The 144,179-nt window shown below is 43.5% G+C and overlaps 2 protein-coding genes across 2 annotated transcripts; one reads left to right on the top strand and one right to left on the bottom strand.

The window, feature by feature from the left end:
- The first annotated feature begins 43,874 nt into the window (after positions 1-43,874).
- Positions 43,875-47,635, top strand: LOC309567759 (uncharacterized protein). The gene is made up of 3 exons (XM_082273205.1): positions 43,875-43,984; positions 45,293-45,446; positions 46,779-47,635. Exons 1-3 carry the CDS (start codon positions 43,942-43,944, stop codon positions 47,365-47,367), a joined length of 786 nt encoding a protein of 261 aa, XP_082129331.1. The 5' UTR covers positions 43,875-43,941; the 3' UTR covers positions 47,368-47,635.
- Positions 47,636-66,624: 18,989 nt separating this feature from the next.
- On the bottom strand, positions 66,625-136,691 carry LOC309568529 (uncharacterized protein). The gene is made up of 3 exons (XM_082274217.1): positions 136,574-136,691; positions 81,572-81,710; positions 66,625-67,059 (listed from the first exon to the last, which is right to left on the bottom strand). Exons 1-3 carry the CDS (start codon positions 136,614-136,616, stop codon positions 66,666-66,668), a joined length of 576 nt encoding a protein of 191 aa, XP_082130343.1. The 5' UTR covers positions 136,617-136,691; the 3' UTR covers positions 66,625-66,665.
- Positions 136,692-144,179: the final 7,488 nt, after the last annotated feature.

The following is a 144,179-nucleotide window of genomic DNA, read 5'->3' as shown; positions in this document are numbered from 1 at the left end:
GAGAGGGGAAACCCCCCAGAATTTTCATATGAACGATATCAAAACAGTCTTTCTTAAAAATACTATCATCATTTGGAGTGTATAACTTAAGAGCTAATGTGACTGTGATGGAAAAGTGGTGTGGGACCTTGCTTGCTTGAGTGCGAGGGAAACCCCCAGAGAGGTTGTACGTTTATTTCTCAACATCAGATCTTCTTGAAAAGCACTGTCTTATTATCATCTATAAGTATGCAGCTCAATAGAACAGAGGGACTAATCTGAAAAAAGTGCGAGACTATGCTTACTTAAGCGAGAGGGGAAATCCCCTAGAACCCTCCCGCGTTGGATCATAAAATCAGCCTTCCTTGAAGCACTGTTAAATTATCACCCAGGAGTATATGGCTTAAGAGTCAATGAGACTGTTGAGAAAAAATGTGCGGGACTCTGTTTACCAAAGTATGAGGGGAATCCCCTATAGAATTGCACTACATTTGATTTCATTCCTAGCCCTTCGTGAAAGTATCAGCATATTTTCATCTATGAGTTTATAGTTTGATGAGTCAGAGGGATGGTTCTGAAAATTGTGCGGGACGCTGCTTACTTATGGTAGAGGGGAAACCCCCCAGGATTTTATTTCACATGATCTCAATATCAGCCCTCCTTGAAAGTACTGCTGAATTATCTTTCATGAGTGTATAGCTTAAGAATTGTCGGGACTGTTTGGAAAAAATGTGTGGGACTCTGCTTACTTAGGGAGGGGGGAAACCCCCCAGAATCCTCCTTTATTGGATATAATATACTGGCCCTCTCTGAAAGCAAAGACATATTGTCATCTATGAGTATAAGGTCTAAGAGAAGGCGGGTTTGTGTTGAAAAGATTCGGGACTCTGCCTGTTTGAATGAGAGGGGAAACCCCCCAGAATCCTTATATGACCAATCTCAAATATCAGCTTTCTTAGAAAGCACTGCTACAGTATTTATTTACAAGTGTATGCTTAAGAGCTAGTTGAACGGTTCTGGAAAAAGTGTGGGACTCTACTCACTTGGGTGAGGGTGGAAACCCCCCAGATCTTACTTACGCGCATTGAGAAATGTGCGGGAATCTGAGTACTTAAGTGAGAGGGGAAACCACCAAAATTTTCATATGTTTGACTTCGACAACAGCTTCCCCTGGTAGCACAGCTATATTATCATGCGTGAGTGTATAGCTTAAGAACTAGTGAGACTGTCGTGCAAAAAGTGTGGGACCTCTCTTACTTGAACCACTGAATAAATGTATATGATATTTAGTTCATACTGAAAATAGAGACATAAGAGGAAGCTATACTGAGGGCTTATTCCCCAGAGCCGAATCCACAATGAGAGGTAAACCGGCAAAGGAAGTGGCAGGGAAGCCTCCAAAAACCACAGCAAGCCCAGGAACAATTAAAAAATATATGACACCTGAGGGAAAAGGTCAAAACACACAGCCAGAGGATCAACCGGTTGTTAGACCCAAACAAAATACAGAGGGAACCAAGAAAACTAAGAATCAAAAGCATATAGGAGTAAGTGGAGAAGAAAGCTTACAAGTGTCAAGAGAAAGCAGTATAACAATAGAGGATGGAGACATGAATAGAGAAGATGAAGTCAATGAAAAAGATTATCCACCATCAAAATCAGAAATGCGGGAAATGTTTGCCAGCCTTGAAAGATCCATCAAAGCCGAGATGGCCACATTACATGTCGACTTTGGGCATATTCTGGGCAGAGTAGAAGAAACAGAAGAAAAGGTGGAGTCCCAAGGAAAAGAACTAAAAATCTAAAAGAACAAATGAGAAAAATGAAAATGGAGCAGAGAAATATGTTATACAAAATCGAAGACCAGGAGAATAGAAATCGAAGAAAAAATCTGAGAATAAGAGGATTACCAGACAAAGGGCCAACAGAAAATTTAGAAGAAACCCTGGAGAAGTTATTTAACCCTCTGCTGGGAAAGGCGACCAAAGATAAAATTGAGTTTGAGAGAATTCATAGGTTGCGTAAACCAACCAACCTACCAAAAGAGAAAACAAGAGATGTGATTGTAAGATTCCATAAATATGAGACAAGGGCCCAGATCTGGGGGAAATGAGAAGTAGACCGGAATTAAAATATGACGGGGAGGACATTCAGATTTTCCCAGACCTGGCAAAAGAGACAATTAATAGAAAACGCATTCTTAGACCAATGGTAGAAATATTAAAGAAAAAAGATATACAATACTTTTGGAACTTCCCAGCAGGCCTAGGAGTGAGAAGAGATGGGAGGACAGTACTCCTTAGATACCCAGAGGAAACCAAAGACTTTTGTGAAGCAGTAAAAATCCCACTTATGGATATTCCAGGCTGGACCGACCAGGAGTGCCCAGAGGAAGAAGTTGATGAAGGAGAATTGAATCAGTGGAAACAGAAGAAAAAGATGAAAACAAAAGGATGAAAAAGGACTGGGGGGACCGGGGGGATTGGGGGAGGGGGGGAGGGCTGGCGGGAGAAGGGGAGGAGGGGAGGAGGAGCAAGTAAGAATAAAAAACGGGTGGCCCTATGGAGATCAGCGGGCCGTCACCATTAGACCCTATGGTAGGGAAGATGGGAGGGAACGGTGACCACTAGCAGAGCTCGACCTCGGCCACAAGTCGATTGGAAAGGGAGGAAGGAGAATCGACAACCCTGATGGAGGGACCGGGAATAGTTGGGGGAGGGGAGGGTAGGGGTGGGAAGAGGAAAGGGGAAGAAAGAGGGAAAAAGAAGTTAATAGATCAAAACGTCTCCTATAAGAAAATACAAGAATTAAGAGAACCCACAAGACAAGAAAAATCAGAGGGATTAATGTCATCTCTTAGGGATCCCTGGTGTTGGTTGAACAGTTTTTATGGCCACTTTAGAGTTGAAGAGATGATAGAGAAAGACAGTAATGAAGATTAAGAAACAATGGTTATAGTTAACATATTATCTTACAATGTCCGAGGTTTAAACTCTCCAGAAAAAAGGAAAAAATTTTTAAAAGAAATTAGTTATTTGAAAGCAGATTTGACATTCTTACAGGAGACTCATTTATCTCATGCATCTAATATCAGATTGTATTCTAAGAGCCATCCTACCTGGTATTACGCGGACTCACCCGGGAGGAAGTCCAAGGGAGTAGCCATTGGCATTTCTAGGGGCCTTGGATTTGTTCTAGAGTCGAGAAAGGTAGACCCAGAGGGAAGATACCTCTTTTTAAGAGAAAAAAAAGGAGATGAAGATTTGACCCTAGTAAATATATATAGCCCTAATGAGAGACAAGTAGACTTCCTAGGTAAAGTACTGGGAAAATTAATGGAGTTTAAAAAAGGAGGAGTCATACTGGCAGGGGACCTCAATCTCTGCCTTGACCCTAAAGTAGATACCACATCAAAAACCCTACGGATAAATAAAGTACAGGCAAAGAAAATAAAGGAAAAATTATTTACAAATCAACTGGCAGATATTTGGAGAATTCTCCATCCGAAAGATAGAGATTATACATGTTACTCAAGTGTACATGGAACATACTCAAGATTGGATTATATACTAATCGAACATAGGTGGATCGAAAGGGTAAGCGAGGCAGAGATTGGGGTCAAGACTTGGTCGGACCATACCCCCATTATGGTAAAAATAAAAATGGCGAAAGAGCGACCTAGGATGGATGCTTGGAAAATAAATGAGGAGATTTTTGGAGATAAAAAGTGGGAAAAAGAAATAGTGAAAGAGTTGGAATTCTATTTTCAAATAAACGATACAAAAGATGCACCAAAAGACATAGTATGGGAAGCTCATAAGGCTTATATGAGGGGCATATTTATCTCAAAGGGGACCCAAAGGAAAAAAGAAAGAATAAAAGATAAGATTAGGCTAATGACAGAAGTACATCAATTAGAGCAAAAACATAAAAATACACAAGATATATTAATAAATAATTTACTTGAGGTGAAGAGAGAAGAATTGAAAGATCTGCTAGAACAGGAAATAAAGCAGGAAATGAAAAGATGTATAAAAGAAAAATACATTGAAAGTAATAAGGTTGGGAAAAACCTAGCAAAAATCCTGAAAAAGAAGAAAGGAAAAAATTTTGTAGATAAAATTAAAAATAAAAATGGGGAAATAATTCAAACAACGACAGGAATAGCCAAAGAATTCCAAAACTACTATGCTAATCTTTATGCAGTAAAGAAAGGTGAGATACAGGGGAATGAAACAGAAAGGAGGGAGAAAATCAAAAAATACCTTGTAGATGCAGGACTGACAAAGATAGATGAGGAAAAGTTAACATTTTTAGAAAGACCAATCTCAGAACAAGAAATAGAGAGAGCCATTAAAGAAACGAGCCTAGGTAAAAGCCCAGGACCGGATGGGTTTACCATAGGTTATTATAAAAAATTTAAGGACATTTTAATCCCAAGATTTAAAGAATATATAAACGGAATAGGGACTCAGTACGAGATGAGTAGAGAGGCCCTGTCAGCATCAATCACAGTTATACGGAAAGAGGGAAAAGACCCGTTACTATGTTCTAGTTTTAGACCCATCTCCCTACTTAATGTTGATACTAAATTATTCACAAAAATTTTGGCCACTAGAATGAAGAACTTAATGGGGGAGTGGATACACAATGATCAAGTAGGATTCATCCCGGGGAGACAGGGACGGGACAATGGGATAAAAACTATACTGTTGATAGACCATATGGTAAAAAGCAGACCTCCCAGTCTACTCCTGTCAATAGATGCGGAAAAAGCATTTGACAGGGTAGACTGGGAGTTCATGATAAACACCCTAGTGGAGTTGGGAATGAAACCTAGAATGTTGGCCTGGATCAAAACTTTGTATAATCAACCAACTGCAAAGGTAAAGGTCAATGGAACTTTGTCAGACTCGTTTAAAATGCTCAATGGAACAAGACAAGGATGTCCCTTGTCTCCGATGTTATTTGTCTTATCTTTGGAATCACTACTGGCAACTATTAGAAATAGTGTGGACATCGGGGGCATAAAGGTGGGACAAGTGGAGCATAAGGTATCTGCCTTTGCAGATGATATCCTGCTTTACATAAGTAATCCGAGGATCACTTTGCCCAACATAATTAAAATAATGAAACAATATGGAGAACTATCCAATTTAAAAATTAATCAAAAAAAATCAGAAATATTAAATATTAATATCCCTAAACAAGAAGAGGAGATGTTAAAAAAAGAATTTCAGTTCAACTGGAGAAAAGATGAGATTAAATATTTAGGGATAAAATTAACCCCAACTCCAGAAAAACTTTACAAAACAAATTTTCTAGAACTTCTGAATGAAGTAAGATCAGAATTAAATAGATTATCCCCGAGAATCTTTTCCTGGATAGGGAGAATAAATACGATAAAAATGATAATCCTGCCCAAAATTATATATAAATTCCAGATGATTCCGATTTCATTACCTCAAGTATTTTTTAAAACACTTAAAAGATTAATATCCCGCTTTATTTGGAAATACAAAAAGCCAAGGGTAAAGTACACTACACTATGTAAAGGTAAGGGACAAGGGGGATTAGCCCTACCCGACTTTAAAAATTATTATTTTGCAGCAATACTCACAAGGGTGATAGAATGGACAAAAAAAAAATAATGATAGAAATTGGGTGGTAATAGAAAGCACGATGAGTGGTACACACCTAGCAAAAGTTATATGGATACCTGAGAGATTCAGAAATCTGGACACTAACACGCATATAATCACAAGACATGCTATTAAGGTTTGGGATAATATACATAAAAAAGAAAATTGGAAACACAATTCACCACTGATCCCGTTACAGGGCACAAAATTTTTTGCACCAGGGGAAGAGAAGGAATTAGGTAAATGGATAGAAGAAGGAGAAGCACAATTAGGGGATATAGTAGAGAAGGGGAAAATTATAAACTTGGCGGAGCTGAAACAAAGGAAAGAAAACTTGAAGATAAATGAGTGGAGGTACATCCAACTAAAGCACTTCACATTGTCACTACCGCAGCCATTGAGAGATATAAACGACCTCCGCCCTTTTGAGCAATTATGTCTTAAGGATAAGATAATAAATAATATTTCGAATGTGTATAAAATACTGTTAACAATAAAAAAAGAGAGAGGAATATCATTAAAAGAAAAATGGGAAAGAGACCTCGGCCCGTGTAGTAACAACAAACAGTGGGATAAGAGCCTTCAATTAGTACATAAATCCGCGATAGACACCAACACGGAGGAGATGAACTATAAACTGATTACAAGGTGGTACAACACTCCTGATAAGATGGGAAGAATTCAGGTGGAGAGTTCAAGACTTTGCTGGAGGGGATGTCAGATGGTAGGGACTATAGCCCATATATGGTGGGAGTGCCCAAAAATTAAAGTATTCTGGAGTGAAGTTATAGAATTAATAAGTAAAATTACTAAAATAGATATTCCCTTGGATCCTTGGAAATGCATGTTTCATGGAACCCATATGTCAGTGAAGCAATATAAAAAAACATTACTCCCCCACTTATTAAACTCAGCTAAGAGCTTGATTCCCTTTAATTGGCAAAAAGAAGAGGCCCCCTCCAGGAAAGATTGGCTGTTAAAAGTAGAGAAAATAAGAAAGTTGGAGCAGCTGAGGACCTGGGAGGAGGAGGAACAGGGGAATGAAGAGGAGATTTGGGATGAGTGGCAAGAGTTTAAGGACACAAGGGAATACAGAGAAATAATAGGAGTCGAATGATAAGAAGAGACGGGGGGGGGGGGGGGATAAGGAAGGGAGAGGGGAAAAAAAAAAAAAAAGGGAAAAAAGGTAATATGTGTAAAATGTATATGAAAAAATTCTCCAGCGATTGGAGTGTTGTAAATAATTGTTTACCTGGAAAATTTAATAAAGAAATATAAAAAAAAAAAAAGGACGATAGTTTCAAAAAATCTCAGTACTTTAAGGTTAGACTATCTCTCAAGAGTATAGTGTTGTAACTTTCCAGAGTTGGCAGATACTTATTTCTACATAAATATTTATCCCTGGGAGTAATTTATATAGTGGGAGTTTTAGAGAAGTGGGTTGGATGTGGCCTGGGCATCTAGGCATTAATAACCCCCAGTCAAACTATGAGAACTATAAAGATTGCCCTTGTAAGCACCCCCCAGCAGCATTAAAATGTATAATTTTGATAGGAAGTTTGAACTGCATGTAATTGCTGAAAATATTTTAAATAATAGCTATCATCGCATAATATTTGCCACAATAGTGGTCTTTTTAATAAATGGGTGGAAAATTAAGGGAAAACAATAAATATATAAACAAAATATCAACATTTATTAGGTAAAAAGTTGTAAAAAAATATATTCAATTAAATGTGTCAGCCATCATTAGATAATATTTTTGAAAATCATGGATTATGGATAGGGCCAATCAAAACAGCACTACGGCACTGACATAAATCAGTCACATTGAAAGAACAGAAAAGGATAGTATGACTGCTGTAACAAGTCTGTGCAACAAACACAGTTTTGCTATTAGTAACTAATCCTGCTGCCAGGACAGAGAATAAATATTTTATTGCTAATGGATATGTAATGAAAACAGTAGATATTCACTTTACATGAAACTTGTGAAAATGCTGCCATTAGTGCAAATAGAGCAACAGACAGTATTAAAAACAAGCTTTATAGTTGGTGATATATTACTAGATAGTGTGTAAACACAGTCAATACAACAATGTCTGATAGGAATCTGGTAGACCCTACAGAGACAGTAAAAAACAAGTATCCTTAACTGATACTTGGGAGTTAAAAGGACTGTTATTTTGTTCCCAGATACATTTGATCCATAAAAGCTGGCGCCATTGGAGATTTTTAGCATTTTCATTGTGTTACCATAAAAGCCATCCATTTGCCAAGTACAAAGCTCCATCCTAGTCGCTTAATCTGGTGTTCTCCCTTGTGTATTTAAATAATTTATAAGCTTATGCATTATACACTAATCTAAATGCATTAACAAGTACTTAATTGGGTCCCACTTGATCCTAGTACCCTGCTATATATTGTATTACTTGTAAATCAATTCAACATCTTTTGTGACTCCTCCGGACCATCTTTCTAAACATTCTGTATGTAAAAACAGAGGCCTTGCCTCTTGATCTGCTCATGTTCATCTATGGTATTGCCTGTTGTCTTTTATACATCATACATAGTGTTCAAAATCTAAATGTTGCTGTCTACAGTATATTGCTGGACTGATATTATATAAGGAAGATGTATGTAAAATATTTGTGTTTTTCTGTTTTTAGTGTAAAACTGAACTCCTTGTCTTCTTCAACTTTTTAAACATATTTTTTGAAAGCCATGTTTATTAGATTTTGCACAAAAAGTAACAGCAGCAATAAATAATCTTCTTATGTTAAAAAAAAAAAAAAAAAAAAAAAAAAAAAAAAGAAATGAGGGACGCATCAGGATAGGGAGCGCGGGGTAATACACACCTGTTTTAGTGACATGAGTAGGCTAGTTATGGAACACAGCCTCTGACTTTCAAATTTATGAGAGTGGGGTCCTATGGGTGGGAGGGAGGGGCTACCCAAATGTATGCTGCCATGAAGTCCATCAGGAAAGGAAGATTATGGTAAGTTTTTGGTAGGAACTTTATATATTTATATAGATATACGTATACAGTATCTCACATCTTTGTTAATATTTTATTATATCTTTTCATGTGACAACACTGAAGAAATTACACTTTGCTACAATGTAACGTAGTGAGTGTACAGCTTGTATATCAGTGTAAATTTGCTGTCCCCTCAAAATATCTCAACACACAGCCATTAATGTCTAAACCGCAGGCAACAAAAGTGAGTACACCCCTAAGTGACCAATGTCCAAATTGGGCCCAAAGTGTCAATATTTTTTGTGGGCACCATTATTTTCCAGCACTGCCTTAACCCTCTTGGGCATAGAGTTGACCAGGGCTTCACACACACATATATATATATATAGAGAGAGAGAAGTAATAAAATTCCCCAATATGGATTATAATATATGAATAATTACCTTTTATTTTTAACAAGTAATCGGTTTGTTCCTTAAATTAAATGTTATATGATAAAGTTTTAAAAGGTAATAATCACTAGAGACAATATGATTATTTTTAATATACTGATGCGAGAAAAAAAGAATAAAAGAAAGGGCTGGTAACAATAGGATTAAGCACAGCTGATTTATAGGACCAGAGTATCACAGCACATTGAATTCCTGAAGAAGGGGATGTTCTATCCCTGAAATGCGTAGAAGTGACTCCCTTTAAAGCAATAAATCAATCACTGCACATGTAGACACAACTTATACTTCTGAGGCATCATTGCTGTTCCAGAGTGGGAGTGTGTCTAAATCACAAAGCATCATCATCCATTATTCTGCGGCTAGATTTTTTTTATCTACTATTCCTGAGAGAACAGTGTATTCATTGATGGGACTCATGGCAACACAGGACACCGGCAGCAAATATTTTGGAGGTAAATACTATTGTGGATCATACAGTGACTTGAAAAAGTATTCATACCCTTAACATTTTTCACATGTTGTCATGTTACAACCAAAAATGTAAATGTAATTTATTGGGATTGTATGTGCTACCAACACAAAGTGGTGCATAATTGTGAGGTGGAAGGAAAATGATAAATGGTTTTCAAAATATTTTACAAAAAAATATGTGAAAAGTGTGGTATGCATTTGTAGTCAATAGTCACTTGCAGCTGCAAGTCTTTTTGGGTATGTCTCTACCAGCTTTGCACATCTAGAAAGTGAAATTGTTGCCCATTGGTAGTTTTAACATCAATCACGATGGTCGGCCCGATGAAGACTCGTGCTGTTCTGTTAGCTCTGGTGTCTGACAGTTTTTATATAAGGATGGGGCATGGCTGTGCGCTGATGTCATCTGGAGTCCCTGCCCCCTTGTGACATCACAGACCCATCATGTCCGGGCCAATACCATCACAAGGGGCACCAGAGCTGACAGAACGTGGGGAGTCTTTGTTGGTGCCAGAGCATTGATTTTTTTATGGGGGCAATGGCCACCGTGATTGATGTTGGAACTACCATGGGGGGGACAAAAAGGGGGCTTAAAGGAGGCTTCCAGATTCAGACAAGCCCCCTGCCTGCAGACCCCCACAACCACAGCCCAGGGTTGTGGATAAGAGACCCTTGTCCCCATCAACATGGGGACATTGTGCTTTAGGGTGGGGAGGGCAGAGCCCCCCCACCCCAAAGCGCCCCCCCACCCCAAAGCGCCCCCCATGTTGAGGGCTCCAGTATGGTTCAGGAGGGGGGGCACTCAGTTGTCTCCCTCTTTTTCTGACCTGCCAGGCTGCATGTTTGGATAAGGGTCTGGTATGGATTTTGGGGGGGACCCTACGATGTTTTTTTTTTTTTTTTTTTCAATAAATTTTGCATTGCTAACATTGCCTCTGAGCACATATTACAAGTCAGATCAGTTAAGATGCTGATCCAACCTGAAGGCGACTTCCATTTATTCAAAGGGCTGGAATCAGACCCAAGTTGGACTAAAGTAGTGCAGGAACCTTTTTAAAAGTTGGACTGACACAAGTCATACCAGTTAAGACAGCTCTCATGGGGAAACATTGATTTTTACACGTAATGCGACTTGTGCTCTCAAAGTCAGAGCAATTGTCGTATTAGTGTGAACCGGGCCTTAGCGATGAGCCCTGGGTCCAGTTTGAGCAGGGTTCAGTGAACATTAAAAAAGTTCAGATACTGAACCAGAACCTAACTGAAATAAATAGGAGCCAAATCTATAAAATTAAATGCCAGAAGAACCAAGAAAAGCTAATTACAAATTTAATCAAAATGTTAGGTCTCCTATACAGCATAGTCTGGCATTTTATAGAATATATATATATATATATATATATATATATATATATATATATATATATATATATTTTTTTTTTTTTTTTTTTTTTGCAGAGTAGGAAATGGTTAGGACCCCTGTCAGTTTTATTTGTTCTAGCTATGTTCTGTCAGATGGATTTCCCTTCACTTTCTTTTCTAGACTCATGGCAGAAAGTAAGAAAAGATCTCTCCAAAGCAAGTTTTTGTTCTTGAATTCATGTATCCTTTATTAGTACTATTCAATACTTTAAAATAAAAGTTTATTGTACTTTTGGTGTTGCTGTTTAAAGCAATTCAAGCCATAATACTCTGTACCCAAATTTTCACTGAATTTAAGCTAAACCCCTACCGTCTATGGATGATGATATGATATCTGATGATTACTTTCTTTTGGTTATGGATGTAAAATGGTAATATATTGGCAGATACCCTGCCTTTTTCCACTAAGACCCACTTATAGTTTAGGAACAGACTTCCTCAAGAAATGATTTTGGCCAGCTCAGTAGATTTTTCTAAAAAGGGCCTGAATGCATTCCTAAATGCAAAAAAATATAACTGGATATTAATATTTAGAGGTAATAATAAGAGGGGTAGTTGATCCAGGAAATAACTTTTTTTTTTTTTTTTCCAACCTGACTAATTATGTTACTTTGAATTCTGCCTATTATTTTTGGCAAGTTTTGCCCCATCTGAGGACTGTAAAAAAGGACAGTTCGGCATAATATTAGTAAAATCAATTTTAGAATACCCAAATTATTCACTAAGAACAGCTTACCAAAGGTTGGAGTTGAGGCTTTATGGCCATTTCAATATGTTTTCAAAAAACACAATCTATTACAGTATCTCAAAAAAATGAGTACACCCCTTACATTTTTGTAAATATTTTATTATATCTTTTCATGTGACAACACTGAAGAAATTACACTTTGATACAATGTAAAGTAGTGAGTGTACAGCTTGTATAACAGTGTAAATTTGCTGTCCCCTCAAAATAACTCAACACACAGCCATTAATGTCTTAACCACTGGCAACAAAAGTGAGTACACCCCTAATTTAAAATGTCCAAATTGGGCCCAATTTGCCATTTTCCCTCCCCGATGTCAGGTGACTCGTTAGTGTTGCAAGGTCTCCGGTGTTAATGGGGAGCAGGTGTGTTAAATTTGGTGTTATCGCTCTCACTCTCTCATACTGGTCACTGGAAGTTCAACATGGCACCTAATGGCAAAGAACTCTCTGAGGATCTGAATAAAACAATTGTTGCTCTACGGAAAGATGGCCTAGGCTATAGGAAGATTGCCAAGACCCTGAAACTGAGCTGCAGCATGATGGCCAAAGCCATTCAGTGGTTTAACAGGACAGGTTTCACTCAGAGCAGGCCTCGCCATGATCGACCAAAGAAGTTTAGTGTACGTGCTCAGCGTCATATCCACAGGATGTCTGTGGGAAATTGACGTATGAGTGCTGCCAGCATTGCTGCAGAGGTTGAAGGGGTGGGGTTAGCCCATCAGGTGCTCAGACCATACGCTGCACACTGCATCAAATTGGTCTGCATGGCTGTCGTCCCAGAAGGAAGCCTCCTCTAAAGATGATGCACAAGAAAGCCCAAAAACTGTTTGCTGCAGACAAGCAGACTAAGGACATGAATTACTGAAATCATGTCCTGTGGTCTAAAGAGACCAAAATAAACATATTTGGTTCAGATGGTGTGAAGTGTGTGTGGCGGCAACCAGGTGAAGAGCACAAAGACAAGTGTGTCTTGCTTACAGTCAAGCATAGTGGTGGGAGTGTCATGGTCTGGGGCTGCATGAGTGCTGCTGACACTGGAGAGGACTGGACCGCAGGGCTGTATTCCAACATGATAACGACCCCAAACACACCTCCAAGATGACCACTGCCTTGCTAAAGAAACTGAGGGTAAAGGTGATGGACTGGCCAAGCATGTCTCCAGACCTAAACCCTATTGAGCATCTGTGGGGCATCCTCAAACGGAAGTTGGAGGAGTGCAAGGTCTCTAACATCCACCAGCCCTGTGATGTCATCATGGAGGAGTGGAAAAGGACTCTAGTGGCAACCTGTGAATCTCTGGTGAACTTCATTCCCAAGAGGGTTAAGACAGTGCTGGGAAACAATGGTGGCCACACAAAACATTGACACTTTGAGCTCAATTTGGACATTTCCACCTAGGGATGTACTCACTTTTGTTGCCAGCGATTTAGACATTAATGGTTGTGTTGAGTTATTTTGAGAGAACAGCAAATTTACAGTGTTATACAAGCTGTACACTCACTACTTTACATTGTGGAAAAGTGTAATTTCTTCAGTGTTGTCACATGATAGATAAGATATAATAATTTATTTACAAAAATGTGGGGGTGTACTCACTTTTGTGAGATACTTTATATAAAATATATGAGTTTCACTATTTGGATTGAACTACTGAAATTACCTTTTGGATGATATTCACCTTTATCTTATTGATTTAGCAGGAATGCCAAACTGCTGACTCATAATTGCCTTACAGGGCTTACATAGATAGTAACTGAAGAGATAATGTGCCACATCACATCAAGCTGTACACTCACTACTTCACATTGTAGCAAAGTGTCATTTCTTCAGTACTGTCACATGATAAGATATAATAAAATATTTACAAAAATGTGAGGGGTGTACTCACTTTTGTGAGATACTGTATGTCAGCAGAGGCTTCTCAAAGAATGTGCTGTGTTGACTTTTACCCAAGCCAAATAAAGTTTACTTCCTACTTCAAACACCGTAATCAGCACAGTATAAGCAGGGTCAACAAAACAGCGTTCTTTCCAGCTTTAATTTTCCTAAATTGGATAATTCCCATCTAATGTGTCCATTTGGACACACGGAAAACCATAATGAAATTTCATAATTTGGCAGAACAGCCAATATTTGAATGTAAGAGAAATTCAAATATATTTTTCCAAATTACATATTAATAGGCACAGTCCCTGGTCGGAATTTGTTACACATGCCTAAAGGCCCGTACACGCGAAAATAGTAAAATTCCAGTCCGACGAACGATCTGACGATTTTCTGGTTGTTAGTACAGTGTTTTCGACAGCCGATTACGAATTTACAGACGACAAAAACTGGATGTGCAGGCTATAAAATTTTTATCGTAGGTGATCATTAAGAGCAAGACTAGGCATGCTCAGGAACGAAAGAACACATCCAAAACAATTCAACACATGACATCACTTCCGGAGTCGAATTCTGTCGTTCGAGAATTTTTGTATGAAAGTAACCTCTTCACTTTTCATATGAGACTAGCATGTAACAAAAATCGGACGAAAAATCGTCTGATAATCTGATGGTGTGTACGAGGTTTAAGAGTAGAAGACGTACGTACAAAACCGGTACAGCGTGTCGCATCACTTCCGGTATCGAGAAGGAGGCTTGGACCACTCTGCGCTCCACATATTGATCTATGAGCATTTCCTTCCTCTAGCTAATGTGAGTACCTCTCCTATTTTATGCTAATAAAACCCTATTTAAACGATATCACACTATGTGCCTTCTATTTACTTTAATACCCTGGTCCCATTAATACGAGCAACCCCCTGGTGGAATCTGGTGTACCCACGGTCTACGTTGGAGTTCTCCATACAGACCCCAGGTGCCCCCTACATAGGAATCCTCCTCTGCAGACGCCCAATTCGAGGACCAACGGAGGACATGAGGAGTCATACAGTGGATTCCCATTCATACCCGCTCTATACCCCTGTGTGGGGTGGGTATTTCTGGTGAGTGCATTAATAACTAGAGGGGTCACCTAGTATCTCACCGCCCACCACGGGGTCACCCATTGCACGTTCAAATTTGGATATTGTCACCTGCTGCTAACAACAAACTTTTTTATAGATCTCATATCTTACTGTGTTATATACCCACATGAGCACTGGTCTCACCCTGGACTTTTTTTCACTATTTAAATAATCAATATTTTCACCATATTTTATCTAATTCCTTTGTCACAATATTTGGATATAATTCACTAATAATGTACCACCAATATATTTTGATATAGACTAATTCTTTATATCAGCATTTTACAATAAGGTATACTTCACCCATTTATTATTCATTTAAGTTTTGTATAGTCACATTTGTGTTGGACAGCTACAGAAGTTCATCTAGTATTCCGTATATTTATTATTTTTCTTTTTTCACTATATTTTATATTGGTTTAGAGTACCACTTTATACCATTTCATCCACGCATACCTTATTTCGGGCATACCACAGGCCACACTGTATTTTGTTACACTACACTCACATCTGTGGTTCCTTTCACTGTACCTTAGTGTACTATATTTATTCTGCACTTTACACTTTATACGGCTTGTTTACCATTTGGGAGATATACCTCCTTTTTCCTTTTACAGTGCATTACATTTCATTCAGTGTATCATCTGGTCCTCAGCACATCTGTACCTTACTAACCTCCCAATGTATCTTTCCAACTAGGCAGCACCATTTCCCTACTTTTCTCCCATTTAAGAGTAGACAGCATTGAACCATATCTGAGAATGCTACATTTAAATTAAGAGAACATCCATGTTCTCAGATATCTGCCAATAATCTTTCGGCCAAAACCATTATATATTTATAATTGCAAATTTTGTAAAAAAGAAAAGAATTTACAAGTTAGAATACTGTAAATTTATATAAGGATACCAGCTCAGAAAAAATACAGTTTTCTCCTTAACCACTTGCCGTCGGCTTACTGTATATTTACATCGGCAGAGTGGCTTTCCCAGGCAAAATCACGTTAATAAACGTCATCTGCCTAGGAGGAGCTAGGGGGCGAGCGCACGCCACCGGCTGCGCACTCCCGCCCCCGATCGTCAGCGGGGAAGCTGCCGCGTGTCAGGCTGCTCCAATTGCGGCCTGACACCCTCAATCTCTCCCCGCTGAGAGAGAGAAGGACGGTCGGCTGATGTAAACAGCCGTCCGTCCTGCCTGCAATGATCACAGAGCCCATGTGATCCCCTGCTATATAGGATCACAGGTCTCTGTGATTATTTCAAAGGCCCAACCCCCCCCCCCCCACAGTTAGAATCACTCCCCTAGGCTTACATTTATCCTCTTGATCACCAACAGTATTAACCCCTTCCCTGTCAGTGTCATTATTACAGTAACAGTGCATATTTTTAGCACTGATTACTGTAGTAATGTCACTGGTACTCCCAAAAGTGTCAAAAATGTCAGTCAGGGGTCCAATCTGTCCGCTGGAATGTCACAGTCCCGCAAAAAATCGCAGATCGCCGCCATTACTAGTAAAAAAAACAATAAAAATGACATAAATCTTTCCCGTAGTTAGTATACACAATAAATTTTGCACAAACCAATCAAAATTAGCTTATTGCAATTTTGTTTTACCAAAAATATGTAGCAGAAAACAAATTGGAAAATCATTTTTTTTTGGGGGAATGTCAAATAAAAGAATGTGAAAGATATTGTTATTTTTTCAAAATTGACGCTCTTTTTTTGTTTATAACGCAAAAAATAAAAATCGCACAGGTAATCAAATACCACCAAAAGAAAGCTCTACTTGTGGGGAAAAAAAGGACATCAATTTGGTTTTGGCACAGCATTGCATCACCGTGCTATTGTCCGTTAAAATAATGCAGTGCCAAATTGCAAAAAAGTAAAGTGCTGATGCACCCTGGTCCATATCTCTTTCTCCGTTAAAAAGGTATTAAACCCAAAAGCAAACATTTATTATTTTGCAGCTCACCAAATCCCAGATGTGTTTTTTTAAGCCTCTCCCACCCTTATTTTCACCTGGTGATCTGGTCAGTAAGTCTGTTGTTTTCTCAAAAGACTCTTGCAGATGAAGCAGTTAGAGGGATGAGACAAAACATTTAACACTGACAGCTTTTATTTATGTAAAACCTTTTCTCCAAAAGAAAATAAAAATTACTGAAACTGCTTACAAAATGTGAGCTGGAGTTGGGCTTTAATTTGTTAGTGTATTTAAATCTACTAGCACATCTAACACTTCTCCCCCCCCCCCCCCCCAGAATAACAATTCTGCTGTCCCAAGTTGTCCCTGTTCTCCTTCATTCAGAACATAGGCACTTTAATATAGGACATGTGTTACTGGCTAGATCACTAGGTGAAAAGAGCCTAAAATAAGAAAACGAATGCAGCCACCACACTGAATGATTGGTAAGCTGCAATATATTATATTTTTGGCTTGGGATTTAACCACTTGCCGACTGCCTAACGCCGATCTACGTCGGCAGTCAGCCCCTCACAGGCAAAGTGACGTAGGGCTACGTCACTAGCTTGTGAGGGTCTAGGGAGCGAGCGCTCGCCCCGGGAGGCGCGCTCCCGCGTGGTCACGGACCCCCCCGCGCGTGTGACCAGCGGACCCGATGTCCGCCGGTCACTCGGCGATCGGCGGGGGAGAGGGAGAATGTCAGGCAGCTTGTGTAAACAAGCTGCCTGTCATTCTCCTCGCTGTAAAGACACTGATCAAACGGATCTAGTATGTAGATCCGTTGATCAGTGTCCTTACAGCTCAAGCCACAGCCAATCACAGTAGAAAGCACGCCCCTAGGGATACACACAGCCCCTCCCTCCCAAATAAAGTTAACCCCTTCACAACCAGTGTATTTTTACAGTAACAGTGCATATGTATAGCACTGATTACTGTAGAAATGTCACTGGTAACCCCAAAAGTGTCACAAATGTCAGTCAAGGGTCCGATCTGTCCGCCCCAATGTCGCAGTACCGCAAAAAAATCGCAGATCGCCGCCATTACGCGTTAAAAAAAAAACAACAAAAATGACAAAAATCTTTCCCTTTATTAGTAAACGCGATAACTTTTGCGCAAACCAATCAAAATACGCTTTTTGCGATTTTTTTTACCAAACATATTTAGCATAAAACAAATTGGCCGAAAATTTTAAAAAATTTTAATTTTTACTTTTTTTTGGGGGGGAATTTCATATAAAAAAATGTGAAAAATATTGTTATTTTTGCAAAATTGACGCTCTATTTTTGTTTATAGCGCGTGATCAAAAAATCGCACAGGTGATCAAATACCACCAAAAGAAAGCTCTGTTTGTGGGAAAAAAAGGACGTCAAATTAGTTTAGGTACAGCGTCGCACGACCGCGCAATTGTCCGTTAAAGTCACGCAGTGCCGAATCGCAAAATACCCCCTGGTCAGGAAGGGGGTAAAATCTTCCGGGGCTTAAGTGGTTAATACCGCTTTAAGGATTTAGGTACACCTGGGTGGTCAAACGAAGTTGTACCTTAAATATTAATGTGGTAGGATTTTACTGTGTAATTTGAGCATGAGGGCAAGTTTACCCAATAACCCATGTACCCCAAACCATCCAAACATTCCCAACTCTTCCTTCATCATTGGTGCCCTGGACATGAACATACCACAGTCATACCAAGGCCATCATCAAATTTTAATAAATACCAGTATTGAGCCTTCACTGTCTGGTGGTTGCTACATTTTACTACAGCAGACACCTGAACCTCATTAGCTACCTATATTGACAGCTCGCTGACCCAGTGCCTAATCAACCCTTGGGCAATATTTCTTTTTAGCCATCAGATGGTGCAGGCACATGCCTAGAGTGGATGCATCAGGAGAGGTAAAGAATGCATTGACAAAAAGATGTTTCAGGTTTTGGGAATGTTTGAGAAAAGTTGTGAACTGCCATCATGGCATTTATTATGTGTAAGAACCCTCTGTAATCATCCTAATAAATCACAGTGGTATCCACATATAATGCACTCTATGTTGTATTACAACTTTTTATTTTGTTGATGTTTGACTCCCTTTTCTGAGTCTCCGTCATGAATTCTTTTTTTTTTTTTGAAGTGTGCATGTATCCTCTAAGACACCCAACATCTATTCAGGGCTACGGGGCCCCGTACAGCCTATGTGGTAGCCCCCCCCCCCCTGAATTCATCAAGACGATATTTTCACCAAAAATACACTAAAATCATTATTAGCAGACACAACATAACAGGGAATTTAAAGCAGAAAAAAATGAACAATTTTAAATTTTTTTTTATTTTACATTTCTTTTTAAATTATTTATTCTAATGTTTAATGTTTATTTTTTTTACAATTATTATTATTTTTTCTACAGGACAGGGAAGCCTGCAGTGCTGGGGGGGGGGGGGGTGTTGTCACAGGGAAAAGGGAGGGGGGATCAGAAGCAGTTAAAACAGGGTGGGGGTTCGGTGTCGGAGAAGCAATTACAGGAATGATGCCCTGTGTCTGTGTCTCTCCCTGCAGCAGCTGAAAGCTGTCAAGAGGGGGATAAACTGAGAGCTGCACATGGGTTTCCTTCTGTAATTACCCCTCCGCCTGACCGCACAGATTCCCAGTGCTATTGGGGCCTCCCTGTGTGCCCAGGTCCCCTACAGAAGGACTGGTGGTCCCCCCCTATCAGCGGCCCTGCATCTAATAAAGACACAATTCTCCCAACTAGAGTTGGCAACACATTATACAATTTTCTTGTTCAATTTCCTTTAGATTTACCTTCGGCTACTGTTTGTAGTGCAAGGGCTTGTCTGATTGCATACAATTTGAAAGTGTTTAGATTTACCAAAACCATATATTATGAGGTCAAACCTAAAGGGAAATTGTACAAGACCATTGTATAATGTGTAGCCAGCTTAATGGTATTGTAAGCTATTGCAGAATAAATTAAATTTCCTGATTTAGTGATTTATGTCAAGGACAGCAATTATCTCATTTTTTTTAGGCTCCCATCAAGTATTCCCTAAAATCCAAAAATCCACTGTGTACCATCTATGGAAAGAGCTTGTACTACAAATTTTATGTCTCCCTGAAAAAAATTGGCTGCTAGGTCGTGTACATACATCTGGCCTCCTTTTTTTATTTAAAGGAGTTGTAAAGTCATAAGGTTTTTAACTTAATGCATTCTCACTGAACATATCTCAGGCCTTGTAGAAAATATGTTAAAACCATTAGTCATGAATACTGCGAGTTTCCTTCAAGACACAACAAACGGATGAAAAATGGATGAAAAACTGATGAATACTTCATCCATTTTGACGTGACTGAACTGATGAAATGAATGGTCCGTATTTGTGAAAGGGGTCTTAAGCCCCGTACACACGCACAGATTGTTGGCCGTAAATTGTCGGCCAACACCCGATTGGCCGATTTTCGGCTTGTTAGTATGATGCTTCCGACAACCAACTGCGACTTTTCGGCCGAAAAAAATCTGCTGTGCAGACTATAAAATTTTTGTTGGCCAACAAAGAACGGCCGATTGTTCCTCAGTCAGTACAGATTTCGGCAGACAAAAATCAGATGGGCAAGACTGGGCATGCTCAGAGAAGAAAAAACACAGGGAAAGTTAACCAGAACATGACATCACTTCTGAAGTTGGTTTTTGTTGGCCAACAAAAGTCCAGTGCAAGTCTAGAGCACATTTCAACAACAAACAACACTGGACAAAAGTTGGCTGATCAGTTGGCCAACAATCTATGCGTGTGTACGGGGCTTTAGTTTTACTTTGTCAATTAGTGGCCCTCCCAGATGGTGTCTCTTAGCGTCAGATTCCTTGCCACCCTATCACAGTCACAGTCGCTGATAATCACCACCATTACCATTATAGCATCATAGCTGCGCCAATTTCAGTATATATACCATCGTTTGTATAACTTTCATACAAACCAATTCATTTACACTTATTGGGATTTTGTTTTGTTTATCAAAGACATGTCGCAGATTATATTTTGGCCTAAATTTATGAAGAAATTTGATTTTTTTACTTTTTGATTTTTTTTTTTTTTGGATATGTTTTATAAAAGAAAGTAAAACCTGTTTTTTTTTTTTTTTTTTCACAAATGTTGTTTGTTTTTTGTTTATATAATAAAAGATGAAAAACCCAGTGGTAATGAAGTGCCACCAAAAGAAAGCTTTTTTTGTGTGAAAAAAATGATAAACTTTTTGTTTGTGTACAGTGCTGCATGACTGTGCAATTATCAGTTAAATTAGCGTAGTGATGAATAGAAGAAAATGTCCTAGTCATAAAGGAGTAAAACCTTCAAGTTAAGTGGTTAATTTGAAAATCATTGCTCGCAGGCAGGTACATTTTTTTTTTTGCAGAAGAGACATTACAGAAAAACAACATGGCTGCCATCAATATTTTTTTTTTAATTACACTTGAATGCAATGCACACTAATGCTTTGCAATTCTGGTGGAACAGCCTCCTGTTTCTGATGTCTAGATCAGCAGGTATAGCTTAACCACTTGCCGACTGCCCACCGGCGGCAGGCTGGCTTGGCTTGGCTGCGCGAACCGCCGTACCTGTAAGGTGGTTTGCAGGAGCCCTTCTGGGGGTGTGCGCCTGCCCCCATTAGGAAGTGGGGAAGCTGATCCACAGGGCCGGCAGCCATGATTGCCGCTGGGCACCCACGATCGCTCCCAGTGGAGAGAGAACGAAGGTCTGCACAGCGGAAACACAGCAGACCGTTGTTCTCTCTGGAATGAACACAGAGAGCCTGTGATCCTCCTATATAAGATCACAGGTCTCTCTGTTGATTCCACAAGTCCCTCCCCCATACAGTTAGGAAACACTCCCCTAGGCTCATATTTAATCCTTTGATCATCCCTGGGTTACCCCTTCCCTGCCAGTGTCATTATTATAGTAACAGTGCATATTTTTAGCACTGATTACTGTAGTAATGTCACTGGTCCCCCAGAGTCATAAATGTTAGTTCGGGGTCCGATCTGTCCTCCGCAGTCCCGCTAAAAATCACAGATCGCCACCATTACTAGTAAAAAAAATTAAAAAAATAAAAACACTATAGCCCTCTCCCCTAGTTTGTAAACAGGATAACTTTTGCGCAAACCAATCAAAATATGCTTATTGGGACTCTTTTTTTACCAAAAATATGTAGCAGAATACAAATTGGCCTAAAAGGATGAAAAAATTTGATTTTTAGATTTTTTTTTTTGGGGGGGGGGGGGGGGGATGTTATATAGCAGAAAGTGAAAAATATTGTTTTTTTTTTTTTTTTTCAGAATTGTCGCTGTTTTTTTGTTTATAGCGCAATAAATAAAAATCGCACAGGTGATGAAATACCACCAAAATAAAGCTCTATTTGTGGGAAAAAAGGACATCAATTGTATTTAGGTACAGCGTCGCATGTCCGTGCAATTGTCCGTTAAAGTAACGCAGTGCCGAATCGCAAAAAAATGGCCTGGTCATTAAGGGGGCAAAACCTTCCAGTCCGAAACTGGTTAAGTTATCCTGGGGTATATGCTCTAACTACACTGCTCAAAAAAAATGAAAGGAACACTTTGAAAACACATCAGATCTCAATGAGGAAAAATTTCATGCTGGGTATCTATACTGATATGGACTGGGTAATGTGTTTGAAGTTAAAGGATGCCACATCGTTTGATGGAAATAAAAATGATCACCCTAAAGAGGGCTAAACTCAAAGACACCCCGAAAATCAAAGTGAAAAAATGATGTAGCTAGTTCATTTTGCTAAAATTTCATTGCAGCATCTCAAAATGGTACTCAGTAGCTTGTATGGCCCCCACCTGCTTGTATGCATGCCTGACAATGTCGGGGCATACTCCTAATGAGATGATGGATGGTGTCCTGGGTGTTTTCCTCCCAGACCTGGACCCAGGCATCACTGAGCTCCTATACAGACTGAGCTGCAACATGGCGGCGTTGGATGGACCAAAACATATTGTCCCAGAGGTGTTCTATTAAATTTAGGTCAGGCGAGCGTGGGGGCCATTCAGTGGTATCAGTTCCTTCATTCTCCAGGAACTGGCTGCATAGTTTTGCCACATAAGGTTACATAGTTACATAGTTAGTGAGGTTGAAAAAAGACATCAGTCCATCCAGTTCAACCTATGATGTGTGTGTGTGTTTGCTGTTAACCGTACATTGTATACCCCTGTATGTTGTGGTCTCTAAGGTGCCCATCTGATAGTTTTTTGAAACTATCAATGCTCCCTGCTGATATGACTGCTTGTGGCATTTTCGTCCGCCAGGAGGAACCCAGGACCCACTGCACCAGCGTAGGGTTTGAAACTGGGTCCAAGGATTTCATCCCGATTCCTAATGGCAGTCAGGATAATGACTATCTAGCCTGTAGAGGTCTGTGCATCCCTCCATAGATATGGCTCCCCGGACCATCACTGACCCACCACCAAACCGGTTATGCTGAACAATGTCACAGGCAGCATAACATTCCCCACGGCTTCTCCAGACCCTTTCACGTCTGTCACACGTGCTTAGGGTGAACCTGCTCTCATCTGTGAAAAGCACAGGGCACCAGTGGCGGACCTGCCAATTCTGGTGTTCAATGGAAAATGCCAATCAAGCTCCACGGTGCCAGGCAGTGAGCACAGGGCCCACAAGAGGATGTCAGGCCCTCAGGCCACCCTCCTGAAGTCTGTTTCTGATTGTCTGGTCAGAGACATTCACACCAGTGGCCTGCTTGAGGTCATTTTGTAGGACTCTGGCAGTGCTCATGCTGTTCCTCCATGCACAAAGGAGCAGATACTGGTCCTGCTGATGGTTTAAGGACCTACTACGGCCCCGTCCAGATCTACTAGAGTCGCTGCCTGTCTCCTGGAATCTTCTCCATGCTCTTGAGACTGTGCTGGGAGACACAGCAAACCTTCTGGCAATGGCACAAATTGATGTGTCATCCGGGAGGAGTTGGACTGCCTGTGCAACTTCTTTAGGATCAAGGTATCACCTTATGCTTCCAGTAGTGACACTGACGCTAGCCAAATGCAAAACAAATGAAAAACAGTGAGAAAAATCTCAGTGGCCTCCACCTGTAAAACCATTCCTGTTTTTGGGGTTGTCTCATTGTTGCCCATGTAGTTCACCTGGTGTTAAATTCATTAACACCAGAGCAGCTAAAACTGATTAACAACCTGCTCCACTACTTAACTGACCAGATCAATATCCCAGGAGTTTAATTGACTTGATGCTGTACTCTGATTGAAAAGGGTTCCTTTTTTTCTTTTTTTTTTTGAGCAGTGTGTTTTTTTTCCCATTCTAAGGGCCATAGAGGACATCCTTTTTGATCTCTGAAGGAAACCTTTAGGCTGCCAATTCCACCTGTTTACTAATTGGTCCAGTACAAAATTTCAATTTTTGTTGCTCAGCTGTGAAAGCTGACAGAGTTGCTAATGCTTCAAACACAAAAAAGTTTGGGCTTGTTTACACTTGCTTCAAAACATGGCTTTGGACACATTTTTTAAAAGCTCTCTGAACGCCAGTCAAAGCTCCGTTCACTAAACAAAACGGTTAGCTTGCAGTCCTGTTTAAACCTTGTATTTGCTTTGCTTCAAAAATCATACCCCATGTAACTTTAGTGCTGCTTCAAAGTAGGGCAAGGCCGATTTATCGGTGGCCAATATGCACTTTCCCCGATATATATCGGTATCGGCCCCGGAACTGGCCGATATTTTTGTGTCGTCATTCTGCCTTTTTAGGCCAACTCCCTCGCCTTGGACAGCCTCATCTGGAGTCGGGACTAGTCTCATGGTAGTTTATCATAGCCATATACCCACCCACAGCAGCCCGGTGCCAGCCAGCCACCCACATCCACAGGCCCTATACCAGCCAGCCACAGGCACTGTACCAGCCAGCCACAGGCACTGTACCAGCGAGCCAACCTGCCTCCCACAGGCCCTGTACCAGCCAGCCACCACAGCCCCTGTGCCAGCCACCCACCCACCACAGCCTGCCAGCCAGCCACCAACCACAAGGTGCCAGACAGCCAGCCACCCACAGACAGGGTGCCAGACAGCCAGCCACCCACAGGCCCTGTACCAGCCACCCACAGGCCCTATACCAGCCAGCCACATGCAATGTACCAGCCAGCCTCCCACAGACCCTGTACCAGCCAGCCACCCACAGCCCCAGTGCCAGCCACCCACCTACCACAGGGTGCCAGCCAGCCACCCACCCACCCACCACAGGGTGCCAGCCACCAACCCACCACAATGTGCCAGATAGCCAGCCACCCACCACAATGTGCCAGCCACCGCCCACCCACCCACCCACCACAGGTTGCCAGCCAGCCACCCACAAAACAGTATCTTTAGGCCACCTAGATCATTTACCTTTGCCACCGGCAACTTTGGCTCTGAGGAAGAGGGTCCTCCCTCGAAAAGCGTAAGCCATAAGAGGTTGTGAGGTCACCATCACGCTATCCAGCAGTAGAGAAGTGTCCTGGAAGCGAGCAGTGCCTATTTCCTACATGCTTGTACATATCCTATGTTTGTGAGTATATTGTATGCTACCTTCTTTGATTTTATTAAACTTTTTTAGTGGTAATGCACAAGGTCGGTGCGCCCTTCTCTTGTCATTTTCTTGTAGACAGCCACCCACCACAGGGTGCCAGCCAGCCATCCACCACAGGGTGCTAGCCAGCCAGCCACCCACCACAGGGTGCCAGCAAGCCAGCCATTAAGCATTAAACAAAAATGAACATGTTCAGTACCAGATTTGTGTTAAAAATTGTCTTTATTTTTCAAGACTTTAAATGTACAAAATATCAGCCCATATCGGCCGATACCGATACGTTGTAACCAAAATATTGGTATCGGCCCTGAAAAACCCTATCGGTCTATCCCTACTTCAAAGCGTCTTCAAAGCCTCCATTGAAGTATATAACAAAGCTCGCTTGAAGCATCTGGAACTTTTGAGAGGCTTTTATTCTGCTTTACCTTCCCTTTGTTCTGGAGATATTGCAGGTATGAGATATTACCACACACAAAGGGCATTTACCAAGCATCGATAAAGCTTCATAAAAGCACCACGAAAGCATCATGGAAGCACTGCAGAAGCATCAAAAACACAAAAAAAAGCATGTTGAAGCGGTAGGCGCTTTAATGTGTGTTGAAGATGAAGCAAGTGTAAATGACCCCATAAAGTTTACACATCAAGTTTTTATTTAATTATCAGAAGCAGATCTTTAAATGCAAAACTAAGAATCCCTTTTGTGTACCTTCAGTAATTGAATACTTTGAATCAATACTGTAACATACATTTTACATCCGTGATGTGGCACATTATTTGTGTAGTTACTATCTGTGTGAGCCTTTGTAAGGCAATTATGAGTCAGCAGTTTGACATTCCTGCTAAATCAATAAGATAAAGGTAAAATCTCAGTCACATAGAGAGCACAAGTTAATTTCAGTAGTTCAATTCAAAAAGTGAAACTCATATATTTTATATACTGTAGATGCGTTTCACACAAAGTGATATATTTCAAGTATTTCTTTCTTTTAATTTTGATGATTATGGCTTACAGCTAGTGAAAACCCAAAATGCAGTATCTCAGAAAATTAGAATATTACATAAGACCAATAAAAAATAGATTTATTTTTTAATACAGAAATGTTGGCTTACCTAAAAGTATGTCCATGTACAGTAAATTTTGCACTCAATTCTTGGCCGGAGAATTGCAATTTTGCATGAATTACTGCATCAATCAGGTGTAGCATGGAGGAGATCAGCCTGTGGCACTACTGAGGTGTTATGGAAGCCCAGGTTGCTTTGATAGCGGTCTTCAGTTTGTCTGCATTGTTGGGTCTGGTGTCTCTCATCTTCCTCTTGACAATACTCCACAGATTCTCTATGGTGTTTAGGACAGATGAGTTTGGTGGCCAATTGAGCACAGTGATAACAAGATCATTAACCACTTCAATACAGGGCACTTTCACCCCCTTCCTGCCCAGGCCAATTTTCCCCTTTTAGCGCTGTTGCATTTTGAATGACAATTGCACGGTCATGCAACACTGTACCTACACCAAATTTATGTAATTTTCCCCCCACAAATAGAGCTTTCTTTTGGTGGTATTTGATCATCTCTGGGTTTTTTCATTGTTGCTAAACAAATAAAAAAAGACCGAAAAGTTTGAAAAAAAAAAGTTTTTTTGTTTATGTTATACAATTTTGTAAATAAATATGTTTTTTCCTGCACTGATGAGCACTGATGAGACTGCACTGACAGGCACTGATGAGGAGGCACTGATGGGGTGGCACTGATAGGTGGCACTGATAGGCGGCACTGATAGGCACTGATATGTGGCACTGATAGGTAGCACTAATATGCAGCATTGGTGGGCACTGATAGGCGGCACTGCTGGGCACTGATAGGTGGCACTGCTGGGCACTGATAGGTGGCATTGATGGGCACTGATAGGTGGCACTGATAGATGGCACTGATGGGCACTAATGGGCACTGATAGGCAGCACTGGTGGGCACTGATGGGCACTGATAGGCGGCACTGGTGGGCAATAATGGGCACTGGTGGGCGACACTGATGGATGGCAATGATGGGCACTGGTGGGCAGCACTGATAGGGAGGGCACTGGCGGGCATCCCTGAGCCCTGATTGCCATCCCTGGTGGCCATAGTGGGCATCGCTGGGGTCATGGGTGGGCATCCCTGGTGGTTCTAGTGGCACCCCCCCGAGGGTCTGCACTGGTAATTAATGATCTGATTACCAGTGCCGACCCCCCCTGTCAGGGGAGCCGCCAAACGGCCCCTGTCAGGCACGTACTGAGGAAAGCCGATCAACGGCTCTTCCTGTTTACTATGTGACCAGCCGTGAATGGACACGGCTGGTCACATGATAAAGAGCCTACGTCAGTAGGCTCTTTACCGAGATCGGAGATGCAGGGAGTCAGACTGACACCTGGCATCACCGATCGCCGCTCTGTGCGCCCCCAGGGGGCGCGCAGAGCGTATTATCCTGCCGCCGTCATATGACGTCCGGTCAGGATAATACAACCACAATCCTGCCGTCAAACGCCTTTAGGGCGGGCGGGCGGGATGTGGTTAAACCAGATATTGGTACTTTTGGCAGTGTGGGCAGGTTGCAGGTCCTGCTGGAAAATGAAATCAGCATCTCCATAAAGCTGGTCAGCAGAGGTAAACGTGAAGTGCTCTAGAATTTCCTGGTAGAGGGTTGAGCTGACTTTGGACAGTGAACGGTGTACCGACACCAGCAGATGACATGGCTCCCTAAATCATTACTGACTGTGGAAACTTTACACTGGATCTGATGCAATTCGGATTCTGTGCCTCTTCACACTTCCTCCAGACTCTGGGACCTTGATTTCCAAATGAAATGCACATTTTTCCACAGTCCGTGATGAAGCTATCAATGTTCTAAAATTTGAAGAATTGACAACCTAGGAGAGTTCCAGGTGCTGGTTGCACCCATTTGTCTCTGAATATATTTCACAATGATCTATAGATCACCGCTCCAGGTGAAAATGCCTTCAAAAATCCTCACAGTAACAGCACAGGTGCAGGGTCAATGTGAAAGCCATATAGAATAAAAAAGTATGTCTGGACAGCCTCACTGCAATGCAAATATTTATTGAAAAGAGAGTTAAAAAAAACGCAGCATACAGAGGTACGGTTTAACCACTTTAGCCCCAGCCCTATTTCGGACACTTTTTGTTCACAAGTTAAAACCAGTATTTTTTCCTAGAAAACTACTTAGAACCCCCAAACATTATATATATTTTTTTAGCAAAGACTCTGGAGAATAAAATGTCGGTCATTGCAAAATTTTTTGTCACGCGGTATTTGCGCAGCGGTCTTTAAAACGCAATTTTTTTGGAAAAAATTTGAAAAATCACATTTCACTGCATTTAAAAAATACTAAACAGTAAAGTTAGCCCATTTTTTTTGTATATTGTGAAAGATGATGTCACGCCGAGTAAATAGATACCAAACATGTTACGGTTTAAAATTGCGCCCCCCCGTGGGATGGCGACAAACTACGGTCAATAGAGATCTCAATCTGCGACGCTTTAAATTTATTTAACGGTTACCAGTTTAGAGTTAGTGTGTAGCTCTTTTTTTTTAATTATTGCCCACGCTCTGGCGATCGCGGCGATACCTCACATGTGTGGTTTGAACAGCGATTTCATTTGCGGCTCGACTTGCGTATACGTTTTTTTTGTGCGCGAGCTAACGGTGACGGGGACGGCTAAATTTTTTTTTTTTTTTTTCCTATTTATTTTTTCTTTTTTTTTAAACTTTATTACAGGTTTTTAAAAAAAAAAAAAATCTGATCACTTTTATTGCTGTCACAAGCAATGTAAACATCCCTGGTGACAGCAATATGTCGTGACAGGTACACTTTATGGAGGGATCGAGGGTCTAAAAGACCCTAGACCCCTCCACTACACTTCCCTGTATGCAAAACGCCGAAAACGGCATTTTTGCATACAGCCGTTTTTCAAATCTGCCGCCTTTTGCAGCACAGTAACCCGGAAGTGACGTCATGGACGCCGCCTCCGGGTTACGTCATCGGAGACCCGATCGATGCCGTTTCCGGCATTCATCGGGACTCCATCCAGCCGGCGGACGTGCCGGCTGGGTGCTCGGGGCTCCCGGTGGGACGGTAGCCCCGAGCAAAGCCGCGGAAGGCGGCGGGAGGGGACGTCCCGAGCCGCATCGATCGTTACCGACGGAAAGCCGACCGTCGGCTTCAAACAACGGTACCGGGATGATGCCTCTAGCTAGAGGCATCATCCCGGTATAACCACTCAAAGTCAGCCGACGTAGAGGTTACGTGACTGGTAGTAAAGTGGTTAAAGACAGCTGACGCGTTTCACACTACTAACAGTGCTTAATCATAGCTATAGTGTGCATGACTAAAACAAGTTATATATAGATAACAGAAAGCTCCATAATATACATTATTATCTTAAACTATTTTGTAAATCCAATGCACCTAATTGAACAAAAGACCACCCCCATAGGCTGCTCAAGCAATCAATGACCAAACAATTTAACCCCTGACGGCGTCGTCATTAGGTCACATATCACTTTGCTTATCCGCAAACCCGGGATTGTATAAAAACAAAAACAAAAAATGTATTTGTGTGTAAAAACATGAAAATAATGAAAACATTTAAACATACATACATAGAGATATATAATAATCAATATCAGAAAACACTGTATATATGATCATATTGCAACAAAGTATCTTCTATGAACAATATCCTCAAGTAAGACACACATATATTAGTTTAAAATGCTTTATATTCAAAAATAAACCAAATCCCTCAGAGTGTGTGCGACTCCTCAAATTGACTAAATATACAGCATAGCTCCATCAAATTGGAATAAACCTTGCAATAATAATGCTACTTTTACACCATGCACACACAAGAGGGAGGGTGAGATAAAGAAAAGAAGGAACCAAACCCACCAAAAAAAAAAAAAAAGGAAAAAAAGAAGAAAAACTGAAAAACAAAAAAAAGGGGGGAAAGGACAGAACAAATCAAAGGAGCATACACGAACAGACCACACAACAGATCGAATCGGCAAATCGAGAGATATCATTTGAAAAGAAGTAATAGCGTCAGTCCAGCAGGGGGAGAGAACCACATGCAGTAACATAGAGTGTCTTATATCCTGAAATTAAATAGACAAGGAACTGAAGTCGTCATTAAAATAAAAATACATGTAAATATAAATACAGATACACCCATGAATATATTCATGGACCAACCTGCATGCAGAAGGGAGAAAAAAGTGCATATATGAAAAAATTATATATATGGAAAAAAAAAAACCCAAGAGCACAACTAATCATAGTAGTGGGACACATCCTTTTCAACATTTAAGCCAAGGAGCTTTCTGGTATTCAAACTAAATATCCAAAAAACCTCCCTCCTGCAAAATATCCTAAATTTGTCACCACCTCTGATAGATGTTTGAATTTTCTCAATACCCTGAATGACTAGACTAGACATGTCCTTATTGTGCTTCTCCCCCCAATGTCTGGCTACATTAGCGTTATGGTTCTTTTCTATGTCATATAAATGATCATGTAACCTATCTCTCAATCTTCATGTAGTCCTACCTACAGTACATATTGAATCTGACATGATTCACGTGTAATGACATAGATCAAGAAGTGAGTGTTACAATTAATGAATGAAGGGATCTTAAATTCATTACCAGTAGTCACTGACCGAACAATGTTCACTCTTTTTATATGTGTACAATATGAACAGCCCCTTAGACCACATATAAAAGTACCATTAAATTGCATCCAATGATCCACGGTTTGGCACCATGAAATACAAAACAAATTCCAAAAAAAGTTGGGACACTGTACAAATTGTGAGTAAAAAAGGAATGGACTCATTTACAAATCTCATAAACTTACATTTTATTTACAATATAATATAGATAACATATCAAATGTTGAAAGTGAGACATTTTGAAATGTCATGCCAAATATTGGCTCATTTTGGATTTCATGAGAGCTACACATTCCAAAAAAGTTGGGACAGGTAGCAATAAGAGGCCGGAAAAGTTAAATGTACATATAAGGAACAGCTGGAGGACCAATTTGCTACTTATTAGGTCAATTGGCAACATGATTGGGTATAAAAAGAGCCTCTCAGAGTGGCAGTGTCTCTCAGAAGTCAAGAGGGGCAGAGGATCACCAATTCCCCCAGTGCTGCGGCAAAAAATAGTGGAGCAATATCAGAAAGGAGTTTCTCAGAGAAAATTTTTAAAGAGTTTGATGTTATCATCATCTACAGTGCATAATATCATCCAAAAATTCAGAGAATCTGGAACAATCTCTGTGCGTAAGGGTCAAGGCCGGTAAACCATACTGGATACCCATGATCTTCGGGCCCTTAGACGGCACTGCATCACATACAGGAATGCTACTGTAATGGAAATCAAAACATGGGCTCAGGAATATTTCCAGAAAACATTGTCGGTGAACACAATCCATCGTACCATTCGCCCTTGCCGGCTAAAACTCTATAGGCCAAAAAAGAAGCCATATCTAAACATGATCCAGAAGCGCAGGCTTTTTCTCATTTAAAATGGACTGTGGCAAAGTGGAAAACTGTTCTATGGTCAGACGAATCAAAATTTTAAGTTCTTTTTGGAAAACTGGGACGCCATGTCATCCAGACTAAAGAGGACAAGGACAACCCAAGTTGTTATCAGCGCTCAGTTCAGAAGCCTGCATCTCTGATGGTATGGGGTTGCATGAGTGCATGTGGCATGGGCAGCTTACACATCTGGAAAGGCACCATCAATGCTGAAAGGTATATCCAAGTTCTAGAACAACATATGCTCCCATCCAGACGTCGTCTCTTTCAGGGAAGACCTTGCATTTTCCAACATGACAATGCCAGGCCACATACTGCATCAATCACAACATCATGGCTGTTTAGAAGAAGAATCCGGGTACTGAAATGGCCAGCCTGCAGTCCAGATCTTTCATCCATAGAAAAATTTTGGCGCATCATAAAGAGGAAGATGCGACAAAGAAGACCAAAGACAGTTGAGCAACTAGAAGCCTGTATTAGGCAAGAATGGGACAACATTCCTAAACTTGAGCAACTTGTCTCCTCATTCCCCAGACATTTGCAGACTGTTATAAAAAGAAGAGGGGATGCCACACATTGGTTAACATGGCCTTGTCCAAACTTTTTTGAGATGTGTTGATGCCATGACATTTAAAATCAACTTATTTTCCCTTAAAATGATACATTTTCTCAGATTAAACATTTGATATGTCATCTATGTTATATTCTGAATAAAATATTGAAATTTGAAACTTCCACATCATTGCATTCTGTTTTTATTCACAATGTGTACAGTGTCCCAACTTTTTTCGTTTGTAGACTGGGGGAAAAAACTCCACCAAGGGTAGGAGCTCTGCGGCACACTGTCTTAATTCCTCCTTGCTTCTAAAGTTTCTGTTATAACCAATTCTCCTGGTCTTATCCTTTAATAAATTCACCCGGGGAGTATCCATAGATATTTTATTAGCCCTATTAAGAGTAGAATCCTTGCTACAAATACGTCTGAGTCTTAAAAATTGGCCAACAGGTATGCCTCGTATAGTATGGCTAGAATGACTAGAGTCAGCTCTCAAAAGGGTGTTCCCTGCACAAAGTTTTCTGAACAAACTAGAAGTCACTCGACTACCCTCACCTGTCAAAATCACATCCTAAAAATCAATCAATGTGCAATCCGAGTACCCTGTAAACCGTAAATTGAGATTATTGTCATTTAGGTAAGAAACCCATTGTTCCAGATGAAACGATCGCCCAGAGACCACAGACAATAGGTCATCTATGTATCGACAGTAAAACAAAGTACCGTATCTGCTCGGCGGGGACTGTCCAAACCAAAAATGCAGAACCTCTCCCACCAACCCATATAGAGATTGATAAATGAGGGTGAAAATAGCCCATAGAGGTCCCACACTTCTGGAGATAACAGTCCCCGTTGAACATGAAATAATTGTGTGTCAACAAAAATTCCAGACCAAGCAGTATGAGCTCCTGTAAAACTAAGGAATAATCCCCTGATCGTTTGAGGAAGTATGCCACAGCTTGTAGTCCTAACTCATGAGGAATAAATGAGTAAAGACTCGCCACATCACAAGTGACCCACCTGTGCTAAGGAGTAATAAGTAAGTAATAAATAATAAGTAAGTAAATAAGTAGTAAGTAAGTAATAAGGATTACATTCAAAATATCTCAACTTAACTGGAAGTTGTTTGGTGTCCCTCAAGAAGCCGGGAAGGCTAACTTCCAGTGGTTGCAGTTGATGATCAATCCATTCACCAAACCGATCATTTAGAGACCCTATCCCAGCAACTTTAGGTCCACCCACAAGGGGATTAGTACCCTTATGGACCTTAGGGAGATGGTGAAAAACTGGCATGATAGGGGCATCGGGGACAAACATGTCCCTTTCTTTTTGTGTGAAAATGCCTATTGAAAAAGCTCTATCTAATAAAGTTGTCAGTACTTTATTAAAAGCTGGCGTAGGGTTGTTCTGTCCACCGGACTTCTATTCTGATTACTTGTGTTTATGTTGCTTAAAATAACATGTTGGGTTTCTTGATTCACACAAGTTAGTTATATGCAGAGTGCAGGCACCATCTACTGTTCCTTTCTGCTAGCTTCAGCTGTTCTGCATAATTGTAAACTCAGAATGTGTTTAATAAAGTTGTTAGGAATCAGGGAATTCTGAGTAGGATTTCTTTGGGAAAAGGACCTTTACAAACATCAGTGGAGACAAGTACAAACCCTTGCCAATACCTTCTGGAGTCTGTGGAGAAAACAATATATCTCTACTGTACAACCAAGGAGAAAGTGGCACTTTGAAAACCTAATCTTAAACCTGGTGATGTTGTGCTTATGAGAGATTGCCAGACACAAAGGAATGAGAGGCCTTTAGGTCTGGTCACCAGAGTACCGCCAAGCGAGGAAAAGCGTGTCCGTAAAGTTGAAGTCAAGATTTTCCAGCAGAATGAGGCCAAAGTATTTTTAAAACCAGTGGCCGAACTTGTTCTGTTACTTTCTGCAGAAGACTGTTAGTGATGTCACATGACGTCAGGCCGAGAGTGTTCTGCCCACCAGACTTCTATTCTGATTACTTGTGTTTATGTTGCTTAAAACAACATGTTGGGTTTCTTGATTCACACAAGTTAGTTATCTGCAGAGCGCAGGTGCCATCTATTGTTCCTTTCTGGTAGGTTCAGCTGTTCTGCATAATTGTAAACTCAGAATGTGTTTAATAAAGTTATTAGGATCCAGGGGTATGCTCGGTAGGATTTCTACAAGAAGTGAATCAGCCACCATTTTGAGAAGATACAGCAGGGCAGCAAGGCATGTTTCTTCAATCTCTCGTCGTCACCCCTGAGAGAGCTTAAAAAGTGAGTTCTTGGGGCGAATGCGCGGCATGGACCGGAGCGGCCGCTTCCTCTGAGAGCTCCGTCTCTTCAGGGAATATAGCTGTTTCCACAGGGCTAATGAATAGCGATTCAGGCACAAAAAGTTACCCCCTTGCTACCAAGAGCCGTGCATGCCTACAACAAAGAAGAGGAGCCGTGGAGGAGCTCAGAAATCGCTAACACACTACTTGCTGAGATCCAGGGAAAGATTCAGCATGGCAGGAAATGGCGCCGGGTCCCTGCCTGCCTCTTATGCAGCTTCTCTTATCACTCCTCTGAATACAGCTGAGCAATGGCGGCCCGTCCATTAGGGGCGCAGGGGTGCCGCCCCCCCATCCATGCATCCGGCCCCTAATCTACATGCAGGCCGCCGGATGCATGGATTACATTGGGGGATTTTTTGTTTTTATGAAGCATGTGATTAGAGCCAGAGGCTCTATTAGGCTTCAAAAAAAGGTGGGCTCAGGGCGCAGAGCACTCCGCCCTGAGCCCACCCAGTTGTGTGACAATAGCGAATGAATATTCGCTATTGTCACATGGATTTTCCTCCTGGCCATTCAGGAAGTGGGTCCTGTGACCCGTTTCCTGATTGGCCGAAAGAAGCCATCCTATTGGCGAAGGAGGAGGAGAGTCTGCCGCCCCCCCCTGACCCATGGAGCACCAGCCGCCACTGCAGCAGAGCCTCCACAACCACCTACTGAGACAGCACAAAATTGTGAGTATTCTCCACTGACAAAACTTGATCTGGAAAATAGCCTTGACTCACTATGCTCTAAACTAATGAATACATTTCAATTTGAAATTCAAAAAGCAAATATAACTCTATCACAAGAAATTGTGGCCTTAGGCTCCCGCACAGTCTTGCATGAGAATAAACACGACGAGCTAGCCATTGCATATAATGACCTCTCAAGGGAACATGAAGCTTTATCCTCAGCGTTTTCCCAGCTACAATCACACGTGGAAGACCAGAGATGTCCCTGAATCCATTACAGATTTTTCAGCTATTTCACTTAAACTTTTTCGAAGTCTACTCCCTGATCAAGAAGCACATGTATTTAAATGTGACAGGATCCATAGAGCCTTAAGAGCTAAACCCCCCCCCCCCCCCCCCGACAAACCACCAAGGGACATTGTATTATGCATGAAGGATTTTCTCATTAAAGAAGATATTTTAAGAGCTACAAGAAACACAAGGAACCTAAAGCTGGATGGAGTTCCCATCCAAATATATCCAGATGTCTCTCAAGCCACACTTGATAGAAGAAGAAAGATTAAAGAAATCACCTCAGCCCTTTCTACAGCCAGGATCCGATATAGATGGGGTTTTCCCTTTAAATTAATTGTACCCCACAACGGGTCCACATATATTGCATCCTCTATCCCTGAAGGTCAAGACATCCTGATCAAATTAGGTCTCCTGGACCCAGGATCTATTCCACGTACCCCCTCAACACCTCGCCCTGTCCCTATCTGGAATGCACCCACCCCTTGCAGAGATAGACGAAGATTCCACAACGTAACAGGTCCTCATTATCCTGGCTAAACCCTTCATATTCCTGAAGTTCATCTTTGGCCCACTTTGAAGAAGAGAGGAAGAAAAGAAAAAAAAAGAAAAAACTCCTTTTTCACTCACTTTCCTTATTTTCCATATATACACTTATACACTAGACTCACAATTTCTTTTCAGTATCTATGCATATTGTACTGTTATATAAACCTTGTTCTCCATTTTATTTCATCAGTGCACACAAGGTGTATGTGGGAGGAGTAATTTCTACCACGGATGATGTTATATGTTGTTCATGTAGAACCTGTTTGGGCTCAGATCTTTATGCCCACAGCTGTCAGCGAACACATGAACAGGCACGCGGACAAGGAGTCAGGTTTGAGTGTAGCCCTTATAAATGTTTTGTGCCACTTTTTTAATTTTATCTGTTTAGACGGTAGCTATATCCTGACTCTCCCCTAGAATGTTTGATAACTTCAAACTTATTTTCCATTGCTAAAATAAGAATGAGGGTCACACGTAGTCCCTCATTTTAAAATACTTGTAGTTAATGGTTATTGGATTTAATCACTGCTGGTTATTGTACTATAAACTAGATATCCACGGTAATTTTTCATATCAACACACGGCTGTCAGTTCCTCAGTCGTCATGATTGTTCCCCACTCAACCTTTGTCATCCTACGGGCTTTGGAGAGCGGTAAGGTGACAGATTTTTCTTCACCTCCAGTTTTTGAGGCCATGGTTCTCTTTTTTTCTTGGCTCCCTTCCTTCGCCCCTGGGATGGCAGAGGGGGGATTGAGACAGTATAGTCTCGTGCAGTTTTTAGTTTGTACTCAATGAATCCCTTTTAACGGACCCTACACAGCAACAAGAAATAGCGTCAACCATAGAAGAATATTTTAATCTTAATGACAGGCCAGATACGTCAATATCTTCATTATGGTTAGCAGCAATCAAATTAGCAATCAAATTAGCAGCTTCACATTACAAACAAAAATGGAATAAAATACTATCCTTTACAAAAAAACTACAAAATATATATAAAACTCATGGTAACAGGCATGACCCTAGTATTGCAGAAATTATCGAAAACAAATAATTAGAGTTAAGCCCCGTACACACGAGTAGAAATTCGGCCGGGAAATTTAGTCCGACGACCGATCTGCCGATTTTCGGCTTGTTAGTATGGTGCTTCCGACAACCGACTCCGACTTTTCGGCCGAAAAAATCCTGGCGTGCAGGCTATATAATTTTTGTCGGCCGTGAAAACACGTCCAATTTTTGTCTCATTAGTACAGATTTCGATGGGGAAAAATCTTATGAGCAAGACTAGGTATGCTCAGAGATGAAAGAACACAAAAAATGCAATCCAACACATGACATCACTTCTGAAGTAGAATTCTGTCGTGCGCGAAAATTTGTGTGCAGTCTAGAGCACATTCCAACCAACAGACACCACTCTGGACAAAAGACGGACGACCAGTCGACGGAAATTCGTTGCGTGTGTACGAGGCTTTAGACTCCCTCCTTTCATACAAGGCAGAAAAAGATCTTAGATGGTCCAAAGCAAAATTCTTTCTTTCTGGCAACTCATACTCTACAATGTTTGCTAGAAAACTGAATCAATTAATTAAGCCCCCACACATCTACAAACTTAGAAATGGCACAGATCAGATTACATCTAACCCCAAAGATGTAATTTCCATTTTTCAGAAGTTCTATTCAGACTCCTTGCAAAAACCCCCTCTAATAGATCTCCCAATGAACACTCATGGTTAGAAAAAATCAATTTCCCCACATTAACATCTGCCCAATTAGAAAAATGAAATGCCCCATGCACATCAGAAGAGATTACACAAAACATTAAATCTTTTAAAAGAGGCTCCGCACCCAGCCCAGATGGCTTCACATCATTCTACTATAAACAAATTGGAGCTCTTCTATCTCTAAAACGTACTGAATTATATAACAATATCCTCAAAGGAGGTTAATTTCCAGATAAAGTGCTTCTAGTAAATATGACCCTTATCCCTAAACTTAAAAAAAGACCATACCCTACCACAAAACCACAGACCAATTTTGATAATTATTATAGCGGAGTTCCGGCCACAAAAACCTTTTTTACATAAAAATACCCCCTAATCCTAAGCTATAGCCAATTACACTACAGTACAGTAATTGAATAAAGATAAATTCTTACCCTTAAAATTGATTGCAGAGCGCGGCCATCTCCGATGTGGGCATCTGAAGGCACTGTGTCCCCCGCTGTGTCCCTCTTCCTGGTTCCTGGCTACCCAGAATGCCGATCGCAATCTTGCGCATGAGCTGTAGATTGCGATCGGCAATCAGAGTAGCAGCCGGCCATTTGCATTGCATCCTGGGATTGATGTCGCTCATCTCCCAGGACGCAATGCAAAGGAGGAAGTGACGTCGGGGGCTGCGGCTGCATAAGGAGGAAGAGGAAGAAAGGTAAGTTAATTTTCATTAAAAACAAGGTAAGTGAAACAAAAAAAAATATTAATTATCCAATTCTTTTTAAGGATTTTTTACTGTAACTGATGATGTAAAGTTCATTTTTAGGGTGGAACTCTAATGACCTTAAAACTTTTAATGACCTTAAATTTTTAGCAGATTAATAGCAAATAGGCTGTCATTCGTATATTGTGGTGCCTTAAAAATCAGTAGCACCTTCTTTTTATTCTACTGGCCGTGTTTCAGAAAATATATGGTTTGGGGGGTCTTTTATAAACTCTAAAAAAGTAAAAAAGGAAAACCTCCAGATTTCTAGAGAAATTTTTGCGTACGTCCGATTTTCACTATTTCTCAAAAAGGCGCAATTTAAAATGTACAAATATTTGTTATTTATTAACTCAATACTGGTTTAGCTTTTATGTTTAGAAGGAACTTAGCAGGGATTATGTAAAACGTGCTGTGTTTGTATCTGCTAATAATGATTTTAGTGCATTTTTAGCAAAAATATTGTTTTGGCAAACATTTGCGCAAATATCGTGGGGCCTTAAAAATCAGTAGCACATTCCATTTATTCTACTGGCCCTTTGCTTTCAGAAAATTTATAGTTTGGGGGGATCTTTAAAAACTCTGAAAGCTGAAAGAAATTTGGTTATTTACAGTTTATACCATTTTGCAAAAAGGTGCAATTAAAAATGTACAAATATTTGTGAAAAAAATGCAAAAATGGCCTGGCCAGCTAAGTTTAAAAGTGGAGAACAGGGGCCTGGCAGCGAAAGGGTTAATACAGGAATGTCAAACTTGCATAAAACAGTGCACCAAAATCAGTGCAATTCATTTTTATAGGGCCACATTATGTCTACTGAGGGTCCCACTTACATAAAGTGACCCAGTCAGTACAAAAATATATCGTAAATGGTCTGCCGGTAAAACAAGAAAGAGTGAATACTTTCCCTTCCAGCTGCCTGCAATGCTGCATGCTACACTGTGCAAAAGAAATCCCCAGCTAAAGACTTCTGAGAATTCAACACTTCCAGGATTGGCAATCTCCCTGGTTCCCTGCAGTGCTCAGTAATTCCTCTTGCTGACCTTCACACCACTACTGAGTTCTATAGTTTAGCCTCTACTTTAACAGAGTGACCCTCTGGGGCATATTTGATTTTGTAAAACTGTTATTGCAGCTCTTTATTACTTACCATTATATTAATGACTGCAATTTACAACATTTTATCATAGAAAAGGGGTCCTTAAATATTTTTTGACATATTTAGATGTCAATTTATGTAAAGAAGTGTATCTTGTATCAATTGGGGACAGCTGGGGCCGCATTCAATTTAACCACTTTAAGACCAGAAGGATTTTCCCCCTTCCTGACCAAGCCCTATTTTGGGATTCGGCACTGCATTATTTTAAGGGACAACTGCGCGGTCGTGCGATGCTGTACCCAAAGAAAATTGATGTCCTTTTTTTTCCATAAATAGAGCTTTCTTTTGGTGGTATTTGATCATCTGTGCGATTTTTATTTTTTGCGCTATAAACAAAAAAAAGCGACAATTTTGAAAAAAAAAAATACATATTTTTCACATTCTGCTATATGACATTCTCAAAAAAAAAAAAATTTAAAATCTAAATTTTTTAACATTTCAGGGCAATTTGTTTAATGCTACATATTTTTTGTTAAAAAAAATCGCAATAAGTGTATTTTGATTAGTTTGCGCAAAAGTTATCGCGTCTACTAACTACAGGAAAGATTTATGTCATTTTTATTGTTTTTTTTTTTTACTAGTAACGGTCGCAATCTGGGATTTTTTGCGGGACTGCGACATTGCAGCGGACAGATTGCACCCCTAACTGACATTTTTGACACTTTTGGGGGTACCAGTGACATTACTACAGTAATCAGTGCTAAAAATATGCACTGTTACTGTAATAATGCCATTGGCAGGGAAGGGGTTAACCCTGTGGGTGATCAAGGGGTTAAATGTGAGCCTAGATGAGTGATTCAAACTGTGGGTGGGCATGGCTTCTGAAATGACCATAGAGACATGTGATCCTATATAGAAGGATCACATGAGCTCTGTGATCATTTCAGGGAGAAGAACGGTCAGCTGTGTTTACAACAGCTGCCCGTCCTTCTCTCTCAGCAGGGAACGATCGCGGGTGCAATAGGAGCCACCTGTCCCGTGTATCGGCTTCCCCACTGCCGAGTGGGGGCGGGAGCGAACCGACGGCGGTGCGCGCTCGCCCCTTAGCTTCCTGCGCACGACCGACATAGGTCTACGTCGGTTTGCGCAGGAGAGCCACCCTGCCCAGTAAAAAGGCAGCGGGTGGTCGGGAAGTGGTTAAAGTGTTTTTACTGTATAGTTTGAAACTTTATTTCTATTTTGGATAGAGTAGAAAAGGGGTATATCTCCTGCCAGTCTAATGTTGGCTGCTTTGTACCATTTGGGAAATATCACTTACTAGAGGAAATCTCCCCAAGTGAAGGCAATTCTCTACTTAGTTGTCCCTGAAACAGGTGTCTGCATTACAATATTTCCCCTTACCTTTTCAGAGGGCAACATTTTGGAAGTCCCCTTATGGTCTGTCTCAGTGACAGTAGTCATCAATTAAACAATAAGCCAATCTCCCCAATGAGGACGCATCATTAAAAACTTGACAGGGGGGCTAATTCCTGTCCACACATTTCAAAACAAGACAAAAAAATGTACTTTAAGTTTAAATTGGATGAGGGGCTGCTTACACACAACACTAATTTCACATCCCTGCTCTAATATGTTTTGTGCATCAGAATCATGGAATCCCCTAGCATATAACCATAACAAAAAAGAACCAAAAAATATAATGCATGTAATAAAAGTTGTAAATAGTTTTGTATCTTTTCTGTTTACCAGAAGGATTGACAGGTAAATCTATATTGTTCTCTGCCTACCAGAGAGCAGGATCTGCTAGTGAGGTCTGCTCATTGTGCTCAGGTGCAGCTCAGTTTGTCTGAAGTGTTTCACACTGGTCCAATAGGGAGGCATATTGGACAGTGGGAAGAAAACTGACAAATGCATTTAGTACAGCCCTGGTGGTTGGCAGAAGAAAGTACCTCGGTGCATACTGGGATACTGTATAAATGCCAAGAGCATATGTGCTCAGGGTCTTTTGAGTGGAGAGCGGAGTCCTGGAAGAGCAGGGCGGCTGCCTCGTCCTCTGTAGAGGTTGCCATGCTTCCTTGGGTTGTTGACCTGAGGGCCAGAAGAGTAGAGAGGAACTGAACCCAGAAGTCCTGCAGAGCTCACTGGAAGGGAGACACTGGAAAGGATATAATTCTGCATACAGTGAGTACAGATCTGTGTCAAGGGGCCTGTCCTGAGTGGGGCCATCCCTTCAGCTAGAAGAGTCAGTGAATGAGTGTCAGTAAAGGGGATGCTAGAGAGTTTCCTGAAGATGATGTATTTCATCAAGTCTGTTGCTGGAGAGAGAGCAAGGAGACTTAACCCTTTCCATACAGCAAGGTTAAAGTAGTGTGACTGCTCCCACAAATATCCTGGTGAGGCCAAGTTAGAGTTGTCCTTATCAACTGTAAATAGTTCAAGTTGGAATATCCCACTATTCCCTTCTCCCATCCAAGTTCCACAATAAACACAAAAATCCAAAATACCTGGACTGTTTATTGAGTAACGAGCCATTGGGAGTAAGGATGAATGTGTGAATTGTCCCTAAGTGACTGTCTGCAGGTAATCAGAGGAGGCCCAAGAAGTCAACACATAGCAAGCTTTATGAGGACAGTGCTACAAAGATATCAAGTAAATCTTGTATAATAATGATAATAATATGCCTCGTTTCCACTGAGCGGATCGGTTCAGGTCGGTTCGGTTCGGTACGCTATTTTGAGTGTTTCCATTATGAAAGTGGCCCATACAACTGAACCAAACCGCACCATTCCTGGTCCTCCTTCAGATGTAGGGCCATAGTAAATGGTACGGTACGGTTAGGGTGGAGCTACTAGCGTCACACGATACATTCCACTGATTGGTGGGCAGGAAAACTTCAATGCTCACGTCAAACGAAAGCACAAAACAAACACCACGTTTGGTGTAAATCCCACATGGCTCCTGGCGGTCTGACTTGCAGTGGAAACGCTCACCTGAATAGGCCGGACCATTCTAACCCTTCCAAACTGTACTGACCCGAACTGTTCCATGAGGCAATAGTAATCCCTTGAAAGGGATTCTGCAAACAGTTAATGGATTTCTTAATTTCAAGAATTTTCCGACAACCTGGAGATAGAAAAACCCTGGCGCAGGTGGTCAGCATAAAAAATATGATGTTGGCAGAATGTACTTTTTTTTCTCAAATAATAATGATAACAATACTGACTGCCTAAGCACTTATTTGGTATAAAGGCTATATTCAGAATTAGAATAAGACATCTGTACCTAGCCAGTTATTATATACATGACATATATAAGTCCAGAGTGGGGAATGAGACAGCATATCTTTAAATTTTCCTAGCTCATCATCTTGAACTTTGCTCCCCAGGTTCCACATGTTAAACTGCAGACCCAGCGTATCTTAGCTGATAAAGCAGTGTATGCAGGGCTATAAAATTCACACTCTGCTTCATACTGATTCCATTAGCAGCTAACCAACAAAGGAAAGCAGGTAAGAACCATTATGCTCTAATATGGATATGATAGGCGATAGAAAGAGGGCTTCTGTAAGTGTTTGGTTTTCTGTAGTAAATAGGAGAAAATAGTGTCCAGCACTCTGGTATTTGTTGGAGTATGTTCATAATTAAATTATTAATGAATTTACCTTTCATGAAGTATACAGGTTGTTTTAGCGTGTTTGTACAATTTTGGGTTTGTAAACTTTTCTGCAGTTGTGTTTTGGCACAAAATTAAGGAATGAATTGTGACACCATCCTTTTGTATTCTCCTGAATATCTGCATGTCTCCTGATAATAATGCTGTTTAGGAATTCTGGCAGGCATTCCTCAAAATTGATATGACTGTTCAAATCTGTGTGTATATATTAGGGGTTTAAAATGGTTTTCAAGGTAATTTGCACACCCCAACTGGTATCTAGCATATCTTGTGTGATATAAATAGACCCTATTGAGCATTTTTTTTTTTTTTTTTTTATATACCAATTAACTAGAGGCAAATTTGCAGCCATTGAGGCACAGAGCTACACAACAAACTTTACCCAAGATGGTTATGTAGTTCTCAATATTTCTTTTTATTACAGGTTGAGGTAAACTGCAAATATGAAAAGTTTGGTCCTAACCATCGCTCTAGTGTTCCTTGCAGGTGGGTAGATCTGCATAAAGTGTGGCACTGTCATTTTTATTATATATAGAATGTTTTTCTGTCCATCCTTCCTAACTGTTCTATATTGAGTGTTGTATTTAATAGACAGGTATGCATAATGTATCTTAATATGTATGTAAACTCTAAGGCTATACATTATACAATTTTCCCTTAGATTTACCAAAACCATATAATATGAGGTCAAACCTTGCACTTCATAGGTCAAGGTAAATCTAAAAGAAATTGAATATGAAAATGGTATAATGTATGGCCAGCTTAACAGTAAATGTATCCTTTTTGCCCCCTTTATTCTGTTAAATATATGATTAAAAGCTTTTGTTATACAGTATCTGTTTGACATGTGAAAAATAATTAGCTGTTCATTTAGCCATACATTTTATGAGCTGATGACTTGATGTGTTCTCTGCCTCTATCCTGTTTTCAGTTAGCATTTTTCTCTGCTACCTTTTAGGACTACAAAACATCATACCCATGTTTTAGAGAAGAGAGGGAAGTGTTATGTAGTCCTAAGACACTTCCTTTCCTAGGGTGACAACATTGCTCAGTTTGGCTGTCATCTTAGGAGGTGAAGTGTGTTAACAGCAAGTTTACTAGGTAAATAAAACTAAATAAAATGTGATAAAGAAAGTCACCACAACTAAGGACCAGTAATCTGCAATAATATCATACAGGCAGTACACTCACTTTACGTACACTCGCGAGTACGGACACAGCCTGGTCAGCTTGGCACGGCACTACTCCCGGTTTTTAACATTGGCGTCTATAGGAAATCTTGGTCAGCTTGACATGGCACTGCTCCCAAACCGTAAGTGACAGGGATACTAAACTTAGGGAGCACCGAGAGGGGACCCAGGACTACAACATATCCTATTTGTGGCCAGCCAGCTTGCCTAGGTAATCTACCATGTCATAGTCCTGGATCCCCTTAACATGTTCCCCAAGCTTGGTGTCCTTGTCACTTATGGTTTGGGAGCAATGCCATGTCAAGCTGACCAAGATTTCCCATAGAGTTAGTGTATTTACATGCATTGAGAAGTGGAAAAAGGATATTGCTTCACTTAAAGTACATTTTCGTTTTACATACATGCTCTGGTCCCATGGTGTACTTAAAAGTGGGGTATGCCTGTATTTTGTTAATTAAACTTTTGGATTCTTTACACACGATACTGCGAAAAACGGTGCATATGCAAGCACTAACAAATCATAAAGAACTTTGTTCTCTGCAGTATAGATGTCTATTCTCTTTGTAGACACTTTGGTTGAAACCATGTCTTTTTTTATCCTTAGGAACCCAAGCTAGCTTCCCTTGGCAGCATGAGGAACCCCAGACACCCGTCCAGCAAGTCCGGGAGGTGATTGAGGGCTACCTACACAAGATACGGGACATTGGCAGGGAGGCTGTGGCACAGGCAGAATCTTATGAAATTTCAAAACAGCTTGAGTAAGTGGTTTACTAATAACTATAAATTGCCAAATGTCATCACCAGAAAGGCTTCTGTACAGCAAGCTATGAAAATTGTAAAATAGACTTCCACAAGAGTTAGTTTTAGCTAGCTCAGTAGGTTTCTTTATAAATAAAAAAGCTGAATTATTTCTAAATGCACAAACTATAACTGGCTGTAAATATTTGCACAAAAAACATGGTATAAGCAAATTGGATCATGCTATTTAGGGTGAATTCACACATATTGCAGTGACAGATGTGTTACTGCATGGTAAAATGTCTGTCACCAAAAGGACACACAACTGTGTCCCATTCACACTGCAAGTCAGCTATGCTGCATTCTATCACAGCACACCGTGCCGAATCTCATGGCAATGTATGGCAGCGCAGCGGTCCATTACTATGAATGAAGTGTACGTTTTGTACACTTCAAATGAATTCTGTACAAAGCAAAAGAAAAAAGGGAGCCATGTGATGCACTCAATAGTGCACCACACTGCATGTGCATTTACAGTTTTGAGGATGTAGGTTTTTCATTTTTTCATTTTTGTCTTTTTTTTTTTTAAGTAGATAAACACAAGTCTTTTTTCAACCTTACTATGTAACTGCTATACAACTACACAACAGAATAAGGCTAACTGAACACAGATTTTTAGTAACAAGAAGAAAAACGTATGCATTTGTCTCAATGACCGTCGCTGTGAAATGGCAAATATCAAGAACAGGATCACAAAGATTTAATAGCATTCAATAAACCATTTTGCAGCCAGTCTTTGATTTTTCCTTTAGCTAAGCTTAATGGAAATAATTCTTTACATTGGCATGTGCCAAACTTATTATTGAAACAAGCTAGCGGCAGTGCTGTTACACAGAGTACTGATGCAAAATGGCCCTTTTGCAAGAAGGCACATCTCCTACTCATCTGCAAGATGGTCTACGACCAGCTTCTGCTTTAAGGTGTATGTAAAGCAAAAACCTTTCTACGTTTTGGATAGTAGAAGTATAGTATTAGTTTTAGTAGTTTAGAGGTATGAAAGAGTTTTAGATGACCCAAAAGCTAGTATTTTATTATTGTACTTTTGTATCGTACTTTCACATATGGTTCCTTTTTAAACATTAAAGATTATGCTTTTGGAAGACAATGATCTAAGGTCCCCTGTACTGTTCTGTGCTATTACAAATGAAGTGAACCAATGAAAACTAATATCAAGGTTATCTAATATTCTGAGATTTTTTTTTTTTGATACATGTATTATATTAGAGATCAGAAGTCTGAGGTACGCATCTGTGTTTTTACATTTTTAACTGTAAATATTTTCTTCCATTTAGTTTGAAAATCACTGAGAAGTTTGATGCCTTCAGTGCTAATGCACTGGCTTTGAGGAAACAGCTTCACCCCTATGTGGATAAAGTAAAGGAAGATGTGTCTGCAGAGCTGGAAAAGGATATCCCCCTCCTCAGAGAAAAGATCCGTCCCTATGTTGAAACCTTTCAGAAAAACTGGGCTGCTGAAGTAAAGTCATTCAGGGAGAATGTTGCACCAGTGGTGGATGAGCTGAAGAAGCAGACCAAGGAGAATCTAGAGGGATTTTACAAAAAAGCCCAACCCCAGCTTGAGGGGCTCCGCGAAAAGCTTCGTTCTGAGGTTGATACCTTGAGATCCAACATTGCTCCATACAAGGATGAAATCAGGCAAAAGTTGATTGAGAAGTTCGAAGAGGTGAAAGCCAACGCTGGTCCTAAAGCAGAAGAATACAAAGCCCAGTTAGCCCAACATGCTGAAAACCTAAAACAGAGGCTTGGACCTGTGATTGCGAACCTTAAAGAGCAGCTTGGGCCCAAAGTAGAGGAAGCCAAAGTAAAGCTGGGCCAGCTGTGGCAAGTTGTGCAAGCCAAGATCGCTGAACGCTACTCCTAAACATAATTGTTTATTCCAGTGACTGTATGAAGACATGGTACTAGAGACTTCAATTTCCATCATCCTGCATTCCTGCGCTTCCACCATAATTATGCTGTTTACCAAAGAGGAACAAATACCCATGTTGCTACTCCAAGCCCAATGGCAAAATGTCTATGTGGTCTGATGTAATGCTATGTTTACCTACATTACTGTAATTATCTATGTCCTGAGACCATGTTCCTCTATTCTTTCATATCAGTCTGTGAATAAAATGCATTGGTTAAATTATTTGTTTAATTTCTTATTGTCTATTACCCATAGTACAACAAATGTATATACAAGTATATGTTAAACTCCACCAGCAGGGAATAAGACTAAAAATGAAGTGCACTTTGTGCTTGACCTCTACTACTGCCAACTGCATGCACTCCTCTAAATGTCAAGATATAAGAGAAGCTAGCTAATTCCCATGTGTCAATGCATCACAAAATTATATAAAACAAAAATAGTAGAATGTTTAAAAGAGAAGTATAGGAATGAAAAAAACAAACATCTATGCTCATCTCTATTTCTCTCTCTCTCTCTATCTCTTTCTCTTGGTCTCTTGGTCTGATGCTTCAGTTGTCCCCCACTGTCTCTAAGCCCAAAAATTGAACAATCACATAACTGCTGATCGCTCAGTTCTCAGTCTTCCCGGAGCAGAGAGCGGTGACTGACAGTCATTGCTCTCTGCTCTTCCCCTTCAGCACAGGGCTGGAGAGGGGGCAGGAACAGCTGGCTCAGGCTCTCAGTGGTATGCTGAGAAGCTAAGCCAGCTGCTGGTCAGGCATCTGGGTGGATCCCAACATTATTATCAGGATCCTTCCAGGGCCTGGAGAAGCTCTGGGACATCAGCTGACAGTGAGCTTTAGCCCACTGTTAGCTAATTTTGGGTCACAGGAGAGTACAAGTAAGTGCACTCCTGTGACCCACAAGGGAAGAATGGGCAAAAACGTTTTGGCCATGCTTCCCTTTTAATTCAGAAAAAATCTCATTCATATATACTTTTCAATAGCCACATAGCATATAAATATACTAAATGTCTTGAACATCCAGATATTACCTTGTGCCTACCTTGTGTGGTGACATCATTACTGGGGTGCATATAGCTTGTACAGGGTGCAGAGCTGTGGAAGGGTCCTAGTAGCTCCTTCCACTACAGGCTTACTGCAGAAAATGAAAAGGTAAAGATATAAAACCAGTCACCCTGCATACAAAGAGACACAACAGTGACTGGTCTTTATTACTAGAAGTTTCTTCACAGAGCCAAAGTGTAAGGGTTGTTTTATGCTGTATTGCTGCACAGATCTGTAAGAAATACCCAGAGGACACCAATATTCAAGTAAGAATACAAACTGCTGCGATCCTATATTTGGTATGCTCATCCTAGTGGGCATGTTAGGGGCAACTAACTTACTCTGTTTCTGGGGGATTCCAAGTCATTCTTACATTTTTGTTATCAGATAGCTGTAGGGTATACTGGGGGTTTAGGTGTGAGGAAGGCAGGCGGATTTATAGAAAGAGCTAGTCTCTGTCCAGGGGTAATGTACCCTGCATTTTGGTCTTGATGCTTCCCCTCCAGGGGGCAGCCTGGTGGTTGTTCCCTTCCTGGGGGGGATTATGAAATATGGCATACCCCTTGCTATTCCAGTAAAGTCCTGTTACAAATCTATCTCTCCTTTCAGCCAAATGTCCCTCTCACTGAAATTATCCTTTTGCAACTGTTCAAGAACTCTGCCAACATTTGTAGGGATGACTGTATGTAGATGCTGAAGTTTACTTTATAAATAGTTCTCTATGCAACCTTAACTGTACCTTTCAAGCCAGTGCTGCCATACAGCCAGATGACTTTGTATACGGTCTATAAAGATATACCTAATTTGGTAAATTTTTAAATTCAGCAAGCACTGAGGGCTGGATGTTTCCTTATTTTCCGTCACCATTGGGAATGTCCCCTGAAATTACAGTACGTGTGCCCTCAGGGATTATAGCAGGGCCTGTTGTCAGAGGGTCTGGTTGGTGTTAAGCAATAGAAGACCAGAATGAGTTAGGCCCAGCCAGGTATCTTCACAGGGTGTGGTTGAAGGGATGAAGTAACAGAGTGCTACTAGGGAGCCCCCTGACAGAAATGCATGAATGCTAAGAAAAGGCCTGTGACCTGCTTCTTCACTCAAACAACAATTGGTAAAGTGTTTTATTACATTGGTGGTCAGTGCAAAATTGCTCCATACTTTTGTGTCAAGTAGTAGAAGAACCTCATGACACTGGTGATCAGTGGGAGAAGGCCCCCATACATTGGTGGTCAGTGGAATATACCCCCACCCACCTTACACTAACGATCAGTGAGTGTATTGTCCCATTATTCCAAGGGGATGGGGGGGGGAGAAATACCGGACCTTAGAAAGCCCACTCAACCCACAATGGGGTATGGGGGTGTTATGTATGTATATAAAATATATTACCTCAAACCCAACGGCATATAGCCTGTGTGCCAAGCAACTAAAAATTTATGAGACAAAAAAGGGGTAAAGAAAAGCAGTTGCAAAGTATGGCTACAACGAAGGTGAGGTAAATTAAATCACATAAAGCTTTATTGAATGAAAAAATATATGGAATAAAAATGTAAACAACAGCATCAACATTGCACAGAATGTTATAATAAAATTACCCATCAGCATAAAGATGAAACACTGCAAAAGGTCCTGTCTAGTGAAAAATGGCCCCACTACGCTACAGACTCCACCCACCACCCCAATTGCACATTGAAAAATCCAGCGATCACTTGAAAATTCAAAAAATATTCAAAAAATGTTCATGACAAAAATGAAATTAATTGTAGCGCTCTGGAGTGTGAACATAACATATATGGAGAGAGCCACCCCCAGTAGAAACATCCAGTTGGGGATATCCGTAAAAATCTTGATATAAGAGTTTTAGTTGGTGGTTATCAAAGGTCTCCGTATATGACCGTTCGGTGCAGGATCCTCACACCCACATGGTATGCAAGGGTAATTTATGGCTCTACCACACCCCCCTCTGGCAAATGGACATGTATTGAATGGCTGCACTTTCCAGATGAGTCTTTAAACACATTACACAGCAGTAGACACCATATGAAGCGGCACGGACATATGACTTAAACGGACAGATTGGCAAGCGAAGCAGGCAGACAACCATATGACTTTAAACATTGATTTGCATACCCGGTCTAATATTCAACCAGTGTATGTGTCTGAGCAGTCAGAGCGCTCTGTAGCTGAATGTCCTCTGGTCTGTGGATATTGCAGTCCGGTGTATAGGGTTATGCTTGCTGATAGACACACTTAGTATGTCTCCGACCGTTCAGTCAGCCTTCCATCTCTATAGATATCAACAAGACAGGCATGTAAGCAAATATGTAGTCACAGGAACAGAGCCGTTTACTGACCGTGTGGATGGTCTGAGTCCGTGTGATGTCCGCTTAGTGCTGTCCGTCAGAAATCAGTCCGATTGTATGTCCGGCCATGGTGAGTCCGTTGGGGGGGGGCAAGCCTTAGTGTCCGCCAGAGAGCGTGGGAGCTTATCCGTCTACCAATCAGGGCTGGGCATCGAGCATCGAGTATTCGGGCTGTGTACACGGTCAAAGTTTTCGATAGGGTGGAGGGTGGAGTCCGCAGGCGTAGTGGTGTATGACGTCGACGCGTTTCGCGTGACGCAGCACGCTTCTTCAGGACGTAATTAGCGTCCATTACGTCAGTCTTTAAATACTAGGAGCTCAGCGATCATTGGTTAAAGGCAGTCAGGCTCCCTGCTGACGTATTATCACCTAAATAGTGACCCCTAGTGGACTCGGGAGAGATCAACGCTAAAGAGAAGCACATTGATTGTTACAAGCAGAATATATAACAACGAAATCAATACTATCATATGTGATTGTAAATAAGCAACATTCAAGGTGATTAGGGATTAATCTGTGGATGGAGAGAGCAGAGGAATCCAGTTATCATTTTTACAAATAGATAAAGAGGAGCATTTAAGAAATCAGGGATTCAAATATGATCTAGGGAGGCATTTCTTATCACTTTTATTGCCTAAACAAAAATCAAGGGATATTTACAAAGCCCTGATACTCTTATACCATATCCAAACCACCATACATGGAGTATATATAGTGTGGACACATATACAACCCATATAGTATATAGCAATATATGTTATATTGGTGATCTATTAAATAAAAGAACATAACAGGGTTGGTACATATGTCCAAGTATAACCACTCCAAAATTGTTGTTACTGATTCAGAAATATTTTCAGACTACACTCGGTGTTAAGGCCTCTAGGTACAAGAGTACCGAGACGAAAAATCCAGGCTTTCTCCCTTTGAAGGAGAATCCTGTCATAGTCACCTCGTCTGGGTGAAAGATCAAGAGAGAAAAAACCTTTTACTTTTAGGCCTTTAGGGTCACTATTGTGTAGTTCTTTAAAATGAATGGCAAGGGGGGTGTCTTCATTGAGTCTAATGCTTTTGATGTGTTCGTTGATTCTTATGCGGAGCTGACGCTTTGTTTTCCCCACATAGAATTTATTGCATGGGCATTGAATAGAGTAGAGGACCTTGGACCTTGCTAGTTCCACAATTGATGAACCGCTGGATGAGGTAGGTTCTGGTACCTTCTGAGTTTGTGAAGACATTAGTTTTCTCCACAAACCTACAAATGCCGCAATGGCCACAGGGAAACATTCCCTTAAGAGGAGGAAGATCTGTAAGCCAAGAATGTTTAGTGTTTTTTTGGAATTCTGAGTGAACCAAATGGTCGCCTAGATTATTTGCTCGTTTTGCCACCAACAAGGGCCTGGGTCCTACTATCTCTCCTATTTTCCCCGCTCTTCTAAGGATGTGCCAATGATTTTCAAGAATGGTTTTTACTTCATTCCATTGCCCACCAAATTTGGTGATCAATCTAGGGCAATTATCCTGTTTTGGTTTTTGTTTCTTAATGGGGTTAAGGATTTCTTGTCGTGAACGTTTACCTGCCAGTTTTTTCGCACGTCTAAGGGTTCTGTGAGAGTATCCTCTCTCACGGAACCTGGAGTAGAGCTTTGCTGCTTCCCGGTGGTATTCAGCAGGGTCAGAGCAAATCCGTTTGACCCTGATGAATTGTCCTACCGGAATTCCGCGAATAAGGGATCCAGGATGGTAGCTGTCTGCACGTAATAACGTGTTTGCAGCAGTTTCCTTTCGAAATGTGGAAGTAGAGAGACAACCTTGGTTTATCTTGATTTTGAGATCAAGGAAGGAAATTTCAAGGGGATCTGCTATATATGTAAGTTTTATATTCCTAGGGTTAGAGTTGAGCTCAATCATGAACTCATCCAATTCACCCCTAGAGCCAGTCCATAAAACCAATACATCATCAATGTACCTCAGCCATGTTTTTACATGGCTGAGGTACATCAAGGAAGTGTATATGGCTTCCTCCTCCCATAGGCCTAGGTGGAGGCATGCGTATGATGGGGCCCACGGGGCTCCCATCGCAGTCCCTTGTATTTGCTGGAAATTACTTCCGAGAAATTGAAAAAAGTTGTTAGTTAAAGCAAAGTCTAAGATTTCAATCAGGAATTCATTTTGGGCCCCAAATTTATAATATTTTTGTTCAAGGAAGTGATAAACGGCTAATATTCCCCATTCATTGGGAATAGATGTATATAATGATTCAACATCTATTCCCACCAGTAGAGCTCCATTTGGGACCTCAATATCACTGATTTTCTGTAGGACATCACCTGTGTCCCTGACGTATGAGGGCAGATCCATCACCAAGTCTTTAATGAATGAATCAAGATATCTACCGAGTTTTTCAAGGGGTCCCCCGATTGCCGAAACAATAGGGCGGCCCGGGGGATTCAAGAGATTTTTATGAAGTTTCGGAAGAATATAAAAAGTCGGTATATTGTAATTGGGAATTTCGAGATATTCCTTCTCGGACTTGGTGATTAGGTTGGCCTCATACGCCAGGGACAATTTGATGTGGATTTCAGCCGCCAATTGTGGGAAGGGGTTGAAAGTCAACTTCCTATAGGTACCGCTGTCCGAGAGCAGCCTGGAGACCTCGGCCTCATAGCTGGTCTCAGACATCAGCACCACATTGCCTCCTTTGTCACTCCTTTTTATGACAATGCCCTCTGCTTTCTTCAGCTCTTCAAGAGCTTGTCTCTCATCAGCAGTGAGATTGTCAGAAACTGGGAGACTCCAATCGATCTTGGTTAAATCCTCTTCCACAAGCATAAGAAAGGTGTTAAGCCATTTGTTGGTAGTGAATTTAGGCATAATAGTAGACCTGATTAGGAGCTTACATTTCCTCCGATATGCACCAGAAATCAATTCCTCATCCAGCGGTTCATCAATATTCTCATCAAGCAGGGACTCAAGAATCTCCAATGCTTCTTTGTCACTGGGATCACTCGACTCCTGGGCATCAGCCACTGTGTCTTTATCTTGGGAAAATAATGAGGAAAGATAGACTTTTCTTAAGAATAGACATATATCTTTATATACATCAAAATGGTCCATTTTTGCAGTTGGTGAAAACGATAAACCTTTCTGTAGGAGCAGGATGTGTGATTTATTTAGCGGAAAATTAGATAGATTAACCACTTTACAATCATCATGGGTGGGAACTTCTATTTCTAGGGGCTGAACAGACACATGATTATTTACCTCTAGTTTCTTTTGGTCCGTGCCCTGGTTTCCCGTTGTGATCCTGCTTCTACATTTCCTCCTCCTTTTACGCCTTTTTTTGGGGGGGGGAGGGTTGTTTGTTTTCAATATCCCTCTTGATGGAGGGGGTGATTCGTCTTCTTCCAGGGTTCCCTGTCCTAAAAAACGGACCGATCTATCTTCCTCATCATCACTTCCCAGGGCTCCTGATCTATTATTGGACCTACTTCTATTGGTATTCCTTCTACGTCTTGAGCGACTTCTCCTGTTGTGTCCACTTAGGTCAAAAATTTCCCCCTTTGCCCAGTCTGATAAATCTCTTTGGAATTTGGACTGCTTTGTACTTTTAAGATTTTTTTGGGATTTTTCGATCTCTTTTTTAAGTTGGTCATTGAACTTATCAAACTCATCTAGGGATTTAAGGTGTTCCAGTTTTTCTTTTGTTTCACTAATTTCCTCCTCCAGGTTTTTAAGTTGGAGTTTTTCCTCTTCTACGATGAGTTTCATAACTTCAATGCCGTGTGAGATACATTGGGTTTTCCACTTCTCTAAGAATCTATCGGTGTGTAGATGTATAGCAGGGATAACTCTCTCCCTAAGACCTCGTGGGATGATTCCCTGACTGATATAAGATTCCAGGGATAATATATCCCACTTTCTGTTTAGTGAGCGTAAGATAAGTTTTTTATGTTCCCTAAATAGGGATTTTAATGTATCATCTGAACTTGCCTCTATGCTAGTATCTTTATTAAATACTGCCCTGATCTCCTCATCCAGAGAATCTCCTAATATAAATGCCATGATTAAGATCAAGTCTTAAAATCTGTAATCACCCAGGATGTTTTAAGAACGTTGCCCAGAGAGGCAAAATAATCAAACATATAAGTATATCCCGATATACCACTTACAGATAAATCATCTCCATATCGGTGGGAAGCCACATATAATGGCAATTTTCTGTGCATCTATACATAAATATTTATGTATACATGTATAATTATATTTTTAGAAATGAAGATGCTGTTGTTTGTGAAGTCAAATATAGTTTCAATAAAGCTATATTACTCTATGGTCCAGTAAAGAAATGATTCCTATATGAATCAGTTATATATAACATGTATTCCAAGGGGATGGGGGGGGGAGAAATACCGGACCTTAGAAAGCCCACTCAACCCACAATGGGGTATGGGGGTGTTATGTATGTATATAAAATATATTACCTCAAACCCAACGGCATATAGCCTGTGTGCCAAGCAACTAAAAATTTATGAGACCCATTACACTGGTGGTCAGTGGGAAAAGGACCCCTTAACACTTGAGATTAGTTGGAGAAGGCCATCTTACAGGTAGTTAGAAAAGATCATTGGTGTCAGTGGGTAAATCCCTGAAGGGCTTAGTCAGGAGGATAGCTGGGTCACCCACAGAAGAGCAGAAATTCAGGTTTTCCTGGGGTCATTTTCCCATTCAAGTAACCTCTGTCCCTCTGATGTGTTTGCTTTATGTTTTTATTACACATTGATGCATACCTCCCAACTTTTAGATGGGAACGAGGGACACCTATAGTACCACCTAAAGTAGTTAGGCATCGGACATACTCCCTGTCACGTCCCTTAACCACTTCCATACAGAGCAGTTTGACACCCTTCCTGCCCAGACCAATTTTCAGCTTTCAGCACTCTCACACTTTGAATGACAATTGCTCAGTCATGCTACACTGTAACCAAACAAAATTTTTATCATTTTTTTCACACAAATAGAGCTTTCTTTTGGTGGTATTTGATCACAACTGGGGTTTTTTTTTTTTCGTGATATATGCAAAAAAAGAGCAAAAATTTTGAAAAAAAAACACTTTTTTTTAGTTTCAATTATGAAATTTTGCAAAAAATAAATTTTTCTTCATACATTTGGGCCAAAATGTATACTGCTACATGTCTCTGGTAAAATTAACCCAAATTAGTGTATATTATTTAGTCTGTGTGAAAGTTATTGAGTCTAGAAGCTATGGTACCAATTACTGAAAATTGATCACACCAGATGTACTGACGGCCTATCTCCATTCTTGAGGCCCTGAAATGTCAGGACAGTACAAATACCGACCAAATGACCCCTTTTTGTAAAGTAGACAGTCCAAGGTATTTAGTAAGAGGCATGGTGAGTTTTTTGAAGTTGTAATTTTTTTCCACAATTCTTGGGAAAATGAAGAAAAAATTTTTTTTTTCTTTTTTTTCCCACAAAGTTGTCAATTTATAAGCTATTTCTAACACATAGCATGTACACAGCAAAAATTACACCCAAAAATACATTCTGCTACTCCTTCCGAGTATGGCGATACCACATGTGTGAGACTTTTACACAGCCTGGCCACAAAAAGAGACTCCACGTTCAAGAAGCACATTCAGGCGTTCTAGGAGCATAAATACACATAAAACTTTCTTACTACCTATCACACTTTTCAAGGCCCTAGAGCACCAATACAATGGAAAAGTCCACAAAATGACCCCATTTTGGAAAGCAAACACTCCAACGTATATTCTATGAGGCATTATGGGTCGTTTGAACATATCATTTTTTTCCACAGGTTTTTGGAAAATGTGGGAAAAAAATGAAAACTTTTTTTTTTTACACAAAGTTGTCAATTTATAGGATATTCCTAACACATAGCATGTACACAGCAAAAATGACACCCCAAAATACATTCTGCCACTCCTCCTGAGTATGGCAATACCACATGTGTGAGACTTTTTCACAGCCTAGCCATATAGAGGGGCCTAACATCCAAGGAGCATCATCATGCATCCTAGCCACTTGCCTAGGCCTATTTTTGACATTTGGTGTTTACAAGCTAAAATCAGTTGTTTTGCTAGAAAACTGCTTAGAACCCCCAAACATTATATATTTTTTTTAGCAGAGACCCTAGAGAATAAAATGGAGATTATTGCAATATTTTTTATCACACCGTATTTGCGTAGCGGTCTTCCAAACGCAATTTTTTTGGAAAAAATTCACTTTTTTTAATTAAAAAATAAGAAACCAGTAAAGTTAGCCCAATTTTTTTCCATAATGTGAAAGATAATGTTACGCCGAGTAAATAGATACCCAACATGTCATGTTTCAAAATTGCGCACGCTCACGGAATGGTGACACACTTTGGTACTTAAAAATCCCCATAGGTGACAATTTAAAAATTTCTACAGGTTGCCATCTTTGAGTTACAGAGGAGGTCTAGGGCTCAAATTATTTCCCTTGCTCTAACGATCACGGCGATACCTCACATGTGTGGTTTGAACACCGTTTACATATGTGGGCGGGGTTTCTGTATGCATTCGCTTCTGCGCGCGAGCTAACGGGGACAGGGCGCTTTAATTTTTTTTTTTTTTTTTTTTTTACTATTTATTTTATTTATTATTTTTTATTTTTACACCGTTTAAAAAAAAAAAATTGATCATTTTTATTTCTATTAAAAGAAATGTAAATATTGTTCGTAATAGAAATAGGCACGACAGGACCTCTTTTTTGTGAGATCTGGGGTCAAAAAGTCCTCAGATCTCACAAGTACACTAAAAGATAGAAAAAAAAATAAAATAATTATAATATAAAATGAAAAAAAAAAAAAAAAGGACCTTTAAACCGGTTGCTAGGCAAAACATTTTCCGTAGCTCCGGTCCTCCAAGACCATAGAGTCAAGTGAGGGCAAGCTTGCCCTCACTCGACATCCTGTCTGTGAGGATTCGGGACCGGATCGTTTTCCCCGCTGCCGGCGGGTCCGGTAAGCGGGGAAAAGGACCGGAACGCGTCGGGAGGGGGGGGGCGCCTCTTCCGCCATCCCGGAAGGGTGATCCCACGGCAAATCCGCCGCTGGGACCACCCTTATCGGAAAGCCAACCGTCCACCGTTTAAAAAAATACCAGGGTTATGGCAGCTATCTGCTGCCATAACACCGGTATTTAGGTTTAAACGGAGGACGTATATAAACCTTTTTGGACTTGGACATGGTGGCTGTATGAAGGGTGGCAGGTACTCGGGTACTTTGTTGGGCAGGTGACAGGTACTCTGGTACTGATGAGCAGGTGGCAGGTACTCGGGTACTCCGATAGGCAGGTGACAGGTACTCGGGTACTCTGATGGGCAGGTGACAGGCAGGTGATAGGTACTGATGAGTAGTACTCACTGACTGATAGGTGATAGGCGATACTGTACTGATGGGTACTGATGATCAGTACTGATACGTGATAGGTACTGATGAGTACTGATGAGTAGTGATGGGTACTGATGAGCAGGCGGCAAGTACTTGGGTACTTCAGGCGTCAGGTACTCTGATGAGCAGGTGGAAGGTACTCGGGTACTCTGATGGGTAGGTGACAGGTACTCAGGTACTCTGATGACGGGTACTCCGTTGACAGGTACTCAAAGTACCCGAGTACCTGTCATCAGAGTACCCGAGTACCTGTCATCAGAGTACCCGAGTACCCGTCATCAGAGTACCCGAGTACCTGTCATCAGAGTACCCGAGTACCCGTCATCAGAGTACCCGAGTACCTGTCATCAGAGTACCCGAGTACCTGTCAGAGTACCCGAGTACCCGTCATCAGAGTACCCGAGTACCCGTCATCAGAGTACTCGAGTACCTGTCATCAGAGTACCCGAGTACCCGTCATCAGAGTACTCGAGTACCTGTCATCAGAGTACCCGAGTACCTGTCATCAGAGTACCCGAGTACCCGTCATCAGAGTACCCGAGTACCCGTCATCAGAGTACCCGAGTACCTGTCATCAGAGTACCCGAGTACCTGTCAGAGTACCCGAGTACCCGTCATCAGAGTACCCGAGTACCCGTCATCAGAGTACTCGAGTACCGGTCATCAGAGTACCCGAGTACCCGTCATCAGAGTACCTGAGTACCCGTCATCAGAGTACCCGAGTACCTGTCATCAGAGTACCCGAGTACCTGTCATCAGAGTACCCGAGTACCCGTCATCAGAGTACCCGAGTACCTGTCATCAGAGTACCCGTCAGAGTACCCGAGTACCTGTCATCAGAGTACCTGAGTACCTGTCATCAGAGTACCCGAATACCTGTCACCAGCCCATCAGAGTACCCAAGTACCTGTCATCTGAGTACCTGATGGGCTGGTGACAGGTACTCGGGTACTTTGATGGGCTAGTGACAGGTGCTCTTTATTGGGGGGGGGGGCAATCAGTGTGTTTAGCGTGCACTGTAATCGGTAACTAGCTGTTACCACAATCTCCTCCTCACACAGGATCAGTGTATGAGGAGGAGAACACGGTGACAGCTAGTTACCGTGTTCTCTGTTGACATTTGTGACCGGCTGTGATTGGACACAGCCGGTCACGTGGTAAAGAGCCAATTTCATTGGCTCTTTACCTAGATCGGGGATCGACTCTGTCCGAGGGACGAGCCTCGTCCCCGATCGCTGCTCTGCGCGCCCCCGGGGGCGTGCATTGCAGAGAGAACGAGCGGCTCGTGCTGGAGCCGCTCATGTGATCGGCTGTGATTGACACAGCCGATCACGTGGTAAACAGCCAATTTCTATTGGCTGTTTACCTTGATCAGGGATGGGCTATGTCCGAGGGACGAGCCTCATCCCTGATCGCGCCGCTGCGCGCCGCCGGGGGCGCGCAGTAGCAGCTAGAACGGGCCGACGTCATATGACGGCGGCCCGGATCTAGACAACCACTTTGCCGACGTCATTTTACATGACTCGGTATGGAAGTGGTTAAAGGAGAATTATACAAAAAATGATTGGGTAAACCCACAAGTACTTTTTTTTTTACCATTACTATTCCTTTATACTGGCTTTTTAAATTTACAAATTCAGAGATTTAGAAATATTGGATGAAAGGCTTAACAGTGGGAAACACTTTTTGAAAAATAAAAAGTGCATTTTATATACAACTATATAGATCAGACCAAAATGAGGGACAAATGAGGAGGAAAGAGGGACTTTGTTCCAAATCAGGGACAGTCCCTCAAAATCAGCTATGTTGATATGTAGGTAGCTTTAGCCATGACTTCAGAATGAGAACAAGGAGCAGATAAACAGCAATACTTTATGTAACTTTATGTGCTGCCACAATACTAAAAAAATATGTTATATCAAAAGTAATGTATGTTCTTGTGTGTGTTCATTCACCAATTACCATAACAATATAAAACATGATGTGCTGTGCTGCTGAAAAAATATATATACACTGCTTAAAAAAAAAAGTTTAAAGGAACACTTTGAAAAACACATCAGATCTCAATGGAGAAATATATCATGCTAGATATCTATACTGATATGGACTGTATAATGTGTTAGGAACTAATGGATGCCACAATGTTTAATGGAAATTAAAATGATCAATCTACAGGGGGCTAAATTCAAAGACACCCTAAAAATCAAAGTGAAAAAAGGATGCAGCAGGCTAGTTCATTTTGCTGAAACTTAATTGCAGCAACCCAAAATGGTACTCAGTAGTATGTATGGCCCCCTCATGCTTGTATGCATGATGTCTGACAAATTCGGGACATGCCCCTAATGAGACGACAGATAGTGTCCTGGGGTATTTCCTCTCATATCTGGACCAGGGCAACACTGAGCTCCTAAACAGACTGAGGTGCAACCTGGCAGCATCGGATGGACCGAAACATATTGTTCCAGAGGTGTTCTATTGGATTTAGGTCAGGCGAGCGTGGGGGGGGGGGGTCATTCAATTATATCAATTCCTTCATCCTTCAGGAACTGGCTGCATACTCTCAACACATAAGGCCGAGCATTGTAGTGCATCAGGAGGAATCCAGGACCCACTGCATCAGTGTAGGGACTGACAATGGGTCCAAGGATTTCATCCCGATACCTAATGGCAGTCAGGGTGCCATTGTCTAGCCTGTAGAGGTCTGTGCATCCATTCATGGGTATGCCTCCCCAGACCATCACTGACCCACCAACAAACCGATTATGCTAAACGATGTTACAAGCACCATAACGTTCTCCAGGGCTTCTCCAGAACCTTTCATGTCTGTCACATGTGCTCAGGGTGAACCTGCTCTCATCTGTGAAAAGCACAGGGTGTCAGTGGCGGACCTGCCAATTCTGATGTTTAATGGCAAATGCCAATCGAGCTCCCCAGTGCCGGGAAAGGAGCATAGGGTCCACTAGAGGACTTCGGGCCTCAGGCCACCCACATGAAGTCTGTTTCGTCAGTGATATTAACACCAGTGGCCTACTGGAGGTCATTTTGTGGCGCTCTGGCAGTGCTCATCCTGTTCCTCCTTGCACAAAGGAGCAGATACCAGTCCTGCTAATGGGTTAAGGACCTTCTACGATCCTGTCCAGCTCTCCTAGAGTAACTGCAGGTCTTTTGGAACCTTGCCCATGCTCTTGAGACTGTGCTGAGAGACACACAGAGCTGACCCTACCATGGGTCCCACTGGGTCCATTGGACCCAGGCAGAACTTTGAGAGGGGCAGCAAACTGATGGTCAAGATTTTTTTTCCAGCAGTTATGTGTGTGACAACTGTGTGACAACTGCCCTGTAAAAAGGCCGCAGGCCACACACAGAGCAAAGATCCCTTTCCCACCGGCTCTACCAGCAGCCGATGTTCGGGCGCAGCTTGCATTTCTATTGGGTGGAACTGGAGGAGTAGATGCAGCTGGCCTTGTGCCCGGCCCGCCTTCTTCTGCTCTTTTGCTCACGCCCTTTGATAAGCATGATTTTTTTTTGGGAGGGGGGGGGGGAATTTTTATCTTTGACTCAGTCAGCACGATGTCTCGGGCCAGCCCTGGAGACACAGCATACCTTCTGGCAATGGAACGTACTAATGTGCCATCCTGGAGGAGATGGACTGCCTGTTCACCCTCTATAGGGTCCAGGTATCAGGTATCGCATCATGCTACCACTAGTGACACTAACCCTAGCCAAATGCAAAACTAGTGAAAAACAGTCAGAAAAAATGAGTAGGGAAAAAAATGTCCGTGGCCTCTACCTATAAAACCATTCCTGTTTTGGAGGTCATCTCATTGCTGTCCATCTAGTGTGCCTGTTAGCTTCGTTAACATCAAAGCAGCTGAAACTGATTAACTACCCCCTCTGCTACTTAACTGACCAGATCAATATCCCAGGAGTTTACCGTATATACTTGAGTATAAGCCAAGTTTTTCAGCATGTTTTTTCATGCTGAAAATGCCCCCCTCGGCTTATACTCGAGTCACTGGCTTCACTGTGTTTTTAAAAATGGGGCCGCTCGGCGCCGACGTGTCACTGCGCATGTGCGGCATGCCCGGGAATAGCCAAACGTGTTCGGGCTTTACCGAGCATCGGCGGCGCATTTGCGGTGACGTAGTATTGGCGCCGGGCAGCGTGATTTTTAAATCGAAAGCAGCTCACCGATAGGTAAGTGAGAGTCCTCCGCAGCCCCTGCATTTCCTCATGCAGTGATGCGGGCATGGTACACTGCATCTCCTGTGCCATGCCTGTACTTACTGTGCCATGCCTATACCTACTGTGCCATGCCTATAACTACTGTGCCATGCCTGTACATACTGTGCCATGCCTGTACTTACTGTGCCATGCCTATACCATCACCTGTGCTATGCCTATACCATGACCTGTGCCATGCCTATACCATCTACTGTACCATGACCTGTGCCATGCCTGTACCATGACCTGTGCCATGCCTGTACCATCACCTGTGCCCTGACCTGTGCCATGCCCTTACCATGACCTGTGCAATGCCTATACTATGACCTGCGCCATCTCCTGTACCATGCCGGCAGCTCCTCTTTTGTGTCTTGTAGTGGTCCAGTTGGGTCCAGTAGCTGCTGCATTTCCCACCCTAGGCTTAAACTCGAGTCAATACGTTTTCCCACTTTTTTGTGGTAAAATTAGGGGTCTCGGCTTATATTCGGGTCGCCTTATACTCGAGTATATAATGTAATTGACTTAATGCAGTACCCTGATTAAAAAGTGTTCTGTTACCTTTTTTGAGCAGTGTATAATAAAGATAGTTTTGCTAAACCTTGTGCCCTGTGTCCATAAACATCGATATGTCACTTATACTGTATTAAAACCAGCTTCTAACTTCAGCTTGTTCAATCAGGCTTTGCCAAATAAAAAAAAAAAAAAAACTGGAAGCAGATTGGTTGCACCAGATTTTGCATTCTCTAGTTTTAGTAAATCAACCCTATATTGCTTTAGAACTTCAGAATATTTCACACTGCTAAGAGGAGGAGGCGGCATCTTTGTATGGCACAAGAACAAAAACATATAGTCCATAATTCTGTTGCGGATACTTTCCCATTCATTATCAGTCGCCCAGTGCTTGAGTGGATATGCAATAACAGTCTAATTTACTGTATATCATGAAAAGTCTTTCCTTTCTCTAGTCCAAGGGATACTGCAAAGTGAGAGTTTTACTAGAAATTAGGCCAGTTTAAGCATTATTACAGATTATTGGTAGTACAGAGATTAAACAAATGTGTTTTAATAAGTGCTTTCACGTGTGATAAACACCTGATTTTATTAAAAGAGCACAAGCTATTTACGCTTCATTTTTGGTTCTTTAGGACAGATTTGCCTGGGGATGTTGGGCAATTCTTTTGCATCCCAGGGGTAAATCAAAGACCAAATACTTTTCAGACAACACAACCAAAACAACAGAAATAATTATTCTTAGAAACTTAATATTTATTTTAAAAAAGCAAATCTTTGGGATACTAAAGACTATATGATATTATATGGTATATTATATAAAATGAAAAAAGGAAAAAATAATCGCGCTAAGGTAAATAATAGTGATGAAGCAGCAACTTCAAGTGTGACAACACCCTCAAAAAACTAAGTAAAAATAAGTCGCGCTTAGTGATTGGTGAACAAATAAATGCCCAAAAATAAAAATCAGTTAATCAAGTCCTGATAATAATGTGAATTAGTGAAGTGTTCAAAGGTCTCTTTAAAAGATCCAATGGAATGTGAAATTATTCTGATCAACACAGTGAGGAATCTAGGCTCCCCTATGCAATGTATATATATATATATATATATATATATAAATCGCGTTCAGTGAGGAACAAATACAATTATAAAAGTTGAAGATATCAGATTCACAAGTCCTGATACTAAAGTATAAGTGATGTGATGAAATAGTCTTAAATAGATCAAAATTATGTACATAATAGGTCAGCACAATGAGGAATCCAGACTTCCCTTAAGAAATGCGCTTACCAAATAAATGGTTAATAAATGCAGGGTATTGGATCCAAAAAAGTTGATTGAAGATAGCCCAGAATATAACTCACGGGATTGGATGGCGTGAAGTCATGGAAAAAAGAATGGACGCCATAGCATAATACCCTCACAACACCTTTGAAAACGTCTTCTAGGACGAAACGTCGTTAGGTCACGGTGTGCTGACGTCATCTCCTGAAGCGTTCCAATCGAGCCAATGTGCCTAGCCATCCAGCCGGCAGCTCTTACATGCGATTTTTACTCCTAAGAAATGTGAGTGTCTTTCTTTTAATATAATAAATAGTTGTATGGTTTTACACTATTGGAGCCTTCCTCTTTTTTATATCTGTGATTGGTCCATGCTGTCCATCTGGTGGGTTTGCTATCTGGCCTGACTTCTGGTATACTGAGGATGACCCGACATCACACCTGTTTTTTCCATGACTTCACGCCATCCAATCCCGTGAGTTATATTCTGGGCTATCTTCAATCAAATGTTTTGGATCCAATACCCTGCATTTATTAACCATTTATTTGGTAAGCGCATTTCCTAAGGGAAGTCTGGATTCCTCATTGTGCTGACCTATTATGTACATAATTTTGATCTATTTAAGACTATTTCATCACATCACTTATACTTTAGTATCAGGACTTGTGAATCTGATATCTTCAACTTTTATGATTTTATTTGTTCCTCACTGAACGCAATTTATATATATATACATTGCATAGGGGAGCCTAGATTTCTCACTGTGTTGATCAGAATAATTTCACATTCCATTGGATCTTTTAAAGAGACCTTTGAACACTTCACTAATTCACATTATTATTATCAGGACTTGATTAACTGATTTTTATTTTTGGGCATTTATTTGTTCACCAATCACTAAGCGCGACTTATTTTTTACTTACTTACTTATATTATATAAAATGTAATAAACAAATGGTAAGCACTAGAGTGTATAGAGTCATTTCATTCATGGATGATTGGGCTGGGAGCATTTGTTCCCCCGGCCAGTACTTTTTGGATATGTCAGACTGGTAGCCTTGAGTGGAGATACTTCGCCATTCAAAAATAATCAGAACAGGAAGTGCAATTAGTAACAGCTGCTTTGCATACATAACTAACTGCTCCCAATTCAGACCTGCAATTAAGGCATCTGGTAAAGGAAAGTCTTTAATTACCAATTCTCTTTGCATCTCTCTAAATGTTATGTATGTAGCAACCTTGTCCTAAACAGAGTTGCTAATAAATTTAGCTGTGCTAGGTGGTAGCTAGCCTGGCTAATTTGTCGTCTTTGTGATCATGGATTTCTTCCTAAGCCTGGTTTACCTGTAGTTTCTCCCTTTATTTCAATAGGTGGCACTGTTACCTTTGGTATTAGTGTGATGAATTACAGTAAGTATAGGTTATGAATATGTATACTTCTCCCAGAAAATCATATTGGTTGCTGAGCATGCTGGGAGGAGGTATTTATTTGAAGGAAGTCAGGGGCCTACCCATGTGCTCAGGACTCTGTATAGGAGAGCCTGCTCACTACCTGGAAGCATGAAGGAAAGGATGGAGACCTGAGATGAAGTACCAGAGGTTACTCTGCCATGAACTGGGAAACCATGGAGAGCCTGGGAAAGCATCAAGAGAGTTCCTGCACCTTCCGTGAGTTGAATACTGTTGCTATAGGAGACAGCTTATGCTACAAAGTAACCTGCACCCTGAGGAGGAATGTTGGCCCTCCCTGTCTCTAGGGGTCACTACCAGGCCTTTGGAGGTTGGGGGGGGGCACTACATGTGATGTAATTCAGAGAGCTGCAATGCAACTATTGCTGGAAGAAGTGAAAATCTGTGCAAAAATTTCTTTAGCCTACAGAAATATACTATGACAGGGCTTGTTGGTTGCATTTAACTCCAAAGGTTCTCAGCCCACCCTTGATAACATTTTGGTGTAATCACAACAGGTAGATTATTTCATTGCAAGAGTCCAAACTACCTGGAATTCCTCTTTAAAAAAACTCAGTTTCGACTTGATATGCTGATAAGTAGCTCATTTAGGGAATGCCCTTGACTTTTCTACCTAATCTTTATCTACTAAGATTATGTTAGATTGGGGTGGAAATTCCCATTACACAATAACTGCATTAATAGGAATCATATTGATTTGTTCATATGCAAATATAATCAAATCTAAAATTGGATTGTCCTGTCCTGAATAGGATTGGAAGGTCTGATCTTAGTTTATGGCTGCAGAAGATTTGTTATACTTTCTAATTAGGTGTGAACAGTCACCTGCTTTACTTTATTTACATTTTTTAGTTTTTTTTTTCTTTATCCCAAATGCCTTTTTATTTTTGTCATTACATGCTCTTCAGGTATCTATTGTACTCTGCTCTTACATCATCCATATAAGGCTGAACATTGCCTTTCATCTCAGCTATTTTGGATTGCAGCTCATCTCGGTTCTCTCTTGCTATAGTTTCCACTTTTTTCAAGAATACTGAAAGATGGTTTTTCATTCCAAAAAAACTTGCAGTTGCAGTGCTCAATATGTCTTTTGCATTCTCATGTGTTTTCTCTTCTATATTATTTGCAAAGTCTTCCAAAATAGGGACGACCTTCTCTGTGAAAATCGGGAAATTTTGACCAAAATTTTCAATTTTCTTCCAGACTTCGTCAAAGTGGTCTTCGATCTCGCTCTCTAATTCCTGAGCATTCGCCACCGCAGCCTGCAACTTCTCTTTAATTTTATACCTAGAGTAAAAAATATTTGTTTCAGTGGATTTATTTTCTAATTAAAATCAGACTACCACAAAAAAGTGATCCATATTCTGCTGGTTCATTTTCTAAAACACGTGACAGTGTTTAAATCCTCATTCACTTGTAAATAATTTTTTTATGCTGAAAGTCATCATGCTGCTTTCACAAAGAGAAAATATGTTTCAAAAAAGATTAAGAGCCCATTCAGACAAGCGCGACACGACTTTGGGGGGCGACCTGTGAAGTCGCGTGCACCGCGACTTGCAGAGACTTCACATAATGGAAGTCTATACAAGTCGCTCCGAGGTCGCCCCAAAGTAGTACAGGACCCTTTTTCTAAGTCGGAGCGACTTGTGTCGCTCCTATTAGAAGGGGTCCTGTGCTAATTAATGGACCGCGACCGAGCGCGACTTGTCAGGCTGACAAGTCGCCTGACAATTCGCGCTAATGTGAATGGGCTCTAAAGGTAACCTGTTTAAAGGCTGTGGATAATTAAGTAATTTGTTTTTAACCCTACAGCTTTATTTACCTAACTTGTAATGAAGTATGTCTGACATTTTGCAGGGAACTGGTTTCTGTAGAAATCTTCACTGCAGGGATGCCTGGCCCTCTTCCTAAGCTTCCAGCTTGCAGGAGGTTAATAGATTTGGGTTTCCTGGGCTGAATTCAATAAAAAAGTTCCCAATGGGCTCACTAGCCAGATTATATAAAGTTCCAATACTCAACCAACACAGGGTCCAACCGTCAACAAGAATAACACGACCACAAAGCACAACAGCGAGGACAAACCTATACCCGAACCACCCCTCCTTACCCATAGATTTAAAAACATTATTAGAGCCATCCTAAAACCCTAAAGAATCCTGCTTAATATCATAGGCTTCACCAGCAGTGAGTAAAATAGCACTCACGTATTGGGTTCCCACAAACCTGACAGAGAGGGCCTGCGGGCGATGGGCAGGGGCCAGTAATCGGGTCTGGGACGTTCTTCCGGACAGACACAGTTTGGCCCCAGAAGGGGTGTCATCTGGAAGCTATGTACTCAGGCACAAGAGCCCCTTACTACCACACTATCAAATGATGATCACTTTAGCCCCCAAGCCCGTGGCCCCGGGTGCTCTCCGCCAGGATTGACAAGATGTTACACCAAATTCTGCTGAGAAAGGGTGTTGACCCCAAAGATGCTGACCGACTACGCATGGATCAGGTATTACAGGGCGCTCGGCCCAATCATCCCATTGTATTAAAGCTATTACTTAGAGCGGTTAAGGATACTCCCACTTATTCAGAGCTTATGCGGGAAGTTCGGGAGGAAGAGGCCTTGCTTGAGGAGAAGAATTACAGTGGGAAAGACCCGGTAAATAATGAACCCAAAAAGGAGAGAGTCTCAGCCCGGTTACTACATGTGGAGAACAACCTCTCTGATGATGAGAGTGAAGCCGAGGTAGAGTCTAACCATCCTGAGGAAGTCCTGGACAGGAAGAAGGTTGCGGAGAGTTTATCGTCAACCGACTTAATGCTGCAAGTAGCTCAGGCTCAAACCCAAATGTGCCAGACTTTGATGCATGTCATGGAAGCACAAGGAAAAGTTCCTGAGGCGCGGAAGACGTATAAAGGATACAATCTTTTTTCCCCTTGGGATAGAGGGTGTTTTGCCTGTGGAGAAAAAGGGCATTTCAGGGCTCAATGCCCGAAGTGAGGATTTAGCCCTGAGGCCATGGAGGATTTGTTGAAGGCTATACAAATGTTTTTCCTTAATAAGAAGGCGGAAAACTTCAGGGGACCTCAGTTAAAGAGCCATCTGAGAGTCCCGCTAAAAGTCTGAGCTCCAGCAGTTATCAGGGTAGATACGGTCACAGTGAGATGGGATATGCCCCCCCATCTACCCCCGATACCTCTATGTTTTTAAGGGGAACCCAAGAGTCTGGTAGAGAGACACAGGGAGTTGGTACCTCCACTCCTCTTCCGCAAAAGGATCCTGGACCCCCAATATGAAGTCGGTGAAGGTACAAACTTCCTGGAAGAACCAAGTCTCAGAAGGAGGAAGGTCCTAGTAATAAGGCCCACCGAAGGTTGCTCCAGTCCCCTAGAGAGGTGGTACCCAGGAATTCAGTGGGGCCATCCTCAGTGGTGCCCCTGCAAATAGAAGGCATTTATACTAAAGCCCTATTGGACACCGGCGCCCAAGTGACCTTGTTGTTCAATGACTTTTACAGGAAGCACCTGAAGCACATCTTGCACCTCTATGCAAGGTAGAAGAATTGCAGATCTGGGGTTTGGGGACTCAAAAGTTCCCCTAGGACGGGTATATTCCCGTGAAGATATCATTCCAGCCACGGAAAGGGACAAAGATGGAAGTGATTGATACTTTGGCTGTAGTGTGCCCTCGGCCCCCCAGTGCTAAACAAAACTCTTTGATAAATGGCACCAACACGGACTTGGTTCGACGGATGCTCATCCCCTTAGCGGTGCAAGGGTCTACAGAGGAAGAGGTACACCCTAAGCTACGGGCAGCTTTCCAACAAGTCCTGCAGGAGCAGCAGACCCCAATTGATGAAGTGGCGAAACTCTGGAGGTTGGACACCAAAGAGCGGGTTTTACAACCGGGAGAAAGGACCTGCATCAAGGCAGTGGGGAAGTTGTCGTGAGATCAGCCGGGGCCTTTTGTGATAGTGGAGGGAGACCTGTTGGCTGAAGATAAAGGAATTGAACTGCTGCCAGAGGTGATCCCGACTAAAGTCTCGCAGAAAAATGGGGGGAAGATCCCTGTCAGCGTTCGGAACGTCATCACTCAGCCAGTACGTCTGAAGCCCAGGATGGTGTTAGGACGTGTAAGTGCTGCTTCTCCACTCACCCCTTCTGAGTTAAAGGACGAGAAGGATAGAGAGGAATGATTATGATGTGGACTGTGCTAAGAGTGCCCAACATCAGGTCCGCCTCAGTGAGGATAAGCCCTTTAGGGAGAGAGCGCGAAGAATACCTCTGAGTGACCTAGAAGATCTCCGGGAGCAGCTGGCAGAACTAAAGAGGTTGGGTGTCATACGGGAGTCCTGTAGCCCCTATGCCTCCCCCATTGTAGTGGTCCGCAAAAAGAATGGGGCTATTCCAATGTGTATCGACTACCATACCCTGAATCGTCGAACCATTCCAGATCAGTACACCACCCTTCGGACAGAAGATGCTCTGCAGTGCCTGTCAGGAGCTAAATGGTTTAGCGTTTTGGATCTGAAGAGTGGGTATTATCAAATACCCATGCATCCTGATGACAGGGAAAAGACTGCATTCATTAGCCCCTTAGGTTTTTTTTAATTCAACTGCATGCGCCAAGGATTGCCGGGAGCCCCGGCAACCTTGCAGAGGCTCATGGAAAATACTGTGGGAGACATGCACCTAATTTAAGTTTTAGTCTGCCTTGATGACATCATTGTCTTTGGGAAGACCTTGGAGGAGCATGAAGCTCGTTTAGAGAAGGTATTCCAGAGACTCTATGCAGAGGGGTTGAAATTGTCCCTAGAGAAGTGCTAATTTTATCAAACCTCTGTGACCTATCTAGGACATATGGTGTTGGCAGCTGGGGTGTCTACGGATCCAAAAAAGTTGGAGGCTGTTACTACCTGGCCTAGGCCTACTAATGTAACAGAATTGCGGTCTTTCTTGGGATTCTGTTCTTACTACTGGAGGTTTGTGAAGAACTTTTCTCAGATAGCTGGTCCTTTAAATGAGTTGTTGAAGAAGGAAGCTGAAGAGGAAGGATCGACTTCACGGAAGACAGAGACACTCAAGAAAGGGCCTAGAGGATCTAGAGAGTCCATCCAGGCCCAGTGGGATGTCAGGTGTGAACAAGCTTTCTGGAAGTTAAAGGAGAGCCTCACTAAGGCTCCAGTCCTGGCCCATGCAGACCCTACCAAGCCGTATGAGTTGCACGTGAACACCAGCAGAGAGGGCCTAGGCCTGTATCAGGAAGCTGAAGGAAGACTATGGCCCATTGCGTATATATATATCAGTCGTAGTTTATCACCCTCCGAGAAGAACTACCCTGTCCATAAGTTGGAGTTCCTGGCTCTTAAGTGGGCTGTAGTGGACAAATTGAGGTATTACCTCTATGGGGCCTACTTTGTGGTCAAGACCGATAATAATCCTCCGACGTATCTTTTGACAACTGCCAAATTGGATGCCACTGGTCACAGATGGCTAGCTGCTCTTTCTGAGTTCCAGTTCAGCTTGAAATATCAGCCTGGAAAGGGGAACCTAGATACCGATGCTTTGTCCAGAAGACCCCATCCTGTTGAAGGTAAGGAGACAGACTGGGTGCATCTCACTTCTGAGGGAGTACAGGCTGCATGTCAAGGAGTCGAGTACCGCCTAAAGGGAGCCATGGGAGCTGAAATAGCTAGGATTTCCCCCGCTGGGGTGCCTAAGTGCTATTGTGACTTAACGCAAGTGAGGAACTTCCTCAGTTATCTAAAGAGGATATGAGGAAGGCACAAAGAGAAGATCCTATGGGAGCTGTAAAACAGAGAGCTCTGAAGGCCAGTGACCCTAAAGTGCTAGCAGAGAGTCCGGTGGTGGGAGCCAAGGTAATCCATCGAGATTGGGATCGGATGAAATTGAGGGATGGAGTGGTTTACCAGGTAAATGCAGTGAAAGAACCTGATGGATTATGTCAGCTATTCTTGCCAGAAAAGTATAGGTTGACTGTTCTTGCAGCTTTACATGATTCTCATGGGCACCTGCGGCCAGACAGAACCTTTCAGAGGCAGATTCTATTGGCCCTTTATGAGGAAGGAAGTGGAAGCCTATTGCCATTCGTGCATATGCTGCATCCAGAGGAAGACCTTACCACATCGAGCTGCTGCCATGGGGCATCTACGGAGTCATGGTCCCATGGAATTGATGTGTATCGACTTCCTGTGTCTCAAACCTGATCTGGGTGTGCATGGAAACATTTTAGTAGTGACCGATCATTTCACCCGATACGCTCAGGCTTTTCCGACTCCTGATCAGAAGGCCAGTACAGTGGCCAAGATATTGGTCGAGAAGTTCTTTGTCCACTACGGATTGCCACAGAGAATACATTTGGATCAAGGTAGAGACTTTGAGAGCAAGTTGATAAAAAAACTGCGTGGACGCTTGAATATACAGAAATCCAGAATGACTCCCTATAACCCCTAGGGGGATCCTCAGCCGGACAGATTTAATAGGACTTTGTTGAATATGTTGGGGACGCTGCCCCTTGAAAAGAAGCAGAAATAGAGTGAATATGTCCCAGTGCTAATTCACGCCTACAATAGTACTGTCAACGACTCTACCGGGTTCTCCCCGTATTTCCTCATGTTTGGGAGGGAAGCTCGATTGCCTGTCGATTTAGCTTTTGGTACTTCAGTAGATCATACCTCACAGGCCTCCTACAAGAGTTATGTTGACAGACTCCGAAGAAATTTGAAATGGGCTCATGAAAGGGCGATGGAAGCTTCTGCAGGTAGAGAACAACGGAAAAAGAAGAACCTTGACCTAAAAGTAAGGGTGCAAGATCTTCAGCCTGGTGATAAGGTGCTTCTGAGGAATTTGGGGGTTCCGGGGAAGCATAGGTTGGCTGATTTTTGGCGTTCTCAGCCTTTTGTCATTCACAAGAAGCTTCCTGGATTACCCGTCTATCAAATTCACCCGGAGGGCAAGGCAGGACCCCTTAGAACTTGGCATAGGAACCACCTATTGCCCATTTCTGAAGCAGTTAGAAAGTCGTCTGAAAGGGATGAAGATGAGAATACCCCGAGGACCCCTAGGCCACGACTTTGGCCTTCTAGAGTTTCCAGCTCAGAATCTACAGAACTAATAACTGAAGATAGCGATGATGAAAGTGTAATTTTTGATTGGTGGTGGCTATCCTGTGAAGGATTTTCGCCCAACTCCTCTTCATCCACTGCAGAGTGGACCCCTGCCCCTCTCTTAAAAAGAGAGTTTAGTCAGGGGCGTGGTTCCCCCATAAGAAGGGTGGAACCAAGTCGGATGGAAGAGGAACCTGTATTGGCCCCCGAGGCCTTATCACATACTGACAATGCTTTTGTGGATTCTCCTGTATTTTGATCCGATGAGTCTGTTATTGAACTTTCAAGCTCCCCTCCTTTGGAGGCATTAGAAGATCTTTATGGAAGTCTAGACCCCCAAAATAATTTTATCCTCTGAGGAAGTGGACTCTTTTGAGAATAGGCCAGAAGTGTCAGTGGATCCTGAGTCGTCAGCAGAGGAAGGTGTTGTTGGGAATGATGAGTGGATATCCGCTAGACTCAGGAGAGAAATTCATCCTCCTAATAGACTGACTTATAGTACCTTGGGGGAAAGTTCTGAAGAACAAATCTCTATGGCTCATTGACTGCCCTCTCTATGGATGACTCTCAAGGAGAAAGTTCAGTTCCACCCACTGACACTATTAAGTGTGCTGCTGATTTTTTTGCTAGCCTTTTGTGAGAGTGACCCAGATTCATTTGATGATGTGTATCAGTGTTTCTCAACCTTTTTCCAGTCGGGGCGCCCTTGCAAAGTATTTTCAGTCCTCAGGCACCCCTGTCCAAGGCTCAGTTCTCGTTCCTGTATGTTGGGGAATGCGCGCAAAATCGCGCTCATTTCTGACACACACAAAAATGCTCTGATCTTTAGGGGTGCCAATAATTCCTGATAGTACCCCACACATTAACAAACATGGGGTGCTTTTGGTGCGGCGTAATTTGAAAAAAAAAAAAGGTCAGGGACTTCTTTCTCTGCATTTCTGCAGGTAGGGAAGCCCATTGAAATGAATTGGCTGCCTTACACGCAGCACACATCCATGCAGATGTGAACCAAGGGCTTGTTCACATGTCAGGTTGGAGGGGTGGTAAAACCACATAGTTGAGCTGTTTTTACCACCCCCAACTTCTCCCCCTTAAGCTGCAGAGGCAGCAGCTGGGGGTTTACACATGCTGTGGCTGCAGCTGGAGGTATTACCCAGGGTGAATGGGGCTGCATTGCAACTACCCTGCAACTGTATGCAGTGTACGGTTGCGTGTAGTGATGCTGCATTTACAGGCTTAAAACAGGTGGTGAGGAGGCAACATAACGCCTCTTTACCGCCTGTCAAATGCCTCAGAAAAGCGACCTGAGCATGGATTGCTTTTCAGAGGGTCAGCAGTCCTTGCTGCTATCACAAACAAGCCCTAAAAAAGCATTTCTGATGGTACAGGAATCCCTAAAAATGCTTTTCTGATGGTACAGGAATAAGGAGGGGGGGGGGGGGGTTCAGGATTAAAAGTAACATACATACACCACACACACACACATACAGACATGTATATATGCACACAGACAAATCTGCAGCAGACATGCAAGTAGAATACATTTAAAAAAAAAAATCTGTAAGCAGAATACAATATAAAAAAAAAAGAAAGTACTGTTATCATGATCAGTATTATACAGTATAGTGTTACAGTAGTTAAAACAAACATATTTATCCTTTTTTTTATATACCCACATATATTTAAATGACATATATATTACATTTACAAAGTAATCATCAAGGTGATCCTGTGTGCTAATAAAAGGAGAAGGAAAACAGCTGAGAGGAACACTGTTCAAGGGTAGGTCAAAAATCCCAAGCATTACATTTATTAAGTAGGTAAAATATTAAAAACAGTTATGCCACATAAACCTGTGTACCTCACAGAGCTGACATGCAGGCACAGAAGATCCTCCTTCCTGGTTTCTCTCTCCCGCCAGCTAGCGTCTCCCGGCTCGAACGTCCAGCAAGCCCTTGCTTGTGTGCCCGCCCCTCCCATAGCAACCGGTGACGTCATCGGTTGGCAGGATGCGTGTTGGGGGGCTCACACAGCTTCCCGAGTGCCTGTGGCAGCGGGAAGCGAGTATTAGACAGTGGACCCGCACCACTGTATCAACTGACCAGCCAGCAATCAATAAAGAGCAGATAAGTTAATGCATAGGTTGGGGGTCATTTTGCCGTGGCACACTTGGGAACCCTTCACGGCACACCAGTGTGCCGCTGCACACTGGTTGAGAAACCCTGGTGTGTATAGTAAGTTATTAGATAGAGATTGTATTAGTCAGTTTCAGTTACAATGAATGCTGTTTCAGATGTTGACTAAGACTTTGTTACAGGTCAACATTTACCTTTTTGGGAGGAGAACCTCCTTATCTTTGGAGGACCAAAGATGTTCAAGTGGCAGGAGGATGTAGCCGAGTCACATGGCTGGTATTGTTCACGTTGTTATTATTATTAAAGCTCTGCAAGACAGTGACTTCAGCATTATGGGAGATGTAGTCCGGGGGGAGCCAGGATCATAGACTGCTGAGACAGAAGGACCTTTCTCCCAGGGAGCATCAGGATGCGCGGAGCCTGCTGGGGGTGGTTATATAAAGGGAGGCGGGACTTTTCTTCGCTCTCTTGCCTCGAAGGAGAGCGTACTGTCTGAATTTCCACTGAATGAGGGACACACTAAGCTCCTCCAGAAGGGACTTTCCTTTTCACCCTCGGAGAGAATGGATCATTTTGAGGTCTACAAAGACCTGTATTTATACCTCAGAAAGGTGTATTACCGACTCCTTTACTCCGGGGACGAAGAGGGAAAGGTAGAACATCAGGTAACTAAGCCAGAGGACTTGGAAGCCTTAGATATCTTGAATTCTCTCCTAGAGGAGGGGGGGGGGGCCCTTGTTCGAGGATGAAGAGCAAACTACTAATACCGGCCTTACTAGGAAATCCCAGATTGTCATTCAGTCTACGGCCATGCCGAAATTCCGTGACAATAAATGGCTAAATACTTTCTTGACCTTGGTTAAGGAGGACCTCAAAAAAGTAAAGTGGAGCTCTCTAACTTCGGACAATCTCTCCCCTGACGAAAGGAGGGCACTTCAAGAGCTGAAACAAGCCAATGAAGTGGTAATCAAGAAAAGTGATAAAGGTGGGAACGTTGTACTCATGTCAGAAATAGGATATGAAAAGGAGGCAATTAGACTATTGTCAGATGCCCAAACCTATCAAAAACTCCCAGATAATCCATTCCCCAATCTGGTACTCAGGGTAAATGAGAAGCTAGCCTTTGCACATGAGGCAGCTTTGATTACCGGGAAGGAGGAAAGATTTCTGAGGGTAAAGGAGTACAACATTCCCACCTTTTATATAATACCCAAAATTCACAAAGACCAAAAAAATTCCCCGGGGAGGCCTATAGTCTCAGCGGTTGGGGGGCCCCTTGTAAAATTAGATCAATATCTTGACTTATTCATAAAATAATTAGTGGTGTCCCTGCCCTCTTATGTGAGAGACACAGGAGACATATTAAATAAGATCAGTGGGTTAAAATTTGCAGGGGAGGTCCTCCTTGTAGGTATCGACGTTGAGTCCCTATATACGTTGATACCAAATGACTGGGGCATCTTAGCGGTTTACCATTTTCTTGTAATGAAATTTCCGCAGTATGGGTCACAAAATGAATTCCTCTTAGAGATCTTAGATCTTGCCCTTAACAATAACTTTTTCCAATTCTTAAGTAAATACTACCAGCAAATTAGAGGCACCGCAATGGGTGCCCCGTGGGCCCCCTCCTATGCATGTCTTCATCTGGGCCTCTGGGAGGAGGAGACCGTGTATGCTTCCTCCATGTACCTCAGCCATGCTTTGACATGGCTGAGGTACATTGATGACATACTCTTGGTCTGGAGCGGTACCAAGGTTGAGCTTGAGCAATTCATGAGAGAATTAAATCTCAATAGTAGGAATATCCATCTAACATTTACTGTGGATCCATTGCAAATTTCCTTCCTGGACCTGACCATTCGTTTAGAGGATGGCCGACTTTCAACTACGACCTATAGGAAAAGTACGTCGGCGAATACACTCCTCAGGGCTGATAGCCATCACCCCAAACCCTTTAAAAAGGGTATCCCTCTAGGTCAGTTTATCAGGATAAAGAGGAACTGTTCTAACTATGGTGAATACTTGAAGGAAGCGAAAAAACTATACCAACGGTTTAGGGAACGTGGTTACTCACACCGTACATTAAGGAAGGCAAAACAAAAAGCAGGTCAAAAAACCAGATGTGAACTTTTGACCCCTAAAATTAGTATTGGTGATAATTCAGAGTCTTCTTCGAGATTGATAACCAAATATGGTAGTCAGTGGCAGGAGGTACGAAAGGTACTGGAATGCCACTGGCACATTTTATTAAGATCTGAGAGACTAGGGGCGATAGTCGGCTTCAAACCCCTAATGGTTGCGAAAAGGGCAAATAATTTAGGGGATTACGATAAAATACTCCTAAGGAAAGAGAAGGCCTGGATTTTTAGGTTAAATACTTTGGTGCCGGCAGGATTAAATACGGAAATTAGTCTAAAGATTTTCTTGGAACCCTGACTTTAATAAGTTGCCCTGTAATGTGAATGTACATTAATAATCCTCAATTTAACATTCTCCCTTTTCCCCTCCCCTCTTCCCCAAAAAATACTGTCTGGTATTCCTATAATAGGTAAGACTACCTTTTTAGTCATTTGAATCCCTGAAATATGTGCGGTATCTGTCTGTGGGGGAGTAACTGAGGTATTAAAAATCTGTCTCCAAATTTTTCCAGTAATTTCTTGGGAACTTATGAAGCCCTTTCGATTTCTCCTGAATTCAGCTCTCTAAATTAAATCTTATGTTCCCTATATGAACCACTTGATTTATGGGCCTGATTTTCCTTATCTGGTCCCGACATTTTGAAACTATACTACGGCATTAGTAGCTGCCTATTTTGTATGTCTAAAATCTGTTTGATTAACGAGAAATCTGATAGCATTGATTGAGGTTGGTTTATTATTATTTACAGCTAATACTATTTAAATCACCAACAACTGTGTCTATCAACTCACAGGTTCCCACTATCTCTCCTCTTTGTCTATTTATGTGGTCGTCGCCAGGTGGCCGATGCTATTAGCCTGTCCTGATGTGAGTTTAAGTCTCAGTAGTGATGCTTTTTCTATAGAGATTGTTTCATTGTCTTTTTTAAAATGTTATGTAATTGCACTATTCACGAGTGACCACAAGATGGCTCTGTGACAATGCCTGCAATTGATGTAATCTAAACCAGCTGTGGCAAGTGATTAAGCCCACGGGTATAAAGATGGAGGCTTGTGGGCGTCGTGACGTCCTGACGAAGCGTGCGTCATACACGCGAAACGCGTTGACGTAACACGCTGGGCCCCTTCCATCCATCCACCTTAGCCACGCCTGAGCTGATCATCTCTGGGGACACTGGCAATCCATCATGGGGCTGACTTCTGGGTCGAGGGCAGGAAGTGACGCAGCATTGAGGAACGGCGGTCCCAGCACGTCCTGTGAATGAGGGAGGCGACAGGAGAGCACCGTATCTACAGCCAGATAGGGCATCTACGGAGACATAAGGAAGTGTGGCGGCAGCACTTGTAGGAGTACCGGGTAGACATTGAGGGGTTGGTAAGAGAGACTTAGATCCAGTTAGGACCTTGCCTGAAGTGATAACTGTCTGTGTGGACACTCCAAGCCATTGACCAGCACACCGCCCCTCTCCCAGTTATCTGAGCCATATACACCCTGGTGACTCTTCTCTATTGAGTAGAGCTGTTCCATCAGCTGCATGCCATTTCAGCGCCACGATACAACGATTTCCCATGTCCACCTCACCAATGTCATAAGGACTTCCACTCTATCCACAGGAGGACGTCTGTGGGTCCCTCCCACTTGACCAGTACCCAATTTTGTGGTTTTGCATTGATAAATACGGGCCTTTGAATTCTGTGTGCCATACCCTACTGCTTGCATTTATCATAGACCACCCTCCCCCCCTTCATTCCGGTTTGCATTTCATGGACTTCCTAATGTTCACACAGAACGGACAGTGGACACGATTGTTCTGGGCTTGATTACAAGATGGCCTTTCCACATTTCATCATACTCCCCTCAATGCTGCAAAGTATGCCTTGAATTGATGAGGATATTGTCTCTGATCCACATCTTTTTAGGGATTTGGCTACAGGCATTATATTTCACCATACGTTCATGCCTTATCAGCTTCACTATCCGGTTTTGAACTGGGATTGTTTTTGCATTAGCAGGGACTGGGTGCGAGTGGTTGTGGATGGATGGATGGGGCCCTTTGATGTGTGTGCATATGTGTGAGCTTGTGTGATTTGCTGCCACAGCAGGTCCACTGGTCTTCATCATTTGCTACATTTTTTAGCATGTGTTTTTTTATTGTCTTTGATTGCACTACCAATAAAGTTTATTTTTGCAGTTGTATACCAAAGTTGAGCCTATTTCTTGCAACCAGTTCTAAGGTGATTGTCTTTAATCCCTATTTTTTCCATTGTGACCCCTTACATCAGGGTCTCAAAGAGCCCCCTTACATCAGGGTCCCCAAAGAGCCCCCCCCCTTACATCAGGGTCCCCAGAGCCCCCCTCCTTACATCAGGGTCCCCAGAGAGCCCCTCCATACATCAGGGTCCCCAGAGAGCCCCCCTCAAATCAGGCTTCCCAGAGAGCCCCCTCCTTACATCAGCTTCCCCAGAGAGCCCCCCTCCTTACATCAGGGTCCCCAGAGAGCCCCCTCCTTACATCAGGGTCCCCAGAGAGCCCCCTCCTTACATCCGTGCCTGCAGAAAGCCCCTCCTTACATCAGGGTCCCCAGAGAGCCCCCCTCACATCAGGGTCCCCAGAGACTCCCCCTCATATCAGGGTCCCCAGAGAGCCGCTCCTTACATTAGGGTCCCCAGAGAGCCCCCCTCACATGAGGGTCCCTTCCTTACATCAGGGTCCCCAGAGGGTCCCTTCCTTACATCAGGGTCCTCTCGGGTCCCCAGAGAGCCCCCCTCACATCAGGGTCCCCAGAGGGTCCCTTCCTTACATAAGTGTCCCCAGAGAGCCCCCTCCTTACATTAGGGTCCCCAGAGAGCCCCCTTACATCAGGGTCCCCAGAGAGCCCCCTCCTTACATCAGTGCCCGCAGAAAGCCCCCCCTCACATCAGGGTACCCAGCGAGCCCCCCTCACATCAGGGTCCCCAGAGAGTCCCCCCTCACATCAGGGTCCCCAGAGAACCCCCTCCTTACATCAGGGTCCCCAGAGAGCCCCCTCCTTACATTAGGGTCCCCAGAGAACTCCCCTCCTTACATTAGGATCCCCAGAGAACCCCCCTCATTACACCAGGGTCCCCAGAGAACCCCCTTCTTACATCAGGGTTACCAGAGAGCCCCCCTCCTTACATCAGGGTCCCCAGAGAACCCCCCTTGCATCAGGGTCTCCAGAGTGCCCCCTCCTTACATCAGGGTGCCCAGAGAACCCCCCCTTACATCAGGGTCCCCAGAGAGCCCCCTCCTCACATCAGGGTCCCCAGAGAACCCCCCTCTAATCAGGGTCCCCACAGAGCCCCCCCCTCACATCAGGGTCCCCACAGAGCCCCCCCACATCAGGAGCCCCACAGAGCCCTCCCCACATCAGGGTCCTCACAGAGCCCCCCCCCACATCAGGGACTGCACAAGCCCCCCCACACATCAGGGTCCCCACAGAGCCCCAACCACATCAGGGTCCCCACAGAGCTCCCCCCACCCCACATCAGGGACCCAACAGAGCCCGCCTCACCCCACATCAGGGGCCCCACGGAGCCCTCCCCACCCCACATCAGGGACCCCACAGAGCCCCCCCCCCACATCAGGGACCCCACAGAGCCCCCCCCACCCCACATCAGGGACCCCATAGAGCCCACCCCACATCAGGGTCCCCAGAACTGCTCCTACTCACATTTTTAGACTGACACTCAGGACTTACTGTGCTGGCCTGGAGTAGCTGGAGGGAGGAGGGGGTCGAGCCAACACTCCACTCGGCGCGCAGCAGTGGAGGAAGGAGGCTCTGCAGTGAATGCTGGGGCCTTGCTCTCCTCCAGGCGGCGATAGTAACCAGTGCACTTTCTGCAGTATAGGCCAGCGCGGCGGTGGCGGTGGTGGTACTAGAACAGAGGCTCACGGCTCCGCCGCCGCTGGCCTGGGACCCGGACGCTGGGGGTCTGGCTCTGGAGACTGGAGTGAGTAATATTTTCGGTCAATTACCCCCCCCCCCCCCCCGGATCTGCCACTGGTATACACATGCTGTGGTCGCAAAGCTTTGTGATGCACCAAACATTACTTCCCTTGTCACATTTGGCAGCAGTAATGCTGACAAACACAACCTATTCCAGTGACCTATTTCAAATGCTAGGCTCACAATTGCAGAGCGGTATTACCATTGAGAAAGCTCATTTGGCTGTCTAAAAAATACAGACATTTAAGAGGTGGCAGTATCACCTATTGAATGCCTGTCAGCAGCCTTTGCTGTGGAAAGTGACCCACTGCAAATCATTTTTCATAGACAGCGCAAGTGTAAACAAGCCCTAAGATTGTTATACTGTGAATGCAAAAGGTTGTTTGTTATACTGTGAATGCAACAAGTGAAAATGAATATTACAAGACGCTAAATCTTACTCTTTTACAATCTCTGAATCTTCCAGGTTTTTCCTTAAATCGTTTGCCATTTTAGCTGCATCTCTCAGGATTTCATAGATGATAGGTTCTTCATCCTGATGTGGTTCATCTTGCTGAACAATGTAGTGTCCCTGCACTCCTGAAGAACCAAGGTAATACTGTTATAATTTCCCACAGCTGTGATCAGAATGAAAGAAAAACTACAGAATTGTTTTATTAAATGGGTAGTTTCTAAAAGCTTCCCAGCAACTTGATTCCTTAAAGTGGTATTAAACAAACATTTTTTATATTGCAGTTTACCAATTCTTACATTCTTCCAGACGCGCATTTGTGAGGTCAGGCACTGAATTCTTAGATGTGATGGTTGCATTTGTGTTCTTTTTTGGGTTTTCTTTGCTTTATTTTCACCTGGTCATCTGGACAGTAAGGCCTCAATTTGTTAGTGTATCCAAATCTGCTACATATAACACTCCCCTCCCCAATATTACCAATGCTGCTGTCCAAAGGTGCCCCCATGTCCATTCATCCAGAGTAGGGGCACACTAATGCAGGAGGTGTGTTACTAGCCAGATCACCAGATGATAACTGAGGGAAAAGTTCATGCACACGTGGGCGTCCGCAAGTAGGGGCAAGGGAGGGCGAGTCCCCCCCCCCCCCCCGGAATGTCAGCTTCCTTCCTTATCCCTGTTTTAATCCACACTGTCACACACAGTGTTTCTGCCGATGCACTAATCACCGCCAAGCTCCATCCTTTCTCTCTCCCCCAGGGGGTGGACTGACCATTCACTTCGATCTACCTGTCAATCACAGCTAGACGACGGGTAGATCGGGTCCCTGCTAAGAGACTGAAGTGTAAATAGACCTCTCCTGATGAGCTCCTCCCCGCCAGCCCCTCCTTCCCTTCCATCCACCCCAGGTGCTTGTATTGGTCATCATCTCAGAGGAACAAGAAGAGAGGAGGGTGCGGTGGGGAGGAGTGCTGCATGAGAGGTTTAATGAAAATGCTGCTTCCTGCGCTACTCTGCATGGAGGAAAGCGCAACCTGCCTGTATGCTGTTGTGTGCCCTGTGTCCCGTGTCCCTCTATCTGCCCAGCGACCTGCTATGTGCCCTGCTGTGTGCCTCCATCACCCTGTGTGCCTCCATACTGTGACGTGTGCTCCCATGCCCTGCTGTCTGCCCAATGCTCTGTGTGCCCGCATTCCCTGCTGTGTGCCCTTTGTCCCTTGTCCCTCTATCAGCCCAGCGACCTGCTATGCGCCCAGCTGTGTGCCCCCATGCTCTGATATTACCCCATTGCTCTGATGTGTGTCCCCATTGCCATGCTGTGTGTCCCCATTGCCCTGATGTAAGCCCCCCATGCGGTGATGTGTGCCCCCATGACGTGATGTGTGCCCCCATGCGGTGATGTAAGCCACCATGCTTCCGTTACAAACTGGTGGCAGCAGTGGGACCAGAATGCTGAAGAGGATGGAGAGAAGCCCCCTCACTTTGGACCTAACGTGGGGTGGGGAGTACAGGAATTGGACTGTGGCAAGTTTGCAAGAAAAGGCTCAGGTGTTAAGCCTTACCTACAGGGGCCTATCCAAAGAAGAGCTGGTCACTGCTATTGAGGAAGCCAGCCTTCAGAGAACTGAAAGCTTGAATGCACTGATGCTAGAGAACAAACAGCTTGCATCCGCCGTATCAAGTCCCAGGAGCCCTTGGATCACAGAATACGAAGAGGAGATGGCTATCCTGGGGGCCATTGGATGACAAGAGGGAGGCTATCTGAAGGGCCCATGAGGGAGAAACCATGGGAGGCCTCAGAGGACAGGACCCTCTTCCCAGCCCACGAGCCAGTGGGTCTGATCTACCAAGGGTGACTCGTAAAGACTTCAAGCCATTTTATGAAGCTACAGGGGATGTAGAAGGGTTCTTCCAGGATTTTGAACAATTATGTCAGCTGCTGGAGGTGCCCCGTGGAGACTGGGTACTCCACCTAGTGGGCCTGCTGGAAGGGGTTGCGGCTATTGCCCACCAGACAATGGACGCACAGTGGAAACGAGATTACAGTAGGATCAAACAGACTGTATTAGAACATTACGTGGTAACACCAGAAACACACCTGATCGAATTCCGGGACCTCTCCTGTCATTCTGAGCCTTCCTTCAAGATGTATGTGCACAAAATCTCACGAGCCTGCCGCCCCTTGGGCAAGGGGGTGCATGCCTTTACTATTGGACATGTTATCCAGGCCTTCCTGAAGGAACAATTCTTTGCCAAATGCCCAGCAGAGGTATGGGAGTGGGTGAAGGAAAGGAACTCTGGCACCCTCGAGCGGGCTGCTGCACTGGCAGACAAGGGCCTTGCCATTAAACCCCATTGAAAGAGACTGGTAGCCGAGCTGCCCAAGGCCCAGAACACAGCTAAACCACTTCCTGGCAACCCCATGCCACTCCTCCGGCGCCCTGTTGCCCCAACACCATCCACAGCCCCTTCCTACCGACCTCATCCTTCTGGGCCGTTTCTGGACCGCCGGTGCTATGGGTGCAACCAACCTGGGCATCTTCAGGCCAGCGGTCCTCAGAACCGTTGCACCCCATCTGCCAGCCACAGTTGCCCAGTCAACTACCTAGAGTTGACCCCAGAGGAAGAACCACTACCCCCACCTCCCAGGGACTGGCTGACCCCCACTGCGGCCAATCCTCATCGGGAAGTGTACAGTGTTTATCCCCTTGTCCCATTCTACCCAGAGCAGAGGCATTATGATTGATGGGGAGGGAACTACGGGATTTCGGGACGCTGGGGCCTTCCTCACCATTGCTGAACCCTGCATGGTAAAACCCGAAGCCATCAAGACGGGTTCTCTATTAAACTGGCAGATGGTGCTAAGAAACACATACTTAAGCCATCGGTTCGCCTTGACTATGGGCTTGGGGAATAGTGATGGTAAATTGAAATCATGGACTACCTGCGGACATTCTGCTTGGAAATGATTTAGGAGAGCTATAGTTCCACTACATCGAAGCTGTGACCAGAAGCCAAGCCAGCCATGGTCTGCCAGCTGAGGAAGCCAAACGAGACCCCTCTTCTGCCCTGGATCCGGTGGGTGCTACCAACCCTGACCTGGGACCGTGAGAAATTTAAACAGGAACTGGACTCTGACCCCACATTGAGCAAATCCCGGGCCCAAGTGGCTGCCAGACCATTCTGGGAGGGTGGGGAACAAACCTTCTGGGAACGAGGACTACTATTTCGCGTTACAGACGCTAACCGCCCAAACCAGCCCTGGACTGCAACCAAACAGCTGATTGTTCCCTAGCCATTTAGGTTCCCGCTACTCCAAATCTCCCATGACATTCCCTTAGCTGGACACCTGAGGAAGAGAAAAACAGAAAGAAGACTAACCCAAGCATTCTACTGGCCTGGCATCTCTCGGTTTGTTGCTAACTTCTTTCCGACATGTGACGTCTCTCAAAGGCAGAGGCGGCCTAAGGACCATCCCTGGGCCCCACTCGGCCTTATGCCCATCATCGAGGAACCCTTTCAGAGGGTGGCGGTGGATATCATTGGCCCTTTGGCCCAGCCTAGAATGTCAGGAAAAAGATATATCCTGACTGTAGTGGACTATGCCACCCACTACCCAGAGGCAGGTAACCCTGTCGAGCATTTTAGCCCTCAAGGTAGCGGAAGCACTTGTCACCAGTGAGATTCTGACTGATCAGGGCACCCAGTTCATGCCAGATGTAATTCAATCTCCCTGGCATGCATGCGGGGTACGTGCCATCCAGACCACCCCCTACCACCCCCAGACCAACGGCCTCTGTGAACGCTTTAACGGGACTCTTAAAGGCATGCTGAAAGCCTTTGCAGACAGTGAGGCAGACTGGGAAAAGCTCCTTCCCCATCTTCTGTTTGCATACCAAGAGGTCCTGCAAGAATCCACTGGTTTCTTACCCTTTGAACTCCTATACGGACAGAAGGTCCGAGGCCCTTTAACTTTATTATGGGAACATTGGGAAGGGGAGGTGGAAGATACCGGAACTCCAGTTGTACCGTACGTGCTGGAACTGCGGGAGCGGTTAGCTCAGCTCGCTGGCATGGCCCACAGCCACCTCCAAGTTGGCTCAAATGCGGCAGAAGACATGGTATGACAGAAGGGCCCATGGGCGGGAATTCACTGAGGGCCAACGTGTCCTCCTAATTGTACCACACCCTCAGAACAGGGTGTAGCACGTCTGAGAAGGACCCTATAAAATCCTCCACAAACTTGACGAGACTAGTTATGTACTCAGCATAGACGACCATGACCAACGACAGCGCACAGTCCACATAAATATGCTCAAAGAGTACCACGACCAGATCTTGCCCATCCTGGCCTTATACCTTACACTCACAGGCAAAACTGACAAAGGGTTCCTGCCTGACCTCCTTCAGGCCACCAAGGCCACCCACTCCCTGGATCAAATCCCCACTGGGGCCCGGCTAAGTTCCCAGCAGAAGGGTCAAATGCGGGACCTGATAGAGAGCAGGGCCATCGCCTTTCACCATGTAGAAACACAGGGACAAAAACCCATCCAACAGGCCCTCTACCGAGTCCCCGAGTCAGTGAGAGAAGCTATACGAGCAGAACTCACTGAGATGCTCCAGATGGGTATTATCCGTCCCTCTCACAGTCCCTGGGCTTCCCCAGTGGTACTAGTGCCTAAGAAGGATGGGAGCACCCACAGATGACTAAATGACTACACGGTTAACAATATGTACCCCATGTTGCTCATAGATGAGCTGTTAGACGGGCTGGCTGGGCCCAATACATTACAACTCTGGACCTCAGTAAGGGCTAATGGCAAATTGCTCTTACCAAGGATGGCATAGAACGCTCCGCTTTCATCACACCTTTCAGATTGTTCGAATTCCTGGTCATGCCCTTTGGGATGAAAAATGCACCCGCCACCTTTCAGCTAGTTGTAGACCAGTTGTCAGGGGGATGCCAAGGATTTGGATGTGCCTACTTAGATGACATAGCCGTCTTTAGCAAAACATGGGAGGAGCACCTGCTGCATGTGGGGACCATTTTGGACCACATCTGCAAGGCAGGACCGACCATAAGAAAAGACAAATGTCAACTGGGAATAGCTGAGGTGCAATACCTAGACCACTGAGTAGGGGGGAGGGAAAGTGAAGCCGGAAACCGCAAAAGTTCAAGCTATCCATGACTGGCCTACCCCCTCAGACAAAAACAAATAATGTCTTTTCTTGGCACTGCAAGTTACTATCGCAAGTTTGTCCCCAATTTCAGCACTGTGGCAAAACTCTGACCGACCTCACCCGGAAAAACAGCCCTAGGATGGAACACTGGACCCCGGCCTGCGACTCCGCCTTCCATCAGCTCAAATCTGCCCTCGCAAACAACACCGTTCTGACTGCTCCAGACTACAACAGACATTTTATAGTACAAACCGATGCCTCTACCTATGGCATGGGGGCCGTCCTGAGTCAAGTGAATGAGGCAGGAGAGGAACACCCCATTGCCTTCATCAGCTGAAAACTTCTGGACAGGGAGTTGGCCTACGCCACCATTGAAAAAGAGTGTCTGCCCATTGTCTGGGCCTTGAAAAATCTTTAGCCCTATCTGTATGACCAAGAGTTCACCATCCTCTTGGATCACAACCTGCTCACGTGGCTAAATAGAGTATCCTGAGGTGGAGCTTAGCGCTCCAACCATACAACTTTACCATCCAATTTTAGTGTGGGAGCCAACACCAGCACGCTGACAGGCTATCCTGGCAGCAGGACCCTCAACAGGTGAGCTCATTGCCACAAGTGCCTTAAAGGAGCCCTGCGGAGGTCCCCTTGTTGGCACTTGTAAAATAAAAGGAGGAGGGGTTGTCATGGACCCTTCTCTCCCCCCCCCCTTTCTTTTGTCTTCCCTGCACCCCAAGGACTTTTGCCTTTTTACCAGTATGGGATTTTCCCCCCCTTAACCACTCACTCCATTGCCTGCCCCCCCACTGTGCCGTCCTTCTCCCCTCCCCGGCCAGGTGCTAGAAAGTCTGCTTCTCCGTCTTTGTGCTCACTGGGGACAAAGAACACACTCCTTGTGTGGGCTCGAGTAGAGGGGGTCTGGGCTGGTTGCCAGGGCAACCCAACGCCAGGCTGGGAGTTGCCTGGCCACCTGCTCGAGCACAACTACTAAGATATATAGCAAAGTGAGAGTCCCTCCTGTGTTCTTCTTCTCTGCTGCTTGTTGGACTGTGTGTCCCTGGGCTGCGGCCAAAGAACACAGACTATTGGTTCCCGCGGGCCTCTTCAATCCTGCTGCCAATCCTCAGGAGTAGATTAACCCTGTACCTGCCTGCCAACCTGGAGTATGGATTTACTTTGTCCCTGCCTACAAACCTGAGTGTGGATTAACCCTGTACCTGCCTACAACCCTGAGTGTGGATTAACCCTGTACCTGCCTGCTGGTGAGTGGAATAACCCTGGGCCTATCAGAACTCTGCCTGGACTTTGTCACCTCATTGTTTGCCTCAACCCGTGTGTGGCCCAATCCCTCACTGGCCAGGACTTTGCCTGTTCTATTGGGAGCCCCCTGTTACGGACTACCCCTGTTATCTGGAACTCTGTCCTAACCACGTTGGGTCTGACCCTGGGCATCTTTGTTTTGGCCCCTTTCTTTGTGAGTCTACCCGCTATCGTTCAATAAAAGGCTTTGTTGGCACTCCTGCTTTCCGTGTGCGTTCTGTCCTACCTACCCTTACGTTACAACCTTATATCTAACCCCTGGGATCATTATACACAGATCATAAAATGGCTATTACCCCCCTGTGGGCTTGAATAAAATAATTTATAGGTATACATTTATAGGTAAAGTTGATCCAGGGATAATCCAATTGCTTCTTGGGGAATCAGGAAGGATTTTTTTCCCCTGCTGAAGCAGATTGGATCATGCTTTGCTGGGGTTTCTTGCTTTCCTCTGGATCAACTGTGGGTGTAGGATTGTGTATAACACTAAGATTGTATAATTTTTTTTTTTTTTTAACCCATTTATTGGTTGAACTAGATTTACCTTTTTTTTGTATTTTTTCAACCAGACTAACTACGTAACTATTGTATACAAAATGGTGTAATAAGGGCAAAGGTTACAGAGGAATTATTAATCATTACATTTATAGGAATCACAGTAATAGTCACAAGAGGGTTTATAAAAAAAAAAAAAACAACAATAAATAACATTCACTTTATTTATTATTTATTTATTCTTGTTTTTATAGAGCAAAGAAAGAGAAGAAGCAGGGAAAAATGTCTGGTTCCCAGGGCAGGACATTTTGCTCATAACTGCTCATAGAGGAAACTATTACTTGGATCCATTGCACTGCAGAATTGCTTAGGTACAGATGTTTGGAGTCAAGACTGAGGCGTAAGATCATTGATGCACAAATTAGGGTCCTTTCACACGGCCGCTCCGTGTGTCCGCAAATCATCCTATTTTTTTGCGGATGATTTGCGGACATCAATGTAAGTGAATGGCACTGCGGATGTCAGCGGAATACCATCAGCTGACATCCGATTTTCCTCCTTTCAGTTCTGTTCCGTTTTTACGAATGGAACAGAACCCCATTTTTCCATCCGTGTAAAAAACGGAAAGGAAGGAAAATCGGATGTCAGCAGTGTCATCCGCTGACATCCGCAGTGCCATATACTTACATTATGTCCGCATATCATCCGCAAACGGATAGGATGATATGCGGACACACGGAGCGGATGACAGAAATGTCATCCGCTCCGTGGAAAAAAAAAAAAAAAAGTCCCGCAGCGGACTTAAGCAGCGGAGCGGCCGTCTGAAAGGAGCCATACTGTTTAAATTTTATTTTTTCCCTGAGTTGGGATTTAACCACTTAAGCCCCGGAAGATTTTACCCCCTTCCTTACCAGGGCCTATTTTGCAATTCGGCACTGCCTGACTTTAACGGACAATTGCGCGGTCGTGCGACGCTGTACCTAAACGAATTTGACGTCCTTTTTTTCCCCACAAACAGAGCTTTCTTTTGGTGGTATTTGATCACCTGTGCGATTTTTTGATCATGCGCTATAAACAAAAAAATAGCGTCAATTTTGCAAAAATAGCAATATTTTTCACATTTTTTAATATGAAATTCCCCCCCCAAAAAAAATGTAAAAATCAAAATTTTTTAACATTTTCGGTCAATTTGTTTTATGCTACATATGTTTGTTAAAAAAAAAAAAAAAAATCGCAAAAAGCGTATTTTGATTGGTTTGGGCAAAAGTTATCGCGTTTACTAACAAAGGGAAAGATTTTTGTCATTTTTGTTGTTTTTTGTTAACGCGTAATGGCGGCGATCTGCGATTTTTTTGCGGTACTGCGACATTGCGGCGGACAGATCGGACCCTTGACTGACATTTTTGACACTTTTGGGGTTACCAGTGACATTACTCCAGTAGTCAGTGCTATATATATGCACTGTTACTGCAAAATGACACTGGCAGTGAAGGGGTTAAATTTATTTGAGAGGGAGGGGCTGTGTGTGTCCCTAGGGGCGTGATTCTAACTGTGATTGGCTGTGGCTTGAGCTGTAGAAACAGTGATCAACGGTCCTACATAGTAGAACCGTGTGATCACAGTTTCTACACAGGGGAGAATGACAGGCGGCTTGTTTACACTAGCCGCCTGACTTTCTCCCTCTCCCCCGACGATCGCTGAGTGACCGGCGGACATCGGGTCCATCACACGCGCGGGGGGGTCCGTGACCACGCGGGAGCGCACCTCCGGGGCACGCGCTCACTCCCTAGACCCTCACAGGCTAGTGACGTAGATCTACGTCACTCTGCCTGTGAGGGGCTGACTGCCGCAGTAAATATACTGTGCGCAGTCGGCAAGTGGTTAATAAAGTCCCAAATATCAGTATAAATTTAGGTTTTCTAATCATGCCCCCTACTCAATCAAAAACTGAAAACAAAGAAAAAAACATTTTACCAGGACATACACTTTAAAGTGATTCTAAAGAATATTTAAAATAAAAAACAAGATATACTTAATTGCTCTTTGCAATAGTATTGCATAGAGCCAGTGAGGGATTTAAAAGTGGGAAAAAGGGACAATTGCCCTGGGCTCACCCGCCAGAGAGGGCCCCAGACTTCCTTTATAAAAAAAATGTAATAATTATAAAAAAAAAATGTATTATTAAAAAAATGAACAAAGTGTGTGTGTGGGTGTCAGGATAGGGAACAGTTAAGCCTGACTTCAGAGGCAAAGAATGGGAGGAGGGCTTCTGGCAGATGTTTTATATTTCAACTTCTCATACCTTTTTACTGTGTCGAGATGTTTGTTTTTTCACATGACTGTGTCACAGAATTTATTGTCTTGTTTATGAGAGACAAGTGGGTGGGACCTACGCTTGCTCTCTTGTCTCGGTAATCGCCAAAAGTAGTGCAGGAACTACTTTTTCAAATCTGTGCTGCACCGCAGAGTCGGCATTGCACCAATTTGAGTGGTGCGGTTGCTGGCAATAGGATGCGACGTGTCATGCGATTTGACCTATCCAACCTGCTCCAATGTGAACGAGGGCTGATGGCATCATTCTCAGGACTGTAAAATGTTTACTGATGGTATTGCACGTGTTTTCTAGTAGAAACGTTTCTGCATAATGAACAGTAAAATACTTGCGTTTCAATGCTTAAAGATGCGTATGCACACAAATTTGTGCAATAAATATTCTTGAAATCATTGCAAATTTATGTGGGTGTTTTTACAATTTAAAGTGGGGGGTGTTAGATATGGATCAGCCCTAGGTGCCAAATGCTCTAGGTATGCCCCTGCCTGTAGTTGTTTATATTACCCTTAACTAGGGGGTCCTAATAAAGGGTAATTATGTTACTTGTCCTATGTTACAGTCCTGCCAGCCCCTGGGCCGAGATGATGTCATTCCTGTGCATGTGCGGGAGTTTAAGTGATTGTGTATATCAAATAGAAAAGAACCACCGTGGACAGCAGGGAAGTGTGGCAGCCCCACAAGATGGCCATGATGATGTCATGTGTGGTTATGCATTTCGGGGGGGGGGGGGCACCCTTTGCCAAACTATAATACTTGCGTGCTCTGTGCAATGGTTTTGCACAAAGCAGCCCTGATCCTCCACTTCTGGGATCCCCTGCTGGCGCTCCTGGCTCCTCCTCTATGAGGAGTGCCCCTATAAGAAGCAGGTTCCTATGGGGGCACTCATGTGTGCTTGATCCGGAGCCGGGCTGTTTGCATCTATTCAAACTGTGTGTGCCCTCCTCTGCTCACAGGTTTTGACCGACAGCAGCAAGAGGCAATGGCTCTTGCTGCTCTTAGGCAAGCCTGTGAGAGCCAGGAGAGGGGGGGGGGGGAAAGAGCTGTTGCATATCTGCACATCGTTGGACCGAGATTGGTGAGTATTTAGGAGGGGAAACTATTCCCAAAAATTGTTTTACCGTAATGCAGAGAATACATTAAGGTAAAAAACCTTTTACCTTTAAAGATACTTTCAGTTAGACTTGGCACTGCGGAATGTGTATAGTGAGCTACAAATCAAAGGATTTGGGACACTGAAAAAACCCATTGGTTAGGAGTTGATTTTGCTACTACACCCTGTGCAAGACACATAAGGAAAGTAGATCCCTTACGATCTGCCGATTTTGTCTGACACTCGGTTATCGTGCCCCTGGACGTTGACAATGTATGACGAAACGCATAGGGCGGAGCGACACGCTGATGTCACCGTTACCCTCCAGTCCCGGAATAACAGGTTTTTGTATGTGTGCCAGCCTATGCATGCAATTTTAGGTGCTTTATTTGCATCTACATTGTAAGTGCAACTTTAACCTTACATGTACATTAAAAAGTTAAGATTTTACACTATGTGGAGCCTTTTATATTTTGCGGAACTCCTATGACAACCGTGTTGAGAAAAGTGGTGTGTCCAGTTAGAAGACCCTCTGAAGCTTTAAAGGCCCTGGCTGGGTATGGAGCCACAAGCATTTGTGACCTTTTGTAATGAGAGGTCCATGTAAATTAGTAAGGGAGTTTTTCAGCTTTTTTGGTGGTGTCATCGACACGCAGGATCACTCATCAAGGTGGTAGATGGTAGAGATACTCACCAGGATCATCATAACATGCTTGTGGACTTTGTATGTTTAATAATTTAACATAACTTAAAAAAGTTATACTGTATTCGAACTATGCCAATATCTCACAGTCAAGTTGCTGTTTGCACTATTTGTTTGTTTGTTATATATAGCGCATTTTTTTTCAATTTTTTTTTCTGTTATATCATTCTGGACGAATTCTGATCCGGGACCACCCCTGTCCCATGTAGGTAAGTAAGTCCATTTAATGCAGAAGAGACAAAGCATGTCTCTTGTGCATTAAAAATCCTGCCTGTTTGCCCACTTGTATTTTTTCCTGTAAAGTTCCACTTTAATTTACATTGTTATGTGCCCTACATTTTCAGTAAAAGTCCAATAATCGGGCTTCTTTGTCAAATGTGTGCAGCTTTTGCTATTACTTTGATGGAGTGCTATATGAGGCAGCACAAGGAAGTGCACAGTGACTAAACCTGGCAAAACCAGAACTGCCAGATTGTCTGTAAACATACCTAAACATGTGTAATTGCATCTACAATGTTTAATGAAGGGTAATTAAAGTAAAGCTATAGTCAAAATTAAAATTGAAAGATGCAGTCTGTCACTAGCATTAACACAACAGCCTTTGTTTGTTAAAGGGGTTTGTTTTCATTGACATGAAGTGTAAAAGGAGAGGTTTGGGAGCCGACAAAGCAGAAAAACTATTTAATGAAAAATAGATTACAGGGCCATTAAATAGTGTATGTGTATTAGGGATGCACCGATACCCGTTTTTTAAGACTGAGTACGAGTGCTGATTCTTCTTCTCAAGTTTTTGAATGCATTTATTTTTGTATGTATTTGGATGCATTTATTTTGTACACATAACACCCAGCTCACCTGCCCCTGCAGTGGTGTGAATTCCATCCATTTTTGAGTGCAATTTAGGTGAGAATTCACAGCGAGATTTCTGTTTGTCAGGTGAGATTCCAATGCAAAAACGTAAAGTGCCGGTTCACATTAGTGCGATCACAGAGATCGCATGTAATTCGGAGTGCACTGCTCCTAAATTACATGCGATCTCTGTGCATTGCAAATTTCAGCCATACAGTTTGTGTGGCTGAATTCGCACCGCAATCGCACTAAACACACACATGACCCTTTTTTTAATCCGCAGCAGAATTGGATTGCATGGTGGTTCATACTAGTGCGATCCGATTCTGTGCGAACTTGCAGATCGCACTTCGATATGCGATCTCAACTGGGGGTGTCGTTAACTTTGAATTGACACCCCCTGCGTATCGCATATGGCAGTGTGAACTGCCAGGGGTGCGGATGCGATGCAGGAGCATCGCACAAATGTGAACCGGGACTAAGATATTGCAGCTGTGTCCAAGCCGGTAGTTAAAGTGATTCTAAAGTCTCAGGTTTTTTGTTACAAATAACAAACATGTCATACCTGCTCTGCGGAAGGGTTTTGCACAAAGCAGCCCAGATCCTCCCTTTCTTCAGGGCTCCTGGCCCCTCCCTCCTGTTGAGTGTCCCCACAGCAAGCAGCTTGCTATGGAGGTACCCGAGCCGAGCCACAGCTCCCTGTGTCCATTCAGACATGGAACTGTGGCCCAGCCCCACCCCCTCTTCCTCACAACCCTGGCCAATGGTTGTAGGGGTCTGCAAGTAGAGGGCTTGTCAGAATTTGGAAGCCCCCTTTAATAAAGGGGGCCTCCAGATCCCAGTTCCCTATGTGAATAAGTAGGGGTACTCATTCACAAAAAAAGTGTAAAAAATAAAAAGAAGCCCTTTATTAAAAACACAGCATGCCCCAGTCAATTAGGTCACAAGGGGGCAGAGGGTCACCCAGAGATCTCACCAAGTGGCCACGCTCTATAGTTTATTAGTATTAGTATTAGTCCCCCCCAAAATTACACCCCAAAATACATTATGCTGCTTCTCCTGAGTACAGGGATACCACATGTGTGAGACTTTTTGGCAGTCTAGCCATGTACAGGACCCCTGAAAACCAATCACCGTCTTCAGGTTTTCTAAGGGCATAAATTGCTTATTTTACTTCCTCACTACCTATCACAGTTTCGGAGGCCCTGAAATGTCAAGATAGCACTCCCCCCCAAATAACCCCACTTTGGAAATTAGACACTCCAAGCTATTTGCTGAGAGGCATTTTGAGTCCATGGAATATTTTGCCACAAGTATCGGGAAAATGCCAAAAATGTTTTTTTTTTTTTTTATTGTATAATACACAAAGTTGTCACTTAAATGATATATTGCTCAAACATGCCATGGGTATATGTGAAATGACACCCCAATCACATTCTGCTGCTTCTCCTGAGTATGGGGATATCACAAACCACTACAGGATCCTGAAAACCAATCACTGCATTAAGGGCGTAAGTTGTTGATTTTATTCCTCACTAGTACTACCTATCACAGTTTCGGAGGTCATGAAATGCCAAGATAGCACAACCCCCCCAGTTACCCATTTTCAGTAAGTAGACATGCCAAGGTATTTGCTAAATGGCATGGTGAGTATTTTACAGCTCTCGTTTGTTTTGGAAAATGAAGAAAGAAAAGGAAATTGTATTTTTTTCAAATTTAAAAACGTTGTGACAAAAAGCGAGGTCTGCAAAATACTCAAAATGCCTCTCACAAAATAGCTTAGAGTGTTTACTTTCCGAAAAGGGGTCATTTGGGGATGGGGGGGGGGGGGGGGGTTGGGTTTGTGGGGTTTTGGCATTTCATGGCCTCTGAAACTGTGATAGGTAGTGAGGATTGAAACCAACAATTACGCCCTTAGAAAGCCTGAAGGTAGTGATTGGTTTAGGGGTCCTGTATGTGGCTAGATTGCCAGAAAGTCTCACACATGTGGTATCCCCATACTCAGGAGAAGACGCAGAATGTATTTTGGGGTGTCACATATACCCATGGAATGTGTGAGCAATATATAATTTAAGTGACAAGTTTGTGTAAAATTTAGATTTATTTTTTGTCATTTTTTAACCACTTGCAGACCGCCTAATGACTATTTACTGCTGCACTCAGCTGCTTACAGGCAAAGTGATGTAGACCTACGTCGCTTGCCAATGAGCTCCCGCCCCCACTCGTTCCCTGCCTAGTCAGCGCGTGTGACTGGCAGCTCTGATGGCCGCCGGCCACTTGCGATCTCCCGCAGGAGAGGGAGAAAGACAGACGGCTGATGTAAACACAAAGCCGTCTGTCATTCTCACTGAAGTAGGCACAGAGGCTATGCAATCCTGCTATATAGGATCGCATGTCTCTGTGGTTACTTCACTAGCCAGTTAGAATCACGTCTTGATCACCAATAAAGTTAACCCCTTCCCTGCCAGTATCATTTTTACAGTAACAGTGCATATTTATAGCACTGATTACTGTAGTAATGTCACTGGTCCCCCCAAAAGTGTCAAAAATGTCAGTCAGGGGTCTGATCTGTCCGCCGCAATGTCGCAGTTCCACAAAAAAAAAAGAAAAAGAAAATCGCAGATCGCCGCCATTACTAGTAAAAAAAAAAAAAACCAATAAAAATGACATAAATCTTTCCCGTAGTTAGTAAACGCAATAACTTTTGCGCAAACCAATCAAAATATGCTTATTGCGATTTTTTTTACCCAAAATATGTAGCAGAAAACCAATAATTAGATTAGATTAGATTTTTACATTTTTTTTTGAGAATATCATATAAAAAAATGTGAAAAATATTGTTATTTTTTCAAAATTGTCACACTTTTTTTGTTTATAGCGCAAAAAATAAAAATCGCACAGGTGATCAAATACTACCAAAAGAAAGCTCTGTTTGTGTGAAAAAAGGACGTCAATTTAATTTGGGTACAGCGTCGCACGACCGCGCAATTGTCTGTTAAAGTCACGCAGTGCGGAATCGCAAAATAGGGCCTGGTCTTTGAGCAGCCAAATCTTCTGGGGCTGAAGTGGTTAAACGCCTGTGACAAAAAAATTAAATATTCCATGGGCTCAACATGCCTTTCAGAAAATTCCGAGGGGTGTCTACATTCCAAAAAGGGGAAGTTTGAGGGTGTTTTGTACTGCCCTGCCATTAGCACTTCAAGAAATGAGATAGGCAGTCAGAAAGTAAAAGCTGCGTAAATTCCAGTATATACACCATAGTTTGTAGATGCTATAACTTTTGCACAAACCAATAAATGTACGCTTATTGAGATTTTTCTTTTATCAAAGACATGTAGCTAAATACATTTTGGGCTAAATGTAAGACAAAAATTGAGTTTATTGGATATTTTTTATATAAGAAACAGTAGAAAAACCAGAGGTGACCAATAGTGTTGAGCGAACACGGACTGTATTATTCGTGTTCGTACCGAATAATTGGATTTTTGTTACCCGAATTTTATTTCCGGGTTTGTATGTATTGGCGCGCTTTTAATGGCGGGCTTTCAACAGCCAATCAACAAGCGTTTAACTGGTGTGCCTTAAGCCATTCCAGCCATGTCTACAAATGTATTAGTAGCTGTGATTGGCCATCTGAAGCATGTGACCAAGTCTTTATAAGTTCGAGACCGAGCGCCGCTGCGTCATTATGCTGTAGTACAGGGACAGAGTACACATCATACGTGCTGGCTGCTGATTAGGGACAGACAGGCAAAAAATCATATTGTGTCCGAAAAGAATTGAGGGACAGGTCGGAGTGCTGCAGGCAGGGCGAGATATAGGCATTTTAGGGCGAGGCTGGAGATATTTAGGGTCAGTGTTCTACAATCGATTTTGCAGTGTGGGGGGGGGGGTTTGCAGTGACCAATCTTATCGATCCTTTTAGGGAGAGTCTGGAGATAGGCAGATGTCAGTGGTCCACATCGATTTTGCTGTGTGGGGTGGTGTGAACACAATCTTTTTGCACACTGAGGAGAAAAAAGTCTTTTTTATCAGTCAGTTGTGTGCAGCGTTTTTCCTTCAGTGCTGCTGTGCTGACTGTGATAATACACTGCTGTGTTCACACATGTGCTATTATTGAGTGATTTCAAAAGTTATACACTTTTTTCTATTCCACTATTCCATATACACCCTTGGGTTAAAAAAATTAAATTGTGGCATAGTCTGTACTAATCTAGTTAAAAATTACAAACTTAAAAGTGGAATTTTCTTTTTTTTTTCCCTCCATAGCCTGCAGCAGAGCTGACTGATATAAGACACTGCTGTTCACATGTGCTATTGATAAATCACCAATTTTATATCATATTTTCTATTCCGCTATTCAATCTACACCATTGGGTAAAAACAATTAAATTGCGGGATAGTCTGTATCGGTACGTGTGAGATACACCTTTCCAATTTTTGGGGCGCATCTCATACTGCCAAGGATTTGAGGGTGCTGCCTGTTCCGAACTCCTCCTACTCCTCATCCTGCCTTTGGGGGTACAAAAAATAGTAATTTCGGCCTAGTCTGGGTCTCTACGTGTGAGATACATACACCTTTTGATATCATATTTTCTATTCCGCTATTCAATCTACACCGTTGGGTAAAAACAATTAAATTGCGGGATAGTCTGTATCGGTACGTGTGAGATACACCTTTCCAATTTTTGGGGTGCATCTCATACTGCCGAGGATTTGAGGGTGCTGCCTGTTCCGAACTCCTCCTACTCCTCATCCTGCCTTTGGGGGTACAAAAAAATAGTAATTTCGGCCTAGTCTGGGTCTCTACGTGTGAGATACATACACCTTTTGATATCATATTTTCTATTCCGCTATTCAATCTACACCGTTGGGTAAAAACAATTAAATTGCGGGATAGTCTGTATCGGTACGTGTGAGATACACCTTTCCAATTTTTGGGGTGCATCTCATACTGCCGAGGATTTGATGGTGCTTCAGTCTGCCTCCTGCCTGTTCCGAACTCCTTCTACTCCTCATCCTGCCTTTGGGGGTACAAAAAATAGTAATCGGGGCCTAGTCTGGTTCTGTACGTGTGAGATACATCCACCTTTTTTTTGATAATATTTTCTATTCCGCTATTTAACCACTTTACAACCGGAGGATTTTGCTGTCTTCCGTCCAGGCCACTTTTTGCGATTCGGCGCTGTGCGACTTCAACTGACAATTGCGCGGTCGTGCGACGCCGTACCCAAACGAAATTTACGTCCTTTTTTTCCCACAAACAGAGCTTTCTTTTGGTGGTATTTGATCACCTGTGCGATTTTTACTTTTTGCGCTATAAACAAAAAAATAGCATTTTGAAAAAATAACAATATTTTTCACATTTTTTTATATGAAATTCCCCCCAAAAAAGATGTAAAAACCAATTTTTTTAAAAGTTTTTGGCCAATTTGTTTTATGCTACATATGTTTGGTAAAAAAAATCGCAATAAGCGTATTTTGATTGGTTTGCGCAAAAGTTATTGCGTTTACTAACAAAGGGAAAGATTTCTGTCATTTTTGGTGTTTTTTTTTTAACGCGTAATGGCGGCGATCTGCGATTTTTTTTGCGGGACTGCGACATTGCGGCGGACAGACCGGACCCCTGACTGACATTTTTGACACTTTTGGGGGTACCAGTGACATTACTGCAGTAATCAGTGCTATATATATGCACTGTTACTGTAAAAATGACACTGGCAGGGAAGGGGTTAATTTTATTGGAGAGGGAGGGGTTAATGTATGCCTGGTGCTTACTGACGTGTAGGGGGGGAGGTGACTATGTGATTCATGGACAGATCGGATGTCCAGCTATGCTGAACAGTCCGATCTGTCACTCCCTGTCACTATGGAGATCCGCCCGCTGTGTTTACACACAGCGGGCGGATCTCCAGACTCGATCCCCGACGATCGGGTAAGAGCAGCGGCGATCGCCGCTGCTCCTCCCCTGGCCCGACTCCCGCTGTGAATGAAAACAGCGGGAGCGAGCCTCCGGCGGCGCGCAAGCGCCGCCCAGAAGGGGAGGAGTCCAGTCACGTTAATACTACGTGGCTGGACGGGAACGAGCCACTCTGCCGCAGTAGTATTACTGTGAGCGGTAGTAGAGTGGTTAATCTACACCTTTGGGTAAAAACAATTAAATTGCGGGATAGTCTGTGTCATTACGTGTGAGATACACCTTTCAATTTTTCGGGCGCATCTCATACTGCCGAGGATTTGAGGATGCTTCAGTGTGCCTCCTGCCTGTTCCGAACTCCTCCTACTCCTCATCCTGCCTTTGGGGGTACAAAAAAATAGTAATTTGGGCCTAGTCTGGGTCTCTACGTGTGAGATACATACACCTTTTGATATCATATTTTCTATTCCGCTATTCAATCTACACCTTTGGGTAAAAACAATTAAATTGCGGGATAGTCTGTGTCGGTACGTGTGAGATACACCTTTCCAATTTTTGGGGCGCATCTCATACTGCCGAGGATTTGAGGGTGCTTCAGTGTGCCTCCTGCCTGTTCCGAACTCCTCCTACTCCTCATCCTGCCTTTGGGGGTACAAAAAATAGTAATCGGGGCCTAGTCTGGTTCTGTACGTGTGAGATACATACACCTTTTTTTTGATAATATTTTCTATTCCGCTATTTAATCTACACCTTTGGGTAAAAACAATTAAATTGCGGGATAGTTTGTGTCGGTACGTGTGAGTTACACCTTTCCAATTTTTGGGGCGCATCTCATACTGCCGAGGATTTGAGGGTGCTTCAGTCTGCCTCCTGCCTGTTCCGAACTCCTCCTACTCCTCATCCTGCCTTTGGGGGCACAAAAAATAGTAATCGGGGCCTAGTCTGGGTCTCTACGTGTGAGATACATACACCTTTTGATATCATATTTTCTATTCCGCTATTCAATCTACACCTTTGGAGTAAAAACAATTAAATTGCGGGATAGTCTGTGTCGGTACGTGTGAGGTACATACACCTTTTGATATCATTTTCTATTCCGCTATTCAATCTACACCTTTTTGTAAAAACAATTAAATTGCGGGATAGTCTGTGTCGGTACGTGTGAGATACATACACCTTTTGATATCATATTTTCTATTCCGCTATTCAATCTACACCTTTGGAGTGAAAACAATTAAATTGCGGGATAGTCTGTGTCGGAACGTGTGTGATACATCTTTCCAATTTTTGGGGCGCATCTCATACTGCCGAGGATTTGAGGGTGCTTCAGTGTGCCTCCTGCCTGTTCTGAACCCCTCCTACTCCTCATCCTGCCTTTGGGGGTACAAAAAATAGTAATTTGGGCCTAGTCTGGGTCTCTACGTGTGAGATACATACACCTTTTGATATCATATTTTCTATTCCGCTATTCAATCTACACCTTTGGGTAAAAACAATTAAATTGCGGGATAGTCTGTGTCGGTACGTGTGAGATAAATACACCTTTTGATATCATATTTTCTATTCCGCTATTCAATCTACACCTTTGGAGTAAAAACAATTAAATTGCGGGATAGTCTGTGTCAATACGTGTGAGGTACATACACCTTTTGATATCATATTTTCTATTCCGCTATTCAATCTACACCTTTGGGGTAAAAACAATTAAATTGGGGGATAGTCTGTGTTGGTACGTGTGAGATACACCTTTCCAATTTTTGGGGCGCATCTCATACCGCCGAGGATTGCAGGGTGCTTCAGTGTGCCTTCAGTGTGCCTCCTGCCTGTTCCGAACTCCTCCTACTCCTCATCCTGCCTTTGGGGGTACAAAAAATAGTAATCGGGGCCTAGTCTGGGTTTGTACGTGTGAGATACACCACCGTTTTGTAAAATTTTTCCTATTCCGCTATTCAATATACACCCTGTTTGAGTGAAAAAATTAAATTACGGCATAGTCTGTATCGGTAAATGTGAGATACACCTTTTTAAATTTGTTTGGCGCATCTCCTTCCACCGCCGAGGATTGCAGGGCGCTTCAGTTTGCCTCCTGTTCCGAACTCCTCCTACTCCTCTTCCTCATCCTGCCTTTAGGGTACAAAAAATAGTAATCGGGGCCTAGTTTGTGTTTGTATGTGTGAGATACACCGTTTTGTAAAAATTTTCCTATTCCGCTATTCAATATACACCCTGTTTGAATGTAAAAAATTAAATTACGGCATAGTCTGTATCGGTACATGTGAGATACACCTTTTTAAATTTGTTTGGCGCATCTCCTTCCACCGCCGAGGATTGCAGGGCGCTTCAGTTTGCCTCCTGTTCCGAACTCCTCCTACTCCTCTTCCTCATCCTCCCTTTAGGGTACAAAAAATTTAAATGGGGGCCTAGTCTGTGTTTGTACGTGTGAGATACACCATTTTTTATCCTTTTCCCTATTCCGCTATTCAATATACACCCTTTTGGGGTAAAAAAAATTAAATTGCGGCATAGTTTGCATATTTGACTGTGAGATACACCCGTGCGATACTGTTGTTGTTTTGTTCCGCTATTCAATAAACACCTTTCTAGGGCAAGATCATAAATTACAGAAATATGAGGAGACCGTCAAATAGGGGCCGTGGCCTGGGTCGTGGTGCTGCTGGTAGAGCTCCTGTTGCAAGGAGAGGACGTGGTCGATCTGTGCCAGCTACACGCACAAGTGAAACACCTTCCTCAAGTGTGAGTAGGCGACAGAACCTGCAGCAGAATTTGGTAGGGCATCATACGCCTCTAGAAGTGATGAGGCCAGAACAAGTAGAGGCGATAGTAGATTGGTTTGCTGCTGACAGTGCCTCCAGTTCCTTTACATTGTCTCCCACCCAGTCTACTGCAGAACGGTCAGAGTTGGCACCTGCAGCCAATGTCCAACCGTCTTTCACCTCACCCCCTTGCAAATCAGGCAAGCAGTCTGAGCCCCAAGTCATAAAGCAGTCTCTTCTTCTTTTTGAGGACTCTGTCAGCAGGGTTTCCCAGGGCCATCCATCTGGCCCTGCCCCAGAAGTGGAAGAGATTGAGTGCAGCGATGCCCAACCACTTATTTCTCAAGATGAGTACATGCAAGGACCATCGCAGCACGTCTCCGATGATGACGAAACGCAGGTGCCAACTGCTGCGGCATTCAGAATTGTGGAGACCGACAAGGAGGGCAGGGGTGAAGACTGGGTGGAAGATGATGTGGAGGACGATGAGGTCCTCGACCCCACATGGAATGAAGGTCATGCAGGTGACCTGAGTAGTTTGGAGGAAGAGGCGGTGGTCGCACAGAGCCACCAGCACAGCAGAAGAGGGAGCAGGGTGCAGAAGCGGAGCGACCGTGCCCTAGACACTACGCCTGCTACTGCCCAACGCAGCAAGGGAACGAGCGCAGCAAAGCCAGCTCAAAGGAGTTCTCTAGCGTGGAAGTTCTTCAGAAAATGTGCTGATGACAGGACACGAGTGGTTTGCACCCTGTGCAATCAGAGCCTGAAGCGAGGCATAAACCTTCTCAACCTGAGCACAACCTGCATGATCAGGCATCTAAGTGCAAAGTACGAGCTGCAGTGGAGTAGACACCTTCAAAACCAAGAAACGTCTCTGGCTCATCCTGCTTCCTCTTCTGCTGCAGTCTCGGCCTCTCCATCCACATCTGTAGTGATACCGGCACCTGCCACCCCGCAAACAGACGATCTGTCAGCAACACTACCACCTGGGTCACCAACCATCTCCACAATGTCCCGTGGAAGCGTTCAGCTTTCCATCTCCCAAACACTTGAGAGGAAGAGGAAGTACCCCCCTACCCACCCGCGATCCCTGGCCCTGAATGCCAGCATTTCAAAATTCTTGGCCTTTGAAATGCTGTCATTCCGTCTGGTGGAGACGCACAGGTGAAATTCTGCCTGTACCTCGAGCCACACAAGAGAGGCAGAAGGAGATTAGGGAACTTAACAAGTGGCTGAGGAACTGGTGTAGGAAGGAGGGGTTTGGGTTCCTGGAGAACTGGGCTGACTTTTCAGTCGGCTACCGGCTCTTTAGTAAGGATGGGCTGCACCTTAATGGGGACGGTACAGCTCTTTTGGGGAGAAAGATGGCCACCAAGTTGGAGGGGCTTTTAAACTAGGAGACGGGGGGAGGGCTCAGAAGTAGAGTCAGTCAGGAGGGAGCAGAGGACTGAAGGCAGTTGTAGGGTCAGCAGCGACAGTAGTTCCACAACGTCAATCGGTAGGTCTGTGCGGGAAAACCTCAGACCAAACAGGAATAAACATAACCACCAATTGCGCTCAACTTCCGTAAAACTAAGAGGGGTATATGCTAATGCCAGGAGCCTAGCTAATAAAATGGATGAGTTGGAAATATTAGTACATGAGGAGGACATAGACCTTGTGGGAATAACAGAGACTTGGTTCGACCCCTCACATGACTGGCTGGCCAATATCCAAGGGTATTCGGTGTACCGGAAGGACAGGGTAGGAAAAAGAGGGGGAGGGGTATGTCTCTATGTCAAGAACAATATAAAGGTGATAGAAAGGAGTGACATTACGGAAGGGATGAGTATGGAGTTAGAATCTGTGTGGGTTGAACTCCATAGGGAAGGAGAAAAGGGGAAAGTAATTGTGGGGGTTTGCTATAGGCCACCTAACCAAGGGGAGGAGGTAGAGCTGGAATTTTTAGCACTAATGAGTAAAGTGGCAAAATTGGGATCAGTCATCATATTGGGGGACTTCAATTATCCCGACATTGACTGGGATGAGGGGACTGCACACTCACAGAAGGCCCGCCTATTCACAGAAACCTTACTGGATAATTACATGGCACAGTTGGTGGACTCTCCGACTAGAGAAAATGCAGTCCTGGATCTATTGATCACTAATGACCCAGACATAATCTCGGAGGTAGTAGTCCAGGACAACCTGGGCTCTAGCGATCACAGGATGATCACATTTAGTATAAATAACAATATAACAAGGCAAGTGGGGAACATAAGAACCCTAAACTTCAGAAGGGCAAACTTTCCAAAATTGTACTCATTGATGGAAAGGGTAAACTGGGACCAAACCTTGGGAATTCCTGACCACAGAGGAAAAATGGGAATGCTTTAGGAACATATTAGGCAAAGGCATCTTGCAGTGCATTCCTATGGGAAATAAATTTAGAAGAGACAAAGCCAAACCTGGCTGGCTAAACCGTAGCGTTAAAAAATGTATTAGGGGAAAAAAATTGGCCTTCAAGAAATATAAATCAGAGGGCACAGTATTGGCTTTCGAGCAATACAAGGAGGCAAATAAGAAAAATAAACACGAAATCAAAATGGCTAAAATCAACTTTGAGAGACAAATAGCGGAGGATAGTAAAAAAAACCCAAAGAAATTCTTTAAATATATCAACAGCAAAAAAACTAGGGCAGAGCATATTGTTCACATAATTAACGATGATGGGAGGATGGTTACAGAGGACACTGAAAAAGCAACCGTGCTCAATGCTTTTTTCTCGTCAGTCTTTACACAGGAAAAGGAGGGGTACACTGACCATGACTGTATGGTTAGTAGTAATACACAGGACTTGCCACTATGGCTAACAGAGGGTGAAATCAGGGAAAGGCTGGATAAACTTAACACAAACAAATCACCAGGCCCGGATGGCTTACATCCGAGAGTACTCAAGGAACTCAGTAAGGTTATATCCAGACCACTGTTCCTGATCTTTGCTGACAGTATTAGGACAGGAGATGTACCAGGGGATTGGAAGAAAGCTAACGTGATTCCAATATTCAAAAAGGGCCAGAGGCATATCCCGGGAAATTATAGGCCTGTCAGTTTGACATCAATAGTATGTAAACTTCTGGAGGGGATGATAAGGGACTATATCGTAGAGTTTGCTAAAGATAACAACATCATCAGCAGTAATCAGCACGGGTTTACAAATGGGCGTTCTTGTCAAACCAATCTCTTAGCATTCTACGAGGAGGTAAGCTGTGAGCTAGATAGGGGGAGACCAGTGGATGTGGTGTACTTGGATTTCGCTAAGGCGTTTGATACAGTTCCCCACAAGCGCTTAATTTATAAAATAAGGTCTGCAGGTATCGACAGCAGAGTTTGCTCTTGGATACGGAATTGGCTTAAAGGGCGTGTCCAAAGGGTGGTAATAAACAGCGCATATTCAGACTGGTCTGAGGTTGTAAGCGGGGTGCCCCAGGGCTCAGTCCTGGGACCAACCTTGTTCAATTTATTCATAAACAGCATTGAGGACGGGATCAGTAGTGCGTTATCAGTTTTTGCAGATGACACAAAATTGGCCAGGGCAATAACTGCACAGCATGAAGCAGATATCCTACAGAATGACCTGGACAAAATTACAGAGTGGGCAACGACATGGCAAATGAGGTTTAACGTGGAGAAGTGTAAGGTTTTGCACTTGGGGACTAAAAACATAAAAACACAATACACGTTAGGAGGGGAACCCTTGGGGGAATCAAAAATGGAGAAGGATCTGGGAGTCTTGGTTGATGATAGATTAGGCAACAGCATGCAATGTCAAGCGGCAGCTGCCAAAGCCAGGAGAATATTAGCATGCATAAAGAAAGGGATGTATTCCAGAGATAAGACTATAATCCTTCCACTTTATAAAACTCTGGTCCGACCGCATCTGGAGTATTCTGTCCAGTTCTGGTCGCCAGTCCTCAGGAGGGATGTGTTGGAGCTGGAGAGAGTCCAGAGAAGGGCAACTAAACTAATTAGGGGGTTGGAGGACCTTGACTATGAAGAGCGTCTACAATCGCTCGATTTATTCTCCCTGGAGAAGAGACGTCTGAGGGGGGACATGATAGCAATTTATAAATATCTTAATGGGGATCCCAGCTTAGAAAAAAAGCTGTTCATTCGAAGGGATTGCATGAGGACTCGAGGGCATACAATGCGATTAGAGGAGAAGCGTTTTAACCTCAGGCAACGTGAGGGGTTCTTTACTGTTAGGGCTACAAGATTGTGGAATTCTCTACCACAAGAGGTGGTTTCTGCAGGTAGTATGGTGGCTTTCAAAAGACTCTTAGACTTACATCTCAAGGATCAGAACATTCAGGGGTATGTGAGATGATTACAGCCACACACACCTACACAGGTTGAACTGGATGGACTGTTGTCTTTATTCAACCTCACCTACTATGTAACTATGTAACTATGTAACAGTTTTAAAAACCTTATGTCGGTGGCTGTCCCACAGTACGTCGTGCCCAGCTGCCACTACTTTTCCAGGCAAGCCATCCCTTTCCTGCACAACCAAGTGGGGGAAAAAATCAGGTGTGCACTGCGCAACGCCATCTGTGGCAAGATCCACCTAACTACCGATACGTGGACCAGTAAGCACGGTCAGGGGCGTTATATTTCCCTAACGGCACACTGGGTAAATGCAGTGGCGGATGGGCCTGAGGCGGATAGCAATTTGGCGCATGTCCTTTCACCACCGAAGATTGCAGGGCGCTTCAGTTTGCCTCCTGTTCCTAACTCCTCCTACTCCGCTTCCTCATCCTCTACCGCCTCCTCATCCGGTCAGCGTAACACATTCACCACCAACTTCAGCACGGCCAGGGGTAAACGACAGCAGGCAGTTTTAAAACTTGCCTGTTTGGGGGAAAAACCACACACACCGCGCAGGAGTTGTGGAGGAGCATGGAACAGCAGACAAATGAGTGGTTGCTGCCAGCGAGCCTCAAGCCCGGCCTGGTGGTGTGCGATAACGAGTGAAATCTCATAGCAGCTCTGAGCCTAGCCGGTTTGATGCACATCCCTTGCCTGGCGCATGTGCTGAATTTGGTGGTGCAGAGGTTCCTTAAAAATTATCCCGATATGTCAGAGCTGCTGCAGAAAGTGCGGGCCGTCTGTGCGCACTTTCGGCGTTCTCACTCTGCTGCTGCTCGCCTGTCAGCGCTGCAGCGTAACTTCGGCCTTCCCGCTCACCGCCTCATATGTGACATGCCCACAAGGTGGAACTCCACCTTGCACATGCTGGAAAGACTGTGCGAGCAGCAGCAGGCCATAATGGAGTTTCAGCTGCAGCACGCACGCGTGAGTCGCTCTGCGGAACAGCACCACTATACCACCAATAACTGGGCCTCTATGCGAGACCTGTGTGCCTTGTTGCGCTGTTTTGAGTACTCCACCAACATGGCCAGTGCCGATGACGCCGTTGTCAGCTTAACTATCCCACTTCTATGCCTCCTTCAAAAAACAATTTGGGCGATGATGGAAGAGGATGTGGCACACAATGAGGAGGAGGAGGTGGAGGAGGATGAAGAGGTAACATTTCCAAGGCTTTCAGGGCAGTCATTCGCAAGGGGCTCCGAGGGTGGGTTCCTGCACACACAAACGCCAGGGACACAATTGTCCAGCAGGGGCACAGTTCTGGAGGATGAGGAGGAGGAGATGGAGGAGGAGATGGAACCATGTTCACAGCAGGGTGGCACCCAGGCCAGCTCATGGCCATCACTGGTGCGTGGCTGGGGGGATACAGAGGACACAGATGATACACCTCCCACAGAGGACAGCCTTTCGTTGCCTCTGGGCAGCCTGGCACACATGAGCGATTACATGCTGCAGTGTCTTCACAACGACCGCCGAGTTGCCCACATTCTAAGTTGTGCTGATTACTGGGTGGCCACGCTGCTGGATCCCCGTTACAAGGACAACGTACCGTCCTTAATTCACTCACTGGAGCGCGATCGCAAGATGCGCCAGTACAAGCGCACGCTGGTAGACGCGATGCTGCTGGCATTCCCACCTGACAGCGGGGCCACAGTGGAAGCACAAGGCCAAGGCAGAGGAGGAGGAGGAAGAGGTCGCCAACGCAACCAGGGCACCGCCGGCACCTCAGAAGGCAGGGTTAGCATGGCCGAAATGTGGAAAAGCTTTGTCAGCATGCCACAACAAACAGCAGCACCAGCAGCTCATATGGAACATCTTAGCAGGAGGCAGCATTTCACCAACATGGTGGAGCAGTATGTGTGCACACGCCTACATGTAGTGAATGACGGGTCTGCCCCCTTCAACTTCTGGGTCTCCAAATTGGGCACATGGCCTGAGCTTGCCCTTTACGCCTTGGAGGTGCTGGCGGGCCCTGCAGCCAGTGTATTATCTGAACGGGTATTTAGCACGGCTGGGGGCGTTATCACAGACAAGCGCAGCCGCCTTTCCAGAGACAATGTGGACAAGCTCACGTTCATTAAAATGAACCAGGCATGGATCCCACGGGACTTTTCCGTACCTTGTGCAGAATAGCGATGGATACCGACCTTACCCAGCCATTGTTCTATTTTTGCTCTTTCTCACTCTTTTGGGGTGTACCCTCATTTAAAATTTCTGAAAAAAAGCAGTGTTGGCTACCTCGTCCTCCTCCACCGCCGCTTCCACCTACACCGCCCATAGGTGTGCGCAGCCTATTGCATTAGGGTGTGCACCCCAAAGTTTAAATACACATGCATGTGTTTGCCTACATCTACATGGCCCCGATACATTACTCTCCCTGCTGGCAAAGTGAAATAGAAGTGTGTGGCACTTCTCTTATGGCAGAGCAGGTCCGAGGGAGATCTTTCCCATCTCCTCACTGGCAAACAGAGCGATAATGCTAATGTGCCCTAGGTGATTAGGGTGTGCCCAGGCACACCCGGCACATCCTGTGCACACGCCTATGACACCGCCACATCCACCACCACCTCAACCTCCCTCCTACTCCATATGGGCCTCGTCCTTCACAGATGAAGAACATTGTTTTATTTTTCTGTTTTTTTTGTTGTTTTAAGTTATTTCCCTATCCACATTTGTTTGCAGAGCACTTGCCATGCTCTTAACTATGTTTTGCTGCCATTTGCAGCACTCTAGCCCTTTCCTTTGGTGTTTTAGAGCCATTTTAGTGCCTGAAAGTTCGGGTCCCCATTGACTTCAATGGGGTTCGGTGTCCGGGTAAAGTTCGGAAAAAGTCCGGGACACGGACCCGGACTTTTTTTTCAAGTTCGGCCGAACCCGCCGAATGCGGACATCCAGGTGTCCGCTCAACTCTAGTGACCAATACCACCGAAAGAAAGCTTGATTTGTGGGAAAAAAAGCACATAAATTTGTTTGGGTACAGCATTGCATTTCTGCGCAATTGTCAGTTAAAGTCACGCAGTGCCAAATTGCAAAAAAATGGCCTGGTCCTTAAGAGGGTAAATCCTTCTGAACCAGAAGTGGGTAACACAGTATATTTCAAGTGTGTTATTTGCTGTTTAACGCAGTATATTTCAAGTGTGTTATGTGCTGTTTAACGCAGTATATTTCTGTGCATTACTGCATGTTTAACGCAGTATATTTCTGTACGTTAGTGCACATTTACTACAGTATCATTTCTGTGCGTTAGTGCATGTTTAATGCAGTATATTACAGTGGGTTATGTGCCATTTAAAGCAGTATACTACAGTGCGTTACGTGCCATTTCACGCAGTATATTTATGTGCGTTATGTGCCGTTTGATGCAGTATTTTTCAGTGCGCTAGTGCACATTTAACAGTATATTTTAGTGTGTTACGTGCCGTTTAACGAGGAGAGCATTCCCGGAAGCAGAGGCAGAAGCAGTGTGTGTGTGTGTTTGTGGGCGGAGCAGCAGCAGCAGCTGCAAACAAGGCAAGGCGAGGGGAGAGAGCTGTGTGTGGAGGAGGAGCCCCGGGTGAAATGTGTGGGGAAGCCGCACGAGGAAGCCGGGTGTGGGTGCAGAGGACTCAGGGACCAGTGACAGAGCGGCGGTAGCGGCGGCAGTGGTGGACTGAGGGACATGAGTAGGGGGAATAATCAGCTGATCGGCTGATTGGGGGGGGGTAACTAAGTGACTATGACCTGTGACTGACTGACCTTTGACTTACTGTGACCTGTGACTGACCCGTGACTGACTGACCCGTGACTGACTGACCCGTGACTGACTGTGACTGACTGACTTGTGACTTACCCGTGACTGACTGACCTGTGACTCACTGACTTGTGACTTACCCGTGACTGACTGATCCGTGACTGACTGACCTGTGACTGACTGACCTGTGACTGATTGTGACCTGTGACTGACTGTGACCTGCGACTGACTGTAACCTGCGACTGACTGTAACCTGCGACTGACTGTGAATGACTGTGCTCTGCGACTGACTGCGACTGACTGACTGTGCTCTGCAACTGACTGTGCTCTGCGACTGACCGTGCTCTGCGACTGACCGTGCTCTGTGACTGACTGCGACTGACTGACCGTGCTCTGCAACTGAGTACCTGGGAGGACTGGTGAGTATCTTAGCGACTGGTGAGTATCTTAGCGTTAGTATCAGGGGAGATAGAGGTAGTGTAGGTAAGGAATAGCAGGTCATTACTAATTATCCCCATAGAGTAGAGGGTAATAATGTCCGACAGGATTGGGGATGCCATTCAGTGCACTTCTTGCTGCATGCATGCGTTCCTTGATGAACAAATCAAGGGCGAATACTGCTGTGCAAGATGTGAGCGACTTGTTTCTCTGGAAGCCCAGATCCTGGATCTGGAGAACAAAGTAGCAACACTGCGTAGCATCAACAACCTGGAAAGGAGCTTGGACATTACCCATCAGGCGCTGGCAGGGGCCGGCATAGAGGAGGGAGGAGTAGAGGAGACGCAGGCATCAGAGGTAGGCAGTTGGGTGACCGTTAGGAAGGGAAGAGTGCCAGGGAGGCCAGTCCTGAGTTGATACACCCTAACAAATTTGCCAAATTGCTTGTTAATGGGGATATCAGCTCAGGGGTGGCAGTGCTGGAGCAGGCACCCTCCCCCAGCTGCCAGGGGATAGGGGGCTCCAGGAAGGAGGCGGGTCGAGACTCAGAAAGGTTAGACAGGTTGTGGTAGTGGGGGACTCAATTATCAAGAGGACAGAGAGGGCAATCTGTCAAAACGATCGCGGTAGCTGGACAGTATGTTGTTTACCGGGCGCTCGAGTTTGGCACATCGCGGAACGGGTACACAGATTATTGGGCGGGGCTGGGGATTACCCAGCGGTCATGGTGCACGTGGGCACTAATGACCAAGTAAGAGGAAGGATCCTAAAGAACAAATTCAGGGACTTAGGGAATAGATTGAGGAATAGGACCTCCAAGGTGGTTTTCTCTGAAATACTGCCGGTACCTCGAGCCACACAAGAGAGGCAGAAGGAGATCAGGGAACTTAACAAGTGGGTGAGGAACTGGTGTAGGAAGGAAGGGTTTGGGTTCCTGGAGAACTGGGCTGACTTCTTTAGTAAGGATGGGCTGCACCTTAATGGGAATGGTACAGCTCTTTTGGGGAGAAAGATGGCCACCAAGTTGGAAGGGCTTTTAAACTAGGAGACAGGGGGAGGGCTCAGAAGTAGAGTCAGTCAGGAGGGAGCAAAGGACAGAAGGCAGTAATAGAGTCAGCAGCAACAGTAGTTCCATAACGTCAATTGAGGGGTCTGTGCGGGAAATCCTCAGACCAAACAGGAATAAAAATAATCACCATTCACTATCAACTTCCACAAAACTAAGAGGGGTATATGCAAATGCCAGGAGCCTAGCTAATAAAATGGATGAGTTGGTTAGTACATGAGGAGGACATAGACCTTGTGGGAATAACGGAAACTTGGTTCGACCCATCACATCACTGGCTGGCCAATATCCAAGGGTATTTGGTGTACCGGAAGGACAGGGTAGGAAAAAGAGGGGGAGGGGTATGTCTCTATGTAGATAATGTAAGGGTGATAGAGAGGAGTGATATTATGGAAGGTATGAGCATGGAGTTAAAATCCGTGTGGGTAGAACTCCATAGAGAAGAAGTAAAGGGAAAAGTAATTGTGGGCATTTGCTATAGGCCACCCAACCAAAGGGAGGAGGTAGAGCTGGAATTTATATCACTGTTGGGTAAAGTGGCAAAACTGGGATCAGTCATCATATTAGGGGACTTCAATTATCCTGACATTGACTGGGAAGAGGGGACTACACACTCACAGAAGGCCCGTCTCTTCATGGAAACCTTACAGGACAACTACATGTCTCAGTTGGTGGATTCTCCTACTATCTATTGATGACTAAAGACCCAGACCTAATCTCAGAGGTAAGAGTCCAGGACAACCTGGGCTCTAGTGATCACAGGATGATCACATTTAGCGTAAATAATATAACAAGGCAAGAGGGGAACATAAGAACCCTAAACTTCAGAAGGGCAAACTTTCCCAAATTGTGCTCAATGATGGAAAGGGTAAACTGTGACCAAACCTTAGGAACACTGACCAAGGAGGAAAAATGGGAATGCTTTAGGAACATATTAAACAAATGCATCTCGCAGTGCATTCCTATGGGAAATAAATTTAGAAGAGACAAAGCCAAACCTGGCTGGCTAAACCGTAATGTTAAAAAACTTATTAGGGGTAAAAAAAATGGCCTTCAAGAAATATAAATCAGAGGGCACAATATCGGCTTTCGAGCAATACAAGGAGGCAAATAAGAAAAGTAAATACGAAATCAAAATGGCTAAAATCAACTTTGAGAGACAAATAGCGGAGGATAGTAAAAATATTTAGATATAATAAAATATTTATTAAATAAGAAATTCTTTAAATATATCAACAGCAAAAAAACTAGGGCAGAGCATATTGCACACATAATGAACGATGATGGGAGGATGGTTACAGAGAACACTGAAAAAGCAACCGTGCTGAACGCTTTTTTCTCCTCAGTCTTTATACAGGAAAAGAAGGGGTACACTGACCATAACTGTATGGTTAGTAGTAATATACAGGACTTGCCGCTATGGCTAACAGAGGGTGAAATCAGGGAAAGGCTAGATAAAATTAACACAAATAAATCACAAGGCCCGGATGGCGTACATCCGAGAGTACTCAAAGAACTTAGTAAAACTATATCTAGACCACTGTTCCTGATCTTTGCTGACAGTATTATGAGAGGAAATGTATCAGGAGATTGGAGGAAAGCTAACGTGATACCGAGATTCAAAAAAGGGCAGAGGCATGTCCTGGGATATTATAGGCCTGTCAGTCTGACATCGATAGTATGTAAACTTCTGGAGGGGATAATAAGGGACTATATCATAGAGTTTGCTAAAGACAACAACATCATCAGCAGTAATCAGCACGGGTTTACAAATGGGCGTTCTTGTCAAACCAGTCTCTTAACATTCTACGAGGAGGTGAGCTGTGAGCTAGATAGGGGGAGACCAGCTTAATTTATAAAATAAGGTCTGCAGGCATTGACCGCAGGGTTTGCTCTTGGATACGGAACTGGCTAAAAGGGCGTGTCCAAAGGGTGGTAATAAATAGCGCATACTCAGACTGGTCTGGGGTGGTAAGTGGGGTCCCCCAAGGCTCAGTCCTGGGACCAACCTTGTTCAATTTATTCATAAACAGCATTGAGGACGGGATCAGTAGTTCTATATCAGTTTTTGCAGATGACACAAAATTGAGCAGGGCAATAAGTGCACAGCATGAAGCAGATATCCTACAGAATGACCTGAACAAAATAACAGAGTGGGCAACGGCATGGCAAATGAGGTTTAATGTGGAGAAGTGTAAGGTTTTGCATTCGGGGACTAAAAACATAAAAGCACAATACACTTTAGGGAGGGAACCTTTGCGGGAATCAAAAATGGAGAAAGATCTGGGAGTCTTGGTAGAGGATAGACTAAGCAATAGCATGCAATGTCAAGCGGCAGCTGCCAAAGCCGGCAGAATATTAGCATGCATAAAGAAAGGGATGTATTCCAGAGATAAAACTATAATCCTACCACTTTATAAAACTCTGGTCCGACCGCATCTGGAGTATTCTGTCCAGTTCTGGTCGCCAGTCCTCAGGAGGGATGTGTTGGAGCTGGAGAGAGTCCAGAGAAGGGCAACTAAACTAATTAGGAGATTGGAGGACCTTAATTATGAAGAGCGTCTGCAATTACTTGATTTATTCTCCCTGGAGAGGGGACATGATAGCAATTTATAAATACTGTACCTCAATGGTGATCTCAGGATAGAAAAAAAGCTATTCAGTCGAAAGGATTGCACGAGGACTCGAGGGCATACAATGCGATTAGAGGAGAAGCGTTTTAACCTCAGGCAATGCAGGGGGTTCTTTACTGTTAGAGCTACAAGATTATGGAATTCTCTACCACAAGAGGTAGTTTCTGCGGGAAGTATAGCTACTTTCAAAAGACTCTTGGACATACATCTCAAGGATCAGAACATTCAGGGGTATGAGAGATGATTACGGCCATACACACCTACACAGGTTGAACTGGATGGACTATTGTCTTTATTCAACCTCAACTACTATGTAACTCTGTCACACAGTATATTTCAGTGCTTTAGTGCATGTTTAACACCATATATTTCAGTGTATTACGTGCCGTTTAGCGCAGTATATTTATGTGCTTTACTGCACATTTACTGCAGTATATTTCTGTGTGTTACTTCATGGTTAACGCAGTATATTTCTGTGGGTTATGTACCGTTTAATGCAGTAGATTTCAGTGCATTAGTGCACATTTAACACAGTATATTTCAGTGAGTTACTGCACTTTTAATGCAGTATATTTTTGTGCATTAGTGCATGTTTAAAGCAGCATATTTCTGCGCATTACTAACACCATATATTTCAGTGTATTACTGCACATTTAACGCAGTATATTTCAGTGCGTTAATGCATGTTTAACACAGTATATTTCAGTGCATTACTGCACATTTAACGCAGTAGATTTCTGTGATTTAGTGCATGTTTAATGCGGTAGATTTCTGTGCATTAGTGCATTAGGAGCCAGCAGGAAGGAGATTGCTGAAACCGGAAGCAGGAAGCAGGACTGTGTGTGTGCGTGCGTGTGTGCAGAGAGAGGAGGAGGAGGAGAAGGTGCTGTGGGGGAGCCGGTGCGGGAGATCTCCGGGAACCGAGGGGTCTGGTAACTGAAGGGGAGGATCATCTGAGCGGCGGCAGAGGAGGACTAAAGGACTGAGTACCCCCCCCCACCCCTCAGAAGAGCGGCGACGGCGTCCGGGCTAAAACCCCCCTCCCCCCTGTAAGGAAGCGGGCGGCGAGCGGACCGATAACCCCCCCTCCCTTGTGCAGCGGTGGCGTCCGGTGCTAAGACCCCCCCCCCCTTGTTGCGGGAGGCGTGCGGGAACCCCCCCCTCCCCACAGAGAGGAGCAGAGGAGACTAGCTGACAGGGATTGACCGAGGGAGGCGGGGTGCTGTGAGGAGACTGACTGACTCACCGTCAGGAACTGCTAGTGACAGGCTTAAAGGGACACACACTAGGTAAGTAAGACTGGTGACTTAGATTAAACAGTGACTGAGGGGGTAGTGTAGTACCTGAGTATCTGTGAGTACCTAGTGCTACCTGAGTGTACTGTGAGTGGGTGCGTCTGACCGGGCTGCGACTGAGTGTTGTGCGTCTGACCGGGCTGTGCGACTGAGTGTTCTGCGTCTGACCGGGCTGTGCGACTGAGTGTTGTGCATCTGACCGGCTGTGCGACTCAGTGTTGTGCGTCTGACCGGGCTGTGCGACTCAGTGTTGTGCGTCTGACCGGGCTGTGCGACTCAGTGTTGTGCGTCTGACCGGGCTGTGCGACTCAGGGTGGTGCGTCTGACTGGGCTGTGCGACTCAGGGTGGTGCGTCTGACTGGGCTGTGCGACTCAGGGTGGTGCGTCTGACCGGGCTGTGCGACTCAGGGTGGTGCATCTGACCGGGCTGTGCGACTCAGTGTTGTGCATCTGACCAGGCTGTGCGACTCAGTGTTGTGCGTCTGACCGGGCTGTGCGACTCAGTGTTGTGCGTCTGACCGGGCTGTGCGACTCAGTGTTGTGCGTCTGACCGGGCTGTGCGACTCAGTGTTGTGCGTCTGACCGGGCTGTGCGACTCAGTGTTGTGCGTCTGACCGGGCTGTGCGACTCAGTGTTGTGCGTCTGACCGGGCTGTGCGACTCAGTGTTGTGCGTCTGACCGGGCTGTGCGACTCAGGGTGGTGCTTCTGACCGGGCTGTGCGACTCAGTGTTGTGCATCTGACCGGGCTGTGCGACTTAGCGTTGTGCGTCTGACCAGGCTGTGCGACTTAGCGTTGTGCGTCTGACCGGGCTGTGCGACTTAGTGTTGTGCGTCTGACCGGGCTGTGCGACTCAGTGTTGTGCGTCTGACTGGGCTGTGCGACTCAGTGTTGTGCGTCTGACCGGGCTGTGCGACTCAGTGTTGTGCGTCTGACGGGGCTGTGCGACTTAGGGTTGTGTGTCTGACCGGGCTGTGCGAATGAGTGTTGTGCGTCTGACCGGGCTGTGAGATTGTGAGTGTGAGGGTGAGAAGGTAGAGTTAGGAAGCCAGGAAATAGCCGCATAGGATAGACTTAAATCGCTGAATCCCCATTAGATTAGATTAGTAGGTACAATGCCCGGCGGGTATGGAGATGCGACTCGGTGTGCATCTTGTGATATGTATGCGTTCCTCAGACATGTGATCGAGGGCGAATACAAATGCGCAAAATGTAAGCACGTTTCTTCCCTGGAAGCTCAGGTCCTGAATCTAGGGAAGCAGCTGGCAACACTGAGACGAATGTCCATACCGGAGGAGAGCCAGGATCGTACCAGTCAGGTGCAGACAGGGGTCTGCACAGAGGTGGGCAGAGTATTGGAGGTGCAGGCATCAGAGCAGAGTAGAGGGGTGACAGTTAGGAGGGGTAGAAGGGGACAAGGCAAGGAGGCTGATCCTGGGCTGGAGCACCCCAATAGATACGCCCCATTGTGTGATGTTGGGGAAACCAGTCAGGGACCAGCATTGCTGGAGCAGAGTGACGCCCCTAGCTGCCAGGGGAAGAACTCCTCCAGTGAGGCCGGGAGAAAGGGAAAGGAAAGACAGGTGCTGGTGGTAGGGGACTCAATTATTAGAAGGACAGATAGTGTAATCTGTGACAAAGACCGTGTGCGCCGAACAGTCTGTTGTTTGCCGGGCGCTCGGGTTCGGCACATCGCGGATCGGGTGAACAGATTATTGGGTGGGGCTGGGGAAGACCCAGCTGTCATGGTACATGTGGGTACCAATAACATAGGCAGAGGAAGATGGAGAGTCCTAAAAGATTTCAGGGACTTAGGCGCTAAGTTGAGGACTAGGACCTCCAAGGTAGTATTTTCCGAAATACTACCTGTACCTCGAGCCACACCAGAGAGGCAGCGGGAGATTAGGGAAGTTAACGAGTGGCTGAGGAGCTGGTGTAGTAAGGAGGGTTTTGGGTTCCTGGAGAACTGGGCCGACTTCTCAGTCGGTCACCGGCTCTTTGGTAGGGACGGATTGCACCTAAATGGGGTGGGTGCAGCCGTACTGGGTGAGAGGATGGCCAAAAAGTTAGAGGGGCTTTTAAACTAGGGAATGGGGGGGGGGAGGGTACAGATGTAGAATTAGCCAGTGGAAAGCAAGTTTCAGAGGGCAGAAATGGGGGCATTAGCGGTAGGGTGTTCGGAGCTCCTAAACCCAGGGTGGGTACGGGGAAAAATCAAGAGAGCAGCCTAAAAACATCAAATGAGGATAAATGTAACCGATCAAAATTACGAGGCTTGTATACCAATGCCAGAAGCCTGGCCAACAAGATGGGAGAGCTGGAGCTGCTGATGTTTGAGGAGGACTTAGATTTTGTGGGGATAACTGAGACTTGGTTTGACATCCCTATGGGTAGAGATTCAAAGGAAAGGCACGGTGGGGAAGGTAATATTGGGCGTATGCTATAGGCCCCCCAACCAGAGGGAGGAGGGTGAGGCGGACCTCATGTTACAGATAGGATTGGCAGCAAGGATGGGAAATGTCATTATAATGGGGGACTTTAATTATCCAGATATAGACTGGGCAGAAGGAACCGCGCATTCAGCCAAGGCTCGGCAGTTCCTAAATGTTTTGCAGGACAATTTCATGGGTCAGATGGTGAATGCACCGACAAGAAACAATGCGGTACTTGACCTACTGATTACCAACAATACAGACCTGCTCACGGATATAGAAATACGGGACAACTTAGGGAACAGTGACCATAGGTCAATTGGTTTCAGTATTAATTACAGTAATAGGAAACACAAGGGTAATATAAGGACACTGAATTTTAAAAGAGCCAATTTCCCTAAACTGCGCTCGCTGCTAGAAAATATCAAATGGGATAGAACCCTGGGAACAAAGAACACGGAGGAAAAATGGGAGTGCTTCAAGAGCATACTTAACAAGGGGATTGACCAGTGCATTCCAAAGGGAAATAAATTTAAAAGAGCAAAATTAAACCCTGGGTGGCTAAACTCCAACATAAAAATGTATATTAGAGCTAAAGAAAAGGCCTTCAAAAAATACAAGACTGAGGGGTCATTGGCAGCATTTAAGCACTACAAAGAGTGTAATAAGAAATGTAAAGACGAAATCAGGGCGGCTAAAACAGAACACGAGAGACATATAGCGGAGGAGAGTAAAAAGAACCCCAAGAAGTTCTTTAAGTATATAAACAGTAGGAAAGCGAGGCCAGAGCACATTGGCCCCATAAAAGATGATAAAGGAAAAATGGCCACAGAGGACAGAGAAAAGGCGGAAGTGTTAAATAATTTCTTTTCTTCAGTCTTCACAAAGGAATCGGGGGGCTACACGAACCTTGCTTGTAAGGCCGAACTAAATAATACACCTCAGGAAGTGCCGCCATGGCTAACAGAGGATAGACTTAGAGCTAAACTAGAGAAACTTAACATAAATAAATCCCCGGGACCGGATAGCTTGCACCCGAGGGTTCTTAATGAGTTCAGCCAGGTGATTGCCAGACCATTATTCTTGATCTTTAAGGATAGTTTACAGATGGGGATGGTGCCAGCTGATTGGAAAAAAGCCAACGTGGTACCAATATTTAAAAAGGGGCCGAGATATATCCCGGGTAACTATAGGCCGGTCAGCCTAACATCAGTAGTCTGCAAAATTTTGGAGGGGATGATAAGGGACCACATACAAGACTTTAGTAATGAAAACGGTATTATAAGTAGTAATCAGCATGGATTCATGAAAAATCTTTCGTGCCAAACCAATCTATTAACCTTCTACGATGAAGTGAGCTGCCACCTAGATAAAGGAAAGCCTGTGGATGTGGTGTATCTGGACTTTGCAAAGGCCTTTGACACCGTTCCCCACAAACGCTTACTGTACAAACTAAGGAAGGTAGGAATGGACCATAAGGTGAGTACCTGGATAGAGAACTGGCTCCAGGGGAGAGTACAGAGGGTGGTGATTAATGGGGAGTACTCGGATTGGGCGGGTGTGGAAAGTGGGGTCCCCCAGGGTTCTGTCCTGGGACCAATCCTGTTTAATTTATTCATAAATGATCTAGAGGAGGGGATATCTAGTACAATCTCAGTATTTGCAGATGATACTAAACTAGGCATGCCAATATCTTCTATGCAGGATGTGGAAACCTTGCAAGCGGACCTGAAGAAAATAACGGGGTGGGCAACTACATGGCAGATGAGATTTAATGTTGAAAAATGTAAAGTAATGCACTTGGGGGCCAGAAACCAGAAAGCAAGCTACTCACTAGGGGGAACCTCTGGGTGAGTCTAGGATGGAAAGGGACCTGGGGGTACTGGTAGACAACAGGCTTGGCAGTGGCATGCAATGCCAAGCCGCCGCAAGCAAAGCCAACAGAATACTGGGTTGTATAAAAAAGAGGATTCACTCCAGAAATAAAGAGATTATTCTTCCACTCTACAAGACTCTGGTCCGGCCACATCTGGAGTATGCTGTCCAGTTCTGGGCACCGGTCCTCAGGAAGGATGTGCTGGAATTGGAAAGAGTCCAGAGAAGGGCAACAAAAATAATTAGGGGAATGGAGGACATCAGCTATGAGGAAAGACTACAAGCACTGAACCTATTCTCTCTGGAGAAGAGAAGATTGAGGGGGGATATGATATCAATGTACAAATACTGTACTGGCGACCCTAGCATAAGGAACAAACTATTCAGAGAGAGGAGATACAATAAGACACGTGGCCACTCACTAAAACTTGAGGAAAGGCGGTTTAACCTTAAAGTGCGTAAGGGGTTCTTCACTGTAAGAGCGGTAAGGATGTGGAATTCTCTTCGTCGTATCAGCAGGGAGCATTGATAGTTTCAAAAAACTATTAGATGGACACCTTAAAGACCACAACATACAGGGGTATACAATGTACGGTTAAAAGCAAACACACACACATCAGGTTGAACTGGATGGACTGATGTCTTTTTTCAACCTCACTAACTATGTAACTATGTAACTATGTAACGCAGTATATTTTAGTGCATTACGTAAGTATAACGCGGTATATTTCTATGCATTAGTGCACGCTTAACACAGTATATTTCTGTGCGTTAGTGCGTGTTTAACAGTATAGTTATGTGCGTTAGTACCGTTTTACTGCATTATATTGTAGTGTGTCAGTGGAGTGTGACCGTGTAGTAAGTACTCTAGTTCAAGTGCACCAAACACCAATCTAGTTAAAGTGCACCAAACACCAATTTCCATTGATTAAAGTGCATCCACGTACACATTTTCACTTTATTGTTACATTTTGTTAATAAGCGCCCCCCCCCCCCCCATCATGTTTGAGAGGCCAGCAAGGAGAAGCAGACGTTCCCATGGCACTGTGAGGGGTCCAGCAGTGTCCACAGGCAAATGTGGACATGGTCAGGGCATCATTTTCTCAGTTTAGTGATGTTGCCTCTGCTATCCAGCCACAGCATGCAGAGGAAGTGGTGGACTGGCTTACTAAACCATTCTCAGTCACCCAAGCAGAGACTAGTGCGCAGTCCACTGCAGCTGCCAGAGTGACTAAATCTGCCCCCTTGTAAAAAAAAAAAAAGTATTCCGCGCTATGGACCAGTATGTATGTTAATCTAAAGCAGGGTTTCTCAACTCCGGTCCTCAGGGCACACTAACAGGCCAGGTTTGCAAGAAAACTGAAATGCATGACAGGTGATATAATTTGCTGCTCAGTGATTGCAGTATTCTAGTCTGCATCTCCCCAAGGTAATACTTAAAATATGGCCTGTTAGTGTGCCCTGAGGACTGGAGTTGAGAAACACTGATCTAAAGTACTAGGTGTAATGATATACTGTATTAAGTGCAGCTATAGTGTTTAAATTAGACCTCCACTGTGTTCTTGAAGTGAGCTGAAAGTGAGCTGCAGCCCCCCAGAAAAGGCTGCTACAAGTTGTAGTGCCTGCTAAAGGTCCCTATTATAAGACTGGGTTTGGCCCTGCTCCTCCTAAATTAATAAATACTAAATGTGCACATTACTACTATTGCGTGCTTCTCAGGTAAACATAAACACTAAATAAATTAGTTCATAAATTGTATACATCATACATAATACTGTGCAAAAACAATCCTGTGCAAAAAATAAAAATGTGCAAACACAGCAAGAAAGTGCTAGTGTCTCATTGTAAACATAAATTCAAAATGTGTCCAAATGTCTTATTAATGTGAACAGGATTATAAATTGACCTTCAAAGACACATGCACCGTCCTTTGAATATGCTCCCATGAGTATGCTGATCCTTGTGGTGCCTTCAGTAATCTGTGAATTAGTGCACCCAAGGAAATTACAGTCCAAGCATGCAGTGAGCCCCAGCTTCTCCCGTGATCCCCATCAGATGTATACTCACCAGATAACAATCCCCTTGCAACAGGGGCTTCTCCAAGATCTTTGTCTGTACTACCTCTTCCACGTGTCCAAAAATGTGAGACAGGGAAGTTTACCCTTGGAGCTTCTGGTTTCCATATAGCTTTGTCTGCTTCAACTCCCCGCAAGCAAGTGAGTCGAGTCCGTGGCGTTACAGGCCTCCTTCAAGTCCTCAGACGATCGTCCAGAGCAGAGCAGCACTGCAGCCTCCTAAAGAGAGTCTCAGTCCCACTCCCAACTCAGTCACAACAACAATGACCATCCAGAGCAGAGCAGGACAGACTAGAGCACTGTGAGTGTGTACTTTACAATTACAGACCTGAGGCCTACCATCACTAATGCACTAGCAGGAACATTTTATTTGAAGTGGTCCCCAACAGCCAGGTGCTTTTTTTTTACCTCTGAGTCACACTAGGTACCTGTAAATGTAGTGGCCAAAATGTCCAAGAAGAGGCCTACCTGATTCTGAGAATGACAGATGAGAGCGATAGGGAGTCCTCACTGTCAAAATCAGGATCAGTATACGAACCTGTAGAGAGGAGCAGCACCCTCACAGATAGCTGAGATGATGGAGCAGCGGTCCCTGCTAAGGTCAGGTGTACCCAACCATGTGCCCAGGCTGCTGAGGTGGTACGATGGTGGCATGATGATTCTCCCATACAGCAGAGTACCAGTGCTAGTGCTGCTCTACCTTTTGGTGAACTAGCGAGCACCAGTGGCCTAGTACATCCTGGTGTTAGACACACCAGCACTGCAGTAACACTTGGTGACGTGGTGAGTCCCATAAGTGCAGTTCAAGCTGGTGCAGTGGCTAGCACAAGTAGTGTCCCGCAGCAACCAAGAATTTGAACACAGGCCCGTAGACCCTATAGTATCCTTCCTGATGTGCTTGCAAGTCCTGATTGGCAGTCCAGAGATTCTGCAGTACCCGTACTTCCCACATTCACTGGTCAATTCGGAATTCAGGTGGAAAGAACAAATTTTAACTCCCCTTGTTTTTTTTGTAGCTGTTTTTCACCAAAGATCTGTACAGATCAATTGGGAACCAAAGCAATTTATATACCAAGCAATTTAGATTCAGATTCAAACCTTGCCAGACAATTCTCATAGAAACGTATCACGGATTCCGAATTTGAGACATTTTTGGGCCTAACATTAAACATGGGCATTACTAAAAAGAATGAGTTGTGGTCACATTGGTCCACAGACCCAATTTATTATATGCCCATGTTCTCTGCTGCCATGACCAGGGGTAGATACGAGAATATAATGCAATTTATGCATTTCAGCAACAATGAACTCTGTCATCCTCAGGGTGACCCTGGATATGATCGGCTCCACAATATTCGGCCCCTCTTTACTCAAAAATTTGCAGACTTGTATACTCCTCAACAAAATGTCTGCGTAGATGAGTCCCTCATTAATTTTTCTGGCTGCCTTGCTTTTAAATAGTTTCTCCCAACCAAGCGTGCCAGATATGGGGTCAAAATGTATAATCTCTGTGTAAGGGCAACTCATGTACTGTAATTTCCTGAGAGGGCAACATGTACTGTTATTTCCTGATTTATGAGGTAAAAGAGCCCAGTGACTGCCCAGACTACATAGGGATTAATGGCAAGAATGTTTGGGACTTGGTTTCACCCTTATTCCGAAAGGGGTACCATTTATACATGCGCAATGTTTATACAAGCGTGACACTTTTTAGGACCTATTTGAATTGGAATTGGCTTATCTGGCACCGTGTGACCTAATCGCCAGGGCTTCCCCCCAAAGGCTTGTAAATACCCGACTTGGAGGGGGGGGGGTTTAAGCCTGCTTAAGAAATAATGAATTGTTTACAGTGATGTGGAAAGACAAAATGGGTTATTTTCATCCTGCCTTCCATTCACGCAGATACGTCAGTCCAAAGTGCAATGGCAACTGGTGTTGTTGAGGAGCCTATCTGTGTCCACTAATACAACCTTAACATGGGAGGGGTGGACTTCAACGATTAGATGATGGCAATATACTTAATTTCTCGTAAAGCCAGATGCTGGCAAGTGTCTGTATATTTATTCCAATTGGCCATGTTCAACGCTTTTGTACTATATAAAGTGTCAGGAAGAAGTGGCACCTTCCTAAAATTTCAGGAAGAGATCATCACAGCCCTTTTGTATCCAGAAGGTGCTGTGACCCAATTTCCCAATCCAGATGCAGTTAACTGGCTGCATGAGAGGCATTTTTCACTTTTCCTTCCTGCAGGCCCGAACTGGCCATCGGGCAGACCGGGCATTTGCCTGGTGGATCAGGGCTTACCTCCTGCTGTGTGGCTATGCCTGTGTCTCCTCTGGCTGCAGGGCTGAGCTGTGTATCTCTCACAGCTCAGCATCAGAGCTGCCGCTAACAGATTCCCTCCTCCTCTCTGCAGGGACGTGAGAGGGGAGAGAGAGACCGTCTGCCCCTCCCCCTTCCGCCCCTCTCCTACTGGGTCTACCCTGCCCACACTTTCCGGGGATGTGTGGGAAGGAAGTTTAAACCCAGAGGAGAAAAGCTGCAGACAGCCTGTGCCTAAGCCTCCATCCTGGGGTGAGTAAGCTCACCCTCTCTCCTGCCTCCGTATATAAAACAAATGTTAGGGGGGCTCTGTGGCGGGTCTCTGATGTAAGGGGGGCTCTGTGAGGGGGAGTCTCTGTTGTAAGGGGGGCTCTAAGGGGTCTCTAATGTAAGGGGGGCTCTGAGGGGTCTCTAATGTAAGGGGGGGGCTTTGAGGAGTCTCTAATGTAAGGGGGGGGGCTCTGTGGGGGGTCTCTAATGTAAGGGGGCTCTGTGTGGGGTCTCTAATGTAAGGGGGGCTCTGTGGAGGATCTCTAATTTAAGAGGGGGGCTCTGTGCAGACTCTGATGTAAGGGTGGGCTCTGTGCGGACTCTTAAGTAAGGGGGGGCTTTGTGCAGACTCTGATGTTACGGGGGTGGCTCTGTGCCGACTCTGATGTAAGGGGGGCTCTGTGCAGACTATGATGTAAGGGGGGGCTCTGTGCAGACTATGATGTAAGGGGGGGGGGCTCTGTGCAGACTATGATGCAAGGGGGGCTCTGTAGGGATTATGATGTAAGGGGGGCTCTGTGCAGACTCTGATGTAATGGGGGGGGGGGGCTCTGTGTGGACTCTGATGTAAGGGGGGGGCTTTGTGCAGACTCTGATGTAAAGGGGGCGGTGCGGACTCTGATGTAGGGGGGATCTGTGCAGACTTTGATGTAGGGGGCCTCTGTGCGGACTTTAAAGTAATGGGGGGCTCTGTGTGAACTCTGATGTAAGAGGGCTCTGTGTGCAGACTCTGATGTAAGGGGTCTCTGTGCGGACTCTGATGTAAGGGGGACATGTTCGGACTCTGATGTAAGGGAGCAGGGGCAGGAGGAGCGTGAGATCTGCACAGTAAGCAGAGAAAAGGGGCACTGTAATCATTACAGTGCCTCTTTACAGTGCAGACCCCTTTATATCAGAGTGTACTCTGTACATTAGAGGACCTACTCTAAATATCCCGTCACCAGCCGTCCCCGCAAATCCCCCCCCCCCCACCTGGTCCCTGAAAAAATTGGCTGCTAAGTCTAAAATGCCCGGGCCTATTTTTTGTGCCAGTCGGGGCCTGCTTCCCTGGTACCCTGACCCAAAGAGCACCCCAAAAAAGATGTGTCTGTAGTAGATGCGGATTTAGGTGTGACACCCATTATTTTGGCCTTCCTGTCCTGTCCAACCTGGTCTCTACCTCAAGAACTGTTTCCGTTGCTACCACACACTAGAGGAATATTGGTATAGGGTACAGCACGGCACAGTCTAGAGCACACATTCACACAGGGTCTAAAAAGATGTTAGTCAGAAAACTGGCATTTTGACAGACCCTAGCCTGGAAAGTTTACAGTTTTTTTACAGTTAAAGGAAAGATACAAAAAAAAAGTAAAAAATAAATAAAAAAGCCAAACATAGTTGTTGTTTTATTGAGTTAATGTTCCGTTGTTACTGTTTTTTATTGTTAACTATTGTTTGCTTTGCAGGAACGACATTCAGCTGCACAACTGATCTGTTTATTCTGACAACAGCAGGGTGTGCTTTCAGAATGCATACGTCAGTGATTGCAGTGATTGCAGTGATGTAGGAGGAGATTTCTCAACTGCATTAAAAAAAAAAAAAGATCATATATGGCTAAGCATGAGGGGCCTGGGGTGGTCAGTGGGTGGACCACCCCTATGCTTCAGCATAAATATTTAAGTTTTTATTTTGGCACCAGTTTGCAATTTAAAAGAAAAGTCGTTTTTTTTTTGGGTAGATGTTTTGATACTGTTGTTTTCTTTCAGGAATGCCATTGAGCTGCAGCACTGATCTGTTTATTCTGACAGCAACAGGGTGTGCTTTCAGAATACATACATCAGTGATGGTTGCGCTGTAGGAGGAGATTTTTTCATCGCATAAAACAAAAAGAACGAATATGGAGTGGTTAGTGGGCAGATCACCCCTATGCTTTGGCATTTTCTTTTCACTTTTCTTGGTGGAGTTTTCTTCATCCAAATCAATTGATGTGAATGAAGTAATCTGTTAGGTTAGGTTTACATTGCATGTATGCCAATCTTTGGAAGTGGGTGGATGAAGGGCAATATATTCTAATATACTGATGTGTGGAGGTGCGCTAATAAAAAGGGTGATCAAATATTTAAACTATATAGTGACACAAATATTAATCATAGATTGCTGCAAAGCAAAATAAAAATTATATGCACATATGAGAAAATTGTTGCAAAAACAACGTATTTTCAATTAAACCAGAATGATAAAAGAAATAAAGTGCTGAGTGAGATGAAAAAAGTCCAAAGTGAAAAGCCTCTTGGAATGAGAAATCTTCAGGTAAGTCCATAGGATTTCAGACTGCAATCAGGGTAAAGGTGATTCACTTATTTAACCCCTCGAGTGCTGCATGCAGTTCCCCTGTGTGCACACAATAAGGTGGCTGCTTACCAGATACAGAGTATCAATGGGCTTATAGAAATATGCTTCAATAGCCAAACTGTGGGAATGTTCATCAATACAGCAAGTATCGCTCCAGACTAAGGACAAAAACGCCACTCCTGCACCACGCCGGGATCCGGCAGTTGCTTCCAGCGTCAGCCACAGACTCTCCGCAATAGCACCAGGAAAATCAGATGGAATACAAATAGGAAACAGAGCAGCCAGTAGTGCATTACCTTTTAAACATTTATTTAAAGCATAAACGGTTGCACTTACATTTGGATGGAAAAAACTTCCCTAGACAGACAGATTGTTGTATGGATTGCTCGGCCGCCTGCAGTGCGGACCGAGCAGCGTGACGATACAGCTCTCCATCCGACGTGTGACATGTTTCCCCAAAAACTGGCATCCACTGGGATTGGAGTATGGCTTGTAACATTACTTCCTGGTTTATAAACGTTTCAGGAGAGAGACTTCCTGCTGCGCACAGCGGAGCCCCCTGTGCATAAAATACAGAACTTCCTGTTTTACCTTCTACAACGGCAGTTGCAGGGCAATATAAAAACATGTAAAAAGATATATATATATTTATATATATATATATATATATATATATATATATATATTAAGAAAATTTACAAAAATATGTTTTTAATTAGAATAAAAATTCCACAGAAAAAATTAAAAACAAAAACAAAAAAAAAACCCTATTCTAAAAAATAATTATTCATAGCCCCAGGGGGAACACCTTTATGTGAGGAGAGGAAAACTCTCGACTTTACAGCAGAAAAGGACATTTTGAACATATGTGCAATATGAGAGGACACAAATTCAACATATTACATGATAATGACAGGGGGAAAAAACCCGTCTAATTCAATTATTATTGATGAAGGCGTTTATGTCCCACTCCACGATCAACCTAAGTGGTCTATAACATTTGAGGTCATAAATCCATTGGATTTCTTTTTCCGCAATGGTTCTTCTCATACTATCGCCTCTCCAATATGGAGTGTATTTTTTTATTGCCATTACTTCTAGAGAGGTAGGGTTTTTGTGATGGAACTTAAGAAAATGTTTAGATAGACTATGGCCTTTAAAACCTTTCCTGATGTTTGCCAGATGTTCACCATCTCTGACATTGAGGGTGCGGATAGTTCTTCCAAAGTATTAAATGGCCACAACTACACCTTAGGAGATAAACTACTCCTTCGGTGTGACATTTAATAAAGCTTCTAATTGGATATTCTTTTTTGGTAATTGAAGAGCTGAACGTAGGGGTTTTTATAGTCCTGGAATGGATACACACTTTACATTTTCTACAGGGAAAAAAACCTTGGATGTTGCCAAACATAGAAGGTTGACTAGGTTTAGCAATTGGATTTGGTGCAACCAAATCCTTAAGATTTCATGCTCTCCTCTCCTCATATAAAGGTGTTCCCCCTGGGGTTATGAATAATTATTATTTAAGAATAGGGTTTTTTTTTTTTTTTTATTTTTTTTTTAAAGTTTGTCTGTGGAATTTTTATTCCAGTTAAAAACATATTTTCATAAGTTTTCTTAAAATATATATTTTTATATATCTTTTTACATGTTTTTATATTGCCCTGCAACTGCAGGTGTAGAAGGTAAAACAGGAAGTTCTGTATTTTATGCACAGGGGGCTCCGCTGTGTGCGGCAGGAAGTCTCTCTCCTGAAGTGTTTATAAACCAGGAAGTGATGTTACAAGCCAAACTCCAATCCCAGTGGACGCCAGTTTTTGGGGAAATGTGTCACACGTCGGGTGGAGGGCTGTATCGTCACGCTGCTCGGTCCGCACTGCAGGCGGTCAAACAACCCATACCACAATCTGTCTGTCTAGTGAAGTTTTTATCATCCAAATGTAAGTGCAACAGTTTATGCTTTAAATAAAGGTTTAAAAGGTAATGCACTATTGGCTGCTCTGTTTTCTATTTGCATTCCATCTGGTTTTCCTGGTGCTATTGCGGAGAGTCTGTGGCTGAAGCTGGAAGCTACTGTCGGATCTTGGCGTAGTGCAGGAGTGGCGTTTTTGTTCTTAGTTCGGAGCGATACTTGCTGTATTGATGAATATCCCACAGTTTGGCTATTGAAGCTATGTTTCTATGAGCCCATTGATACTCTGTATCTGGTAAGCAGCCACATTATTGTGTGCACACAGGGGATCTGCATGCAGCACTCGAGGGGTTAAATAAGTGAATCACCTTTACCCTGATTGCAGTCTGAAATCCTATGGACTAATGCCTCGTACACACGCAACGATTGTTGGCCGTGAATTTTCGGCCAACGTCCGATCGGCCGATTGTCGGCTTGTTAGTATGATTGTGGCAAACACAGCCACTGTATATTGTCCTTCGTGTATGCATTAGGTTTATTGCATGTGTATACGTTTGAGAACCAAGTGTTTGGAATGTAATGTTACAGCCCATCCACCCCAACTCCCCCTCCTGTTTCTGTGTCTAATTGTGTGGAATCCTGACACAGACAATGGTCTGGTCTGAGCTGGAGACATCTCTCCGCAGGGGGTGTGTATTAAGGCTGCCTGTTTCAAGGTACAAATGTTCAGTTCTCATTGGTTGGTCCCTATTCCCTTCCCCCGCTGTGGCAAGGCTAAAGGGAGTTTCCCTAACTGTGTGTAAAACTGTATGTCTTGGAATGTAATAAACAGTTTAAGCTCTGCATAGTTAACCCTCAACACCTGTGTGGATTGTCTCGTGATTGAGGGGTTACGGGCTGGGTATGGCTTCTCCACAGGCTGTGGGTGCGTTTGGAGGACAGGAGACACAGGTCCGGCGGATGTGTCCACCTGGGGTACAAAGATCCGTTACAATGATGCTTCCGACAAAATCTGGTGTGCAGACTATAAAATTTTTGTTGGCCGTCAACAGAACGGCCGATTTTCCGTCAGTCAGTACAGATTTCGGCAGACAAAAATCTGATGAGCAAGACTGGGCATGCTCAGAGTAGAAAAAACACACGGAAAGTAAACCAGCACATGACATCACTTCTGAAGTTGGTTTTTGTTGGCCGAGAAAATTTGTGCGCAGTTTAGAGCACATTTCAAACAACACAAGAACACTGGACAAAAGAGGGCCGATCGGTCGGCCGATAATCGTTGCGTGTATACGAGGCTTTACCTAAAGATTTCTCATTCCAAGAGGCTTTTCACTTTGGACTTTTTTCACCTCACTCAGCACTTTATTTCTTTTATCATTCTGGTTTAATTGAAAATATGTTGTCTTTGCAACAATCTTCTTATATGTGCATATAATTTTTATTTTGCTTTGAAGCAATCTATGATTAATTTTTGCGTCACTATATAGTTTATATATTTGATCACCCTTTTTATTAGCGCATCTCCACACATCAGTTTATTTTTTATTCCAAAGGTTCAGGAATTCAGGTGCTGCTTTTACTATCCTGGTTTAGCACATCTATACACCTACCCATTATATATTTGAATCACATCTAGATTGCAGCAATTCCCGACTATTCACTATGCATGTGTTTGAGTATCATAGGACTTGTCAAACAGCAGTAGAAGAACTCTTTGATGTAACACGTTCAGAAACAACAGAACTAAGAGGGATATTTATTCGACTAAAAAATGTTATGGTCGCAGAACTACATGCCGCCTGGGATATAGTTTTCTTAGAAAAATATGTTTCAGAGAAAATGGTTCCCAGAAGTTTACAGTGGAACATTAACCCTGATCAGGGTGACAACAAGCTTCTGGAATGGTTCCAGTTTTTCAATGGTGCAGGCTTGAGCCTATTAAATTTCCTATTGGATAAGAAAAGTAATAAAGTCTTGAGGCTTAATAAGGAAATTTTAGAAATCAAGGAAAAACTGGCCCCATTCAATCAGGAGGAGGCATACCGTATATGCAATCAGGAACTCTGAGAGATTCTAGCCATGGAGGAGGAGGAACAAAAAATAAAAAAAATAAAAAAATATATCAGGGATCTGGAGGGCTATAAGTCAACTACTGTGTTTAAATGGCAAGTTGCAGCTGCCAATTCAGGAGATCCAGATCCTAGTTCTTCCAATACTCAAAAAGGGGGGAGGTCTGGCACCAAGCCCCAGGTCCAACACTCCAGTGAGCTGTCTGAACAGGGTAGCTCAGGGGACAGACCTCCATCTAGGGAGCCTGCAAGAGGGGAATTCAAGCATATTCCCCCCACCAGCTCCAAATTTAAACCACTCAGAGAGACTCCCTCACCACGCCCTTATGCGGGTTTCGCGCATCTATACACCTACCCAAAATATATTCTAATATACCGCATACTTTTTCTGTCAGAGATTTCTTCATCCACATTGATCAATGTGAATAGAGGAATCTGTTCTCTTTTATCATCCAGCCCACAGGCTGCATGAAATATAGAACATTACAATATATGCCCAACAAGGACCAGCAACGTACTGGTACAGTGCTGGGCTTTAAGTGGTTATACCGGGATGATGCCTGCAGGTGTAGGCATCATCTTGGTATCTTTTTTTTTTTTCAGCTGGCGGTCAGCTTTCATGTAAAAGCAATCCTATCGGTTAATTAGCTGCTAGATTGCTTTTACAAGCAGTGGGAGGGGACATCCCCCCTCCTGCTGCCTTCTATGGTTTTATCAGACTCTTGTCCCACCAGGGAACCCAAGAATGCAGCTGGTTATATAGTTACATAGTTAGTCAGGTTGAAAAAAGACACAAGTTCATTGGGTTCAACCAAAAAAAAAAAAAAAAACAGTATTGAAAACCCAACCATACAATCCCATATACACAATCTTATACCCGTTGTTGATCCAAAGGAAGGCGAAAATAAATCCCAGCAAAGCATGATCCAATTTGTTAAAGCAGGGGAAAAAAATTCCTTCCTGATCCCCCAAGAGGCAATCGGATATTCCCTGGATCAACTTTACCTAAAAAAATGTTTAATACCCATTTATATTATGTACACCTAGGAAAGAATCCAGACCTTTTTTTAAAGCAATCTAGTGAGCTAGCCAGAACCACCTCTGGAGGGAGTTTATTCCACATTTTCACAGCTCTTACGGTAAAGAAACCTTTCTGTATTTGAAGACAAAATCTGTTTTCCTCTAGACGTAAAGAGTGCCCCCTTGTCTTCTGTGTTGACCTTAAAGTGAACAACTCAACACCAAGTTCACTATATGGTCCCCTTATGTATTTATACATGTTGATCATACCCCCCCTTAATCTCCTCTAAATTCAGTTCCTCTAATCTTTTCTCATAGCTGAGGTTCTCCATGCCTCTTATCAGTTTGGTTGCCCTTCTCTGCATTTTCTCCAGTTCCCCGATATCCTTTTTAAGAACTGGTGCCCAAAACTGAACTGCGTATTCCAGATGAGGTCTTACTAATGATTTGTACAGGGGCAAAATTACATCTCTCTCTCTGGAGTCCATGCCTCTGTTAATACAAGCTGACCATAGAGCTAATCAGAGAGCAGAACAGTGTTGTCAGATGCTTTAAAGAGATTGTAAAGTCTAGTTTTTTTTTAGAAAACATATACATGTTATACTTACCACCTCTGTGCAGTTGGTTTTGCACAGAGTGGCTCGGATCCTCCTCTTCTCGGGTCCCTCTTTGCTGCTCCTGGCCCCTCCCTCCTGTTGAGTGCCCCCACAACAAGCAGCTTGCTATGGGGGCACCCAAGCCGAGTTATGGCTCCTTGTGTCCATTCAAACACAGAGCCACGACCCGTCCCCATCCCCTTTGTCCCTGATTGTCTGACTGACTTTGATTGACAGCAGCAAGAGCCAATCACGCTGCACTGCTGTCTTAGCCAATGAGACGGGGAGTCCTGGGAAGTTGAGACACTCCTGCAACATCGCTGGATCAAGATGGGTTCAGGTAAGTATTAGGGAGGCTGAGTGGAGCTGCTGCACACAGGTTTTTTTTTTTTTTTTAATCTTAATGCATAGTTACATAGTTACATAGTTACATATAGTTACATAGTTACATAGTAGGGGAGGTTGAATAAAGACAATAGTCCATCCAGTTCAACCTGTGTAGGTGTGTGTGGCTGTAATCATCTCACATAGCCCTTAATGTTCTGATCCTTGAGATGTATGTCTAAGAGTCTTTTGAAAGCCACCATACTTCCCGCAGAAACCACCTCTTGTGGTAGAGAATTCCACAATCTTGTAGCCCTAACAGTAAAGAACCCCCCACGTTGCCTGAGGTTAAAACGCTTCTCCTCTAATCGCATTGTATGCCCTCTTGTCCTCATGCAATCCCTTCGACTGAACAGCTTTTTTTCTAAGCTGAGATCCCCATTGAGGTATTTATAAATTGCTATCATGTCCCCCCTCAGGCGTCTCTTCTCCAGGGAGAATAAATCGAGCGATTGCAGACGCTCTTCATAGTTAAGGTCCTCTAATCCCCTAATCAGTTTAGTTGACCTTCTCTGGACTCTCTCCAGCTCCAACACATCCCTCCTGAGGACTGGCGACCAGAACTGGACAGAATACTCCAGATGCGGTCGGACCAGAGTTTTATAAAGTGGAAGGATTATAGTCTTATCTCTGGAATACATCCCTTTCTTTATGCATGCTAATATTCTGCTGGCTTTGGCAGCTGCCGCTTGACATTGCATGCTGTTGCCTAATCTATCATCAACCAAGACTCCCAGATCCTTCTCCATTTTTGATTCCCCCAAGGGTTCCCCTCCTAACGTGTATTGTGTTTTTATGTTTTTAGTCCCCAAATGCAAAACCTTACACTTCTCCACGTTAAACCTCATTTGCCATGTCGTTGCCCACTCCGTTATTTTGTCCAGGTCATTCTGTAGGATATCTGCTTCATGCTGTGCAGTTATTGCCCTGGCCAATTTTGTGTCATCTGCAAAAACTGATATTGAACTACTGATCCCGTCCTCAATGCTGTTTATGAATAAATTGAACAAGGTTGGTCCCAGGACAGAGCCCTGGGGGACCCCGCTTACTACCTCAGACCAGTCTGAGTATGTGCTGTTTATTACCACCCTTTGGACATGCCCTTTTAGCCAGTTCCGTATCCAAGAGCAAACTCTGCTGTCGATACCTGCAGACCTTATTTTATAAATTAAGCGATTGTGGGGAACTGTATCAAACGCCTTAGCGAAATCCAAGTACACCACATCCACTGGTCTGCCCCTATCTAGCTCACAGCTCACCTCCTCGTAGAATGTTAAGAGATTGGTTTGACAAGAACGCCCATTTGTAAACCCGTGCTGATTACTGCTGATGATGTTGTTGTCTTTAGCAAACTCTACGATATAGTCCCTTATCATCCCCTCCAGAAGTTTACATACTATTGATGTCAAACTGACAGGCCTATAATTTCCCGGGATATGCCTCTGCCCCTTTTTAAATATTGGAATCACGTTAGCTTTCCTCCAATCCCCTGGTACATCTCCTGTCCTAATACTGTCAGCACAGATCAGGAACAGTGGTCTAGATATAACCTTACTGAGTTCCTTGAGTACTCTCGGATGCACGCCATCCGGGCCTGGTGATTTGTTTGTGTTAAGTTTATCCAGCCTTTCCCTGATTTCACCCTCTGTTAGCCATAGTGGCAAGTCCTGTGTATTACTGCTAACCATACAGTCAAGGTCAGTGTACCCCTCCTTTTCCTGTGTAAAGTCAGACGAGAAAAAAAGCATTCAGCATGGTTGCTTTTTCAGTGTCCTCTGTAACCATCCTCCCATCATTGTTAATTATCTGTGCAATATGCTCTGCCCTAGTTTTTTTGCTGTTGATATATTTGAAGAATTTCTTTGGGGTTTTTTTTACTATCCTCCACTATTTGTCTCTCAAAGTTGATTTTAGCCATTTTGATTTCGTGTTTACTTTTCTTATTTGCCTCCTTGTATTGCTTGAAGGCCGATACTGTGCCCTCTGATTTATATTTCTTGAAGGCCAATTTTTTTCCCCTAATAAGTTTTTTAACGCTACGGTTTAGCCAGCCAGGTTTGGCTTTGTCTCTTCTAAATTTATTTCCCATAGGAATGCACTGCAAGATGCATTTGCATAATATGTTCCTAAAGCATTCCCATTTTTCCTCTGTGGTCAGTGATCCCAAGGTTTGGTCCCAGTTTACCCTTTCCATCAATGAGTACAATTTTGGAAAGTTTGCCCTTAAGAATGCATTAAGATAAAAAAAATAAAAAATAAAAAACCTTCTGCCTTTTCAATTCTTTTAAGGGCAGAGAAAAAATCTAGACCCCAGATTTTTCATAAAAGAGTAGCGGTTACTGTCTATTGCTATCACTGGGTATATTCACATTTCCTGTGATAACAATAAAAGTGATGACAAAATAAAATTGCTAATCAGTTTGCTTACTGACCAAATTAACCTGTCTAACAGTTTGCATCAAAACAGGGGTTTAGTTGGCTCACATTTGAAAACGCATGTGTAAGCTGCAGGGCCACTCCACGGCACCATGTATTACCTGGAGTCCTAACTCTTGTAAATTTATGAGAGTGTCCACAGTGGAAGCACATGCAAGCTAATGGATAGATAGGGGGCAGGTGAGCCTGGAGGTGGCCCAACTCTCCTAAAGGTACTTGGGGGCACTATAGACGCCCAGCCAATAGCACAACAGCAAAGGCATCTAATGTGTCTGCTCACCAGTATACATGAACAACAAAGAAAATGGCCTCTGTCCCCACCTATAACTGTAAAGTACCTTTAGGAGGGTTGGGCCACCTCCAGTCTCACCTGCCCCCTATAATAATACAAGGTGCCATGGAGTGGCCCTGTAGCTTTACACATGTGTTTGCAAATGTGTGCTAACTAAACCCCTGTTTTGATGCAAACTGTTAGACAGGTTCATTTGGTTGGTAAGCAAACTGGTTAGCAAATTGAACTGGCAAATTGAACTGGCTTTTTCTGGGTTCAGGATCTTCAGCCATCTGGTTAGGCCAGGCTGACATAACGTAAAGCATGCACACAGGAGTTAAATCATCCTGGCACCCGACATATGCCAGAATTTCACACCTAGCTGCACATGCGACATGAAAGGTAAAAATCCTAAATTACAGAAAAAAATGTAGTATATCTTGTCTCCAAAAAAACAAAAACAAAAAACCAAACAAATAAAACTTATGCTCACACCCCCCCCCCCCAAAAAAAAAAATTCAGCTTTAAATAAACAATCCATATACAAGCATGTATAGTAACATATGGTTGCCATTTAGTAGAGTAAAAAAAGTAAGGGAATACAAAAAAACCCCAAAAAAAAGGGCAGAAAAAAAATGATTCTCAGAGAGTAGTCCCCTATCCTAATATATGAAATCTCTCGAAGTGGAGTAAAGCAAAAATGGTTGTCAGAGAGAGCCTCCTAAATGTACCCACAAGTTCATAAAAATAATGAAGTGTGCCACTGTACCTGTTATGAAGAGCAGAGCTGGAAATAGAATCAAAATCCTCATATTTACCAAGAAATCGAAAACGCTGACCTAAAACAGGAACGATATTGCTTTAAAAACAATTTGGTAAAGTCATTTGAATCATATGCTAATTTGCCCAGGCTTTATTAAGTTTCACCTAATTGTACCAGAACTCCTTATTTACACTACAATCGGTATTAAAGGCTTGCCAGCCCAGGTAGAAGTTTAATTTTAAATAAGTAAATAGCAAGATATTTGAAGCTCTGGGCTACAGAACCTGTAATAAATGATCTTCCATATCCTTATTAAAAAATACTGCATAAATGATCAACTATGGCATAGACGTCAGAAAAGAATGTTAGCAAAAAGAAAAGAATATTTCCTAAAACTGAACAAATACAAAACACCATTGAAGATTAATCCATGTTAATCATATATAAATTAAAACAATTTATAACCTAAGAAGACTAGTATAAAGGATTAGAAATACAACCCTCATCCCCCACTCAACCCAACTTGTAAACAGCATAGTATTTCATATTAATAATGTTCTATTATCTTATATGGCACAGGCATATTTTCAATTCAAACTCCTAAAATGCCATCATATAAACATTGGCTTTAACATGACTTATTCACATGGTTAAGTTCATACAAAGAAGGTTAATTTTAATCTTAACTGTGAAAAAACACAAACACCCACTGCTAATATTTACTCACCAATCTGTACCAATTCAGATGTTTTTCTGAAAAAGATATGTTACTTACCTGAAATATAACTACACTCCTACCACCCACTGCTGGGCATTTATCCAAGCAGAATCAGGGGGCATGTTTCAGAATGTTCTAAAATTTTGATTAGCATTGTGCAGTCGAGTTACATGGACAGCTGACACAAAGACATTTTAGCTAACCAGTGAAAGCATTAGAATGAAAGAAAATAAAATGGTAAAAGATGACAATATACTTTCTACGTGCAACACATTATTGTATTTCTAAAGCCAGTATTTTTAGTATTGGGGAGAGTTTTATTAATTTTCTTGTATAGCCTCTGTTGGTTGGTAGCCTGTGTCCTTCTGTATTCCTACAACCTTAAATACATTTTTTGCAATGCCTGATTTCATTGTTGTTTTCAACACCCGGAACACAGTTTTTTGTTTTGTTCATGGCTTACCACAGATCTAGCTTATTAAAAAAGAATGTGGTAGGCTCAGGCTGAATCTTGAATCTCCAACCCCCCCCCCCCCCTTTTCTTCTGTTTTTTTTTTTTTGATTTTTTGTTTCTTTTTTGTGTTTTTGTTTTTCTCTTCTTCTCCCTTTTTTCTTCATTGTCTATTTACGCAAAGCCTTGGAGTGTTTGACCCAAGTAATTGGCTGCATTAACACTGCTTTATATTTTTTTGTCTGATTTTGTATGTAAAAAGGAAAATAAAAAAAAATTAAATTAAAAAAAAAAAAAGGATGTAAACCCTTTTTTTTGAGATTGTACCTTCAGGTAAGCCTATAATAATACCCGTAGGTACAGTTAATATCTCCTAAACCTGGACAGTTTAGGAGATATTCACACTGCACGCAGCGGGTGACGGCACTCACGAATGCGCTCTGAAGGGACGGCGTACCATGCCGTCTCCAGAGTTCCTTGCCACAGTCCCTGACTCCTGTGAGCATGGTGCGATGTGGCCAACTAGAAGGCCGCAGGATGCAAACCCAAATGGAAGCCCCGGTGAAGATGAAAGCCCTGTCAGAGGGGACAGCTCGCCACCTAAGGGCTTCTTTCTAAGGTAAGCATTTCATAATGTTCTAGTATACAATGCAAAACTAGCAAATTATGCCTTTAAAAAAAAATAAAAAATAGGTTGCGGTTTACTAATGCTTTAAGAAGTATACAGATTTATATAAAGGAAAAAAATAGTGAAAACAAAGCACTGTCACATATAGATTTCACAACCCTTTTTTTTTTTTTAAAACACAGCACCCTTGGAATTGTACGAGAAACCAATTTTGAAATGCTGTTAAAAAATGTATGGCTCATTTTTGAGAGCAGATTTATCTTTTTAGGCAGCTGGAAAATCTGTACCAAGTGTTTTTTTTGGGTTTGTTGACAAACCAAAGTTTAAAAATTTCATCAGACTTAAACCTAAGGTCAAGCTCTAAAACAATAAAACAGAATCCAAGTTCAGAGATAGTTCTAAATTGCTCAATATTTGAATCTTTTTTAAAAGAGCAGTATCATCCATTGTTATGACCTATTATATATATACAGTATCTTACAGAAGTAAGTACACCCCTCACATTTTTGTAAATATTTTATTATATCTTTTCATGTGACAACACTGAAGAAATTACACTTTGCTACAATGTAAAGTAGTGAGTGTACAGCTTGTATAACAGGGTCAATACTCAACATACAGCCATTAACCACTTTACCACCGGAGGATTTTGCTGTCTTACGTCTGGGCCACTTTTTGCGATTCGGCACTGTGCAACTTTAACTGACAATTGCACGGTCATGCAATGCCATACCCAAACGAAATTTATGTCCTTTTTTTCCCACAAACAGAGCTTTCTTTTGGTGGTATTTGATCACCTCTGCGATTTTTTATTTTTTGCGATATTAATAAAAAAAAGCGACAATTTTGAAAAAATAACAATATTCTTCTACTTTGACAGTTAAAAAATATCAAATATATTCAATTTTTGTCATATATTTAGGCCAAAATGTATTTAGCTACATGTCTTTGACAAAAAAATTCTCAAGGAGCGTATTTTTACCGCTTTAAGACCGGAAGATTTTACCCCATTCCTGACCAGGCCATATTTAGCGATTCGGCACTGCGTTACTTTAACGGACAATTGCGCGGTCGTGCGACGCTGTACCCATTTTAAATTGATGTCCTTTTTTTAATAGAGCTTTCTTTTGGTGGTATTTGATCACCTGTGCGATTTTTACTTTTTGCGCTATAAACAAAAAAAGAGCGACAATTTTGAAAAAATAACAATATTTTTCAAATTTTTTTTATATGAAATTCCCCCCCCCCCCAAAAAAATTTAAAAATCAAAATGTTTTAACATTTTAGGCCAATTTGTTTTCTGCTACATATTTTTGGTAAAAAAATCGCAATAAGTGTATTTTGATTGGTTTGCGCAAAAGTTATCGCAGCTATTAACTACGGGAAATTTGTGTCATTTTTATTGTTTTTTTTTTTAAACTAGTAATGGCGGCAATCTGCGATTTTTTTTTTTTTTTTTTTGCGGGATTGCGACATTGCGGCGGACAGATCGGACCCTTTACTGACATTTTTGACACTTTTGGGGGTACCAGTGACATTACTACAGTAATCAGTGCTATACATATGCACTGTTACTGTAAAAATGACACTGGCAGGGAAGGGGTTAACTTTTATTGGTGATCAAGGGGTTAATGTATGCCTGGTGCTTACTAACGTGTGTGGGGGGAGGGGACTATGTGACACAGGGACAGATCGCAGGTTCAGCTATGCTGAATCCTGCAATCTGACCCTGCCTGTCACTTAGGAGATCCGCCCGCTTTGTTTACACAAACGGGCGGATCTCCACACTCGATCCCCGACGATCGGGGAAGAGCGGCGGTGATCCCCGCCGCTCCTCCCCTGGCCCGACTCCCGCTGTGACTGAAAACAGCGGGAGCGAGCCTTCGGCGCCGCACACGCGCCGCCGAGAGAGGGGAATGTCTGGTGACGTAGGTCTACGTCGCCAGACGATACCGAGCCACTGTGCCGCAGTAGCAGCACAGTGAGCAGTGGGCAAGTGGTTAATGTCTAAACCGCTGGCAACAAAAGTGAGTACAACCCTAAGTAAAAATGTCCAAATTGGGCCCAAAGTGTCAGTATTTTGTGTGTCCACCATTATTTTCCAACACTGCCTTAACCCTCTTGGGCATGGAGTTCACCAGAGCTTCACAGGTTTCCACTGGAATCCTCTTCCACTCCTCCATGATGACATCACGGAGCTGGTGGAAGTTAGAGACCCTGCGCTCCTCCACCTTCAGTTTGGGGATGCCCCACAAGATGCCCAATAGGGTTTAGGTCTGGAGACATGCTTGGCCAGTCCCTCACCTTTACCCTCTACTTCTTTAGCAAGGCAGCGGTCATCTTGGAGGCGTGTTCAGGGTCATTATGATGGAATACTGCCCTGTGGCCCAGTCTCCGAAGGGAGGGGGATCATGCTCGGCTTTAGTATGTCACAGTACATGTTGGCATTCATGGTTCCCTCCATGAACTGTAGCACCCCAGTGCTGACAGCACTCATGCAACCCCATACCATGACACTCCCACCACCATGCTTGACTGTAGGCAAGACACACTTGTTGTTGTACTCCTCACCTGGTTGCTGCCACACACGCTTGACACCATCTGAATCAAATAAGTTTATCTTGGTCTCATCGGACCACAGGACATGGTTCCAGTAATCCATGCCCTTAGTCTGCTTGTCTTCAGCAAACTGCGGGCTTTCTTATGCATCATCTTTAGAAGAGGCTTCCCTCTGGGACGACAGCCATGCAGACCAATTTGATGCAGAGTGTGGCGTATGGTCTGAGCATTGACAGGCTGACCCCCCACCCCCCCCTTTCAACCTCTGCAGCAATGCTGGCAGCACTCATACGTCTATTTCCCAAAGACAACCTCTGTATATGACGCTGAGCAATGGCACTTAACCTCTTTGGTTAACCATGGCGAGGCCTGTTTTGAGTGGAAGCTGTCCTTTTAAACCACTGTATGGTCTTGGCCACCGTGCTGCAGCTCAGTTTCAGGGTCTTGGCAATATTCTTATGGCCTAGGCCATCTTTATGTAGAGCAACAATTTTCAGATCCTCAGAGTTCTTTGCCATGAGGTGCCATGTTGAACTTCAAGGGACCAGTATATGGAGTGAGAGTGATAACACCAAATTTAACACACCTGCTCCCCATTCACACCTGAGACCTTGTAACACTAATGAGTCACATGACACCGGGGAGGAAAATGGCAAATTGGGCCCAATTTGGACAGTTTCACTTAGGGTGTACTCACTTTTGTTGTCAGCGGTTTAAGACATTAATGGCTGTGTGTTGAGTTATTTGGAGGGGACAGCAAATTTACACTGTTATTAAAGCAGTACACTCACTACTTTACATTGTAGCATTGTTCTTCAGTGTTTGTCACATGAAAAGATATAATAAAATATTTAGAAAAATGTGAGGGGTGTACTCACTTTTGTGAAATACTGATAGATATATATATATCTATCTATATCTATAAAATATATATACATATATTATTATATAGGATTTATATAGCGCCAACAGTTTACAACAGCGCTTTACAACTTTGGGGTATATACACATATATGTACACACACACACAGTATTCTACGTCTTCAAGGCCAGCATGGGCCTATATATATATATATATATATATATATATATATATATATATATATATATATATATATATATATATATATATATATATATATATATATATATATTTTTTTTTTTTTTACGGAAAATTGTTATCAAATACTTACTGTAATTTTCCTTTCCTGGCCTATCCTCACGTCAGCACACAATGGGGTTAACACCTCCTCTGGAGCCCACAGGACTACCTTTTCCTACATAAAATAAAAGACAGCTCCTCCTCCACTGAAGTGTTTGATAACCTAGCCTGCGACTGGCCACTAGGGAAGGAGTCCAGTGCTGACATGAGGATAGGCCAGGAAAGGAAAATTACGGTAAGTATTTGATAACAATTTTCCGTATTCCTGGCCCTACCTCACGTCAGCACACACTGGGATATAACGAGCTGCAAAATGGACAGGAGAGAACACATGAAAAGAAACATTGACAATCCAAGAAAAGCTGCCAAAGACAAAAATAATTTATATGTCTCATATCCCAAACTTTGCAGAACTTGCAGACTGCACGTCTAGCTTGTAAAGTCAAATGAAGGGCTAGTCATCTGATTCCTTGTTGAATCAACCCCTTTTTTTACTTCTTTCACACTTGGGTCTCCCCCCAAGCACATTGTTCACCAATACGTTATTTAACAATACATGGAATAACATCTGTTGGTAATAAATTATTGTTCATTTTACTTCATTTTTCTATTACTATTTCTGTATATACTTAGTTTTATACTTTATCCACTTGCCCGTAAAGTCCCATTTCTCTTGGTCTGAGGCACCAAAACCCCCCCACAATCACACATGGACGGTGGCAGCACCTACTTACCTTATTTAGTATGCAAAAGAAAAAATCCCCCCCTTAGTCATCTCTCATATATCCTTCACTAAAATCCTAGCATAACTGCCCCAAAGGCTTCCACCCCTGTGGTCAAATGTTTGCCCCTGTTCCTGAGCAGAAAGGCCTACTTCCTGCATGCCAATCTAATCACCCTGGTGGTAAGCCAATAGAAGAGGACTCAAGAACCTAAGGACGAAATTAAAAGATTGCCCACTTTTTCCTCTTTTGTCTTTGACCTTTCCATGTACATGGTTAGCAACTTGTGTAAGGACCTGAAGTCTTCCTGCTGTGTACTTAGTGACTCCATGTGGATGCTCGGAGGGACTGCCCCCAGATTTTCTTGGAAACTGGATACCATTTGGAGATGGACGTAGTATCACTATTTCTGGTAAGAAGACACAAAAGGGATCTTTGCAGGAAAGTACTGCAATCTCCAACATCCTTCTGTCTGAAGCAACTGCGGTCAGAGGAACTAGTTTTACCACTGGGAACCGCAATGAAAATGAAGCTATTGAAGCAAAGGATGCCTGTACCAGTGCTTTCAGAGCTAAGCCTAAATCCTATGAAGGGAACAAGGATTTCCTTGGTGGTCGTATATGGATTATGGCCTGCATGAAGCATTTGTTCAATAGCTATTCCACCCATCTGCAGCTTGGAAAAGAGGATAAAGGCAGAGACCTGTACTTCAATTAGGTTGTATGCCAGACATACCTCAAGTGCTGGTTGTAAAAATGTCCAGAATATTGGCTAGAGCTGGGGACACAAGGGTAAACTTTGCTGAGCAAACACAACAAACTTCCTTCATATACACCTATATGTAGCGATCATGGTCTTGTGGTCTTCACCAAGGTCTGAACCACCTCGGATGAGAATACCTGCACCTTTAGTCCGGCCAATTCAATAGCCAGGCTATTTAGAGTCTCACTGAATTGGGTTTTGCCATTGACGTTGACATGGGATTGGTGGTGCGGATGACATCTGGGGGAGTAATAAAAATGGAGGCCTCCTCGGCAGGTGGAAAGCACCTGTATGGCATAAACGTGTTCTGTCCAAATGTTCAAAAGGATCTTCATAATCAAGGACACTGGAGGAATACCAACACTGACGGAAAAAATCCCATGGCACTGTGAATCCACCTTCTATCGCTTCACCTTTGTACCTTGTTACAAATACCGGAAGTTGTGTGTTCAGTGGACTCTCTATGAGAACTACCACTGAAATGCCCCATAGAGCCAATACTAGTTGAGGTACGTATTGTTGGAAAATATTTTGCCTAACTGATCCGTTAGTGGATCCTGCTTTCCCAGTAAGTAGACTGCCATTAACTGCCTGTAAACGGCTCTCGTTC

Source organism: Pelophylax lessonae (genome assembly GCF_965119305.1).
Source record: "Pelophylax lessonae genome assembly, chromosome: 12".
NCBI classification, from domain to species: domain Eukaryota; kingdom Metazoa; phylum Chordata; class Amphibia; order Anura; family Ranidae; genus Pelophylax; species Pelophylax lessonae.
The sequence above is the reverse complement of the archived record's forward strand: the minus strand, read 5'-3'. Positions and strand labels throughout refer to the sequence as shown.

Bases quoted from the DNA above. Each gene is read 5' to 3' on its own strand.
- LOC309567759 (XM_082273205.1), top strand. From the start codon at position 43,942: ATGAAAAGTTTGGTCCTAACCATCGCTCTAGTGTTCCTTGCAG. The intron at 43,985-45,292 runs GTGGGTAGATCT...TTTTATCCTTAG, and splicing joins CGCTCTAGTGTTCCTTGCAG to GAACCCAAGCTAGCTTCCCT. The intron at 45,447-46,778 runs GTAAGTGGTTTA...TCTTCCATTTAG, and splicing joins GAAATTTCAAAACAGCTTGA to TTTGAAAATCACTGAGAAGT.
- LOC309568529 (XM_082274217.1), bottom strand. From the start codon at position 136,616: ATGAGGATTTTGATTCTATTTCCAGCTCTGCTCTTCATAACAG. The intron at 81,711-136,573 runs GTACAGTGGCAC...TTGGTTCTTCAG, and splicing joins AGCTCTGCTCTTCATAACAG to GAGTGCAGGGACACTACATT. The intron at 67,060-81,571 runs GTAAGATTTAGC...TTTTTACTCTAG, and splicing joins GATTCAGAGATTGTAAAAGA to GTATAAAATTAAAGAGAAGT.